Genomic DNA, 144179 nt, shown 5'->3' with positions numbered 1-144179 from the left:
TTCACAATGACGCTCCAGCAGATAGTGCTATCCTACATAAAGATTGGAGACTTTCTAGTACCATTGGGCATTTTAGACCCTTGCACATCTCAATTCATCAAGTGTCACAGATGTATCTTCATTTTTCGGTAGGGAACAACCATTACCATTCTTAGGTTTTACCTTTACTGTTGACTTTCACTTCATGGGTCATTGCCCTGATATTGGCACCATTAATAGGGTTGATCCATGCAAGATGAATAATGTTCCTCCCGCATTTACATGACTGGCTGATTTCTACTTAATGTTCCTTTAATGACTGCCTCTTAACCCATTTGTCAACCATCTGCTAAATTGTAGGACCGCAATTCCCTGTAATACAAAGTCGGAGTCCCGGTATCCCTGGAAGTGAAGCAGGCATTGTAGCAGTTGTTACGTCGGGATAATTTGAATAAAGGGTTGGCCTAGGCATTTGTCCTCCCAAGATCCTGACCACGGATACAAAAAGGATAGAATTGGGCCACTTTGGAAATTAGTCAGTGCAGGGAGTATGGTCTATTGATCACATAATGTTCCTGAGAGGTTGTGGTGCAGCGGCCAGAGCTGCCAACTCAGGCACTGGGGATTCTAGTCTCAGCGTTGGCGCAGCATCCTTTGATTCTGGGCAAACCACTTAATCTCCCCCTGCCCATGGACAGCACCTGGACACTCTCATGTGTGATAAGCTGAGCTATATAAATTTACAATGCTAACTTTGTCCAATAGGAGGGAATTGAAAGGCTGGAGGTGGGTTTATTTTTGCCCAAGGACATTGTGCTTCTGCCACCAATTTGTGCAGGGGTTCCGTGTCAGGTGCCTTGGAGAGAAGATGTGCTATTGTGGCCCAAGATCCTCTTGCATGCCTTTCCTCCTAGTCCCCTAGTGTGGATAGTCCTAAATAAAATGCAAGATGGCCAGGAGGAGAATCTCGTGATAGTGGCGTGCTGGAAGTGCTTCAGCTACTATTGCAGGCACCTTGGATGATTCCATCATTGCTCTACCCACTCAGGACCAGTCACCTTCCTCAGGTCCCATTGGTTCATCTTCAGCTAGGGAACTAGTAAGTGTGGGTTGTTCCGCTGAGGTGGCTGAACTTATTCATGTAGACCTTGAACACCTATTGTAGACATTCCTGGAACTTTGAAAGGTGGTGTGAAGCTAAAAGTTTGAACGCCTTTTCTGGTAACTCATCATTTGTGTTAAATCTTTTGAGACATCGTTTTCAACTAGGTTTGGTAGTTTTCATTCTGAGAGCCCAGCTGGGGGCTATAAGGGCCAACAGGAGTCCTCACATGAATGTTTTAGTCCCTTCATCGTTGAGATTATTGAAGAACTTGTTTCTGAAAAAGTTTGTGATTCATTAACCAATTCTCCCTTGTGACGTGCTGCTAGTGCTTCAGGCACTTCAGAAGGCTCTATTGGAGCCATTGGGCTTTGTGGACATGCCTACATGTCTTATAAAATGTGTTTTGCTGGGAATATCCCTGGAAGGGGGATTGGGGAACTAGGAGCGCTCTTAAGATCAAAGAAGTAACTAAAATAATTTCTGCATAAAGTGTTGCTGAGGTCTAGTCCTGAATTTATGCCGTACATGCCCTTGGTTTTCCATTGTTCAAGTGATCTGGTATGTGTATGTGCCTTCTCCCTCTTCTACTGAAAAGGGGTTGTGTCATAACCTTAATGTTGAAAGGGCCTTGGAAATGTATTTAGAGAGAATGCAACCTTTTAGAAAAGTAGATTTTCTGTTTATTACTTTTGGTCATTCAGGAAAGGCAACAAGAACCCTAGTATCAACAGTAAGCAAATGGTTGAAGCAAGCTATTGTGGTATCAAAAGAAAATCAAGGGAAATCACTGTTTACTCAGAATCAAGGGAGGTCAACAAGAGGGATAGCGGCTGCGTGGACTGCATTGAAAGAATCGTAAATGCCCGATATTTATAATGCGGCCACATGTGCTACCCCACGAACTTTTATGAGGTACAATATACTACAGATGGGTGGTAGAGATCCATCTTCGTTTGCTTCTGCATGTTTATAATGGAGTATTAGAGTAATGATGAAGTGAATAATACTTCATATGCAACCATGTTTTAGTGTAGCGTATTTCTTACAAACTGAGTCAAATCCAAAAGATTAATCTTTAGAATAAGCTCTTTCTGTCGGGACTGAGCCTGATTACTTACTGGTACTCTACATTAGTCTGAGTACAGATCTTCCTCATCGCAGTCCAAGTTTCGCTACCCACTAGTCATGTTGAGGTTTTGGCTTCAAGAGGAGAGGAATCTTGGAAACGACAGGAAGTGGGAATGGTGTGGCTTTCTTTTATGAGACATGCTGGGAGGTGTGTCAATGGAAGCCCTGATGAGTGGGTGGGGAATTTGTTATTTGGCCTGGTGAAACTTCTTGGGGAGAGCCAGCAGACACTCATTATGTCAAGGCTGTAACGAGGAAGACCTGTACTCCAAGTAATGGAGATTACTGGTAAGTAACAGGGCCATCTATCATTAGGGGATGTGAATGCCAGCTGTTGCCCTCTATTCTCTTGCCTTCCTTATTCACCTACCACTACCTTCCCTTATTTTCCCTTTAACCACTACGGCACTCGAAAACAACTGTGCATCAGTGCTATGTAACATCAAAGAGAGCTTGTGTACAGCTTTTCAACTAAAGTGCAGGAGTACTAAACTGACACCATATCCGCCTTCTTGACCAACATTAATTAGTTTGTTCGCTGGGCCATCCATATCCTCATATGTGGTGCCTGTGAAGAAGATGTCACATATAAACCCAAAGCAGCAAGTGAAAATATAGACAGGGGCATAGCTCCAGGGGGTGTTTGGGGTGTTACACCCCATAAAACATGTATTATGTAGTGAATAGTTGGGTGCAAGTGCTTTCAGTCTGGTAATGTGAAGTGTCTGTCGAATTTCACCTGGGATTTTTACATGCCCACACTGACAAAAACACACACTCTCTTGCATATATGTTTTGAAGGCCTTCACAAAGGTTGATAAGTTACAAAAATATTGAATGTTGATTGATGTAAGTACCCCCTAACAATCCATCCGCACTCCTCTCCCTTTCCACTGTCCTTTACACGCCCCTCATGCCTTGCTTCTCATGTAATGAGTTTTAACAAGATGCAGACATGCCAACCCTCCCGATTCAGGCGTGAGACTACCGATTGGAAGGTTAGCCTCCCGCCTCCCGCCTCCCGATTCCTGCAAGCAAAAACCCGATTCCTCGGGGCTTCAGCTGATAGGGCTTGGTATTGTGTAAAGTGCCAATTCTTCCAGCAAAGAGTGGCGATGCAGGGGCTCTCGAAGGGTGAAAAACTAACAAAGCGTCATTAACGAGGGAATGGTCTTTTAAAGACCTGTGAAGTAGGGGGGGTTGTCGGGGGGGGGGGGGGGGGGGGGCGGCTGTGTGTGTGTGCACAGAAAGCTGTTTCAGCCCGGGCTGTCACACAGGGGGGTGGGGCGGGGGGGGGGGGGGGAGCATGCACTGCCAGCAACCTGCCAGGCCAGTGCACAACACAAAACTTGCATCACCCTCTCTCTGCCTAACATTGCGCTTCATGTGCTTCTGAAAGGTAAAAAAACAAAAAACGTGCATTTGTGTTTTAAATGTCCGATCCTGCTTGCTCACACTTCCAAAGCCCATAAATGCCAGTAACCCGATTCAAGGCCCCATTCTCCCGATATTTTTTTTAAAAATCTCCCTCTTTGCTCTTCTGAAATGTTGGCATGTATGAAGATGTCCCGGCGTGTTTGTTGGGGAATATGAAGCTTATCCCTCCCTCCCAATCATACTGACCAAGCTAGGCCCCTGATGATAGACTGCATCTGCTGAGGCCTAGCTAAGGTCGCCTCTACTGCACCGTCCTCAGACAAGCTGTGTCTGGGTCACTCATCAGCAGTGATGTATGCTCGCAGGCAGGAGCAGGGAGTCAGGCTAGTATTTTGCCGCCAAGTGCTTGCCAGAGCACATACATAAACCTTCTTCCGGCCTCCCACTCCACCTGCTGTGGTATCTCGGAAATTGGTGCGGAAACGGGCCCGATTATTACAATAGCTTGGCCATAACAGACAGAAACACTCAGCCAGTCCATAGGCGCAGCATAACAAAAAAAAATGCGCCCACCGCACTGTGAGGGAGAGGGACTAAAGCAGTAGACGGCCTCTAGGAAAGGCAGTGCCCTCGCGACAGGAGAAGGGCGGCCGCAGCCTTCTCTGCGACAGCAGGTCGAGGAAAGTCATTCGGCCCCCGCACCCAGGATACACCCACACCCTGCACATAAGCACGGACGCAGTGAGTCCTGGGCCTGTCTGTTGTTGCAAGGAAGAGCCTCCTCGCGTGCACTCCCCCGCTTTCGCCATGTCTGCATTCTTTTATTGATTGGGTGTGTTTTTAGGAAGGGCTTGGAAGAGCTCTTTGTTTCTCTCTCCTGGAACAGGCGGGTGGGGTGAATCAGGCACCCACCCGCCCCCCATGTTTCTTCCACACGGCGAGTGTGCTGCGCCCCTCCAACCTCCCTCAGCCCTGTGTGTGTGTGGTGTTTTTTTCTGCGTCTTTGAAGTTTTCCGTCCCCTCAAGTTGAAGTGAGATCGATTGCAGAAGAACAACAGGGGAAAGAATGCGCTGCTTTTACGTGAAGGCACTTTCCCACGATCGGTGGATGGGGGGCGGTAGGGGGGGGCGGCCAGCCAGTCCTGACAGCAGCAGCCTCTGGGCCACCCCACCCCCAGCCCTGGGGGCCGAGGAGGGGGGGGGGGGGCTTTACCTTTCATCACCCGCATCCCACACAGAGGAATGCAAGCGTAAGTCACTGGAAACCCGGCGCACTGCATACCAAGCGCGGCTCCAAAGGGAAGCGAGGTCCTTGTGCCAGGAGGCCCCCCACACACCACCCAACTGGTCCTCATTTAGGAAAGGAAAGTGCGTTTCCCTGCTTTCTCCCACTCTAAAAAAAAATTGCGCCCGAATGCATTTAAAAGGGCGGCTAACACGTCCCTCCTTTTCAGCCTCAAACTAATCCCCCATTTGAACTTTCTGCATTTAGCAGGCGCCCCCCACCTCCGCCCCTTCCCATGGTAGAAAGTGTAGTGTTCGCGCCTCCACCAGCAGGCCCCTTCTACTGCTGCTAGTAAGCTTTCAGGGAGATGCAAGTCTCAGCATTGTTAAGGATGCCCCACAATGGCACCACCCGTTGTTCAGCTACCACTTTTTATGCCAATCCCCATTTCAGAGCACGTTCTGACAGTATGGAGTAAAACCAGGATAGTCTGGGGGAATCTGAGGGTAACAGACAACAACCCAAACAACGGCATTACCCATATCTTGGTGGATTAATAATATTTGATGAATGCTCATCCATTGGGAGTGTCTCTAGGCGCTGATAGCAGGTGCTATTGCCTCACGGGTAGGGGGAAGGGATACGTCCTCCCAAGTAATATCCACAATCAGTAAGTATCCAACCCAAACTATGGAACTAAAGTATAATGTATAGGCACAGTTCACAATCTTCATCATCGGGTTCACCCTGGCTCCTAAAGGCAAGGGTTTGCTCAACCGTATTTCAGGGAGCTCTTATGAGAAAAGGCACTTGTGAGAAATGCATAATCCACCAAAGTCTGGCTGGACACATTTTAAATGGGAACGCCTCTTCAAGTATAAATATATCACTATGGCGTTGTTGTATAAATATTTTTTTCACTGACATATTGTTCTGATAATTCCAGGGTGGGGCTTATCATTTACTTGTGCCCTGAAGAAAGCTGTGGACCCATAGGGCTGTTCACTGGTTGAAACATGTTGGCATCCATAGGGTCATAGGACCATTGAATCCTGGGAATAATCTATTCACTCCTTTTTAATAACCACCATCCCTCCATATTAAAGGGATACCTGGAGTCAGTGGTGTTTTTTTTAATCTTTAACTACCCTGGCCTTTTCTCATAAGAGCTCCCTGAAATACGGTTGAGCCCACCCTGGCCTTTAGGAGCCAGGGTGAACCCGATTATGAAAAATTACACTATTAGAGTGTGAGAGGGTTACTATATAAAGAGGTATGCTCTCAATAGTGGTAGTAGCAACTTATCATCCCCCAGATTGAGAACTGTGCCTATACAATATACTTCAGTTCAATTTTTTGGGTTGGATACTTACTGATTTTGAATCTTAACTCTCAGCCTTAATTTGGTGCGCCATGTTGGCCTGCACAGGGTGGGTGGATGTGTGATTCTCCATGTTGGCCTGCACAGGGTGGGTGGATGTGTGATTCTCCAGGCTTTTCAGCCTTGGGGACCTATACTATAGCCTTAGAGGCCGACCTAGCTGGCTCTACCGGCCATTAACAAAGGAGGCCTTTAACAAGGGAGCAGGTCTTTAATGATCGGTAGAGCCCACCTCGAGGAATCTAAGGCTATTAGAACATTCCGCCCCTAGAGGGCAGAATGTTCGAATTAGTAAAAACAAAGGCCTCTTAGGTCCCCCGCAGAGTTTAAATTTCCTCGGGGTCCGAGAGGCCTTTGAGCACAGCAGTAGCTGTGAACGGAAAACAACACTGGAATGTTTCTCTCCGGTCTTCTACTGGCCAGTAGAAGCCCAGAGCACTCCATGGTCTATAATGGAGTGCTGAACATTCCAATGTTCTAATATTTGTGACCTCGCTGCTCTGAGTGCCACTGATTCTGTCAATTGGCTCTTGGCCTGAGCTAAAGAAACACCTCTGCTCCAGGCAGAGTGTTCTATGTACCTTCAAACTGTGACCTTCCCTGCTTGGAAAAGAAGGGGAAGATTATTTAAAACCTGCCAGAATCCAGAGATTCACTACTCCATGCAGCTCACTTATTTACAATTTCATCATCCTGACTGAATTCATTTTAGGTCTGTTGTCTAATTCTTGGTGGCAATTGCAGTTTACTGGACTACAAATGGTTTCCACTTGGGCTCCATTTGCGACATAGGTGCCCTTGGACATTAGAATATGTATATGCAGGGCCACTAGAATTATGCAGCAGGGGAGCACCAAATGATGTGGCAGGGTTGACCAAATGCAGCAAGAAAAGGCAAATTATGCAGCATAATGCAGCACATTTTTTGCTATTATTACTTCATTGTTTTGAAATTTTACACATGGTAATACTGTCTAGGAAAGATTTCATCTAATTCATATCTGTTTAACAACCGAATACAGAAATAATTAACAGAAATATGACAAGTTTTACTTTGCGAAGGGCCTTCCACTGCATGCGAACATTTGCTGCCACTTTTTTTGTAATTTTTTATCCTTTAGAGCTAGAAAATATTTTTTTGTTAAAACGAGCAGATTAGGCGGTAGTTCATGGATTAGGTGGCCAATGCACCAAATCCAAATTATGCGGAAAAAACCTTGCAGAAGCACAATTGAATAATTCCAGTGGGCCTTTTGCATATGTCCCATTGACAAATTAAGAGGAATTTAGCAGGTGAATTAAAACAACACACAACCAGCAACAGTCACCAATGTCCAGTTATAAGACAGAAAATGAATGGTCTGGCCTACTCTCCATAGTAGTCAGTAGAGCTCTAAATCACCATACAGCTCGTAGGGCTACCATTGCAGAACTGCTGTTTGCAGCGTGTCTCAGTGATGCCTGTACTTGATTAAAAAGTCAGGAGCAGAGGGCTGGGTACCAGGAACAGAGAATACACGAATGTGAAAAAACAAACCCTCCCACTATGCAGAACCTGCAGACTTTGAAACACCTACACATATAAACCAAAGTTAATGGGTAAAAGCTCCATCAGATAGTGAGTTAGAACACAGTTCAAACAACACCGCTCAACACACAGTCAACCCGATATATAAAAGGCGCATTGTGCTTGCTTTTCTGTTGATTAAAGATCGTTTTTTACTTTGAGCATGATAAACATGTTTGTCTTTGCCTTGTTCTGCTCTCAAAGCAAAGAAGGGGCATGTGATGTTATGTACACATATCCATGTGGATAGATTACATAAATTGCACTAGTGCATTTTTGCACTAACATTTCCTCTTTACATAGATTGCACTGGTACTGACACAATTTTGCCAGATATTGTAATTGCTTTTATTGTTAATGGGAGCCAGGGTAGGGTGATCATAGTTCCTGTCACGGTTTTTAGAGAGGTCGACATAAAGTAGGGGGAGGTGTTTTTTTATGTTTTGCAAAGCAGGGATAGTTAGCAGTTGTTTCAGGTAAGCAATTTATTTAACAGGCAAGCTTCTGGGTTTAAAAATTGCATTTTATGTATGTTCTAACTGCCTGTTCTGTAATTGTCTGCTGAGCAGTGCTGTCATTCTGTGCGCCAGCTTGAAGTAAAATTGTAGTCCTTCTTCTATTTTCGTGAAATGTCCAGGTTTTTGGCTGTAAAATTCTGGTCACCCTAAGCCAGGGACTGATTTGCCTCTAATCACTCAGGTCCTGATAATGACTTTTGGTGATGCAGGAGCGGGAGGCCCACCAATGCCGCTCCCCGCATGCCATGAGTCGCTTCCGCCCAGCCTACATGTTTTTTTGTAGTCTGGCAGGCGGCGTAGCGGTTCCCACTGCGGTGCCCTTTCAAAGGCGGCAGCGCCTTTGAAAAAAGCACTGCAATGGGAATGCCTCATACAGTTATTGCATGGCATGGACTGTAATGTCCATGCCGTGCAGGAACACGTATGCATGCACACAGGGGCGCACACGCTGTGCCCACCCACCCGCTGATGTGCATACACAAGGCACAGAGGCAGAAGGGAACCTGTAGGGCCCCCGTTGTTCCCACACTGCCAGGGTTTTCATGGCGGTAAAACCGCCATGAAAAAACTGGCAAAGAAGAAACTTGTAATATGGGCGGCAGGACTACGGCGGTCCCGCCAAGCATATTGCAGCCTCTGACCGCCGCGATACCGCCAAGGAACAGCAGTTCCCTGGCGGCAGTCTGACCGCCCAAGTTTTACTGGGGCAGTTGGACCACTGGTGCTGCGGTGGCTGGACCGCCCCCACAGTGACACCACAGTCTGGGGGTCCTGTGATAGCTCGTAATTAGACCCTCAGTTTTGACCAAGTCATGATTAGTTCACATTTTTCATTATTCCTTGACGCAACCACTGGACCGCATTGGTCCCAAATCCAATTCTTCCTTCTATTCACCAAAATATATGTTTTGTTAGACTATTTCTTAGTTGAATATTGTACCTTCCGTGATTCAGACCTCTATGCTAATGCCCGCAGCGCAAGTAAAGGAGCTGTTATCCCATACCGTTTAGTCCCAATCAAATATTTATTGTTTAAATGCTCAGTTATTTATCTTCAGTGTTCTTTGTTCCCTTTTCTCTCAATATATCAGTTTATGTCAGTCTTTTTGTAAATTCTAAGAGAAGTAAGTTTACATGTACTGTAATTTGCCTTCCAAAAACGAATACGGTGATTTGAAGGAAAATAATATTGCACACTTAGCACACGGTCCAACATTTATTTTCCGCAAACAGATGAGTTCAAAATCTGCTGATTCTTCTCATTGAATACTGAATGAAGCTGATTGCTGAAATCGATGTGCAAGTTGCTATTGACGAATTGACCAGTGGCTGTTACAAATACGTTATTTTCGCATCGCTGCGTGAGATGTTTTTGTTCCAAATCCAGTTTTTCATTAATCGACTTGTTTTTTTGGTCACAAATCAGTTTGTTTATGAAACAAATTGTTAAGTCCTTACCATTTAAAATGTCTTGGCGGGATAGTGGTGAAGGTGACTGTCAGTCACCTCACATCGACCTCGTTTGCCAAAAGCCGCATGATTTGCCCTGGAGAGATTCAGTTTTCCCAGGCTCGATGAGTGTTTACGAAAACAGATGCACTGTCTCGTGACTCTTAACGCTTCTCTAACGCTTCTCTGTCTCAGAGCCCAGCAACTGGCATGAAGTTGTATTTGCATAAAGTATTTGTAGCTACACGTTACCTGGAATTCAAACACACACATCACCCTATACACAGCCATACACTAGTGCGCCACATCGTTGTACAGCTGAATAACACCGTGCCAGATACAGTCATACACATAGCTAGACTCCACCCGTAGAAACACACACAAGGCCATACAACTCAAAGACATAACACAAAGAGCCACAAATACACCCGCTGCTATTTGAGCAGAGGCCACCAATACGTGAAAGGTGGCGCCATTCCTTTGTAGGCCACAACCCGATTATGTGCTCTGCGCATTTTCTAAAAATAGGCCGACTCCGTGCACGACTCAAGAAAACATCCCCAAGACGTTTTTATTTTGATTCCCCTCAATTTGGTGTGTGGGCGACGTGTTGTTAAAAGCTCACTGCAAACCGCCGCGGGCTGTTCTAAAACACAAGTAAAAAAAAAGCGCCTGCACCACTTGCATCCACTTCATTCATAAAACAAGCACCCGGAGTCCCGGACCCCCAAAGAAGGTGGCTGCAGAAGGCGGGGCTCGCGCTGTCTTTCTTTCCCTCCTTTCAGCGTTTTGTGTTACCGAGCTCCTCCCCACGCCCCCTCTCTGGACAGGATCCTCCCCCCCAGACTCAGCGGCGTCGGAGCTGGGAGTGAATTGGGGATAGACCGCGACGCAATCAATAGCCGCACACACGCACACAAACACACGCACTGTGTGTGACAGCAGGAAGCGTGAGCAGGTACCGAGAGCCGCTACCGCGAGAGCTGGCCCGTCTGTTGTTTACTTGTGGAGCGCTAAAGCTCGGAGGAGGGTTCTTTGTCCAAGAGGGGTACAAAATAACGCATAACAGCGCGTCCCTCAAGGGCACACCTCATTCCTTTAGTCCAACAAGTTTCAATAAAAACTTAAAGTTTGATAGCATTGTATGTCAGGAGCCTGTCGACTTCAGCTGCGCCCCCAAAGGCAGCAGCTGGTGAGATTGTGTTTAGATGCCTCATAATATAATCCATCGTTTAATGTGACACAAAATAAATACCTACACTACCCATTTGTCCTGAAATGTAAATTGATTGGTCTAACTAAATGTGTGTTCTCTCTGATCCCTACATTTTCGTTACAAATTTACAGCATTCTCATACATAAAGTATTTTTGTTTTCTACATATTTACATTTCTGCATTTTTGGATATTTATTGTTAGTACACTTCGTGTTTTTATTTCATCATTTTTACCAGCAGTCCATAAAGTGGTGAGGTGGCCAGCGCTGCATGGGAAGAGTTTCTAGATCTCTCTGACAGCTTTGTAAATCGATTATGTCTCGTCATGGTTTCGTGGGTGGTAAGGAGGGGATGCTCACAGAAGCAGAGCAGACATGCTTCTGACATCTTGCCCCAAGTTTGATAATCTTTCCAGATAAACAACATGCTGATTGCAGTAGACATCTTCGTAGCGTAGGCTGTTATTCTGAGGAGTATCAGGGTGTCCAGCACACATGTGAGAGTATCTGGGTGTCCTGGCATACCATGTGAACTGTATCTGGGTGTTCTGCAGGGCACAAGTCCTAAACAAGCATTTGCAATGCAATAGGTCTCGCATTAATTAAGTTTGAGCTATTGGCATTGCTAAATATTGCAACACCAATTGCAACAAAAGTCTATAAATTGTGGGACAAAAAAATGTGTATTTATTTTTGTTGCAATTGTGGCATGCTGCGCTTTAGATTAACATATTTAAAAGTAAAGTGCGCCATACTGCGATTGCTACAATATTTAATTGTGGATGCGTTAACAATTGATGTGGTACAAAGGGGGGGGGGGGGGTGATGGACGGAGCATCTGAATCAATCAAACACTCACACCCAGTCAAAAGATCTGGGTTTAATCCATCACCGTTCTTTAGCCCACTCTGCCACCCCAGTTCAGACATGGCTATATGCAAATCAGTCTGACCCTGTGCCTCATGGGAACAGTCCAGCCCGAACTGCCAAGCCATGTCTTCCCTGGACCGGAAACAAGCTTCCGAGGACCGGTTTCTGGCATTCCAGCCGTCTTCAGCCCGGCTTACTTGATGTGTGCACTGATGGCTGGTGGTGTGTGTGCCTGTAGAAATTGTGCACTGATGGCTGGTGGTAGAGTGCACTGCCGGCTGGTGGTGTTTGTGCCTGGTGGAAGCGTGCACTGACGGCTGATGGTGTGTGTGCCTGGTGGAAGCATGCACTGACGGCTGGTGGTGAGTGTGTGCATGCTGAAAGCATGCACTGACGGCTGGTGGTGAGTGTGTGCCTGGTGAAAGCGTGCAATGATGGCTGGTAGTGAGTGTGTGCCTGGTGAAAGCATGCACTGACGGTTGGTGGTGTGTGCCTAGTGGAAGCGTGCACCGACGGCTGGTGGTGTTTGAGCCCGGTGAAAGAGTGTTCTGAAGGCTGGTGGTGTGTGCTGGTGGAAGCCTGCACTGACGGCTGGTGGTGTTTGTGCCCGATGAAAGCATTCACTGACGACTGATGGTGTCTGTGCCTGGGGAAAGTGTGCACTGACGGTGTGGCTGTGTGCGTGGTTGTGTGTGTGTATGTGGTTGTGTGTGTGTGGTTGTGTGTATAGTTGTGTGTGTGGTTGTGTGTGGTTGTGTGTAGTTGTGTGTGGTTGTGTGTATAGGTGTGGTTAGGTCTGTGTGGTTGTGTGTGTGTGTGGTTGTGTGTGGTTGTGTGTATGGGTGTGGTTAGGTCTGTGTGGTTGTGTGTATGTGTGGTTGTGTATATGGGTGTGGTTAGGTGTGTGTGGTTGTGTGTGTGTTTGCTTGTATGTGTGTGTGGTTGCATGTGTGTGGTTGCGTGTATGGGTGTGGTTGTGTGTATGGGTGTGGTTGTGTGTGTGGTTGTGTGTGGTGTGGTTGTGTGTGTGTGTGGTTGCATGTGTGTGGTTGTGTGTATGGGTGTGGTTGCGTGTTTGTGGTTGTGTGTGTGGGTGTGGTTGTGGGTGTGTGTGAGGTTTGTGTGTGTGGTTGGTTGTGTGTGGTTGTGTGTATGGTTGTGGGTGGGTGTGGTTGTGTGTGGTTATGTGTGTGTGGTTGTGGTTGGTTCTGTGTGTGGCTGTGTATGGTTCTGTGTGTGTGTGGTTGTGTGTGTGTGGTTGTGGTTGTGTGTTTTGTTGTGTGTGGTTGTGTGTGTGTGGGTGGGTGTGGTTGTGTGTTTATTTGTGGTTGTGTGTGTGGTTGGTTGTGTGTGGTTCTGTGTGTGGTTGTTTGTGTGTGGTTGTGTGTGTGGTTGTGTGTGTGTGTGGGTTTGGTTGTGTGTGTGTGGGTGTGGTGTGGAACAAGCAGCGCATGCGCTGCTCTAGGCTCGACCTAAAAAGGGGAGCTTACTCATCCACACAGGTATGCTTAGAGAATGGCTCTAATTTTCTGATAATCAGACCAACTTGTAAAGCATATTATAATTATAGGACCATGAGTAAAAACCAACAAGACCTATTGGCTATGCCAATGCTTGTTTTAAATTGCTGACCCTCTGTACATGCATGTGTACATGTACGCCCCATGCAAGCAGTGACTGCTCCTTGGAACTTAAACATACTTCTTTTACTCCTCGCCTCGCCCCTCATTCCTTCTACAGCGCCCTGAAGGCCGGACGCCAGGAGGGTGTGCGCTAGAAAAAATATATATAAATAAACATACCCCAGCACAGAGGGGTGCAGACAAACATGGGTTTATTCTTCACTTTGAAGCCCTTGAACCCAGAGCAGTTACCCAGATTTCAGCCCAGAGCAAGGTACCGCAGCGAAGCATAAAACTTCCAGTGCCTTTGGGAATGTTTGCAGAGGACGTCATAGACCCGTGCCTTTAGCCACAGTGTTTTCTGCACATATGTCTATGCACCACTAAAAAGTGAAAGTTGTAGACTTGTGTAAGTCAGTAAATAAGTGTGAGCACCTAAACACATGTGCAGTTTAAGAGCTCTTCAGCATCCTCAGAAGCTTCCATTGTTTAAGTGGGTCCCTCCCTCAGCACACTTAAGTTACAGGAGGTGCAGTCTTAACTCGGAAGAAGCCCCGATTTTAGCATTCCCAGGGGTGGGGGGTCAGAGGACTCTTTCTATGTGGTAACAAATGGCCAGGATGGGGGCAGGCTCACAGCGCACGTCACTACCCCTAGGTACCAGCTGATGTTTATTGCACTCTGCTCCATGACAATTGAGACAAGCATTGCCGCGCGCGCACCAGCTGCCGCGATATGTGGTGCGGGAGGGCATACTACATAACAAGCCAGACGACTAGGAGGTAAATGCCTTGCTGCTTTCATTACTTATTAGAACTCCTCATTCCCTTACAGTTGTACAAGTATAGGCTTAGATTGCATTACCATGGCTAGTATTGTGTGTTCTAAAGTTGAGACCTGAAGATTACTTTGCTGCTGGTGAATTATAAAGAAAGCAGCGTTTGTCAGTAACACTGATCCCAAGTGAACATGTTTTTCTGTGTTTATGGGTGTTCAGGATGGTTGCACTACCTGAGCGCCTCAGTGCTGCATAAGCCTCCTGCTGGGGGCTGGGGTTGTACCGGGGGAGGTGCGGGGGTAGTGGTCGCGGGACAGGAGTTCTTCCACACTGGAAGTATTCAGAGGAGGTGAAAGGCTGAGAGGTGCACTCTGCAGCCATGTGTCCTCAAAGGCTTGGCGCGGGGAGAGGGGCCACTGAATGAAGGTGCGGACTGTGAAAGCGCGTCTTATAGAAACATGGAAGGAAAAGATGGAATTTCTAAATGAGCGTGCAGTCACAGTGGGGTAGGAGTGGAGAGCATGTGAGGTCATCGGTCACAGCATCTGCTATGATGGAAAAACATGCAAACTCCAAGGGGCTGCAGGTGGGCTCTGTCCGTATGAGGCACAGAATAGCGGCAATGAAAGTGCACAGAAAAGTGGGGATTTAATGGGAGTAACTGCAACCAAAAATAAATGAATAAAAGAAATGTACGAGGCACAGAAAAGCGGTATTGAAATGTGCGCAGAAACGTGGGGACAATGGACTATGCACAATAGTGTGGGACTTACTTGGGAGTCAATGCAACAAAAACAAGCAGAAAGTGGGAGGGGGTGGCAAATGGTGAGCACTTTCGCGGCCACTTTGATGTTCTCAGTGGCCACGTGGCTCACTGAAAACATCAAAGCGGCCGCAAAAGTGATCTGCAGGCGGACAAATGATGCGCACGCCCGGCGCACATGCACTGTGCCCGATCCTCTTGCAGACTGGGAGCATTTTTGAAAGTCCCTTACTATACTCTCGCAGAACAACGCATGCGCGTTAGTTCAGCGAGACCTAAAAAAGAAGTGGGAGACTAACCTAGTTAGGCAGTATGCAAGTGATATCACGGCGCGCGACATCATGGCGCATTACATCACACATGGCATCACAGGAATTGATCATAGAAAGTAGCTTTATATTCCACAAATTTACAGGAAGTGGCATCACAAGAAGCGACATCAGATCTAAAGCCCTCACATATATGTTTAGCAGGTCTATCATGTATGTGTTTGAGCGCATTGCAAGGATAATAGCACAGTGAGCTATGTAAGATGAAATGGGATTTCTATACATTGTAACACCCCAGTTTTATGTAACACATCCTTTACATTTATTTACAAATGTATATAATTTATTGTATATGTAATATGCACGTCTGATGTAAAGGGCTCTAACCCACTGCATTGGGATGAGTAGGGCTATACAAGAAAAATTAATGGTACATAAATTATTTCAACGCCTCCTCGGGCAGTAAGCTCTATATAAATGCAATTTGTTTTGTGTAATTACTGGGAAAGACCAACACATCTGATATCCTTACAGTGTATGCATATCTCCTGAAGAGGGACTGAACAAAGTGAAAAGCTACCCCTCTTAAGTATGTGTAAAGTGCTAACAAGGTGTGAGCCTTTGTTTCTCCTCTGCTTCATTTGCATCAGGTGTGAGGCTCCTGATTGCTCCCAAACGTTGAGACTGAAACAAAAGGAGGCCTGATGACCCCTCAAATTTGGCCTTTATTATGGTCCCAGCAGGAGTCTAAAATCAGAAAGCCCCGTCCCCACTTGCACATTGTTGCTTGTTACAGATGGAAAGCAGATAACGTGCAGGCGCTGCTGAAAGTGTAATGGTGTATGGAAATTACACCAGGACAAGTTCAGCACATTATTCAGTGGTGCCCAAATTCCTGGCAGGTTGGACCCCCGCATGTACCCCTGACTCATGCTCTGGTGTCCTGGCATACCATGTGAAGAGTATCTGGGTATCCTGGGATACCCAGTGAAGATTATCTTGTGTCCAGGCATACCCTGTGAAGAGTGCCTATCTGGGTATTCAGGCATACCCTGTTAAGATTACCTATCTCGGTGTCCTGTCATACCATGTGAAGAGTATCTGGGTGTACTGACATGCACAGTAAAGATAGATAATCTGGGTGTCCAGGCATACCCTGTGAAGAGTATTTGGGTGTCCAGGCATACCCTGCGAAAAGTACCTATCTGGGTACCCTGGCATACCCCGTGAAGAGTACCTATCTGGGAGTCCACGCACATCCTGCGAACAGTATCTGGGTGTCCAGGCATACCCTGTGAAAAGGAACTGGGTATCCAGGCATACACTGTGAAAAGTATGTGGGTGTCCAAACATACCCAGTAAAGAGTATCTATGTGTCCAGTCATACCCTGTGAGAGTATCTCTGTGTCCTGGCACCCCCTTTGAAAAGTATCTGGGTATCCAAGTATACCCTGTGAAAAGTATCTGGGTGTCCAGGCATACTCTTTGAAGAGTATCTGGGTGTCCAGGCATATGCTGTGAGATTATCTGGGTGTCCAGGCCTACTCTGTGCTGTGCTATCCTAATACAGCTAATACTAGCACTAAAAACACACCTGCTACAAACCCACACAATACTGATCACTCTTTTACAAAAAAAGTCCCACTATCACCAAAGGCCACTCACTAAACTGTCTACTAATAAATACTCGATCCCTCTCTAAAAACAAGCATCACATCTACGACCTTCTCACCAATGCAAAACCAGACATACTATTCATAACCAAATCATGGTTGGGAGAGGATATGACTCCAGTCCTGCATGAAGCAATTCCTCTAGGCTATCAAACAATCACCCAACATACTATAGCCAAAAAAGAAGGTGGCCTATCTGTTGTATTCAGGCAAACAATACATATCACTAAAATTGACAACATCTCCATAAAGAATTGTGAGGCTCTTCTAACAAGATGCAATTCTATTGCAGGACCGGAGGCTTCAGATTATGCTTCTCAATCTTTACTAGAAGCTCACAGCAGCCAATGAAAATGCTTGCTTTTCATTATTAATAACGTTAAACACTACATATCCCATCATGACTAGCACATAGGCACGCCCCCCTAGTCCATAAGAGGCCTCTGCCTGCCGCCATCTTCCTCTTTCTTTGCTGCTCACAGCTGAGCTAAGTGCACTTTGGTTTACTCACTCTGCTGTTTGATACGTTTATGGCATAGTTATGTGTTAATTATGTATTAATTACAGCTTTGTATTGATCGATTATGCCCTAGAGTTGGGACTTATATTCTGGAGTCATTGTTCGTACCTTTGTTTACTTCAGGGAGTTTATTGCACTGGAGGGAAGCCTCGGTGCTCCGCCTTTCCTCATTCCTTTGCTTTGTGGCTGAGAGGCGCGCTCATCGGCGCGAGGGTAGCTGCGGTCTCCGACCGGGGACAGACGGGCTCCGGTTTCACTTGGGCCGCATTGGGTGTCCCGGAGTATCCCCCGTATTCAGGTGCGCTTCGCGCAGGCGCACTCGGCATTCCCTAGTGGCCGGTGACGCCGGTAGAGGCTGGGTGGCTCTCGGCCGCGACGAGCGCCCAAACGCGCTGATTTTGGGCTATTATTTAGTAGGGATTCAGTCGCGTTTGGGCTGCACGTCGCGACGCGATCCTCAACTGACGTTTTATAGCGTTTTGTGACTGCTTTACATGCCGGTTGTCCCTCTATCCCTCTGATCGCCTGGAAAGGTTGTAAAATATAAAAAAGGCCTATATTGGAGTGTGCACACGCTCTGGGTATTTTGTGTTGGCCTGGGTCTCTGACCCCTGTTGATTACAGCTTTGCTGAGGGGGTTGAAGGACTTAGTGTGTGAGTGTTCTGAGAGGGCTGAACCCCCCTAGACCCTCCTTGTGGCTGAACATACTGTTTCAGGACTCTTTAGTGGATTCATTTTCCAAAAGCCACCCCATAATGTCGGAATGTGAGCATTATAACGAGGAATATGCAGAGGAGGAGACTTTTGAGACTAGGCAGGCAGCTGCCTTGGAGGACAATCTAGTGAGTGCCTTGGATGCTTCGGTCCAGTCCTCCGTCAATAGGGCTATCGAGACTACGCTCCCACAGACGGTACAGCAAGCCCTTGCTTCAGCCCTTCGCCCTATAAGACGACAGCTTGAGGGCTTTGCCAAGAGGCATGGATTCGACAAGCCACAGAAGAAGAAAACTGAGGCTTCCACCTCGGGTCAACCTTCGGGTGACTCTGCCACATGGCCTTATGCTCAGGCCTTAGCTACCATGCCAGACATGGCGGACCATTCATATTCAAGCGGTAAAGCCAAAGCTAAGTGTAGGGTCCACGATACGGACACAGACACTGACACTGATACCAGCACAGACACGGATACGGATACATCAGAAGAGCGCCCCCCTCCTAAGAAGGCTAAGAAGGCAGACGGTCTTGCACCGGTTCATACACCATTTACCTTTGACCCTTCGGAAATAATGCACCCCAGGTCACAGGACTGGGTTCCACCTACGGCAGTGGCGGCATATATTCACGAAAACCTCCGAAAGAGCTTCCAGAGGGAAGTGAGGAACCGTTTAAAATCGGAATGCCCCAGACCTGACATCCCTAATAAGGTGGCGGAAACGCCTGAGACAGACGCAAGTCTTCTAACTTTTTTGAAGAAATTTACCAAGGATCCCAAGCGAGGTTTGGACAGGGCTTGGAAAGGGTGTCAGGACAAGATGCTGGATGCTATAGGCCCTTTGGCCAAGATTTTAGAGATGGCCTTGGCGGCCAAGGAGGCTTCTACTCCTGTGGACCCAGATGTGTTGGCCGGATGGACCCAACGAGCCATCTGCTTGTTAGGCAACGCAAATTGTGCCATCTCTTCGGAGAGGAGGAAGTCTTTGCTTATGAAAATGGATACCAACTTGACGGAACGTGCGGACGCAGAGCCAGGACCCCTTGCTGAGGGGCAGTTATTTGGAGACAAATTTGTCAAAGATATCTCCAAATACGTTGGAACCTTCACAACACTAGACAAGGCCCAATCGGGCATCAAACGAGTGTTAAACCAGGGAGTTTTTAACAGGGCCGGACGAGGCGGGGGCCGCTCGTCAGGCCGAGGAGGTCCTCCAGGCTCCCATAGAGGCGACTTCGGCAGAGGCAGGGATGAGTATGACTCCACCCGTGGTGGAACCTTCTACCCCTCCCGTAGGAGGTTCAGCAGGAACCGGTACTAATCCAATAATAACAGGGGGAATTTCAAGCACCAGCAGAACTCAGGTGAGAATAGCAGATGTTTCTCTTCTTCCTTTGGGGGGGTCGAACACAGCACTGCCTCGAGCAGTGGAAGGAGCTTACACAAGACGCTTGGGTCTTGCAGACAGTTCAAGGTTTTCACTTGGAGTTTTACTCGCGTCCTGTTCAATCAGACATACCGGCGGGTCTCCATTTTTCCCCCTAGATCTCAGTTTTATAGACGAGGAGATCGCAGGTTTTCTGCAGAAACACGCGATAGCGCCAAGTCCTCAAGGCCCTCACGGGTTCTGCAGCAATATTTTTGTTATACAGAAAAAAGGGGGCGGAAACAGACTGGGGTTGAACCTCAGAGAATTCAACCAGTTTCTTACATACAATCACTTCATGATGGAGGGCATCCATCTTTTGACAGACTTACTGCAGGTTGGGGACTGGATGGTCCGACTGGACCTGAAGGATGCATATCTCTCTATTCCGATATTTCCCCCGCATCACAGATTTCCGAAAGTGGAAAAACCAATGGTACAAATATTTGGTTCTGCCTTTCGGGCTCTCCTCGGCTCCTTGGTGCTTCACCAAGGTGATGAAGCCAGTAGTGGCGTACCTCACAGAGCAGAGTATATGCCTCATGATATATCTGGAGGATATCCTGATAGTGGCTCAGTGCCAGCAGACTCTCTTGCGACACTTCACGTGGACCACAACCTTACTGCATGATCTAGGCTTTGTAAGAAACAGCAAAAAATCGGTCATGGTTCCCACTCAAGTGATAGATTTCCTAGGTTTCACAGTGAGCTCCGTGACTGCTCAGCTATGCCTCCCGAAGGACAAGCTGAAGGATCTGAAAAAGGAGATCAGGAAACTGCTGAACAGTCAGGCAGTCTCCCTCAGAGGAATTGCCAGAATGGTGGGAATACTAGCGTCATCAGTCCAAGCGATATTCCCGGGCCCTCTACATTACAGGGCTCTACAGCAGTTGAAGATCAGGCACCTTCAAAAGGGTCTCTCGTACTCGGACAGCATCCCCTCACCCAAGAAGTGAGGACGGAGTTGCAATGGTGGATGGGGCACGTCGATGCCTGGAACGGCCGAGCAATCTTCGGCTCACTCCCAGAAATCACGATAGAGTCAGACGCCAGCCGCTGGGGCTGGGGCTGGGGCGCCTGTTGTGGAGACATCTCCACAGGAAGAAGATGGTCTCCGGAAGAGCTTTCTCTTCATATCAATTGTCTAGAGCTACTCGCGGGGTCGTTCGCGGTGCGGACGTTGTCCCCGAAGCAAACATCCTGTTGTATTCTCCTGCGTTTGGACAATGTGTCAGCAGTAAGATACATCAACAAATTGGGTGGCATGAGGTCGTCCATGCTTGTGCAGATAGCCAAAGACTTTTGGCACTACTGCCTTCAAAATCAAATATCGATAATCGCAGAATATCTTCCGGGGCAGTCCAACCAAGTGGCGGACTGGAACTCGAGATACCTCAGGGACTACAGCGACTGGAAGTTGCTCCCGAGGGTATTCCAGTGGCTGGAGACGATTTGGGGTCCGTTCAGGACGGATTTATTTGCGTCCAGACTAACGTACCAGATTCCACGGTTCTTCAGTTGGAGGCCGGATCCGTTGGCGCAGGCAACGGACGCATTTCTCCAGGACTAGTCGGAGGGGGTACAGTATGCTTTTCCTCCCTTCTTGCTGATCCCCAGAGCGATGTCGCAAGTGATCAGACAACAAGCGGAAGTGGTCATGGTGACTCCATGGTGGACGTCGCAATCATGGTTCTCCAAGCTGATGCAGTGGAGCTGCGACCTACCCAGACTCCTCCCGGAGTCGATGACGCTATTGCTGGCCCTCATCAGGAGAGGCACCCTCTGATAATGGAAGGCAGACTTCAGCTGATGGCCTGGAGGCTTTCAGGGAGCAGTGGCAAGTGCCAGGGGTTTCGAGCAAGGCTTCCGACTTCATCAAGCAAGCCTGGGCACCATCCACAAGGAAAAGATACTCCTCGGCCTGGAAAGGTTGGGTGGATTGGTGATTGGAACGACATCTGGATCCCGTGGGGGCGGAGTTACCCCATGTGCTGAATTTCCTATCGGATAAAGCATCAGAAGGGTTGGCCTATAGATCAGTCAACAACTTCAGATCAGCCATTTCAGCGGGCCATGTCCAGCTGGATGGGAAACCAATAGGTATGCACCCTATTGTGTGAAAATTACTTAAAGGCATTAGGGTGGCAAACCCTCCTAAACCAAAATACTCCGGATTGTGGGATGTATCTCTGGTTTTGGACCTATTTAACAGATGGCCAGCAAATTCCCTTTTGTCCAGGAAGCAGTTATCGGCTAAATTAGCCATGTTACTCTGCCTTTCGGCATGCAGAAGATCGTCAGATGTACGCGCGCTGGAGTTAACAGGTAGAGTATTTACTCCGGAAGGAGTTTCTTTTACCATAGTTAGACGCACTAAGACATTATCTAGTCATGTTTCATATAATGCATTTCAAGAAAACGAAAAGTTATGTGTTGTTAAATGTTTGAAAACTTATGAGGAATGTACAGCGGCTATTAGGCCTCAGGGCTGTTCACAGCTTTTGATTGCCTTACAAAAGCCCTTCAAAGCAGTGGCTGCGGCCACCATTGCCAGATGGCTTCGTTATGTTATGAAAGAAGCAGGCATTGACATCACCATTTTTGGTGCACACTCTGTTAGAGGAGCCATGGCGTCAAAGTCATTCATGTTGGCTTCCAGCATTCAAGATATAATGCGTAGTGCAGACTGGTCGTCGGAATCGACCTTCAAAACATATTATTATAAGCCGGTGGGGGATATTACCTCTGTAGTTTTTAATAAGCGTTAAACAAGCATAATCTGAAGCCTCCGGTCCTGCAATAGAATCACAAATTTGCTAGCATTCGCGCCAAGAATTTGCAATTCTATTAAGGACACGGAGGCGAGGATTATCTCACCCGGCATGTTATGTGTAAATGCTTGCCCACCCAGTGGTTATGGTGGTTACGGTCTCATATCCTTTATTCCAGGTTCTGATAAGAAGAACGACTGAAGGTCAAAGAATGCCAGGATACTACGCCTGAAGATGTTCAGTTCTTCCATGTTGGAGGAGTTGCAAAGTTATCCAAGTTGTTGTTGGAGCTGTTCGCCTGAAAGAAAGAGGAAGATGGCGGCAGGCAGAGGCCTCTTACGGACTAGGGGGGCGTGCCTATGTGCTAGTCATGATGGGATATGTAGTGTTTAACATTATTAATAATGAAAAGCAAGCATTTTCATTGGCTGCTGTGAGCTTCTAGTAAAGATTGAGAAGCATAATCCTCGCCTCCGTGTCTTTAATAGAATTGCAAATTCTTGGCGCGAATGCTAGCAAATTTGTGATTCTACACCGTCTTCCTTCTGTAACTTCTTGCGCCTTTACAAACCTCCACCTAGCAAGGCAACATTCAAAGACACACTTCTAGACACAGTTTCAAACCTGATAACAATACACTCCAACCTATGCGTTCTGGGTGACCTTAACATTTGGTTTGGTAAACCCACTATGACCCATCCAAAAACAATAATCACTGGCCTAGACGCATTGAATCTGCATAAGATTGTCCACAATCCGACACACACCACTGGACGTATCCTAGATGACATTTTTGCTAATACTGAACTATTTACCTTTCAAACTTTAACTCTAGTCACATGGTCAGACCTCCACTTGCTTGCTTTCCAACATAAAACAACACTAAGCAACTCACCTAAAACTACCTTACATTCACCCACCTATTGGCTGTGGAACAAACTCAATTTGGAACACTTAGAAACACAACTAACATCCAGTACAAATCTGGAAACCATAAATTCTGTTCAAAATCTATATGTGTGGCTACAGGATGCTTTTGACACCCTGATACCACTCGAAACCACACAACAGAACAAAAGAAAAAAAGCGCCTTGGAGAAACATAGAAATAAAAGACATAAAACAGCATATTAGAAAGCTGCAATGTACCTGGCTCAAAACAAACGCCAAACAAGACAAACTTCACAGACAGAACATAAACAGATTATACAAGTCGGCTAGCAAATAAACTAAGAAAAGGTACTATTCAGACAGAATTCAAAACGCTAAATATGCAAATAAAGAATTCTATAAAATACTCAATGAATTTCGCAAACCAAATTGCCTAGAAGGAACTCATCCTGTTACTGAAGATTTCACAGACAAACTGGCAAATCATTACACGGACAAAGCAGACATGTTGGACTTGTGCTTAAAACAGAAACAAAGCACCAGCACTAACCCTTGTACAAAACAACAATCCAAGAGTGCTCTAATCAAGCCTCTCCGTTCCTTCCAACACAACTCACACGATGAATTTATGGACCTGGTCAAAGCAAGCAGGCCTGCTGGCAGCCCTTCTGACCCCTGTCCGCCACAAACTTTCAAGACAATTCTTTAAAAAAACTCTGCTGCCATTCCAGTAAGAAGGATCATCAACGATTCCTTAACTACTGGAATATTTCCAGAAGAACTCAAAAAGTCATACATACGCCCTTTACTGAAGAAACCAAACTTGGACTCGCTGAACCCTGACAACTACATACCCATTACAAGTGGACCTTTCCTGGGCAAACTGATAGAAAGAGCAGCGTTCGCCCAGATGTCACCATTCATTGAAGAGAATGACATACTTTCAAACTTCCAAACAGGATTCCATCCGGGAAGAGGCCTGAAGAATACAGTTGACTGCAACGGGGTTGCTGAACTACTCCTCTTGGACCTCTCAGCTGCCTTATACACGGTTGACCATAACACTCTGAAACAAAGACTCTATGAAGCCGGCATAGATGGAACTGGATCGCGTCCTATCTTCGAAACAGAACTAATGTCATCCATACCCCACCTTTCTCATCCAAACTGTACTCCACAAAAACAGGTCTCCCTCAAGGTTCTATAATCTCACCCATGCGTTTCAACATCTACATAAAGTGATTACCTGTACTGATAAATACATTTCACCTCACGAGCTATAACTATGTAGATGACACGCAAATACTCCTTCAACTGGAATGCCCCAAAGACATTTGAAAATCACCAATTGTCAGCTGTCTCAGAGCCGTGGATCAGGATGACTTGGAGCTATCTAAAATGAATGCTTCAAAAACTGAAATACTCACGTGTGGCGATTGGAAACATTACAACCCGCTTGACGCATGGCCTGATGAACTTGGATCACTGCCTAAAGTATCGAAGGAAGTAAGAAACCTCGGAATGACAATGGACTCCAAGCTGTCGATGAATGCCCAAGTGAATAAACTAGCAAGATCAAGCTTTGTCACTATAAAAACACTGCAACAAATGTTCCCTCATTTGGGATTTCCACCCAAGGTCCAAGCTACCTTGTTCTGTCCAAACTCGATTACGACAATAGCCTCTGCCACGGATCACCTTTAACGACCATAAAAAGACTACAACGGATTCAGAACTCGGCTGCCAGACTACTCTTGCATATCAAACCGCGAGACCACATCTCCCCTGCCTTGAAAGCCCTGCATTGGTTACCGGTTGCCAGAAGATCCACGTTCAAGCTGCTTTGTATCACACACAAAGCAATACATGGAATGGGACCACTCTTCATCAGGAATAAAATGACCAAACACATTGAACAAAGGAACCTCCGCTCTAAAGGAGCATCTCACCTCAAAATCCCACCATACAAGAAAAAAACCATGGGTGGCACATCCTTCTCTGTTCAAGCAGCCAAACTATGGAACGTTTTACCCCACAACATAAGGTCCACCAACAACCACCTTATCTTCAGAAAACTACTCAAGATTTGGCTCTTCTCCACTTAAGCATCATGCGCAAACTGAAATTTACAGCATATCCCTCTGTATATAAGCATTTGTTTTCACTATAGAGATGTACCTATCTTTGTGTATTACTTTGTATAAACATGTAAAATAATTATGCTGTTGAGAGAAAAAATAATAATAATAATAAATAAATAATAATCATCTTTGGTCTACACGTACATACTTCCATTGTGCATCTATGTACCTTCCATGTACTTAGATCTGTGTGTCTGTTACATTTCTCCTGAAAAAGCATATCCAATGCACTACCCTATCTCTCATCCTGTGCCTCCTATCAATATCTATAATCTACATATAATTACCTCCTTTATGTATCTATATACTTTCAGTGTACTTATGGATCTATATATTTATCACTTTCTTCTAATTTAGCATTTCCAATGCATTACCCTATTTCTTAGCCTATACTTCTAGCCCAACCTTCTCACTCATCTCAAACTTCTTTCTTCTACTCTTTCCAATGCACTACCATATCTCTCATCCTATACATCTATCAATATATCCTCTAAAGCCACTCTCTCTTTATCGCAAACCCCATACCACTACTATCAATATATTTAATCTACATATACTTACCTCCTTTATGTAACTATATACTTTCAATGTACTTATGGATCTATATATTTATCACTTTCTTCTAATTTAGCATTTCCAATGCATTACCCTATTTCTCAGCCTATACTTCACTCCATATGTCTTCTAGCCCAACCTTCTGACTCATCTCAAACTTCTTTCTACTACTCTTTCCAATGCTCTACCCTATCTCTCATCCTTTACATCTATCAATATATCCTCTACACCCACTCTCTCATTAATCCCAAACCCCATACCACTACTATCAATATCTTTAATCTACATATACTTACCTCCTTTATCTATCTATATACCATCAATATACTTATGGATTTATATATTTATCACTTTCTTATAATTTAGCATTTCCAATGCACTTTCCCTATTTCTCAGTCAATTGTGCTTGCGAAGCCCACCAGGTTTCAGAATATCGATATCTAAAAAAGTAATATTGCAACTCTCAGTCCTGTACTTGCTTTAGTTTCAGTTTATATGTTTGGGAAAATATTCTTCAGGTCAGCAAGATGATATTTCCACTGCAGAGATTTGGGGTTTCACTTTCTGGTGCTTGTATCTTCACTAGGTTTCAGCACACCTGTCATGGAAATCTCTCAGGCCGAAAGGTGTGGTATGGAGTGCTCACCTACTGTGAGTCTGAAGTTCACTAATCATTCGGGCACTACAGTTGGTTCTGGTGCAGTACACATAAGGCACAGAATAATGCTTAGCACTATATTTCTGAAACCACTGGTCACTTTTATAATTTTATGGTGTCAAGCTTTCCCAGAGGTCCATGGCCTTGGACTCCCGCCACCAGTACAGCGAAAACAAGGCTAGAGACAAAGGACGACACATTAAAATGTGAATATCTTTGGAGCTGTGCAAGGCAGAAGAATGCATTTAATGGTTCTGAGCCAAGTGCAGTATTTTCTGGCTACATCTCCAAAGCTCAGGACCAGAAGCTGAATTAGTCCTCAATGTTTCTTGAAGCAACTGGAAGGTGCTTGCCAAAAGAACAGAAGGGATCAGGGGCGGTGAGGTTTACCCTCAAAACTGCAACAGACAACAGTTCGTACACTGAGCCCCAGGTGATGCATGCTGATGGTGTTTTAAGAACTAAGGTAGCTAGCCTTGTTTGCTGGTCTGGCGCAGTTCTGCAATGTCTTCCATAGGCCATGTCAGTGCAGCGGGGCTCTGGATCTCACTGGTAAACAATTGTGAATGGCCGTGTGCCATATAATTTTCCACATACAGCAATTTAGTCTTACGCATGATGATCCCATCAAGACTTCTTCTTGACTGTTGGGTTCAGGCATATCCCCAGGGAGTGCTATCTCTGGAATACCAGCCTTCTTCCACACTGGTGCGTGACTCCACTTCGAAAGAGGAGAACATCCTGGGACTCTACTAGTCAACAACTTCTCCAAGCTGATTTTAACACACCAAAGAAGAATGTTGATTCCTCTGAGGCGGCCATTCACATTCCTCAGAGAAGGTGATTGAGGCAGGGAGATGCGTAGGAGTTGGGGGCGCTCTGGCTGTCGCATTAAAGCACTTTGGAAGCCTGACGACCTGACACCACTACCCTCAGAAAAGATTGTACTAGGGACAAGAGGATAAGGAGTGCAAATGTAGGTGCTCCTAGGCCAACAGAGTACGGGGCATAGAGCCTTGCACAAAGCCTGCCCACATTTTGGGTTGCCAAACACAAACATTGAGTAAAAATGGATTCCACAGGGTCAGATGTGAACACTGACCTCACACTCTACCCAGGGTTCAAGTTTACTCATTGCCTCCACCCAACTTTCACAGATAAAGGACGCATTACAGTTTATTATTTTGTAAAATGTATAAATGATAGCAAGCATTCACAGATTTGCATTTGTTTAAAATATACAACACTGATGGTAGTAAATAAATATTATTTAAAGAAATGGGTTTGAAGAATTTCTTTTTCTCTCACTTAAATTACAGACAAACATAACATATGTGCTAATCCCTGCACATCAATGTTACAGATCAGTCAATAACTGTCCAAGTATATTCCATTCTCAGTCTTCATCCTATTTTCTTAAATTAATACTCCATCTGACATAAACTTCATAAAAACTCTTCTGACAACTCGGCTCATAATCGCTTTCAAATAAAACTCAGTTTCCCTCATTCCTGCATAATCAACCAGTCTTCGTAGTTCGTTGATTGGTTACATTGTGAGATACAATTCATAGTTTGCCATTGTGGCTGCTCTTTTTGTATCACGGCATTCAATTTTACGTTTGCTTTGCAAAGAGTCTTCCCATTTTTGATTTTGAAAAAAATCCTTAAACAGCATCCACAGTCTTATTGAATTATGATTTGTTAGAGTTGTTGAAGGAAACCTTTTGGTAAACATGTCTTTTAAAAGAATTAATTGCTAGGTACTATTTTTGACCCGTGACACTTGACAAGATTGTAGAATTAGAGAAGGTCCCCATTCACCCACAGCCCACTCCCAAGGTCTTCCTAGCACATGTCAAAGAATTGCAGTCCATCTCTTGGCCACTGACTCGTTCCAGAGGGCCAGTGGGGACACTGTGGGCATTTCACAGGTAAGCCGATCACGCTGCTTGCAGCAGTCACTGAGATGCTTCACCAATGAAGTGCACCAGTTTACCACTATGCCACAATCTTTGGTGAAAAGGCAATGGGTGGAAACATAATTTTATGCCTTTGTCCTTTTTTCTCAGGAATTAGGTGCCATCAATTCTATCCATGAGGCAATTCAGCCACCCTGCCAAAGGGAACACAATTTCTGCAACAGACAGCACCAACACTCCATTAACAAGAAAACTGTCTGCAATGTCAGGGCTGCTCACCCTGCTTTTTCTGGGTGCACACTCAACAGCTTCCCTTTCCGAGAGTCATCTCTTGCATGTCAGGTGGTTGCAGAGGATTTTGGTGATGTGGCTATAAGCTAAGTTTCCGATACTCCCACATTAATATATATGGGATGATATCACAAATATTCTAATTCGTAAACTCACCTCTTAACAATACACACCTTTGAGATAAACAATGAATGTACTCATACATAGAATGTCTGCTGAATTTTCAATGAAACTACGTAAAAAATATATCGTCTGTAACAGGTGATGCAGGGTATGGCCTCTCTCCACGTCTCCTCAACCCCTTTTAACACCCAACCATGCTGCCTCAATAGAAGTACACTATGGTATACATATGTATATGAGCCATCATTGTGAGCATCTTTGGTATTTTTAAGCCATTTACAGAATCCACCATACCTGGGGTTGCATGCAAGATTATAGTTGCACAACATCACCTACAGCATGACCTACTTGTAGACTTTACTCTGAAATACGACCTCATTCAAGTTCCTAAGATTGAACACAGAACAGAGGCCGGTGTCTGCCAGTGGGTGACAGAGCAGCCGACTCACATTTCATCTGAGCTGCTAATTTGGTTGATGCGTCACAGTGGTTGGACGGTGTTAAGTGATTATTGTGATTAATGAATCGCGGACTATATCGCCTTCAACATATACCTTCCTGGGCCCCACTGTAGCAAAACCATGATGTCACCACCAATCTTGCATTCAGAATAGTATAGTCAATTCTACTAGACATCATTAACGTATTTTTCCATGTACTCCATTTTACAACAACATATGTCATTCACCAACACATATAAGTTACAGTCACACCAGTATACACCACATGTAGTGTGTGTATAGAATGACATGTAGGAGGAGTATATCATGCATATTAATATTCCCTTTCTCCTCACATTAATCAGAAAGTATTGATATTATTTTTGCAGTACGTTATCAATAAGGAAACCCTCAAAACTCCAAAGCTATGTTTATCCTTAATTTTTGTAATTGCTTTCACATGTGTGGGAGATTTCTCCTTTCTTGCTATATAGGCAGAGAACTTCGTAGTCCAGGTGTAATTCTTTGTCAACCATGACAAACAGAATATGAAATAAAGGAACAGGAGACAGACCATTCCTGACCTATCCATTGACCACAAAGCAAACCTCTCCCATCCTGCTGCTCCTTTTGTCATGTATTCCCCCTAAAATGGCTAAGGATCAAAAAGAGAATGGCAGAAAGTTTTTCGCAAGAAGCATAGAAAATAAATAAGAGGGGACTCCAATAGTTCTTCAGTTGTACGTGGACGCAGACACCCATTTGAGTAATGCAGTGTGGATCCAAATGTGGCAGGGGATCACCACATGCTGCAGTGCAATGGGTGTGCACACCTGTAGGGCCAGGGAGTGGCACAAGCTCTGCAACAACCTCCGGCACTGGGCACGGCTAAAAGAACAGGATGTTCTGTGAGTACCCTCCCAGGAGCATATGTGATACCTGAGAGTCACCCCACTATATAGGAGGCTCCAGAGGACAGTGTGGCCCAACCTCCAAGCTCCCACTTCCAGCTTGAAGCACACAAGCTGCAGCAAGGAGGTAAGTCTAATTATTGCCAATTTATTTGGTCTGGAAGTGTTTTCTTGTCATGCCTCGTGTTTTATGTGCCTTTTTAGACCCTTGCTGCCAGTGCCATTTGTTGTCCTTTAAAATGTGTTGTTGGATGATTGTCAGTGTGGTGCATTTCTTAGTGTTTTAAAAAACACACTATGAATTGTTTAGCAGTGTTTGTAATGAGAACATATATAAGTTTCAAAGAAATGTTGATGTTTCCATTTTTATATTGTCTTATTATATCTTATGTTGTTGGATTTTAACATCATGTTGTTAGAACTGGGGGTCTCTAGTTGGCAGAGGTAGAAACCTTTGACCAAATAGGGACCCTTGCTTTTAGTCAGGGTAAGGGGGATATACACTTTAGATAACCCCTGCTCACCCCCTTGGTAGGTTGGCTTGAGAGAACAGGCTTATCCCAAAGGCAATGTGTAAAGTTTTTGTACCAACACTCACAGAAACATAGTGAAAACAGCACAAATGGACACCACACCAGTTTAGAAAAATAAAATATCATTATCTAAACTACACAAGCCCAAAATTACAAACATTTAACATACACAGTTTAAAAATATGACTTCAAAAAGGTTTCGAGAACATGTACCATAGAAATCTATGGGTGCGTGACTTTGCACCAAAGTACCTGGGGATGCGACAAAAGTTCCCTAGCCAAACAGCTGCAGCGTCGGAAAACAAAGAGATGCTACACTCCTGAGACTCTGAGGAGGTGATGCGACATCCTCGCTGCATGCAACGGACGGATTGCGTCGAGCCAAGTCTGTAGGGGGAGCGATGTGTCGAGTCTTTGGGCCGGTTCTGGTTTGCAGGCGATGTGTCAGGACAGCATCTCGCACAGGTACGATGCGTAGATCTTGGGGATGCGAGAGTGATCGATGTGGCGGCATTGTGCGGCGCAGTGTCGGTCCTCTTCAGCCTCAGTCCCTCGTCGGTTCTTGCAGCACCAACAGGCACTGCATAGATCTTCGCAGCAGCATGGCAATGCAATGGAAATCTTCTAGTGCCGTTGGGATGCGCCGGTGAAACGTGCCTCAAGAAGAGCGATGTGTCGGGTTTTGCAGTTATTTTCACTCTTCTTCTTCCAGCTACCAAACAGGAGCAACAACCTCCAGAAGCCCCAAAACTGGATAAAGCACTCTAGGCTGGTCAGAACTCACACAGCAGAGTTCAGGGGGAGCTGGGGGTGAAGTCCTTTTGTTTCTGTGACTTCAAAACAGGAGGCCAGTTCTTCTCAGGCCCTTGGAGATCTTCTTCAAGCATGGGACACAGCACACAGCAAAGTCCTTCTCCTTTCCTTGGCAGAATAGCAACTGCAGGTTAGCCACAGAACATAAAGTAAGGGCGGTCCTTCTCTTCAGTTTATCCAGCTCTTCTCCTCGCCAAAGGTTCTTCTTGAATTCCTGGATTATCTAAAGTTCATGGGTTTCAGCTCTCATATTTATACCCCAAACGTCTTTGTTCTCTAGGTGTAAGGGGTCCTGGACCCAGTCCAAACCAGTTCTGGGTGCACTCTGCCAGTGCACAACTTCTTCCTTTGTGAATGTGGGCCAGGGGCTTCAGATGCACCACAGGAGGTGGAGCCAGCATTGTAGAATGCAGGCACAGCCCTATTCAGGCCCAGGTACTACTCCTCCCACCACTCTAGATGCAGATCGATCTATTCAGCCTAGTGCTGGCTCACCAAGACTCCTGGAGCCACCCCAGCTCCTGTTATCCTCAAACCAGACAGTCAATCCACAAACAGGCAGATGCATACAGAAAGGTTGAACAAGAAAATATCCACTTTCTAAAAGTGCTATTTTCAAACACAGAAAAAAAAGTGCTTACTTAAAGATGTGTTGTGAAATTCTGAGTTCAGGGATACCAGATTCCAATTTTCTATCTCACTCCTATGGAAAGATATGCAGGTTAAAAGGTTACACAGCATTCCCCATTCTGGCTATGGGCAAGATAGCCTTTCAATAATGAAAAACGAAATTGGCAGTATTTCACTATCAGGACATGTTACACACACTAGTACATGTCCTACCTCTCACATACAGTACACCCTGCCCAGGGCCTACCATAGGGGTGTCCTACGTGTAAGAAAAGGGAAGGAAAAGGCCTTGCAAGTGGGTGCACTGGCCAGGTCAACATGGCAGTTAACAAACTGCATATAGGCACTGCTGGGCCAGGCCTGAGACATCTTTTCAGGGCTACGTATGTGGGTGGCACAATCGGTGCTGCAAGCCCACTAGTAGCATTTGAGTTACCAGCCCTGGCACACTCGGTGCACTTTACTAGGGACCTACTGGTAAGACAAATATGGCAATCATGGATAAACAATCACAATTAAAATGTACCCAGGGAGCACTTTCACTTTGACACTGATCAGAAAATACTTAACTCACAAAGGAGAAAAAGCATCATCACATTTCAAATGAATACAAGCTCATCTTTTAAGCAATTACATTATGCATGATGGAGTGGATAGATTTAAGAGACAAAAATTTCAGCAAAAATATATGCAAAACACAATACACCTAACCGAGAGAATAGATGTAGAGAAAATAGTTTCATCTAAAATAATATGTTCAACATATCTATCATATCATATTTGAATTGCGTTTGTGCATCACAATTGTTAGCAGCAACATGATTCATTTCCGGTGGCGCTAGAGAGACGGTGTGAGCAGCAGCAAGGAGTGAGGAGCGGAGGCAACGGCGGTTGAGCCCGGAAAAAAGCTGTGGCGCATAGAAAGACAAAAGGACTTGAGACGCTGGAGTCGCGGCAGTCACAGAAGCCGCGGTAATCATAGAAGCCGTGGCACAGAAGCCGCTGCAGCTATAGAAGCCGCAGTGGGAGGAATCCGGGCATACTGTGGCAACTCGGGAGACACCGGCGTTAGAAGCCGCGGCAGCCACAGAAGCCGCGGTGAGAGGAGTCCGGGCATACTGCGGCAAACTCGGGAGACACAGGCGTTTTACATCACCGCCGTATTTGAAACCCGGCTTTAACCCGGTTGATGAGCGGCAGCTGTGCAGCAGTGCACTGTTGAGGAAAGTACCTGAGGATGCCACGTTCTTGTGAGGTTTGGCGGCTGACAGTAAGTGAGACCGTAGCGGAGTGCAGCGAAGTGCTGCGTCTGGAGTGTGCTACGTGCTGCGCCTGGAGTGTGCTACGTGCTGCCTTTGCCGCCTTCCCTTCCCTGCCCTGCCGAGCAGCGCTGTGCTGCTTTGCCGTAGCTGCATAGCCAAGCCGAGTTGCTGAGGGTAGGAGGTGTGCGGTTGCTCCAAGAGGCTGCTCCAAGGGGCCGGATCCAGGCTCAGACCACGGACCACGCATCGTGACCTGGCCACACCTGAAGAGGTAGGGGTGCAGCGTTTGAGGCTCGTGTTATCAAATACGGTTGCTTGCCTTCTGGGCCACTGGGCGGTGGGACACGGCGGAAAACTACCTCACCCACACCCACACCCAGTCCCTGCTAAAAACTAAGCCCTAGGCTCTAGACTGTACCGTCGTCACCACCACCACCCAAAGCAATCCTTCCTGCTCTGTCTGTCTGTCCATTCAGGGAGCTGGGGGCTGCTGGCTGGTGAAGAGAAGAGAAAGCGGGAACGAGGCAAGGGGCACAAGCTTGTGGGCTTTATGCCTGAATGCTAGTAAACCTCTTGCGGCCCGGAGTGTGCAGGTATCAGAGATCAGTGATCTGGGACCTGTGACTTGTGACCTGCGCCCAGCGATTGGTGGCCAGTGGACAGTAGCAGTTGACTGAAGCTGCAGCTGAAGCGAGGGTAGAGGCCCAGTAGGAGTCCTGTGAGCCTTCCCTCAGCTACCGTTCCTTATCTACTCTGTTCGCCTTGAGATGAGATCTGGCAGGGTGAGGATAACGGCTCCCCAAAGGAAAAAGAAAAGCAAAGGGAGAAACGTGAGGACAGTTTCGGACCCTGAGCGGTCACCTAATCTGCTGCTGAGCGACACTGATATCATAATTGAAAGCAAGTCCCACGCCTCCAGGAAGTGTCCTGACACAAGGGCCAGTAAACGTATTGGAAATCAACCAAAGATAACAACAACATTTAATTACATAAAGGACGTCGGGTCAACGGTCTTCTCTAGTAACAAGAACATCACTGGGCTCCCAATCCCCCTAAGCCCACTGGTGATTATCTCCAAGGGCGGCGCAGCAAACGCGGCATCAAGGACTTCCCAACGCAGTTACATGTCAACCACTGCTTCCACCAAACCACCAACGGCAGTTCGAACCGCGGTCAGGGGGAGCCCAGTAAGGAAGATCCCCTCAAGACAGAGAGCGTGTCGCCACAACTCTGCTCCATCCGGATTTGCCACATCCATATCCAGTGTTGCCCTCAACACACTGGAAACCGACGTAGAACTAGCGGTAGAAAAAAACAGCATTCTGGAAAACTTTAACCAAACGCTTCCTGAAGCCAGCTTCAGCATCCCGTGCAGTCAAAATGGAGAATCTGCGCTTCATTTCATCAAGGGCATCGACACCGCCTTCACCGCGGAAAGTCAAGGTACCTCCCTTGGGGAGGGGGGGGGTGAAGTTAGGGGGGGGGGTTTGACCAACAGGATCTACACCGTGTGTGCAAACCTGAGCCAGTGCCTACTGAAACCATAATGAACACAGAAGATGCTGAGGGAGGCATGAAAGAGCTTTCCTACTTTGATTCGACGGAATGGGCAAAAATTTTGCATTCATATGGGAACTCAATCCCTGGCCTTCCTCAGCCATCAGTAACCCCAAGGCAGGACAAAAGCGAGGTCCCCTCACAAGAAAAAGCATGGGCTACCGCCCTCGATATCCTCCAAAAGTCAGCAGATGCAATGTCCTACCAGGCTGACAAAATGGACATTCAAATCAACCTTCTAAATACACTTGCTGTATACGTTGCCAAAATCGACGAAAGGATCTCAAATCTAAATAGCCTGATCAGACGGGCCCAGGAAACTGTAGATCGCCCGCAGCAAGGATGTGAATGCTTACCAATAGTGGAGAAACTTTGTTCGCTCCCAGGCATAATGGAATAGCTTGTAGCAGACTTAAAAGAAATAGCAAAAGCTACAACTACCCCTGGGAATGGCAGCGATACAGATTTAGGTAATTTAAGTGAAGCCCGTCAATCAAAAACAGTTTCCAATTCAAGGTTAAGAGGGGAAGAAGCTGTCAACTCCTCACGACCTGAAGAGAAAGCGGTGCAAGGTGGCGGTATGAGAGAACAGCAATCTCCTCAGGTCACCAGCATAGCTAGTTCCACCCCTCTTTCCCCAATTGTACCAGAGGAGGGTAACCCTGCGGGAAAAGTGAAAAGACAGAGAAAGCGGAAAGGACGCAACAAAATGAGAAGGAGCAAGCAAGTCTTAAATCTCTACCCGATGTTCAACACCCTTAGACGTCCTGGAGCCTCCGGAGACGATGAGGGAAAAAATCCCTCTGACCCAGGAATAACAACGGAAGTACAACCAATTAACTAGGACTGTGATAGAAGGAAGAGCGACATTTCCAGCTCGTCAACAGCAAAGAAACCATCAATGGCTCCTCCGGGACAATGTTTGCTTACTGAAGTAAAAGAACAAAAAACCACTACCAACATGGCTCCCCCTAACACACCCATCAAGCAGAATGAAATGGCTGTGAACCGCACACCAAAACTCGCGACAAGGCTGCCTGGAGGCCCCATTTTAAAGCAGGTAGACACAGTAAACTGTGTCAACAACCAACAGGGCGCACTCCCAGCAAGTGTTAACTGGAACTTTGGTCATGTAAATAATGTAAGGCTCGATACTGTCCGCAATGAGATCTTTTCTACGGATCCTTTGATAAAAGTTGCTCAAACGTCCAACACGGACAAAACAGAGGCAATGCCTAGGCCGATTAGCACAGCTCAGAGTGGGGACAACCTTTCTACCCTCTTTTATCCAGAATATAAGTCTAAAGGTAGCCATGATATCCTAAATCGGGGCAATATCTTAAAGTTGATACAAGCGTCGGGATTGTCAGACGCGATTAGAACTCAAGACATAATATCGGTAGAATTCATTGCACCATGTCAAGGCCACTCAAATGAATCCACAAAGGTCACCTGGAGTACCGCAGAGGCAATGAATAACATTCTAGAGTTAATTGACACCTTTAAGCAATGGGGAATACTGATACAACTGGGCAGGGAAGAGGGCTATCCATATGTTCTACAGGGAAGCTGTGGTGACGAACATAGTCGTGCAGGGAGGGGTACAGTATACTCCGTCCTCAGGGGCGCACGCAACAAAACTCCCACTTCCGTCCACTCAATGAGGTAAGCAAAAGAAGACGGGATTACATCAAATAGGAATCAGGACGAGGTGGGTTCATGGTCATGGCTGGCCGGCGCCCTGAATACAACCCGCCTTTTACGTTGACATCCCAGTAGGGAGGACCGCCATGAAAAGATTCCTCTAAAAATCTGTTCATGGAACATAAATGGCCTAACAAGCAAACTTGAGGATAACGCCACCATTTCCTACTTTCGGGGCTTCAACATACTGTTACTACAAGAGACATGGCTTATGGCACCGCAGCACCTAGAAGGCTTTAAAACCCATTACATTCCAGCTGACTAACTGAATTGTCCAGGAAGAGGGAGCGACGGCCTTGCAGTTTATATATCAACAAAAAGCGCAGTCACCTCCTGGGACCTGCCGGGCTCATCAAATCGTCTCCAGTGTGTGGGAATTTCTCTTACTTCGAGCAAATGCCAAAATTGGAGGTTAATCCTAATGAATGCCTACGTCCGCCCAAACTCAGCATCAAGGAAATCCTTTGTAGAAGAAGCAACAGCGTCAGTAGTAAGAGTGCAAACAGGTTTTCTAAACTCAGAAATCCTACTTACTGATGATTTCAACATGTGGTTAATGTCAGTCCTCCAAAAAAATGAGGTCACCAAATCACATGATAGCATCTGGGTGATACCACCGCAAGACCGGCCTGGATGGCACAAGGACGATCTACATGGAAGTTCTCTACAAGGCAACCTTGAAAATCTGGCCCTCAGAGCCTTAAACGGGCGTTATCCCGCTGACAAGCCACCTTGATTTTCCTATCTATCGAAAAAAGGCACTTCATTAATTGACTATACCTTTGTCAGCATTTCATTGCTCCATCAAGTAGCAGGTTATTGTCTTGGAAACAGAACAGAAAGTGACCACTGTCCCCAAGAAATCATGCTGAGGACTTGCCTTATGCAATATAAAGAGGTAAGGGCTTTGCCATCCGAGAGCTTTACAATCAACCTTAAACACATCAAATGCTCCTTTAAGAATCTTCAACACGTATCAGCAGAGGCTAAACAAATAATTGAGCGCCAAAAGAGCCCGGATAACATAACTGCCAACTAGTCAACATTTGCAACTAAACTTATTGACAGATTCGCGAAACCAACAAAACACACAAGTCAAACTGATCAAAAGTACACGCCGCGCTCGAATTCTGAGACACTATCAGCAACAAGATCGATGAATCGCTTATGGCGGGCTTTAAAAACTGATCCAACGGATCCCATTAAAATAATAAAACTGAGAGAGGCCCGCAGTCACCTTAAGAAAGCAAAACGTGAGCTACGCATAAGCCAATGGAACTTGTTTTGGGTCAAACTGCAGCATGACAATAAAACAAACAACTCTGCCAGGTTTTGGCGCACAATCAATAGCGCATCTGGGCGCGCATCCAAAGTTGCCTCCTCGAGTAAACTTGAAATAGAGTGGGTCGAATTTCTCTATTCCCACTTTAATGACCAGGAAGTGCACATCACCCACCTAAATCTCCCTCCCATGGACAAAGTAACACAAAAAGAGATTGTCCGGGAATATGTTCTGAACACTTCAAATTCCCTAACAAAGCTAGGTCACAAAATGACATCAACAAAAGAGCGCCTCTTGACTCAAAGCAGCGTCAATCTTACAACAGTCCAGAAGTCTGAAATAGAAAAAATAATAAAAAAAGGTACGCAAGGACGGCGCTCCTGGTCCAGGTGGAATTCCTCAAGCTCTGTTTAAGGAAGATGCAACTTTTTGGGCTGCGAAACTAAGCCCCCTTTTTAATTCATGTCTGCAAAACAACACCATACCGCCCTCCTGGCGTGGATCCATCCTTGCACCAATCTTTATAGGAGGGTATAAAAAATCCCCAGGGAATTACCGTCTCATCGCACTCATTGACAATGAAGCAAAGTATTTTGCGGGAGTACTGCTCAACTCACTTAGGGCATGGGCTGATGATAACTCTATAATTCCTCCGAATCAAACAGGTTTCACAATAAACACCGGTACCTCAGTCAATCTTATGACCCTTTCTTGCCTGATTGACCAAGCAAAGTTCTGTTCTTGCTCACTCTATATGGGGTTCATTGACTTCCAAGAGGCCTTCGACAATGTTAACAGAAGTAAACTCTGGCAGAAGTTGTCCAGACTCAACATTCCAGCGGTCCTCCTAAGAGCCATACAACTTCTACACCAGGACACATGGGTTAGAATTAAGATCGGGGACGGCTCAAGATTGTCCCGCCCAATTCCGACGGAAAAAGGCCTCAAACAGGGTTGTGTCTTGGCACCAACACTCTTTAACCTATTTTTAGCCGACCACCCTGAAGCCCTCAACAAGGTCAATTCCCACACTCCCAAACTATCTGGTCTGTCACTGACAAACCTATTATATGCTGATGACGTGGTACTGTTAAGTAAACAAAGATCGGAATGCAAAGACTCCGGGACGCTACTTCTGACTATTCAAATAAGAATGAGCTTCGCATTAACAACAGGAAGACGAAAATTCTAGCAGTGCACTCAAGGAAAGTTAAGAAACTGACTTGGGCTTTGGACAATGAAAGCATCGTCGAATCAAACTGCCAAAGGTACCTTGGAGTCATTTTCAACAACAATGAAAAATACAAATCCCACCTAGAAGAGCTAAAAAGGAAGGGTACGGCACTTACTTTTGCAATCGGAGTAATTCAAAAGAAGCTACAAGGTCCAACTCTTGCACCCACACTACAGGTGGCTCAGGCAAAAATCATTCCTACCTTAACCTACTGCAGTGAAGCTTTAAAAGGATTAGACAGCGACCATCTGGACAAAATTATTACCAAGATCTATAGGTCAGTGTTCAAATTACCAAACCATACATCACCGGCACAAATTAGGTTGGAACTAGGCATCTGCAAACAACCATTGGCCAGAGCCATGTCTTTTCTCGTGTGCTGTCACAAATTGAGGTTATCAAAGGAGGGAAGTTTAGGTCACCATTTGTGGGCCAGCATTGACAACAACTCATGGCGAGCAGGACATGACTACTGGTCAAAAGGATTAAAAACCCTATGCCTAAATGACCTCTGGAACTTGCATGCTAGTCAGAAGGAATTCAAAAGGCTAGCGAAAATCAGTACCAAACAATTATCAATAGTGGAAGATAAAGCCACCCTTGCAAAAAGAAGTCATGGGTGGATGACCCTTCAATCCTATGCCTTGTTAATTTCACAGCCGTACCTTACTATATCGTTCAGTGCTCGAACAAAACTAAGTTTTTTAAAACTGAGACTGGGAGTTAATAACCTGCTGACTCACTGGCCAAAATGGAAAAGAAAACATGGTATCTGTGCCCAAAACTACTGACAGAGAGACAGGCCCTACTCAAGCATCATTGGAATAGAAACATGATTAGAAGCTATAGAGCAGCTGTTTTGGCCTGGTTTGATCCTAAGAACACTAAATTAAATTGTGCCCTAGTAAGATTTATGGAGCGCGCTGCAAAAAAACTTATTGAGGTGCCCACGGTTTGCGTCTCCCCATCGGAATAACGCTGTCAAGTTTCACTTGTTGTTGCCACCCTTACTGGCTTTTTATGAATATGATATTTTAAATGAAAGTTTCATCTGTTATTGTTTACACATAATGGCTTTTAATGAACATGATATTTTAAATGCAATTTTGAAACCTTTTAAATGTTTTGTATTTGCAATGTTTTTTTTTTAAATCACGCAATAAAGACTTATTATTATTATATCTATAACGGAGTGGATAGGTGAAAAGACAAAAGTTTCATAAACAAAATACATTTGCAAAGAAATTTGCATGTATGAGTCAGAGACAAGATACAAACCTAACGGTCTGTGAAATGACCACCCCCTCGGCTAGGTAATGGTGGGGGTTCACAGTAATAGAATCATGGAACAAAGATTTTAAAGACAGAAACGGAACAGGTCAGGAACAGCTTTGGTGAAATTATGGTCAGCCATTTTTGCTGCAGTATTGCTGGACAGTTTTCCTACGGAACATTGCATGGGTAAAATGCAACTAGGGCCTTGATTTGAATGGTGCAGCAGGTGCAGTGGCACCAGACCCAAAAGTTGTCAGAACTCCTCTAAACACCTAATATTGCTATATTTTACTACTAAACAGGAAGTCCCAAGTGTGGTTACCTAGCAGGCACTAGGTTCATGATTTGAATGGTGCAGCAGGTGCAGTGACACTGGAACCAAAAGCTCTAGGCACACCACTAAACACAACACCTAATATTGCAGGCAATAGGGTCATGATTGAAATGATGCAGCAAGTACAGTGGCACTGGGGCCAAATGTTGTCATAACTCCTCTAAACACCAAATATTGCTATATTTTACTAATGAACAGGCAGTCACAAATGGAGTTATTTTGCAGACACTAGAGTCGTGATTTGAATGGTGCAGCGGTACCGGGCCGAAATGTTGTCAAAACTCCTCTAAACACCTAATATTGCTATATTTTACTACTAAACAGGAAGTCACAATTGAAGTTACCTTGCAGTTAAAAGGGGCCAGATTTGAATGGTGCAGCAGGTGCAGTGGCACTGGGGCCAACATTTCTATGGACCCCACTAAACATAGATTATTGCTAAATGTTACTACTAAACAGACAGTCACAAGTGCAGTTATCTAGCAGGCACTAGGGTCATGATTGCAGTGGCGCAGCAGGTGCAGTGACAAAAGCTTTGGGCACAACACTAAACAACTAATATAGCAATATTTTACCACTAAGCAGGCAGTCACAACTGCAGTTACTTTCCATGCAATGGCGCAGTGATACTGGGACCTAAAGCTCTTGGCACATCTCTAAACACCTAATATTGCTATATTTTACTACCAAACAGGCAGTCACAAATGCAGTGATATTGCAGGCACCAGGGTCATGATTTGAATGGTGCAACAGGTGCACTGGCACCAGGCCTTAAAGTTGTGCAAATTGTTTTCTTACGTTAAGGATGCACAGCATTTACTATTTACCGACAGTTATCTCCCCCAGGGCTGCACACATTTAAAACAGGCTTGTTTTACTCCGCTTTAGTAGCTGGAACTTTTAAGTAATTTTCACATTCTTTATGATATTGTTAGGCTAATAAAATTGCATTTCATTTCTGTGCCATGTGTTTGTTGCTAATATAATCGATTTTTTCCAGGCCATGTGTTTATTGTTGGCACAATATGTAATGTAAACCTGAACAAAGTGATTGCAGTGCTTTGCATGAGCACTCTCCATGTGCTCTGAAGGGATGTTTTAACCTACTTTATCTGTTGGGAAAGTTTATGTATAACATTACAGCGTCTGATAACTGCTGCAGAGTCTTGGATTGTAAACATGATAATGTGAGTGTTCTTAAAGTATTCTTTGAGTTTTGTGATTGCAGCCTGTTCCTTCTACTGTCCGGGAAGGTAAGTTGTATAGTTTCAAGAGCAGTGAATTCGAAAATTCCAGCTGCTGGTGATTGTTGTCACATTGTGTCAAAGCTTCTCTTTGTGAGCCAGGTTTGTTTGGTGACTGTGTGGGATTGGTGCTGCAGTTTTTTTCCTGAAGGTATCTATTATTTTGCAATACCTTTAAACTAAAAATAAACCGTTTTTTTCATCTTCATGTGAGTTCTCGACTATTTTAAGATTGAGCATGTAGCTTAGTAAGCAGGTAGGTGGTAAGACTGGCTTTTTTATTAGACTGGCCTTTACTGTGCAGATTGTATTGTTTTAGCACCACAAACATGTTATATCGTTTGCAGTATTTTCCGTTGACCATATAAATAAGCAATGTGGTGATTGAACGATACTACGTAAACTGAAGCAGGAGTTATTTGCTAATTGTGAGAATTTTGAAGTTCATTTTTCCATGGATGTAAAATACATTCATATTTATGTGTATACTTTTAACGAGTGGTATTTTAGCTTAATAATTGCTAAAAAGGATTTGAGTTCTCCAAAGTAGTTTAAACAGCCTCTTGTATTTTTGTTGTTATGTAATATAAAGAACATCAACTGTACATTCTTAAAGCAGGCAAATGCTTTGTCTAATTTAGCTTGCTTAACAACTGGTATTTTAGCTTAACAATTGCAAAAAAAAGGGTTAGAGTTGTCCAAAGAATTTAAACAGCCTCCTGTATTTTCTTTGTTATTTAATATAAAGAACACCAACTACCCCAACTGTACATTCTTAAAACAGACAAAGTGCAGTTATCTAGCAGGCACTACGGTCATGATTCTAATGGTGCAGTGGCTCCGGGACTTATATAACAAATGCCTTGAAAAAAAATACAGTACTTGTTACAACATACAAACTTCAGAGTATATAGCACAATAATTGGAAATGTCACAGTGTACTGTTTAAATAAAGAAAAATTGTAAACTATAAGTAACACAATGTCAATGCCAATGCAAGTGCACATTTTTATTGTATGCTCATTATTGTTTCAGAATTTATGTTCATGTTTAAGTTTTTTCACAATAATAAAAGAAAAATATGCCTTGCAAAATAAAAACAAAACTTTGTACAAGAAATCTGTAATAAACAAAAAAACCTGCCCAACTCAATAACACAATAATCTCGCTTTCAGTGTGTTTCTTTCACTTATATTGCTCAAATGCTCATCTGAAAAATGTTAAGTTAATTTTCATTTGTTTATTTTAACAATGGACAATACCAAACAACACGTTTTCATCTAGTTTTTGGAATCTTATATATTTTTTATTTGCAAAAACAGCTCTTATGCTGTGCTTGTATGGTTTTTCAAGCTCCCATTACCTATTCTCCCCAAAGCTGCACCACTTTCAAGCTGATTTATCAGGTACATTTTATTTTATCTTTGTCCTCCACCATTTACCTAATCTCCCCACTTTATAATGCCACTAGTTACAGCACAATGTGTTGCTTTTTTTTGTACATAAACAAGTCATAATATTTTAACAGACTTTCTGTAATTTATATTGTACAACTTCAATTTACAACAAAAAAGCTTATCATTAATCAGATAAGTTAAACCTAATGCATTTACTAAGGCATGTTTTATTTTTTGGGGTGATTTTATATAGCGCTGAAATGGAAAAGGGGCATCAGAGCACTTTACAGGAGTACAATTACCAACAGTTGTAGTATAGACTGATTCTTTTGGAAAATACGAAACCATAGGAATATTCTGCATTAGCTGCAGGCTTTCCTAGAGGTGTATTTAAAAGAAGTCAGTTACCGAGTTACAAGGGTAAAAAGTTGGAAGAATAAAAATATCTAGGGCAGGATCTTTTTTTTTTTGAGAGTTCTATATAGCGCGAACTAGACCCAAGACATCGGGTATCAAAGCGCTTTACATGAGCACCAGTTTCGTTACATAAGGAAACATTCATTTTTGTTAGGCACAGAGAGATTAAGTGATTTGCCCAGAATCACACGATGTTGAGCGTCGTTGCCGAGACTCGAACCCTGTTCCCCAGCTTCGAGATCAACCGCTCTAGCCGTAAGGCTACATCTTCTCCCAAATGATCTTGAATTAGAGAATAAAGGAAATGAGTAAGCGCATGGAAGGGGACTCTCCATAGGTGAAGGTTGACTTCTATTTCCTCCCAAAACAAGCACGCCCCTGCCACTCAGCCAAGGAGCAACTTTAATTGGGGTCACCACCTAAATTCCATTTTGCCAGTTTGACACCCCAGTTCCTCTAGAAACATGGCAGGTTTATACTATTTCTTGCAGCATAGTACATGGCCACTTGTGTGGCACCATAAGGGATGTGCCTACATTGATCTTAATGTACCACTCCCTGCCCTTCAAGGCCTGGTCGCCATTTATTTTGTCATTTTATTATGGTTTATAGTAAAGAGTACCCAAGAGCCAGCAGCTTTAGTGTACAGCAGTTACTCATCCACCATGTGCATGGCTAGTGCCTTACTACACCTGGTACAGTCATGGCCAGGAAAATGCAAAGAGTTACGGGCATACCTATTCTAACAGTAGTGTTGTATGTGCTAATGTTTATTTGTGATATGTTTAATCCTGTCTGATATAGGTGAAGGAGCCAACAAAATTAACAAGGAGAGCCGAGTCAAGGGTCTGGCTCGTATATTAGAGCCCGTGCACAAGGTGAACCATGGAAATATTTGCTATGTAAATCATACAACAAAAATCACATAATATTTGATAAAGTGTCTTTAGAATTCAAAAAAGTATATTTCTTTGACATGTGGAAGCCTTGAAATTAATAGAGCTCATTATAGCACTGTATTGAGAAGTACTTTTCGAAAGTGATAGTTTTGTACAATTGGTAGTCTGAACTCACATATTTGAAGGTGCTTTCATTCTCAAAAATGAAAAAAAATTATTTTGGTGAAATGAAATATTGACCTTAGGTCACATATGTTAAATAGGTAAACAGCAATTTATCCATGGTTTCTGGTTTCACTTTGTACAAATCCGTCACTAAATGGGTTCCTATTTGTCTTTCCTTATGCTAAGGCAATGTTTTAATGCTTACTCCATTTTTCTGCAGTTTTTAAAATATAGTGCTACCTCAATACAAAGATATTGGAGCACTTAACATAAGCACCAGTTACATTACACGAGGTCACATGCACTGTTTATAGTCATGGGGAGATCAAGTGATTTGCCCAGAATCACAGGATGTTGACCTGGCACAGAGAATTGGACCGCTGGCTCCCCAGTTCCACAGATGGGGCCCGATTCACAGAACTAATTTACAAAATCCTAAACTTACTACTCATGGTATTCACAGAATGCACTTACGACTGTCCTAAGTTTATGTCTGCACTCAGGCCGGAATTTCTGCAGCCGGAGTGTAAGCTCCACACCCGGGTTGAATTTCCACCATCGGGCTGGAATCTCCGGGCCGGAATACACACAATCTGGTGTTAATTGACTATATCTGATGCGATGTGGGTATTCCGGCCGAGTGCGGACCTAAACTTAGGACAGTCGTAAGTGCATTCTGTGAATACCATGAGTATTACGTTTAGGATTTTGTCGTAAAATAATTCTGTGAATCGGGCCCATAGCCACTCTGATCCATAACCCTCACATCCTGGGTCGAGGCAAGGTAGGAGGGAGGCAGACAGACGCAACATGAAAGCTCAACTTTCTGTGGGCTGGAGGTTTCAATGGGACCTCGAGCTGAGCCAGAGCCAGAGTTTAGGCTTGCGCCTTACTCAAGCTTTCAGCGGCTCACCTGATGGGGAAAAACTGGCACCCTCCCAGGAGCAAATGAATGATACTCATCAGTCATAGCAGGTTTGCTCAGAAACAGAGTGAAATGTATTTATTGGTACCAAAAGCATGCATCATGCTAATTAGCAAGGAAGACGTCACGTCTCCAGCCTTAGGGGCTCTCCGACTGCTTCTTCCCAGAGTGACAAGTTTCTAGGTGTTATATACAGTTTAAAATGCCATGTCAGCGGAACTAGAATAAGGCACCAGGCCAAATATGGCTAACATGGATGTGCAATGTCTGCACCAATCAAATTATAAACAGCCATGTATGGGCAGACCAGAAAGGCTGGCTCAGCACTGTATAAGCAACTTGCACAACCAGAATAAGAAATATCATGTAGTCAGGACAAGCAAGGTGAACTCTAAGGGGGTACAGAATAGCTTGTTGAAGCTTGTCCAGTCAAGGTCAGATAGGAAGCCCTTTTGAGCTCCAGGCCTCATGTTAATGTGATCTATCTAAGCATGATGTCTTTTGAAGTGCATACACATGAATTTATATGGATATTTTATATTTTGCAACATCACCCACCTCTACTGTCTGATAAGCATTGTATTGAGTCGACAGAAGGACCAAAGCAAGAGAAGGCAGAGCCTGGCAGTGATGGGCACCTCATACTCACACCTGACTGTATTCTATTAGGAATCTGAAACATCCGATAAAATACATCCTGAAAGAAGTCTGCAGGAAAGAACGATGGAACATTTTTGGGTGAGAGTTCTCCAATGAGCAGATCTGCCTTTCACTCGTGTTATTTTTCAGCATTCCTTTTGTTGAAAATGTAATTTGATCAAAACATGAATATAAGAAAATACACTACTAAAAGAAACAGGAACCTTCTCCTATACAACCTCAGAAAAAAACATGTATTTTATTAGGAATATACAGACGAATAATACAGAATTCACTTTGCTATCTATTTTTAAAATCTACCTCTTGATGTTTGCTGAAGCATGAAAAATGAGATTGGATCTCGTAGAGTACTATAAATTTGTAGGGCACATTGTCATTTGTCGTTTTTAGGCCGAGTCTGGGCAGTGCATGTGCTACTCTGCGAGGCATGCTGTATTGAGGTAGGTACTTGAAGCTCTGCTCACTCTCCACTCACATTTTCATTGGCTTGTGTCATGGTCCACTGTAAAGAGTGGCTGTTCATTGGTCAAAAGGAGTAGTAGTCCCTCCTTAGTACCGCCTTGCTCATTTCATAACCTCCCATTGTGATTTCTCCTGTTACTGTGTTGTTAATCCATTGGCCTTAATTACAGCACTATTTTCTCAAAAAGCTTTGTCCTGCCTGCTGTTGCAAGCCAAACTTTTTGCAGAGTTTAAGCTATTGGCATTCTAAATGACAGTGCCTTTTATTTATCTGTTTTGTGGAACGTTGCACAATGGCAAAACATTCACCCCCAGTCACAGATCTGGGTTTAATCCATCGTTATTTTGCTCACCAAGCCACCCCAGTTTAGACATGGCCATATGCAAATCAGTCTTGAACCTGTGCCTCATGGGAACAGTCCAGACCGAACTGCCAAGCCATGTCTTCCCTGGACCAGAATCAAGCATCCTAGGACCGGTTTCTGACTATCAGCTGTCATCAGCCAGGATAGCTTGACTCCAGTGGTGTAGTGAGCACGGGACCCACATCTGGGCATACCCTTCCCACATAGGGTGAACAGGAAAACACACAAGATGATGGACGGAATGTTGCACAATGGCAAAACATTCACCCCCAGTCACAGATCTGGGTTTAAGCCATCATTATTCTGCTCACCAAGTCACCTTCTATTTTATCGGTGTTTTGTTGTGTTTGCTTTGTCAAAGTGCCAGGACGCCCCTTCGCTGGGGCAGCTGTGCGCGGTATAAGAATAAATAACATAACATAAGAATAAAATAACATAACCCCAGTTAAGACATGGCCATATGCAAATCACTATTGACCCTGTGCCTCATGGGAATAGTCCAGACCGAACTGCCAAGCCATGTCTTCCCTGGACCAGAATCAAGCCTCCTAGGACCGGTTTCTGGCTATCAGCTGTCATCAGCCAGGATAACTTGATTTCTGTGGCGTAGTGAGCAATGCCAATAGCTTCTAAATGCGAGGCCTATTGCATTGCAAATGCTTGTTTTCTTTATTTCATTGCTGTTGAGTGTCTAGTAACTCGTGATTATAACCTCAGTGCTTTATATCTTTATTAAAGTTTATTAGAACTTTGGAATGTTAAGCACTCCATGGTGGTGGTGTTATCAATGTTTTTATAGCGCACTATTCACTGTTGACGGTATCCAGGCGCTGAAGCCCCTGTAGCTCAGAGTCCACCCTTCCTCACGCGGCACAAATCGTTCAACTATTCCTTGATCCACGTGTGCCGCAGTAGTTGCTGGTCTCTCCTTCTTTAACCCCTCTCTCCCGACCCCCCACCCATGCAGGAAACGGTTGGCAGAAAACCCACCTCAGGCCCCCCCCCCCCCCTCCCACCCACCGCCACGGGCTTGCTGACAGGAAACAAAACAGATTTAAAGTGACAAGAGCTGGCCGGAGGATCTGTCAAAGCCGACCCAGCCGCCAACATGCTTGTTAACCTGCTGAAGGGCACACAAAAGGAAGCAGCAGTGGGGGTAGGATTAGAGTGCCAGGCCAGGGCGCAGTATCCAGGTCAGGGGCCGAGGGGAGAAAGGCTGCCAGCTGCAGTCTGCACTCCTAATGAGAAGTTTTAGCAACTTGCTGCCCGGGCCTAGAAGATGAAAGATACCCCTTACTAGCACTGTTCCAATATTAATGCTGATGACAGGACAGGGCTATTGTTAAAATCCCCTTCTGCGGTCTACATTTATTTGGTTAGTATCCCGAATAGAAATGATTTTAAGAGGTTAGATGAAAGTGGTATAAAAAAGCGTGCAATCCCTGGTAACATGAAATCAACATGTGACAGAGTGAGATGACTGACGTTTTGTAAAAGGCGACAACACAAATGGTCGGATTACATGGATTGTCCTGGTGCAATTTTAAACAACCAATGGACTGATTCAAATGCAAATCTCTGTGTAATGCTTCACCAGGACTGCGGGCTATATACGGAATCTGGAAATGACAGTGCAAAATTTGTTTAAAAACGGAGAAGTGTAATGCAAATTTTTTTAAAAAGGGAGAAGTGTAAAATATTTAAATCTACCACTCTCGAAAAGTTTCTGGGTTAAGAAATCTGCATTTTCTTCAAGGCACCTTCTAATAAAACGAAAACAATATTGCAGTTGTGCAATTAAAAAAATATGTTTTCAAAGGCTAGTGCACCACAGGGACATCCGATCAGGACAACATTGAAAGGGCTTGTTAGCCAAGGCATTGTAGGTCTGAACTAACATTTTTCATATCGAATTGCATAGTTAGGCAAGACAACGTACCCTATGAAAGAAATAAAAATGTACTTTATTAAAATCCTATGAATCAATGCACGTTATTTATCTTTGGAGTACCCAGTGGGGCAACGGGACTATACTCCACATAGCGTCCCTCAGTAATAATATACTAAGAGATAAGCAACGGGGCAGGGTCAGGGCACTGACAGGGATGACCACCTCGTAGTGAAGCTCCAAGAGCTTGCGGGTGAGGAGCTGTTTTCCCCACACTGGTGGTGCCCAAATCACCCTTCTGACTACCTTGGGCACGGGGTACGCCCCTACTCTCAGTGTTGACTAAACCCTTGTCTAGGCTGGGAATCGAGGACAAACACGCACCACCTGGGTGAGGGTTCAGCCTGTCTATCTCCTCCAGCACCTACAATGCGTCCGCAGCTCTGTGCAAACCAGAGGAGCCCATCAAAGGGAGAGCAAGCTGACATCCTTGTTGGACAGGCCACGTGAAGAGCCGCTCCCCCTCTGCCCGACCAGGCCCGAGCCCGGTCCCTCAAGTGTCACACACCACCACTTCACGCTTTCCGTCCCCTCCGGGACCCCTGCCTCTGAACATATCGACCTCGTGGGCCCGATCCCTCACTGGCCCGCACGCCCAGCCTGGGCGCCATCTTGGACACTCCGCCACGAGGCCGCGTGGCCCCCGATCGACCCCAACCCTGGGCCTGGCCAGGCCTCAGACATCCCGGCACCATCATCCACCCAGGAGGTGAGCGGACTACTTGGCGGGTCAATGGGAGAAAGAGGTGTCGATGGTTCTCCCTCGCCAGGTGCCGCTCGCCCACCATCTCCCCGGGCGCTGGCTCCACCCCCCTGCTGGGTGTCTGGACCCCTTCATCCCGGACCCCCCAACCTCCACGGGCGAGGGTCCGGACATCAAAGAGGATCAGCCCTATAACTGGGGCAGCTCCAGAGCAGGAAGGCAGTTGTATCCTGGAGTCGAGAGACGCAGTGAAGAACTCATCCTTGACGGACTACTGGCGCTGCCGTAGTCCTGCCTTGCGAACCATCGTCCTGCCTGTTGGCGCTGCCGAAACCTTCGTAATCATCATCGTCGTCGGGACCTGCTGGCGTGGCCGCGGACCGTTTGTAACCACCATCTTCATCGGGACCTGCTGGCTCCGCCGCGGACCGTCGCTTCCTTCATCCATCTCGGGACCTGCTGGCTCCGCCGCGGCCCGATCGTCTAGAACGCCGAGCTCGAGGATTGAGAGCTATTTTCATCTATTGGTAACAAGACTGTCCCGCTACCCTTTTCCCAATCCAGAGACCAGAACCGAGGGGACCCCTGAGTCCAGACCTCCTTGTATAATTTTACCGTAACTAAAGAATTGCTGATAAAGTATCGTTGAACCTTATCCTGGTGTGGTGTCCGTCTGTGGGGGGGAAGTTACTTGTCTGTACGATCGCTGGAGACGGCTCTCCCCGGAGACCTCTCCCCTTGTCCTCGGCCGACCCTCCCGGTCCGTCTAACATTGGTGGCCAGCGGCGCGATCCGAATCACCGCATAATCGTACAGAGAGTAGCTCACCCCACGACGAAATCACGATGACAACTAAAGAAAGCGGATCCACCGAGAAATTTCAAATGGAGAAATTGAACGAGTACAGCCATCGTGAACTAAAACAATTCTGCATCGAACTAGGTATCGCTACCACCGGTCTAAGTACCAAAGACGATTTTAAGCAGGCCTTAGAGTCCTGGGCAGAAACCGGGGCCGTGGAAACCACCGACCAAAATATCGCAGCAGTAGAAAAAAACACCACGGCACCCGAGGAGCAAAGAACGGGTCTCTCGCAAGACGAGATCCAGGAACGAGAGAAAACACGACTACACGAACTAGAAATGGCCCGGCTCAAAATGGAGGTTGACCTTAAACTGGCCGAACAAAAAATAAGCTTAGAGCACCTGCGTCTCCGAGAAGAAAGAGAGGAAAAACAGAGACAAAGGGAGCTCGAGGAAAAGAGGCTGGCGTATGAACATGAGCGCAAACTAGCGGAGATAGACTTACGCAAGCAGAACAGAGAATTAGGGGTGCCCGAGCAACCCCGCGACCCAGGGGCAACAGAGAAAAAGGTACACATCCCCAAGGATGTCGTCCGAGAATACTTCCGAGAGGACGACATCCAGCAATGGTTCAAGGCCTACGAAATCGCTATGACCGCCCACCGGATCGATCGAAGCGATTGGGGAGCCGGTCTCTGGGGGAGATTCCTCAATGAGGGCCGCGATGCCCTGCTACAGCTCCCGGACCATCAGATGACCTCCTATGACCACATGAAAGCTGCCCTCCTCACCCGCTATGGGCTCACACCCGAGATGTACCGTCAGAGGTTCCGAGACTGCACCCGCATCCCGGGTACAACTTGGGTGGACTACGTGAACTATTTTAGCCGAGCCTTCGAGGGCTGGATCAAAGGAAGCAATGTCACAACGTACAAACAACTCTTCAACCTCATGGTGTGGGAGCATCTATCAAACAATTGCTTCATTGAGCTCCGGCAGCACCTCCTCGACAGCAAATTGACTGATCCACGGCAGCTCGCAGCCGAGGCTGACCGGTGGGAAATCACCAGAGTGGGCCGAAATGGATCCTATGAACAGAACCGGAACAACAACGGTCAGCACCGTCCCCGAGGAGGAGGAGGGGGCCAAGGGCGAGGAAGAGACAACGCTCCGGTCGCCCCCGCTACCAGCTCCACCCCCCCGGCCAACCGGGGCAGCACCCCGGCGCGACCGGGATACAGAGCCAATGTCACGTGTCACCGATGCCAACGAGTCGGCCACTATGCAAACGACCCAAATTGCCCGCAGTACCAGAGCCCAAGACCCCGCCAAGTGGCCGCTGCTGCCCTAGGGGAAGAACAGATCTCCGAGGAGCAGGAAGAATACGAACAAGAGCATCAAGAATGGGAGCCAGCCGCCATGACTTTAGCATGCTTAGGGGGGAAAGACATGGTCCCGCGGGTCCCCCTACCCGCTAACACCCGGAAGTACTGCCAATGGGTGAGCATCAATGGACGCCGGGCCGAAGCCCTCCGTGACACCGGGGCCAGTGTAACAGCCGTCCGCTGTCACCTGGTGACCCCAGAACAGTTCATACCAAACATTCTCTGCCCTGTCCGTTCAGCCGATAACTCAGAAAGTCTGTGTCGGATGGCCTGCGTCCCTTTCGAATGGGGAGGGGTCTCCGGCATGTTGAAAGTAACGGTCCGAGATGATGCTCCCGTAGACTGTCTCCTGGGAAATGACCTTGAAAGCTCGCCCTGGGCAGCCGTAGAACGAAGAGAACACCTGGGGATGTTGGGCGTCCCGGACTGGGCGTGCGTCACCACCCGGTCCATGGCCGCCCGTGCCAATCCCCGACAAGAGGAACCCGAATGGCCGGCACCTCCTCCCCCGGTCGCCCCAGTCGAAGACACCGACCGTGCCGTCTCCCCAGAACCAGCTCAACCTCCGGACCTCGCTGGCCTCGACCAGTGGCATCAAGAGGGGGGACCCACAAAGGAACAGTTTCGCCAAGAGCAAAAGACCTGTCCCTCCCTCGAGGGACTCCGCCAACAAGCCCTCGCCCAGAGCGCAGGGGATACCTCCGGAACACATTGGGTCTACTGGGACAATGATCTGCTATACAGTGAACAAAGGATCGCGGAGTTGGGGGCCAGCCGAGTGCTAGTGGTGCCCCTCCGTTTTAGAGACTTCTTGCTAAACCTAGCCCACGATGTCCCCCTGGCGGGACACCTGGGTCAGGATAAAACCTACAGCCGCCTAGTAACCCACTTCTTCTGGCCCAAAATGAGGAATGATGTTCTCCAGCATTGCCGATCTTGCCCCACGTGCCAAGCCAGTGGAAAGAGCGGCCGCAAACTAAAAGCCCCCCTGCAACCATTTCCCGTGGTCACCACCCCGTTCGAGAGGGTCGGGATAGACATTGTGGGGCCCCTGGACCCCCGTACAAAACAAGGACATCGGTTCATCCTGGTACTAGTGGACCACGCCACCCGCTACCCCGAGGCTATTCCCCTGCGAACTGTGACAGCCCCGGTGGTCGGTCGGGCCCTGATGGGGATCTTCTCCCGTGTGGGCTTCCCCAGAGAAGTCGTCAGCGACAGGGGCACAAACTTTATTTCCAAATATATGAAGTCCCTCTGGCAACAGTGTGGGGTCACCTACCGATTCACGACCCCCTATCACCCTCAAGGAAACGGACTCGTTGAGCGGTTCAACCGCACGCTCAAAGGGATGATTGGGGGGTTGGAAGAGCCCCTCCGTCGCCAGTGGGATGTGCTGCTGCCGTGCCTCCTCTTCGCATATCGAGAGGTCCCCCAGAAGTCCCTCGGCTTCAGCCCGTTTGAGTTGTTGTATGGACACCCCGTACGGGGGCCTCTCAGTCTAGTCAAGGAAGGCTGGGAAATGCCCCCTCTAAAGAACCCCCCGGATGTCTTCAGATACCTCCTGACCCTCCGCAACCAGACCCGACGGTTCAGAGAACTGGCAAAAGCAAACCTGGAGGCCAGTCAAGAGGACATGAAAAAGTGGTATGACCAAAATGCCTCCTCCATCGAATTTGAACCCGGACAACAGGTATGGGTCATGTCCCCCACCGAGCCCTGCGCCCTGCAAGACAAGTGGACGGGGCCCTTCAAAGTAGTCGAACGTAAGGGTCCTGTCACCTATCTCATCGACATGGAATCTTCACGGAACCCCCTCCGAGTCCTCCACGCTAATAGGCTGAAACCCCACTTTGTGCGTTCAGAACTCAGCCTCCTGATGGCCACAGACAATGGAGCTGAAGAAGACTCCGAACCCCTTCCTGACCTCCTACGGACTGGGGAGAAAGATGGCTCCGTGGATGGGGGCCGACTCTCGGGAGCCCTCACCCTGGACCAACGCCAGGAATGTCGGGACCTTCTGTTGCAGTTCGCCGACCTGTTTTCCCTCACCCCAGGTGTCACTTCCTGGTGTGTGCACGATGTGGACACGGGGGACAGCCCCCCTATCCGCCACCGGGCCTACCGCGTACCAGATCGGGTACGGGCTTGCATCCAGGGAGAAGTAACCAAAATGCTCACCGTCGGGGTCATTGAGCCCTCAGACAGCCCCTGGGCCAGCCCAGTAGTACTGGTCCCCAAAGCAGCCGCTCCCGGCACCACACCGGAACTCCGGTTCTGCGTCGACTACCGGGGCTTGAATGCGGTCACCAGGACGGACGCACACCCCATCCCCCGGGCAGATGAACTAATCGACCGCATGGGAGCTGCCCGCTACCTCAGCATTTTCGACCTGACGGCGGGCTACTGGCAGATCGGCCTCACACCCCGGGCCCAAGAACGATCTGCATTTTCCACTCCTGATGGCCATTATCATTTCAAGGTCATGCCCTTCGGCATGAAGAATGCCCCCGCAACATTTCAGCGGCTAGTCAACCAGGTCTTGGCCGGGCTCGAAGGATTCAGCGCCGCCTACCTAGACGACATCGCTGTGTACAGCCACCACTGGTCCGGGTCCCTGGATAGAACAGGGGGGTCAGAGAGTACAGATGGATCTGAGGGGACCGAAACCGAAATCCTTTAAGGAATTAAGGGAGTATTTGAAAGAATGGGATGCTGCCGAAGAGGCTCAAAATAAAAGAATAGAAACAGAAGCAGAATGGAGAGATCAGGATAACAGGATCCTCTCTCACTGCGGAGCTGGCGAAAGCAGTCCGGAGTGGGAGGGAGGGAGTCAAGGAAGCAAAGGAGGTACTTGCCATACCATCAGTGGCAGTAGACAGATGTGTGAAGACAAGAGTACAGGGTGTGGGGGAGTGCCTCGCCTCATCCTTAGTGAGGGAGAACGAAAGACGCAGGAGTACCGAGATAGTTTCAGGTGCACTCACCATGCCCCGGGCGAAAACGTGCGACATTGGAGTCACGAGAATATAGGGAGTCGCGAAGGGTCTCGCCATGCATCCGGTGATCACGGACGAGATCGCGGGAACATGGAGGACCGTGAAGGACCTTATCGTTTATTGAGCGACACCAGACAGCAAGGGAGTTGCAGTGATTTAGAACAGAGCGGAGGATCCTATCTTGCACCTAAAGAGTCCGAGACGAAAAGACAGAATACAGTAATGGGGAATAGAACATTGTTCCACCACACCCCTAGGGAAGATGGGAAAGCTTGGGACCTAGAGAGGTGGGAACAAAGAGAAGCAAGAAGAACTCCTCATAACTCACCTGTACCTAGACGTAGGACTCGTAGTGGGGGTGAGAGGGATGTAAAAGAACCACCTAGGAGTGAGGTACTGAGAGCTGAGATAAAAGCGAAACGGCTCGACGTAATGAGTTTAAAATCAGATTTGAATGAAATAATAGACGGCACACTGCCAATGGAAAGGATAGAGCTGTACGAACCGGATGAAATACTGTTTATGTCTAAGGACGTTACTCGGAAAGCGAGGTCAGTTCATGAAAAATTATCTGAGTTGGCAGACAGGTATATGATAGACCTTTCACGAACTAAAGCTTTACAGGGTAACCATAGGCTAAATTGCACGGATCAGGATCTAGATGAGCGTAGGACGATTGGGCTGAAAATACACATAAAGGAACTGATCCTGAGTATCAGATTGTGGAGGAATTTGGATAAATGGGAGGAAAGATGGTCCAAGAGGGGATCCGTCAGAAGGAGTACACTTGCGAGGTCCCCGGATGGAGAGCTAATGCGAATGGAAGCTTTCCCTTTGCGAGAAATCGCGAACGGAAGCTACGTGCATGTGCCCTGGAGTAGGGGGGATTTAGCGGCATTTACCAATTCCTTTCCAAAGCTAAGGGAGAATCCCGTCGAGTGGTACAAACAGGTAGAGAGGTTCGTGAAGATCTCTAAGGTGCTGTGGGTCGACTTGAACACCCTGTTTGACATTGTAGTACCCGGAGATTTGTGGACGGCATGCAAACATAGTGTCGAATGGCCCATTTGTGAACCCGAGAGGGATGCCCGGACGAATGGTCCATCCGAGAGAGTCATGGAAAAGTACGAGAGGGTAATTGCATGGTTAAAAGAGAAGGTGCCGTTGCAGGACATAGACTGGGTTAAGATAGATCGAACCACTCAGGAACCTAAAGAGACCGTTCACGAGTTCTATGAGAGATTGCTGAAAGCGTTCAAACAGTACAGTGGATTGGACGTGATGGACCCCAAAGACATAGGACAGTTTGTGTCGAAGTTCGTCCTGGGATTGAGACCGGACATAAGCCTGATGATTCAACAGCATTTGATCTGTTGGCAGAACAAACCTTTAGATGAGATTCTGAGGTATGCGAGGTACTGTAGCGATGAAATAGATTCGAAAGCAAAGAAACTTAAGGAGAAGCTGATGCTGGTGCAGATGCAATCAGCTGGAAAGGGTGGACAGCGACAACAGGGAACAGGAACACTAGGAAAGAAACAGAACAATCAGAGCAGAGATGAGGAGGAAAGACCGAGACCGAGGATAGATATCGCGACACTGAAAAAGACAACGAGGTGCCATCAGTGTAACGAGGTAGGACATTGGAGACGCGAGTGTCCCTATAATGTCGAGACGGGGGAATTAGAGCAGGAGGAGGATGAGGTTCAGAATAGCATGGTAAAGGGAACAGCAGTCCCGAAGGGAAAGTTTATCAAAGGGGGGACTCAGACTCCTCGAGCTCAGTTCCCTCAACCGCCTCGAATTACAAATGGAGGGAAAACCTATAGACAACTGCCACTGTTCGTAGGAGGAGAAGAATGCTACTACGTTGATCCTCTTACGGGACAACGAGTGAATAGAGAAGAAGACTGTACTCTAGGAGCAGCCCTGGAGGTAGATCAGAGAGGACCATACGTGGAAGTTGAAGTAGCTGGATGTCCTACGACCTTTTTGGTGGATACGGGGGCCACTCGATCCACTTTGAGATCAGCGGTAGTCCCAGGTCTGCCAATGTCGGGAGAGACGATTCAGGTGGTAGGAGTCGCAAATAGGAGAATGACGAATCCTCTGACAGAACCAGTATCAGTGAAGATAGGGAATTACAGTGATGAACATCAGTTTGTGATTTGTGATTCTAGCCCTGTGTGTCTGCTAGGAAGGGATCTGTTGTGCAAACTAAACTGCACCATATATTGCACACCTGAAGGAGTAGAAGTGCAGACTAATGATGATGATGCCGATTTTAAGGTTGTAAACTCGCAGGGATGCGTGGAACTATACCCTACCTTAACGGTGGAGGAGCTTCCACAGGACTTGAGGGAGACGGTGTCAGCGGAGGTGTGGGATTTTACTGGAGAAGAAATAGGACTGATCAAAGGGGTAGAACCGGTAAAGATCCTGGTAAAACCCAATGCCGAGTATCCCAGAACACCACAATATAAGTTGACACCGGAGACGATTGCAGGAATAAAGCCTGTGATCGAATCCATGATTAAACAGGGAATACTGAAGGAGATCGTGGGAAGTCCATGTAACTCCCCAATTATGGGTTTGCAGAAGCCTAGTGGAAAATACAGAATAGTGCAGGACCTTCGAAAGATTAATAATATCGTTGTTTCATGTTGTCCAGTGGTACCGAATCCATCAGTGATATTGTTTCAGATACCGTTCCAAGCTGAATGGTTCACAGTGATAGACTTGTGCCAGGCTTTCTTTTCAATCCCTTTAGATGAGGAGAGCCAGTATCTGTTCGCTTTTAAGCTGGAAAATCGCGTTTTAACATGGTGTCGTATTCCCCAGGGGTATACAGAAAGCCCATCGATTTTTAACTAGCTGTTGAAGAAAAATCTTGAAAGTCTAGTACTGCCTATGAACTCGGTTCTGGTCCAGTACATAGACGATCTACTTGTGGCGTCAGAAACTGAGGAAGCTTCCAAAACAGACACCATCACCTTATTAAATCACTTGGCCGAGAACGGACACAAGGTGTCTCCAAGTAAATTGCAGTATTGTCTGACCGAAGTGCAATACTTGGGCCACAGGATTGAAAAGGGAAAACGGAAGGTGTCTCCAGACAGAATAGAGGCGATCATGAAAATGAATGCGCCTAAAACACAAAGAGAAGTCAGGATGTTCCTAGGCATGGTTGGTTATTGTCGGCAGTGGATAGCTAATTTTTCACTGAAGGCAAAACCTTTACAAAAACTGACGCACAAGGGGGTGAGTGATCCGGTACCATGGGACAAAGATTGTTTGATGGCATTTTTGCAGCTGAGGGAGGACTTGTGTCGTGCCCCAGCTTTGGGAATGCCTGACTACGAGAAACCATTCTTGCTTTACTGCTGTGAGAGGGAAGGTTGTGCTTTAGCAGTTTTGGCCCAGATACACGGAAATGCCCGTAGACCAGTTGCATATTTTTCGGCTACCTTAGATCCAGTAGCCGCAGCGTTGCCCGGATGTCTCAAATCCGTTGCTGCAACGGGTGTCAGCATTGAAAGGTGTGAAAATGTGGTTATGGGACATCAGTTGGTGGTGTACGTGCCGCATTCTGTGGAATTGTTAATGACCAGGACCAAGACTCAGCATCTGACGAATAGCAGGCTCACGCGCTATGAGCAAGTCATATTGGCTGCTGAGAATGTGACCCTAAAGAGATGCTCTGTCTTGAATCCTGCTACTTTGATGCCACTTCCAAATGATATTGATGACGAAATTTGTACAGATCATGACTGCCTTGATGTGACTGAACTATGCACCAAACCGAGACCAGATATCGTAGATGAGCCATTGACGGACCCCGATGAAATTTTCTTCGTTGATGGTTCATGCGTAAGAGACGATATCGGTCAGCTGAGAGCAGCATATGCAGTTTGTACAATTACCGGAGTAGTGGAAGCCGCCTGCCTGGAAGGAGTACATTCCGCTCAGGTAGCTGAAATTATTGCTTTGACCCGTGCCTGTTTGGCAGGCAACAAAATTCGAGTCACCATATACACCGATAGCCAGTATGGTTTCGGGGTAGTTCATGACTATGGGCAGTTGTGGTCTCAAAGAGGTTACATGACCTCCTCGGGTTCTCCTATTAGGAATGGAGAATTTGTGAGATTATTGTTAGAAGCATTGCAAGGTCCAACAGCCATAGCGGTTGTCAAATGTGCCGCGCACACGAAAAATACAGATTTTGTGTCGCAAGGAAACCGATATGCAGATGAAGTTGCACGTTACTGTGCGGAACAGGGGTATTCTCACACCGAGGTAGAAGTGGGGGGAATACAGGAAAGAACTGATTTGACTATGTTGTTAGACACAGTGGATACGTGGGATGAACTGAAGTGTGTCCAGGAGAATGCGCCTGATTTTGAGAAAAAAGCATGGGAAACAGCTGGATGTACCAAAAGTGAAATGAATTTTTGGATTTCTGCAGATGGGAGAGCAGTTTTACCAAACGAACTTGTTAGTCCAATGGCAAGGAGATTGCATGGACCAGCACACATAGGTAGAGATGCCATGGTGAGAGTATTCAGACAAACGTGGTATAATCCGAAGTTTAGAGTAGCGGCAGAAGCAGTATGTCAGCGTTGTGCGATCTGTCAGCAACTAAACGTAGGAAAGAGAACACCAGTCACATTGAGTCACATAGGGAGTTCTGGGGGGCCTTTCAATAGGATGCAGCTGGATTTTATTGAAATGCCCAAGTGCAATCGACTCAGATACGTCTTAGTGATTGTCTGTATATTTTCCAGATGGGTTGAGGCTTACCCTACACGTAGGTGCGATACACTCACAGTAGCAAAATTGTTGCTTAGAGAGTTAATACCGAGGTTTGGGGTGCCAGCCTCTTTGGAATCAGACAGAGGAACTCATTTCAACAGTGAAATAGTGAAGATGCTATGTTCAGCCTTGAGCATAGGCCAGAAGCTCCATTGTAGTTATCGACCAGAAGCTTCGGGGATTGTAGAGCAAATCAACAGCACAATAAAGTCCAGACTCGCCAAAGTTTGTTCATCGACATCCCTGAGTTGGCCTGATGCACTTCCATTGGTCCTTATGAGCATACGTAGCACACCAGATAGAAGAACAGGTCTCTCTCCACACGAGGTGCTAATGGGGAGAGCTATGAGACTGCCATCGGTTCCGACTGCAGCATTGTTGAACATCACAGACGATTTGATCTTGGACTACTGCAAGGGACTATCTGATGCCATTCATTCTGTGTCCCTCCAGGTCCAGGCTGCAGAGGTTCCATCAGCTCAAGATCTGTGCCATGACCTGTGTCCAGGGGACTGGGTCCTGGTGAAGAAGCATGTCAGGAAGAACTGTCTAGACGTGCGTTGGCGTGGACCATTTCAAGTCATACTAGTTACGAACACTGCAGTAAAGTGTGGAGGCTTGCCCAACTGGATACACGCCTCACACACCCGAAGAGTTCCAGCACCTCTGGAAGAAACAGCTCCTCTCTCGGATGAAAATCCAGCAGAAAGCGGAGAAGCCACAGAGAGGGAAAGTCAAGCTGTAGAGGTGATTGAAGAGGCTGAACCTGTGTTGGAACAGGCTGATGATGGTCAAGACACCAGTGAGACCGAAGCTGTCTCAGAAGAGAAAAGTAGTTGGGAATTCGGGTCAGACACCGAACAAGCTATAAGTGATCAAGAGACGAGTCCAAGAACAAGGAGCAGGAGGACAAGGAATGGAGAAGCTAGTTGGCCGGGAAGAAGGAGAAGGTCAACCTTGAGAGCAGATCCAGAGAGCACCCTTGTCCCGATCTCTGAAGATTCGGATCTAGACGAAGAAGCTACGGACTCAGGCTCTGAGAGTCCGAGAAGATCCAGGAGGGTACGTGTACCCTGCAGAAGATACGCCACCCCAGAGTGGACTTATCTAGCAGATGTCTTGGGGACAGAGATCTGGGAGAGTGAGAGAAGTGCAGGTGATCAATCTCGATCCGATTGTGGCAGTGGAGATATGGATGTTGACGCCTGGAATCGAGACTGAGGGGTTACTGACTTTCACACTTCCCATTCCCCTTTTCCTAAGTTGGATCAAAGACCTAGTGCTAAATCGATTAGAGTTTCCGACTTTTGGTCATCAAATATCAGCACAAGAAGAAAAAGTCATTCGTTTGGAACTATTGGAATATGTTATTAAAGCTGCAAGTACGAGAATCATTGTAGATGCATAAAGACTTTTGTGTTTAAGCTATAAAGAAGAAGATAACCTAGCGCCGAGTGGAAAGAAGAATAAAATTAGGGATTACATTTAGAGGACGGAGAAGGGTTAGGGTTGTCTGTTGCTGAAGATAAAAAAGACATTGTTGTGAAAAAGAGACTTTTTGGTGATTAAGAGCGCTTCACAGACTGAGAATTCAAATAAAGAAAATAAAGACTTGAAAAGGAAAACTTTTCCACGAGAAAGAAAGAGCTACATTGTTTGATAACATGGAGAATGGCAACCCAAACCGAAAAGCCAAATGCATAATAGGTACACTGATAGCAGTAGTAATTTTTCTCATTATCACAGTAGTTACCATATCATACATAGTAGGACATACAAGCGTAAAGGAGACAACAGATGTAAAGCCTGTAACGACCTTGAAACCTGCTCTTGTTGGGAAGAAGGAGGAGAGCAATGTAATTCGTGAAAAGGCGTTACTGGCAGATGAAGCTCGTAGATTACACGTAGACGAGTCGCAGGGAAATTTTAGGTCAAACGCATATGCCAAACTATTGTATGAGTATATCGATGCCATGGAGGCCAAAGATTGTTATGTTTGTATGCAATTGCCGGCTTCTGTAGATGAAGGTATCAGATATCATCATCTCCCACTGACATATGGGATAACATGTAGTTTACTGCTCAGTATATTTTATGGTAGAGAAGGGTTTGAGTACTACTTTTCAAATTATGATTCGGTACTGCCTGAAGTCCCGAATTATAAACAAATGAATAAGTGGGACTACTACAAAAAGGAAGATAGATTGGCAAAATTCTTTCTTCCTTGGGATACATTAGATACTTCATATGCACGCAGAAATAATCTGACTTGCAAGGTGTCAGAGGTAGAGAAAAGATTTATTGGACAAGTAGATGACAGATACAGGAGGCAGAAGATTCTAAAGATGTCAGGACAGTGGAAAACAGATTGGACCGAAGAAGAAAAAGCACACAAGAAGAAGGGTAGTAATGGTCCAATAGCTTTGGATAGAACGCAGAAAGGAAAGTTATGTTTAACTCGAAGCAAGACATATTATGAGAGTGTATTTGTAGGTGAAGTTAATTGTGAACATGCTTTCAGGTTAGAGTATTATACGAAAGATTTTATGAAAGAGATGCAAGCGATTCCTAATGTATATTTTGTATGTGGAAGAAATGCCTATGTAAAATTGCCTGACAATTGGTATAGTTCGTGTTACTTGGCAATTGTCTTCCCAAAATATATCATGCAAAGGATTTAGAGATCGTAGAAGGAAAGGCTTCGACAAGAGCGAAAAGGGAAGTAGGTGATGCTGAAGTAGTTGGAGACATATTTGGAGCAATGTTTCCACTTTTAGGTTTGGTACTTAACGATGTTAAGATCAGGAGACTAGCTACAGTTGTGGATAGATTATCTGCAAGTACTGCAAGGTCATTGATGCTAGTGGAAGGAGAGATGCAGTTGATTAGAGCAATGGTTCTTCAGAACCGTCTTGCTTTAGATGTTCTGCTAGCAAAAGAGGGCGGAGTCTGCAAGGCTTTGAAGGTCCAGGAATGTTGTACTTACATTCCAGACAACTCAAAACCACTTGAGAAAGTCATACATAACATTACAGAGATACATCAAGAAATCGAAGATTTAACAAAAATAAATGTTTGGGAAAAAGTAGGTCATGGAATGGGTAAAGTTGGAGATTGGTTTGCCAATCTAGGTAAAAGTGTTGTGTGGTATATATTGAAACCTGTCTTAATAATATTGATTTGCATAATCACATTGTTGGGTTTAGTGAGATTGTACAAATGGTATAGGACGAACCGGTTACAAAGGTCCATGAGAGAGCAAGAGAGGAGATTAGCTGCTTTACAAGATCAACAGTATAAAAGTTTGAGAGCTCTCGAGACGATAAAAAGAGGGAGCCTTGTAACTAGTTCTGTGTAAAGTAACATTCAAATTGGGGTGTTAGTGATGACCCCTAGAGGTCATCAAAGGGGGGAACTGAGAGAGCGCAATTTGAATGAGAAGTATATCCGTACCGTATTTACAAGACTGTAGCGTAAAGTTAGCATATGTAACATAAGTCATAAGAAATGTATTTGTATTTACTCTAGAATGTGCATTAGAATTTAGAAAGCCGCATATAGTGGGTTAATATAGAAATGTGTTTAAATGCTTAAAAACAGTAGAACGTGCTAAACAGAGAATGTACGTATGTAATTATAAAGCGGAGAAAGAAGATGAAATGTAAAGTGAAGAAATGTGCAGAATATATAGCACTGTATAAGAATAAGAGTATAATGTTGTATTTTATGTAACATGGATTCAAGTATAATCAATGATTTACTAATTCAAATATATATGTGTGTTAAAAGTTATACTGTGTAGAAGAATTTGTAGGAATGTTAGAATAGTGTGGTCATGTGTGATTTTAACCTAACTGACCAAGGGTTCGCAGGAGTGTAGTCCGCTCCATGTAATTTAGTGGGCTCACAGGAATAGGGGATAGCTTTGATCTGAATGTGCGAGCCAAGAGTCAAAGGTCTTGTTAAATTTAAAGTGACAATGCTGGACAAAGTTTATGGCCTATTGAGATAAGAGACGCTTGGAATTTGGAGTCTTGTTTAGAAGTGACTGTTCACAGGACCAAAGGAGGTTATAATCACAACTGTAATGAATAGAGTTCTGTTGAGGTGATAGACTTTGGACTGAAAGTGTCAACTGGAATGTCATGAGGTTACCAGCACGAAGATGAAGATGGCGCCCGAGAAGCAAGGTCAACTTAACGGACGACGCGAAGAGACGAAGCTATGGAAAGAACTAGAATGAGATCATGTGAAATGTACGTGGTGGGCGTCAAAGGGGCGTTTCACCCATATTGTGATTGTGTATTTAGGGACAGCACCCCGGGGAGAGGACGGCTCAGAGCAGATGGCCTGAAGACATAGAGCAGAACAGAAGATCAGAGAGCAGAGGCAAGGGAGCAGTAGGCCGAGGACCCTTAGAGAGCGGATGTGTAGGCAGAAAGGGTACTGCTTCTCGACATAGGTTTCCATCAGAGACTAAGAGAGTTTGAACTTCTTTGGAAGTCAAACTGCTGACACCTTTTTAGGTAAAGGACTTGCTAGTAGGGATGTCATCTAGCATAGAGTAGGGACAGATTTAACTTGTTTATTCTCTTTTTGTGGATGACGCAACAGATCCACTTTGTGTCTATGCTATTCAATTTGCTGATTCTGGAATTGATTTTAATCGTTTTCTTTTGTAGACTTAGATTCTTTAGGGAATTTATGTTCCTTTTAGTTCCTGTATACTTGTTGAATCTTATCCTGAGAGGATTGTATATGCAATTGATTCTGATTTTATATTAAACTTTTTAAACTTTATCAGTCGTAAGTGGTTCTTCAGAGTTGCGTCAGTCTATGGGGTTGATTTAACTTATGTGGGGTTTGCCTTTTACTCAATGACAGATAATAATCGATCCAAAATTGGAAGAATGAGATAGGTATCTAGGTGATCAGAAAAGGTATCAAAATCTCATTCCCCGCACTCCTCCATCCGCTGTATTAGGCCCTACTGGGAAATTGATTGACTGCAGCCTTTATTTATTTATAAAGTTTTATATAGCGCTAGCTAGACCCGTGGGTATCAGAGCGCTTTACATACACAAATTAAAAGAAAATTGCATAACATCGCAGGACATGAGGATGCATAAAGATATAAGCAAAGACATAATAATTATGTGTACAGTGATGGGAGAAAGACGCAGGTGGTTGAAACAGTCAGATAACACCATCCTCGGAGGTCCAAGTGAGGGGGGAGTCCATTAGGTTATTGTTGCCTAGGTTGGTTGACTTGGTCGGTAAAGTATTGTTTAAGGAGAAGGAGTTTCAGGTCCTTTTTAAAGCAAGAGAAGGAGGGGTTGCATCTGAGGTCAATAGGGAATGCGTTCCACATCCTGGGTAAGTTACCAGAGAAAGATCGGCATTGGGTCGTTTTCCTTTTTAGTTTCGGTGGGATGAGAAGAAGTGAGTTGGTGCTTCTCAGAGTTCTGGATTTTCCTGCTTTTACCAGTTTGCTGTTTAGGTAGTTGGGTGATTGGGCATGACAGGCCTTGTGTGTGATGCAGGCCAGTTTGTAAATACATCTACGTTCCATGGGAAGCCAGTTGAGTACGTTGAGGGTTGGTGTGATGTGTTTGAATCTTTTTTACACTAGTTATGAGTCAAGCTGCCATATTAAGGACTGACCTTAGTGGGGCTAGGTGAGCTTTTGGGGACCCTGTTAGGATGGCATTCCCATAGTCCAGTTTAGAAAGGACTAGGAATTGTACTATTGTCTTGAGATCATCTTGGGGTATGAATGGATTAATTTTCTTGAGGTGTTTCAGAGAGTAAAGCACACTTTTTTCAGAGTTCTTGATGTGGTCTTTCATTGACAAGTTCTTATCGAGGGTGATGCCTAGAGACTTTACTAAGTCGGATAGGACGAGTGAGCAGTTAAGAGCATCCAGCTCCTTCAGCCAGTCTTGAATTGTTCAGTGATTACTTTTCGGAGAGAACAGTATTTATTCTGTTTTGTCCGGGTTCAGTTTTAAGTGGGTGGTGTTAAACCAGGTTTGGATCTTGGTTAGCGTGATTTTGTAGTATATTTGTGTGTCATCTGCATATAGGTGGTATTGAACCCCTTCTTGTTTCAGAATAATTGCAAGGGGTCCATTAAGAAATTGAAGAGGGATGGTGAGAGGATCGATCCTTGTGGGACTCCAAATTTGATTCATATTGGTACAGACAGGCATGAGTTGATTTTAATTTGTTGCGAACCATGGTGAAGGAAGGAAGTGAACCATTCTAGTACTGTGCCATTTATGCCAGAGCGCCTCTTCAGAGTCTCAAGTAAAGCTAGATGATTATTGTGTCGAATGCTGCTGATAAGTCAATAAGGATGAGGAGACAGGCTTCACCTTCATCTAAGGCTCTGTGGATATCATCTGCAATATTGATAATCGCTGTTTTGGTACTACAACCTTTCCTGAAACCTGATTGAAGGGTGTCAAGAAGGTTGAAGTTATCGCCTTTTTACATTAGGGCTCGACCCATTACGTCACCGGCTGGTGAGGGCCCTGCAGGGGCTGCCATGCTAAAAGGGGACATGGGGGAGTGTAATGGGTTCTGTCATGGGCCACCTTGGCTGACCCAGTGACACCAAGTGAACATCCTCCCTAGTACATTGTTGCTACTTAGTACAGATGATTGCCCTAACCTCTCTTGGTGTCACATGCCTGCAAACCATGCCCCCTGATGCCCTCAGGACACTGATGCCCCTACTTTGAATATATGGGACGGGTGTCCTCCACCCCTAGCTTCAACGAAGGCCTAGTTATTGTTAACCAGACCTTTTATATTCTCCTTTCCAAATAGCCAGCCCTCACCAGGTGACTAAGATGGCCAGCGTCAATGATTACGTACCCACATCTTTTCAGGAATGTCATAGGGAGCCACAAAGAACCGAGCATCTCACCCCACTCTCACAAGAAGCCACCATTGACCTCATCCTGAAAGAGATCTTTATGGTGGGCACATGGCTCAGATTCATGGACGCCAAGATCTGGCACTTATTGAACAAAATGATAATGCTCTGTGCTCATCTGGGTGGGGATCTGGGATCTTTTAAAACCAAGCTGGAAGGTCTGCAACAGCGCACATCCCTGCTAGAAAAAGAGACTAGACTCTTAGAGCCAGATGTAGGTAGCCCTTTACCGATCGGAATCGGCCGAAAATACCGATTTTCGGCCGTTTCCGACCGGTAGAGGGCTATGGAGATGTAGGGGCACCAAAAATGGACATATTCAGTAATTTTACCGAATCAGTAAAATTACAGAATCGGTAAATTTACCGATTCTGTAAATTTTACCGATTCGGTAAATTTACCATTCGGTAAAAATACAGAATATGTAATTTGAGAGGTAGCATGTCTAACAGTGCTACAGGGCATTAAGAATTCGGTATTTACCATGCAATACAATTGCATGGTAAATTACGAATTCATGTGTACATGCACATCTGTGCATGTACACCTGTGCCATGTGGCACACAGACATGCCCTAAGGGCATGTCTGTGTGCCACATGGCGCAAAAGCCAGTTACAGGGGTGCAACAGGGTGTCAAAGTGACACCCTGTCCCCCTTAGCAATTCGGTATTTTTACTGATTCGGTAAATACCGAATCGGTATTTGCTATTGAATCCTATGGGCTTCAAGGCCCATAGGATTCAATGGCAAATACCGATTCGGTATTTACCGAATCGGTAAATACCGAATCTTACCGATTCGGTAAAAAATACCGAATTTTTCCCTACATGTCATTTACTGATTTTTGAATACCGAATCGGTAAAATTCAGTATTTAAAAAGCAGTAAATGACATTTACCTACATCTGGCCCTTAGTGTCTGGACATAAAGCATTTGAAATAAAAAGTGACTGATTTAAAGGACAGGGCCTGAAAGGATAATGTCAAATTGTATAGGATGTCAGAAAAAATAAATAATGGTGTCCAAGGCTTTTTGGTGTTCCTTCTCCTTAATCTTCTTGACATTACCTCCTTCACCGCGGCACTTGAATTACAGAGGGCCCACAGGATTCAGTCCAAGATGATGACACAAGATGTTACTTCCAGATCTCGGCCAATCATCGCCTGCTTCCTCCAACACGAACAAGCAGTCAAATATCATCAAAGTATGGCTGAACTCAAGCAAGATAATTTTAGGGACAAGTCCAAATTGCCCCTGTAGCTGACTTCAGGGGAGAGCACTGAGACCCCGGCATGTCTACCTGCAGGCGAGTTGTAAAGCCAGATGAATATCGCCAAGATCTGTTGTTTGTCTCATTGTTGCAGTGTGTTGGATTTAATGGTTCCTCTGCTTCCGCCTTTTCCATTCATGATACAAACCCTTTCTCTATTGCCCAGCTGGTCCCTCACGCACCTTGCTTTATTGAACCCCCTATAATTTTCTCATCTCTTCCTGGTCACGCATAGGGCTTCCTCCCCCAGATGTTCACACTCCCTCTCTGCACTGTGGACGTTATTCAGGCACCCACCCACCCCTGTAAGGCAGCTTAGCCTTCTCTCCTTCAAGGCCAGCCGTTGGGCTAAAGGTTTGGCCCGACAAAAGTTCATTTGTCCCAGCTGCTCTTCTAGCCATTGGGGGAAACAATCACGCCCCCCCACTCCTTACATGTTTCCTGGTGTCACTTGCCTGTTGCAAATGCATAAGGGTAATGTTTGTTCACAATTGGAATAGATCAGGTCTGTACACCCTGCCCTCTCCCATTCCCTCATTCTTTTTCTTTCCCTTCCTGCTTGTAATGCTTTGTTGCTGCGCTGCCAGATTCCCTTTAGCTTGGTCTGATTCTCTCCAGAGAGACAGTGCACCAACAAATAAGCAGCGACCTCTAAGTTTCATACTCGTGATGCCACCAGTTGATTCTATGGCCTCATGACCGCAACAAATTCAATCCTTCAATGGCAGTGGGATAACCAATTATGTTAACCAACAGAAGATACTCTCCTTCTTGGCCTCAAAAAAATCCGGATATCGCACTTCTTCAAGAACCACACTTATCACCTACCAAATCCACCAAACTCAAGAGGGACTGGGTATGGCAGGTTCTCTTCAGCCTTTGACTGCACTGTTCAATAGCACGCCAGACACCATGGGCTCCCGAAAATGTGAGGTTGCTATTTTGGTGAGGAAATCACTTTCTTGCTTGGTGTTGCAATCCTGGACTGATACAGATGGACATTATGTTCTGACGAAGCTTAAGGCCTCTGGCAAAATCGTAAGTGTGGGCATACACCCTGAATAGGACCAAGAAACTTTTCCTACTAGGACTCAACAGAGTCCTAACAGAACTAGAGAGCACCCAAACAATTCAGAGAGGGGGAGGGGAATCTGGACCCTGACACAGTTCTACATTGGATGGACCCCACTGACGTTGTCCATAACAAAGATAGAGTAATATTGAAGGATATCCAGGAGGACCACTGTCTCTCAAACATTTCTTGCACCCTACACCCAGAGGGTCAGGAATACTCTGACCACTCACAGGTTCATGACTCACAGGCGTGAATAGACTACTTCCTGGTCTCCCATGCGGCCATACCCAAAGCACTGTCCAGTGACATTTTAGAGACTTCCCTTTCCGATCATGCCCGTCTGCATACTTCTCGACTGGAATATTAGGACTCCTCATAGGAAACCATAACGGTTTAATTTCTCGTACTGCAAAATGCCCCCTGAAGAAGTGGCTTGATAAGGGTCACCCGGGTCACTCACGACCACCTCTTTGCCTACCCTATAAATGAAGAGTTGCGAATACAGTAGAGAATACAAACCAAAAGATTTATTAGAAATAAGTGGCCGCGGAGTCCGGTCTGACCAGCCTCATAGTATAGCTGCAGAGGGACTGCCCCAGTCTACACAATAAGACAAAATATAAATTACCAACACCTACAAAGTCCCGCCCAAACTGGGATTTTATGGCGCAGGCCATGATGAACAAAGAAGCCAAACATGGATGAGAGATGGCACAGAGCTGGGTACATGCTATCTCGGCCCCAAGGCCATTTAGCCAGTGTCTACCATTCTAAGATGTGGGAACGAGTCTATCTAACAGCAAGGTATGCAACAATAGATTGTACATTCATTAGTGCAGCGAAGCTTCAACCTTGAGATGTACATGCTGGAGGCGCAGGGACAGCCTTTCTGCTGAGGCAAGCACTAACTGACAGAAACTCAATCTTAGTTACAGAACAAGATGGCTTCAATAAAGATGGCGCCATGAATGCTAACCTAACACGAAAATAAGTTTGAACATAGGAAGGGAACATTTCAACAGTGCCCATCATGGAAATAACATTTTAAATCGAACAAAAGCACGTTTGCAATCCCACCTCACCACTTATCTGACTGACAATAAAGGTTCTGTAGGCTCTGCCCAGATTTATGGCAAGTTGTGAAAACCATGATACGGAAGCAGCTCATTATAGATGCGGCTATAGCCAATAAATGCAGGACAACAAGGAGGTAATCCTGGAACGAGATATCTAAATCATGTCCAGAGTCGTTTTGGAAAGCGTCTGGTGTCAGCTTCAAGAATGCCAAAATCTAAAGCTGAATACATGATGTATGAACAGGGTGAGTAAGCAGGCAGTTTGTTAGCCACTCAGTTGTATCAAGTGGAAGCAACGGTGGCCATGGAGGCAATTACATATACTGCTGGTAGGATCCACACAGGATCCCAAGATATTGCCACAGCACTTACAGCTTATTATAAGGAATTATATAGTTTGGAGTTACGCCATTCAGAGAATAATGCTACACATATTTTTTTCAAAGATCTCCACCTAAATGTCTAAATATCTGAATGATGAGGGGTGGGCACTACTAGAAAGGGAACTTACTATGGACGAGATTTCTCACACCATTGCTAAACTCTCTTATAATAAACCCTGGGAGTGTAGTGTAGTTCCTATATTCCCAATACGCTCTGCACATTGGAATAATATATTCTATATAGATATGACGTAGGACTTAGGGCAGTAGGTCTCTATCGAATATACTAAACTTAATTGTGAGTGCCAGCTAGCTCAGAGGTCACTAGAAATTTTCTCGAATTCACAAGAAGGGATTAGTTTCTGACCACAGCATAAACATGACAACTTTGTTTCCCTAGGACTGGAAAATATCTTCAGAGTCATAGAAACAATAGAAGAGTATTTCACTCAGTCAATCGTGCATGCTTCGTTCCTGCAGAGTTACAGAGAAATAGAGAGACAGGCGTTTTCAATAAAAGGTTTATTGAACAGTCTTCTTTCTCATGCAAGAGCGGTGAACGGCTACAATTGTTAGACAGAATGCAAAGTATAATGCATACAGCGAGAATAGTATGATGAAATAATACTGTAATAGCACTGTATGGTTTCCAAGCCATATAAAAATACATACATAAATAACATAGACTAAAATACTCAACTGGTGCTTCTAAAGTACGCCTACCCCAATGTACCTAACCTAGGTCTAGTACGAGGGAAGAAGTAATTATGGTCTTTAGCATAGGTTTAGTTTTTGCCAAGAATCTACCAAAGGTTTTTCTAAGATATTATCAGCTCCATACCTAAGAATGAAGGAGGTCTGGTATCTCTGTCTTGGGACTCGAGTCCCCAACACCCTGAAAGGGGAGTCAGAAACACTGGAGCTGGAGTCTCTGCAGGAGAGGGCAGCTTCCTGGTCAGTGCCTCAACTGGAGAGTCGGCTTCCTTCGGCACTTGATGTAGCGAGCTGCGTCGGGCAAGTAGGTCGTCGAACTGCTCCGAACCATCGTGCTTTAGTATAGCAAGTGAAATTATATTTATACCTTGAAGGTGTTTAGGAATGCCATGTTTGACATAATATGAACGTCATGAATGAACCCCCAAAGAATAGTTGTTCATTGTAAAACTAACTTAGTTCTTGGAGAAATCAATATTCAAGCAAGGGGAAGTTCCTAACGGCTTAAGCTGGTTTTCCAAGAAATCGTTGTGACGTTTGGTGAACGGATGGAAGTAGCCATGCCTGTATTTGGGTTGCAAGGGCTATGCCTTAAAAAGGGCTTGATTTCTATGCCTATATAAGGGCAACGTGAATTGTACCTATATAAGGGCATGAATAGGGAAAATCCATTCGGAATCTAAAACGCCATTCAACACTCACTCCACTTTCTTATGTACAACATTACTAAGTTCTAAACACGTTAAACATATCTAAACATGAAGTGTTAAAAACCCACCCAAAACAAATAAAAATGCAATGGTACTGGTTGTACACAAAAGAGCATTGGTGCTGTACGCATTCAAAGCAATGTTTCATTCTAAGCATAAAGTTGACATTTGTAAATGCTGTCTGAATGAATAACGAAAAGACATTTATGAAATGGCTCGTAAATACAGAAGAAAAAGGTTCCGAAACCATTTCATGTCATATTACATATAACTTTCGTATGAGGAAAAGGAAGGTATTCAAAGAATTCTAGTTCTCTATGAATTGTTCTGCTTTAAGCAGATTACTTTGTGCCAAAAAACGAAAAATACAAATTTGGAAAAATTAATAATCATAGAAAAAAGAGTTCCAAAGTTAGAACTTTGTTTTGAAAAAATGAAGGTCGAATTCAGAGTCTCTCAGAACACTGTGTGCCAAATCAAAAGTCAATGTTATTGTTTGGAGATAACATCACATTTTTTAAGTCTGTAAAGAATTTGTCTACTATTGTAGGTGAGAGTTGGATTACCTCGTTAAAGAGATCAACCGCAGATAGATGTGAAGCATTGTCGTCAGCATTGGTCGCATTAGCAATGTTCATAGTGGATAGTACCTGTGTGCCTGTTTCCTCTCGTACCTCACCGTCAGCATTTTGCGTCTGTGAGATCTCAATGAATGCCGTCATCAGAATTGGGAACAACACAGTGCATGGGCCGTTACTGGTTCAAGCAAAGTATCAACATCCGATTGGCATGACTGATGGGAGTGTCAGACATGTGTCAAGCATGCATTCTTCTCCGCATAGCAGGCAGCGCAGAACAGGTACGATGCCATCTTGCCAAATTGGTCTGAATGATAGAAACCATGTGTTATTCAAATCTCTTAGACGAGGTAGTTCCACAATTTGGACGATGCTCTCACGACACTTCATCGCGATACCAAAGGGGATGATGGACGGAGCATTTGAGCAAATCAAACACTCACCCCCAGTCAACTGATCTGGGTTTAATCCATCATCATTCTTTAGCTCATTTATATCATTCTCCAATCTCTTCGTGCTGCCAACACAGAAATAAGTTTTAGGAAACAACTAAAAACCTAGATCTACTCACAACCAGACACAGTATGTCGAACCCTAATATGATCCTTTCCACTTCTTGAACGGTCTAGACATTGCAATCTGCTAGACACAGGAAGTTTAAGCGCCAAGATACTCCTTGGAGTGATAGTGCGCTCTACAAGAACTCACTCACATCACATCAGCTCACTCCACCACCCCAGTTCAGACATGGCTATATGCAAATGAGTCTGACCCTATGCCTCATGGGAACAGTCCAGCACGAACTGCTAAGCCATGTCTTCCCTGGACCGGAAACAAGCATCCTGGGACCGGGTTTGGGTTCATAACCCTCATCAGCCAGGCTATCTTGAATCCAGTGGCAAAGTGAGCAAGGAAGCCACGTCTAGGCGTACCCTGCCAATTTAGGGCGAACAAAGCAATACCAAAGGGGATGATGGAGGGAGAATTTGAGCAAATCAAACACTCACCCCAAGTCAACTGATCTGGGTTTAATCCATCATCATTCTTTAGCTCACTCCACCACCCCAGTTCAGACACGGCCATATGCAAATCAGCCTGACCCTGTGCCTCATAGGAACAGTCCAGCCAGAACTGCCAAGCCATGTCTTTCCTGGACCGGAAACAAGAATCCTGGGACCGGTTTTGGGTTCATAACCCTCACCAGTTACGCTATCTTGAATCCAGTGGCAAAGTGAGCAAGGGACCCACGTCTGGGCATACCCTGCCAGCTTAGGGCGAACAAAGCAATACCAAAGGGGATGATGGACGGAGAATTTGAGCAAATCAAACACTCATCCCCCAGTCAACTGATCTGGGTTTAATCCATCATCATTCTTTAGCTCACTCCACCATCCCAGTTCAGACATGGCCATTTGCAAATCAGTCTGTCCCTGTGCCTCATGGGAACAGTCCAGCCCGAACTGCCAAGCCATGTCTTCCCTGGACCGGAAACAAGCATCCTGGGACCGTTTTCAGGTTCATAACCCTCATCAGCCAGGCTACCCTGAATCCACTGGCAAGGTGAGCAAGGGACCCACGTCTGGGCATACCCTGCCAACTTAGGGCTAACAGAGCGAGACCAAAGGGGATGATGGATGGAGAATTTGAGCAAATCAAACACTCACCCCCAGTAAACTGATTTGGATTTAATCCATCATCATTCTTTAGCTCACTCCACCACCCGAGTTCAGACATGGCCATATGCAAATCAGTCTGACCCAGTGCATCATGGGAACAGTCCAGTCCAAACTGCCAAGCAATGTCTTCTCTGGACCAGAATCAAGCATCCTGGGACCGGTTTCGGGTTCATAACCCTCATCAGCCAGGCTAGCTTGAATCCAGTGGCAAAGTGAGCAAGGTACCCATGTCTGGGCATGCCCTGCCAACTTAGGGCGAACAAAGCGATACCAAAGGGGATGATGGACGGAGCATTTGAGCAAATCAAACACTGACCCCCAGTCAACTGATCTGGGTTTAATCCATCATCATTCTTTAGCTCACTCCACCCCAGTTCAGACAGGGCCATATGCAAAAAAGTCTGACCCTGTGCCTCATGGGAACAGTCCACCCCGAACTGCCAAGCCATGTCTTCCCTAGACCGGAAACAAGCATCCTGGGACCGGTTTTGTGTTCATAACCCTCATCAGCCAGGCTATCTTGAATCCAGTGGCAAAGTGAGCAAGGGACCCACGTCTGGACATACCCTGCCAACTTAGGGCGAACAAAGCGATACCAAAGGGGATGATGGACGGAGCTTTTGAGCAAATCAAACACTCACCCCAATTCAACTGATCACCAGTAGAGTTGTCTCCATGGTGAACTGGGTGTCGCTTGTGGATTGGCTTGCCATATCGCAGCAATAGGAGCAAAAATAGTATCCCTGCAGCGAGTCCCAAATTGAGAGGCAATCCGCCAAACACAGAGTGCACGAAGTTTGGAAATATTCCCAGGACTGCTTCAAAAGGTGCTAACAGTCCATAAAATACTATCTTAAATACATGTACAATACCACTCGTATCAGACATGTTTAGGATACGACTTAACATTTCTGAGAAATGTATAGGGCACTTTGTAGTTAAGAGGGCATGTATCTCTGCAGAAGTCCTTGCGACTTGCAGATCATAGGTTTCTTTGGCCGAGGTCAGTGGCACAGATTTCTATAAAAGAATGACTTTCATTCTGCTTAAAGTATCAATTAGTATAGAAGAGATGATCAGTGAAGGCCATAACAGCGACTCCCGGTATGTCTTGGTTTTTGGAAACAATACTTGCATACAGCAAGTGACCCTGGCTGACACAGTTACTGGCAACATGCCACAGCTGCTGTGATTGTTCAACATGAGGTAACTTCCATTGGAAAGCTGTCCAAAAATTGGATCAATCACCGCAGCTGGTGAACCTTGCAGGTGGCAGGATAAGTTGTTAAAGGAACCATCGCAGGCCCCGTGCAAATTAATACCCTGACAAAGGAGAGAACCGCTTAGTGCGTTTTCACAATTTTTACAACTGAGAAAAACTTCTCCAACATCTGTGGGTGTATGGTAATTCCCAGGATGTCTTGATGTATTGCTTACCCAACCTTTCATATGCGCCTGCTGGTATATGTTTTAGGCAATACTGAAAATGGAAAATTGTAACAGGCAGAGTGATCAGCAAGGGCAGTTAGTGGGGGGACACCGGACACATCGGGGAGCCCGTCGGCTTTCGCTGGTGAGGTCTCTCACGGTCAGCTGATGCCGGCAACCGCTGCAGTCAAATCTAAGCAGACGTTCCCCGCGATGTTTAAAGCCCAGGCTGGAAAGTCTAAGACTCCGCTTCAAGGGATTAAAAAGCTCATCCAGCCAGTGCCTCCATCAAAGTCGTCGATGGGTCCTCCTGCGGCTGCAAAACCCGAGAAAACTGGTAAGGCGGCCGCCGCACTGACACAGGTTGCTGATACTGTTCTGTCTAATACTGCTCTGAGGCTGTAGCTGCTATCGAGAATCCGGGTGGGAAGACTTTGAGTACTACGAATAATAACAACAGTAAACTTGCTCACCCCGTTCTTGACCCTAAAGCCACAGTACATTCTATGGTACCCAATGGAATTCTGGAAGATGTAGTTTTGATGACTCCAAATACTGACCCAGGAGTTTTGTCCAGTCAGCGGTCCGGTGGGCTACCATTGCAAGATGGCTTCATCTTAGGGTCGGCGGCTGGAGAGTCTTTTCATACTATCGCCACAATTGAGGGTATAAAGGAAGTTGAAGTTGGTGATAAATTTTACTCTCTGTCTGAGCAGTCAGGCTCTTCTGAGGAGGAAGATGTTGACCTCGATAACGATTGGACTGATGAAGATAGCGAATCGGTGATTGGCGTACCAACAAAGCATCAACATTCGAAGCTGCATCTCATGGCTCTCGCACAGTCTGCACAATCCGTAAGGCGGCTAAGGAGCAGGGAGGCCCATCATCAAGTCTGGACACGGGTTTGTTAGGGTGGGATTACTCATTTTCTGCACAATCTGTCCTGGTCGGCAACCCTATTGATTCAGAGGGGGGGAGCGGGGCCAATCCCTCTCAGTTACTCCCTGGGGAGGTGACACACTCGGTAATCTTTCAGACTATCTTAGCCTACCGAGAAGAAACTAGACAAGAGCGTGCGCGAACCCAGGAGTATGCCGGAGGATTCTATTCTATTCGCAGAGTGGCAAAAACATGCTCTGATATTGCATCGAGAATAGGGGAAGCTGAAGAAAGGATATCCACTCTGTAAGATGATCTTGTCACTCAAAGGGGTATCACAGATCTTATTAAAATGCAAAGAGACGACATGCTTTGGAAACTTACTGACCTTGAAAATAGGGTCAGGAGAAATAATCTCAGGGTCCTAGGAGTCCCTGAAGGGATTGAAAGCTCAGATATTCGGCAGCTTGTAGTGGAACTGTTCACAGAGGCATTCCCAGAGGTTAAGGATTGGGAATGGCCGCTTGAGGTCCAACGTGCACACCGTTTCCCTTTCAAGCAGAAGCAGAGATCCTCCCAGTCCGATGAAAGGCCTCGAGCAATATTGATTTGTCTGAACAATTACTTGGCAAGAGAGAAAATCTTTCACTTAGCTAGACCAGATAGGATGAGGGCTGGGAAGGGCTGCAAATTTTTTGTCAGACCTGATTTTTGTCCAGCTACTTTTGAGCGGAGGTGGCAGCTCCGCCAGCTGATAGCACCTTTCCAGTCTAAGGGTGCTCAGGTCTTCCTTCTCTTCCCGGCCAAATTGAAAATTGTTCACCAGGGCCAGACCAGATTTTTTGTCTCTGAAGTTCAGGCTGAAGAGTTTTTGGACTCAATTTAGCATTTAAGATGTCATTTGGGCTTTTTTTTTCTTTCTTCTCCTTTCTTTTCTTTTCTTTGGGGAAAGTTAGGGCTTTAAAAGTGGAGGTCGGGGTCAATTTTGGGAGTACCTGGATTTTTTCTTTTCTTTACTTCTTCTTGGGTCTTTTTTTACTCCTTTTGGCCCCACTCCCGGGTAGTAACTAAATGCTGAGGGGGGAGATACCAGGGGGAGAGGATCGTACCAGCTCTTCCATCACAAGGACTCCAGTCCTGTTGCCTTATAAGGGGGGTGTTGGGGTAGGGGGGTTGGGGTCGGGGGGGACCTTTTGGAAGGGGGGAAGGGTGAGTCAAGGGGGTGGGAGTGGGAGGTTGGTAGGGACTCGGAGGTAGGGCAAAGAAAAAATGCTTGACTTTCTTGAGGTATAGTTGTTGCAGGTTTTGTAGTATCTGTATTACTAGACGTGGATTTTCATAAGGATGTATCAGAACATTTTGGGCTGTATTAATGGCAATGGGCTTCATACCGGTAATAAATGGGGCAGGGTAAATTGCGTTTATGCACTTGGAATATATGCGGTCTAAATGACGGGAAAAAAGGGCATTGTTTTCAAGAATTATCCAGGCTTTGCAAATTCAGATCCTTTGTACCCAAGAGACACATGTCCCCTGGGATAAAAGGGATTATTTGAGAATTCCAGGTTATGACCTGATTGCATGCTCACGTCAGACCTCTATGATCAGAGGGGTGGCTATTTTATTAAAACAGGGGGTTGGTTCCTGTAGCAAAACAAGTCAGGATAATATGGGCAGATGGGCAATAGCGGAATTATTAATCAATCACAGACCATTAACGGTCTTCACAGTATATGACTCAAATTTTGATGACCCAGAAGTTTTTAACTGCTTGAATTTAGAATTAGCACTATGGCCACACACCATTTGTTTTTGTGGAGATATGAATATTAATTAACTTGGGGATTTTAACCTGGTTGGTTGACAAAAATATGTGGGTAGAAAACCCAGGGGTTTCAGGGCCCTTCAACCACTGATTCAGGAGCATTTTCTAACAGACCTCTGGTATTACCACAATAAAGATCAAGATGGTTTTACTTATTATTCTGCTCCACATAATAAAATGGTCCATCTGGACTATTTTTTTATGACTTATGACAGACATGATTTCACAGGAGGCTTCTCTCTCAATCCCCCAAGAATCCTTTCAGATTATAACCCTCTGATTGTAAAATGTCCCTTTAATGTTAAGGCTAGGATTTCTAGAGGTTGGACGTTTGAAAGAAAATTATTACTGGAACAGGCATACCAAGGGCATATGAAGAATTGGATAACGGAATGTTTGTACATTAATAGGGGCTCTGCCTCTAGCGGGATGGTTTGGGATACACTCAAGGCAGCAGTACGGGGGGAGACCAAGAGCTTCTTGGCTTTTCGACACAGGACCATGCAAGAGCAAATCATGAGCCGTATTGAGGAACTCAGGGTTGTAGAGGTCCATCTATCAAGTTTAATTAAGGAAGGCCGTGATATTAGTCAAAGTCAGCAATCTGTTGCTATAATCAAGTCCAAACTTTTAGAATTCTTCGGCCAAGATCTGGCTGCTAAGTTCTTGCAGTATCGGACGATGGTTTACGAATTTGGGGAAAAGACAGGTAAAATCTTAGCTAAACGGTTACAGCAGAAGAGCTTGGCTAGCCGCATTAATAAGATTCAAGATAACCAAGGTCGCATGCACGTTACACAGGAAGGGGTTATGAGTGTCTTTCAGGAGTTTTATAGCATACTTTATACTGAGGAGAATTTGAATTCTGGGATCGAGCTTGAGGTCAGGGACTTTTTTCAGGACATCCATACGCATAAAATTACAACTCAGCAGAATGAAGACTTGTCTGCCCCGATAGAATGGGAGGAGGCTGAGTCAGCAATCAAATCACTGGCGAATGGTAAGGCTGCGGGCCCGGATGCTATTCCACTGGAATTTTATAGGGTATTTCTGTCAGAGATTCGTCAGGATTTTTTGTCAGTGTTGAGGGCTGCGCAGGAGGGGATACCTGAATCTTGGTGTCAAACCACTATTGTCCTTTTTCGGAAGAAGGATAAGCCAGAGCTGGACCCCTCCTCTTTCTGCCCTATCTCTCTCATAAACACTGACAATAAAATATATTCAAAAATTTTAGCTACCAGATTGGCTCGTGTAATTACCCCATTGGTGTCTTTACGCCAGCGCTGTTTTTTTCCTGGTAGGGACACGGCCGATCATGTCCGTCGGGTTATCGCACTTTTGGATTGGGCATCCTGTTGGATGCTGAGGAGGCATTTGACAGGGTTACCTGGGGGTTTTTATGGTCAGTCCTCCGCTGGAAAGGTTTTAGCCCAAAATTCATACAGGCTGTCCAGTCTCTTTACATTTCTCCTGCAGCAACCCTGCGTATTTCCGGTCTTGAGTCATCACCCTTTAACATCAGTAGGGGGACCAGGCAGGGTTGTCCCTGCTCGCCCCTGCTCTTCGCATTCTACATCGACCCTTTCCTTAGTAAGATTGAAGGCAATTTGGAAATTCTGTGGGTCAGGGTCAATGCTATTGAGTACAGGGCGTTGGCTTATGCGGACGACATCGTAGTTTTAACTATGGATGTCGCTTCTGCATTTGCAGCTTTAAAGATCTTAGCTGTTCAATTTGGACAAGTCACTGGCTACAAACTTAATGTCTCTAAGACTCAGGTTATCCAGACCCCGCCATGTCTATCTTTCAAGTCCCAGTGGTACAGGAAGCTACATACTTAGGGGTTAAAATTACTGCTTAGGTTGCTAATATCCCAGATTTGATCATTCTTCCAGTTATCGGTCAAGTTGACTCTAAATTGGGGCAGTTGGATAACTTGCATTTTTCTTTGTACGGTCGCTGCAATATCTTAAAAATGTTGTTTCTTCCTAAGTTTTTGTACTTATTCAGGACCATTCTGCTGGAATTTTCACAGCAAAGCTTAGTAAAAGCTGAAAGGGTCTGCTCTAGATTTTTGTGTGGGCATCGCTGTCCACACAGGGCTGCTAAGTAGATGTGCCTTTCTAGAGATCGTGGGGGCTGGGTGGTTCAGAATCTTTTACTTTATTATTGGTCTGCAATGCTCCAACATCTAGGCATCCCATTGCTAGGCGATAGGGTAGGGGTTTCGGCCTCAAGTAGTCCTACTATTTATGAACTGGTTCTGGGGAGGTTGCTAAGGGGGTACTCATTCGGATTCTGGAGCCAACTTATTATAAAAAGGCGAAGTTCAAGGTTATTGCGGCTATGTTTACAATCTGGCGCAAGGTCCGTCATAAATGGTCCATCTCCAATATTAATTCCTATACCCCCATCACTGCGGCCCGACTGTTACCTGCTCTCTTTCATGACTGGATTACTTTTAGGTGGGTGACGTTGGGGCTGGAACTATTGGTGACCTGGGCCTGGAGGGACAAATGGCTCCATTTACTTTCATAAAGGACAAATTTCACCTACATACTCATGATTTTTTTAAATATCTGTGGGTTAGAAGTTTCATAGATAAAATACAATCTCAGGCACCCACTTTTTTTGATAAGCTTCCACTTATCAAAATTATTCTGCGGAGGTCTAGAATAGGACTAGTTTATCAACATCTGGTTTCGAACCTCCCAGATGATTTGGTACTACAAAATGCCAAATGGGCAGCTAAGTTGGGGAAGTCTGAGGTAGATATTGGCCTTTCGTTGGAATTTGCAAGCTATGCCTTAGTTTCGGGAAGCTTACGCACCCAAAGTTATATGGCACTTTTAGATCTTTATTACACGCCTGCTAAAATTTCAAAATGGGGGGGCAGTGAGGGTCATCAGTGCTCCAGGTGTGGGCTCCTTGCTGCAAACGACATTCATATGTTTTTTCTGTGTCCAAAGCTAGGGACCTTTTTATCGGAAGTAGAGGGTTTTCTAAATTCCACACTCAATATCCCTGTGAGCCTTCCGTCAGAAATGGTAATATTGGGGTGTGAAAGTACAGCCTCGCATGGGAGGCCGATGCATGTCTCTGCATTTCTATATATAGCAATGTTAATACGTCTTTACATTTCATCGTAATGGCTTAGTCCTGAAGCTCCCACGTTCTTTAATTGGAGATCCCGGATCCTTGCCTTATATAATTTAGAATTGTCAGTCTATTTGAGGCGGGGTATAAGGAGGCATGAGTTGGGTCACAAGATCTGGTCCCCAGTGGAGGAGTAGCTAAATTTTTAAATAGTAGATGTTTATTCTTGTTCTGTTAATTATTAGATTGTCGTCTCTGCTCTGCCTCTTTTTCCGGTAGTTATTCTTTATCATATGATTTGTAACCATTTTCTCATTTCTCGCTCTATTTTTCATTTGTATCCTGCAATTCTTATGTGTTTTATGCCATTACAAAATGTTCTGTTTACCAATGGTATACCATGATCTATTGTTTTTTCTTGGCATTTTGTGCCTATGCTTATTTCTGTCAAGCATTAATAAAAAAACTTTTTAAAAAAAAGAGAAACACTTCTTTTCCCCCACTCCAACATCTGTGGGTGTATGGTAATTCCCAGGATGTCTTGATGTATTGTTTACCCAACCTTTCATATGTGCCTGCTGGAATATGTTTTAGGCAATACTGAAAATGGAAAATTTAACAGGCAGAGTGATTGTTCCATGTATAATCCATTCTGTGGCTGGCTTTTCAGCGACAGTTTTTGGCAATCTTTCCAGTTTTTCAATGCTCCCCTCTGTGCCAATATGATCTATTTATCAGTGAGATTGAATTCTGAAAACAGTGACGTAGTATTGATTAAACTCCAAGGCACATATCCTGAATGATGGTTTTGTAATGTCCATCCTAATAGCATGATAGAACGTAATAATGTAATTGCGACTGACCATGTTGCAACATGACCAAGTCCTGTTCCATGATGTCCATGGCAGATGATACTATGCTGTCCAAAGAATATATCCTGGACGACAGAGTCATTAACCACTTGTCAACTACAGAGAGAGATTTCTCGAAATTAATGCGATCAATTTCTTGTATTCGTTCTGCAGTCTCTGTTTGCGTAAACTTCCAAGCTCCATTATAAGCAGCATAGATACCGGCATATATAAAATGTTTATGACGCGGTTTTCTTGGTCCTAGCAAGAATTCCCTAAGATCAGTTCCATCTTTAAGTAAAGATAAGTGTTTTTTAACATCCCTAAGTGTAGATCTATGCAGCCATTCAAGGCACAGTTTCCCTACACTGTAAGTTGTTAATATTCATATTCATATTTTGGATATGGCCTAGTGGATGTGAACCCCCGTGTTTAATTCAGCAATCTATCTTGACAGTAGTTTCTGTCTGTGGGCCAGGTTAACCATTTTTTCCAATCTGTTCTGTTGTGATGCAAAATAGTATGTACGTCCCCCTCTGAAGTGTTCTCACTAGCAGGTGTAGGTGTAGGTATGGACGGATTGTTTATGTCTTTTATCTTGGCTAACCCAAGACAAGATGTCTGTTGGACAGTGTCATTCAAAAACATACTTTGCTCTGGGATGATGCTGGCTCTAAATAAAGCGTCTATCCCCTGCACTTGCCAATCATTTGTGCCCCAGACAGTTTTTGTCCCAATTTTGTCTTTCCAAAAGTCGAAACCTAGTGAAGACAGCTGAGCTAGAAGGCTGCAGAATAAATCTGCTTGGTATTTGTCAACATACTTTTCATTCCTGTCTTATTAACATTTTTAAAGTAAAATGATTCAGCATTGGATACATTGAACCCTGAAAAGTATGGACATTTTCCCAAAAATGTTTTTGAGCTACCCTTTGGTGGCATAGGACAATGTTCTCATTGGTTATACAGCAAAACATTTCTAGGGTTTGCAGATTTGCGCAAGAAATGATGACCATAGTGATTATAACTACATTTGTTCATAATCTAATGAACCTTCTTAGTATTCATGATTTGTAAATACAGCAGACATTTCTAAGACTGACGCCATATTGTTAACAGTCTTGAAGCCCCAATCATCAGAAAAGGTACTAGATGAAACAAAGTCTTCAAGGAAATCTTGAATTGGTGTCGGATCTTCAACAGCTCCGCATGGCCAAAAATGTTATAATCAGTTCTGTCCCAAGATATACCACTAGGTATAGGAACGGCTATGATGTTCACTGATGACAAGTCTCTTTGTTCACGATGAGATGATTTGTGTGGCTTGAGCAGTAAGTGGATGTTCTTATTTGCTGTGTCCTTTTTTACATATCTTCCATCTATCAGCATTCCCAAAGTTATCACCAGAGTCAACCAAATTAGAAGAAAAAGTACACCCAACACAATCCAAAGTTCAATCCATGGTGAAACCAGATAAGTCTTTTCCAAGTGATGAAAAAGGTATGTTGCTTGTTCTTTCAAAGTTCTTGTTACTGGCGTTGTTTCAGGTTCGCTGGGATCCTCAGAAAACGTATCAAAGTTAATGAAATAGCCAGAGGCAGTTCTGTCAATTGTTGTGACACCATTGTGATAAGGAGTCCCCATAATTTTGCACTTGTTTGTTTGATTTCATGCACCTTGTAAAAAACAGTTTGTTTGAGAGAATGTATATCTCAGGCGCTGTGAGGATTTCCTTTCAGATGTGTATCACTCTAAATTGGGAGTGAATAGTTTGATAAGTGTATGTATATATATTTTGGGTACACTGTTGTATATGTAGTGTATATATTGTATATGTGATATGTATATATATTGTATGTGTTTTTGTGGTATGATTTAATATATTTTTGTTTCAGTGCACCACTTTGTCCTGTGACACGTATATATGTCGTTATAACTTGTGAATAGTGACTTGATTACAAATATTTGTAAAAAACAGGATAATTAATTATATCTTGTGTAGAATGAAATGTTGAATTTATCCCTCAGTACCAATTGTTTGTACTTTTTCATCTTTTGATGTCACTTGCTCAGGTATGGGAGGGTGATTTGGGAAGAACCCCTTTATTATTTTCTAGTAATTGTTGGGATTGCATCAGGATTCGTTGAAATTTCTGGAACCACTTGATCACTTGATACATTCGTGTAGTCTGATGCTACTTCGTTGTAGACAGGTGTTTCTTGACAAATTGTTATTTCGGTCTCAAGAGGTACAAGTTCCATAGCTTTGCTGCTTAGTCCTTAATTTCGCACTGCAGATTCTTTAAAGGTGATGAGTCTCTCAGTTTGAACCTCTTGGATAGTAGCCAGTTTAGGGCGTCTGCTACTTGGTCGGAGTCCACTTGGCCTACTGCTTATGATCGGCCACATGATGTGGTTTGACCAGGTAGATGGACACAAACCTGTTCTCCTTTTTACCTGCAAGGAAGGGCAGTAATACTGTTCTTTATCCGTGGATTGCTAGGACAGGTACTTGTTGTCTGTAAGAAGGCCCAAATTCCTTCTTGTCCGCGATCTCTCTGACTAGATCCCCAAGCTTAGGAATCCAGACAGGCCTTGCTGGGACGGTCGTTTTTTCTTCAGTGGTGGTTGGCTTCAGGAACACATTACTTTGTTTCGTTCTTATTTCATTTTAAGTCCTGTAAAACAGCCAAAAGTTCTTTGATATCAAAGGGTTTTTGGTCTAACACTGAAGTCTGACAATCGAGATCCCATACTAGCAATCTGGTCCCAAAATGGACTTCATATGGAGTGATACCCCCGAGAGAACCTCTTGGCAGATTGTTAAGACTACATTGGACACTTATTAGATATTTCACCCCTCCCGCCACTCAAGCCTAATACCCTAGCTGTTATAGATTGCTTTATGTCCAGGGTTTTTTCTCTCCACTACCGAATTTCCCTCAGGATGGAATGGACTTCAGTACCACAATGCAACGCCCAGTTTGGCCATGGCCTCCTTGTAAGCTCGAGAGATAAACACAGGACCCTGGTCAGAATGTAGCGTGCCGACTGCCTATGTGCCGATAAAGACTCGCAAATCTTTTATAACAGTTCGAGCGTTAGCCAAGTGCTGAAGCCACATCCAAATGAATCTTGAACACGAATACACTGCGACCATGATATATTTATAGTTTCCATGCCTCTGTAAGGTACTGCAGTGATCTAGGTAAATGCAAGCTAATGGTTTATCTGAAAATAACAGGGGCGTCTGTGCAGGACATTTCACTGTAGAACCCTTCATCTTTTGGCATATTTCACATTCCAAAACATAGTTTCTGGTCTGTTTCCTCATGCGCGGCCACCAGTATCTCTGTTTTAATAATGACACTGTGGCGGAAACACCTGTATGTGCAGAGTCGAGCCCTTCATGTGCTGCCAAGATTAATCCTAATCTATGTTCCGTGCTTGGAATTACTCTATCCTCCACTCCAGGGATTTGAGCAAACAGAACATTGTTCGGATCAGTCATATACGAATATTTGAGTGGAAAGCCTTTCGGTAATGTTTTACCACTGTCTTTGCTTGAAGCATTGACAGCTTGCATTATTTTGCTGTCTATTTGCGTTTTTTAACAAGTGATTGCAGCTACGGAAGCCGTTTGCATAACTGCCTTGGCGGCTTCATCAGCCAATGAATTCCCTGCAACATGAACGCCATCACGTTGATGACTCAGCGTATGTATCACATGAGTGTTTTGTAGTCCCTGTCGTAACCGTCGTAACTGAACTACTTGTTCCCAAAGCAATTTATGCTTGCTTGTGCCTCCTTTTGCATCTTTGTAACCGTTTCGAATCCAATTTTGTGAGTATTCATTGTAAGATTGAACACAATAATACGAATCGCACACTGAGTGTGGGGAATTCGTGGTCCGTATTCTCAAGCTCCATCTTGAAAGCTTGTAGTTCAGCTCGCTGAGCTGTACAATCTGCTAGAAATTGTGTGTTAGTGACCATTGGTCTGAATTTGCCAACGCGCCAACGACCTTTAATGATCGCGCACGCCATACTGTTCTAGAGGCAGAATTTCAGTAGGCAGAGGAAATTCTTGTTCGTATTGTAGAAATGCTTGTGTCTTCAAATAAGGGTCAAAAACGTATTCAACGTCTGTTGCAGCAAGAGAATTCACCCATTGTATCCATCTCGGATGTAAAGCTTTAGCATTTGGAATGCTCGCTTTCGTCACTGCCTCTAAGGCAGGTGCAGGTGAAACGACTATAATGCGCTTACCCTGTGCAAGGGCTTTCTCTTTTGCTACTGCAGTTTGAACTGCTGACAGAATTTTTTCTGTTGAAGTGAACTTAATTTCTGCTTGTGTGTACAAGTGTGATTTGTAAGCTATTGGTACTTTTTCACCTTCGTTAAAAGTTAAGTATGTGAATCCGCATTGTTCTGGAATGATTCGGATCACTAAGTTGCATACGTTTACACGTGTTTGCAAATGTTTTGTTGCTAACAAGTCTGTTCGCAATGAACGCAAAATTTCGGTGTGTTTTTGTGTCCAATTTACTGTTTTGAAATCAGGTTTGATTAATTCGTAGAGAGGTTTAACCCTTTCTGCGTAGTTTAGCATGTATGTTCTTCTGAAGTTCAGGAAACCTAGAATTGACTGTAAGTTTTTCAGTGTTTTTGGAGGTTAAAGCAGCGCATACTTTTCTAAAAAAGAAAAGAAAGAAAGAGGACGTTTAAATGTGCAATTCTAGATTTTTTAAATTTGAATTTGTACCCTTCTGAGGCGAATCTCAATATAATTGTATTCACCCTATTCAAGTGCCTATCCAAGTCATCATCTGACATATGATAAGGCTTCGTCATCATATGGTTGTAGTAACTATGTTACTCTCGCTGAAAATAATCCTGGACTATTCTTGAATCCCTGAGGGAGACAACAGAATTGACGCTGTGTCCCCATAATTGAGAAAGCCGTCAAATACCTACTTTCTGTTGCAATGTTTTGACAGAAGAAACCATTAGAAATATCTAATGTGGTTTTATACTTTTTACACACAATGTTATTCATTAATGCTGCACTGTGTGCATTTTGTATTGCAAAGGTTTTGCAACAAATAGTTTAGATGTCTGTAATCCAATACTAGACGATACGTATTGTCTGGTTTGGAGACAGGAAACAAAGGATTGTTGATTGATGAGGTGCATGTTTCAATCACCTCTTGGTATTCAAGTTGATCTAATATCTCCCTGAACTGTTTTTTAGCTTCTTGCTTAACTGGGTACTGCCTTTGTGCAGGTGATTGATTTGTTAACTGGATTTTATAGCCTACATGATTTTTATATAATTCAGGAGCTTGGTCCACTGCCCATTTCCTGGCATAATTATATTTTAAATGAATTGGAATATGGTTGGAGAAGGTTGGCATAATGGTTTCTTCGCTATGTGCCGGCACACCCTGATAAATTATGGTGGCGAGTTTGTTCAGCTAGAAGAATGTCATAACCCTTAGAGAGTCGCTCCCAAAAAAGTGTTCTCACTTTTCTGGGTATGTCCCCCTCCTTCCAGAGTGTTATTTCATATAACTTATGTGGACAACTAACCCTGGTATCTGCAGTTTCAACTTGAATGAATTTATTCAAGTCCACTGTCTCCAGATAATCCTTCAAGTTCTTGCGAGCTATGGTGACTTCTGCTGCGCTGTCCAACATTGTCTGAGCCCAGTCCCCGTTCTTGAGTTGTGTCCTCAAGATCCTCAGCATGTCTGATTTTTAGACGTGCTAATTTCTTTTTGGTGAATTGAAGTTTCCTGCTTTTTTTAACGTGTTGATCGTCTTTTGACTTCACGCGTTCTTCCTTGTTTTCTGATCATCCTCTTCTTTCGGATTTCTGTGACAAAATTTAAAAGGTACGAGAGGAACATGTATCAGTGTCTTGTTATCTATCAGGTTTTCTCAAATTATCCCTATTCCTCAGGTTGTACCTCCTTTCAGAGGGCTCCTTTTGAGGAGACCTACCTCGGGATTGAGAGCGCTTCTCTTTAGAAGTTTATTTAGTGTTTTCCCACTTCTTCTTAATAGGAGTAGGAGTGTTTTTAGTAAAAACCTTTTCAGGACTTTTTGACAGTTGGGGTTTAAATGGTTTCCCACCCAGATTGTCTCTGCCTAATTCTTCATATGATTTTTCAATTATTCTGGCCAGTTCTTGTGGATGCTCAGTTACATCAAATTCCCTTAACTTTTGGCGGATCGCCACGGATGCTGCTTCACCTTTAATTTTAGCTAATATTATTGTTGGGACCTGTTTGAAATCTTTCAGTAATTTCATACCTAGATTTAAAGCAGGCTCTGCCCCGTATTCATTTTAAATTTGTTTCAGGACGTCTGGTATTACCGCCATAGACAGAACACCATGTGTTTTAGTGTAAATTGCAGCAAAGACTGTAACCCAAGTGTTGCAGTCCTCCAGATGTGGTGCAATCCCCATTGGTAAACATATTGTTAAAATTCTGTGTTTCTTATGAGGGGTAGTATTTGGAAATAATGTCTCGATTTGAATAGTTTTTTGAGCTATGCAGAATGGAATTTGTTCCCATTTTGCAGGTAATTTACCAACGACCGAATGTAGAGACTGTGGTGTAATTTTATTTGTGTTGCCCTGGTGGGGGGGATGCTGTGGAATCAATATTGCTGGTTGGACTGTAAGAGTCCGCATGACATATTGAACCAATTGTCTATAGATTTTGATTAGCTCTTTGAGTTGAGCTCGTAGTTCCACATCTGTCATTTCATTAATTTCAGGATGTGGAGTATAGCTGCTAACACCGACCATGTTGCTTCTGGTCTACCTAGTGGGCCGAGCCTGGTAATGTGATTTACATGTTTTATGCACCTTTAAATCAGATTGCATGCTCTTGGTAAGTTAATGGAATTTCAATATCCTCAAAAGGAATGTATTCCGTTGGTGGTTCATCTTCTTTGTAGAAGTGAAACACATCTGTTATTGGATCTGCTTCAGGGAAGATTATTCATGAATAGAATACCTCTGTCTGATGATATTCATGTGCCTCTTACACAAAAACTGCACTACCACCTCTTGCTGATAGCAATTTTCTATAAGTTTTATAGTGATGGTTTTCCTTAAATTTAGAGGAATGCTTATAGTATCCTCGTCGGTTTCTTGGAAACCTGAAATGTTAAGAGCTGCATCGGCTGTATCAGCCGCAGCTCCACTGTTCTCGGTGTTGTTGCCGTTATTCAACATTTTTGTTGACTGAAAGTTTGCAAAGCAAGTTTCACGGAAACAAAGATAAGGTGCACAATATTTTGAACACTATATCCTTCAACGTTGAACAAACCAAAAATCTAATACATAGGATTTTCGTCCTACTCAGCTATGGCGGATATAATCCCTTTACCCACTCCAGAAGTCTATTGGAGTATTACGGAAAAAGGGGTCTCTGAGAAAAGCACAACTGAGTTACCTTAGTATCTAGCGTTAAACTAGTGCCTTACCAAACGTTGGGTGCCATTTAGTGTAGTTCCTATATTCCCAATAGGCTCTGCGCATTGAAATAATATATCCAATAGATATGACGTAGGACTTAGGTCAGTAGTTCCCTCTCAAATATACTAAACTTAATTGTGAGTGCCAGCTAGCTCAGAGGTCAGTAGAAACTTTCTCAAATTCACAAGAAGGTATTAGTTTCTGAAAACCGCATAAACATGAAAACTTTGTTTCCCTAGGAATGGAAAATATCTTCAGAGTCGTAAATAATAGGTAAGTATTTCACTCAGTCAATCGTGGATGCTTCTTTTGTGCAGAGTTACAGAGAAATAGAGAGATGGCGTTTTCAATAAAAGGTTTATTGAACAGTCTTCTTTCTCATGCAAGAGAGGTGAACTGCTACAATCGTTTGATAGAATGCAAAGTATAATGCGTACAGTGAGAATAGTATTATGAAATAATACCGTAATAGCATTGTATGGTTTCTAAGCCATATAAAAATACATACATAAATAACATAGACTAAATTACTCAACTGGTGCTTATAAAATACGCCTACCTCAATGTACCTAACCTAGGTCTAGTGCGAGGGAAGAAGTAAGTATGGTCTTTAGCACAGGTTTAGTTTTTGCCAAGAATCTACCAAAGGTTTCTCTAGGTTCTTATCAGCTCCATACCTTAGAATGAAGGAGATCTGGTATCTCCGTCTCAGGACTTGATTTCCCAACAACCCGCAAGGGGAGTTAGAAACACTGGAGCTGGAGTCTCGGCAGGAGAGGGCAGCTTCCTGATCAGTGTGTCAACTGGAGAGTCGGCTTACTTCGGCACTTGATGTAGCGAGCTGCATCAGGCAAGTAGGTCATCGAAATGCTCCGAACCACAGTGCTTTGCTATAGCAAGTGAAGGCATATTTATACCTTGAAGGTGTTTAGGAATGCCATGTTTGACGTAAAGTCAGGCTTATGAACGTCATGAATGAACCCCTAAGTAATAGTTGTTCATTGTAAAACTAACTGAGTTCTTGGAGAAATCAATATTCAAGCAAGGGGAAGTGCCTAATGGCTGAAGCTGGTTTTCCAAGAAATCGTTGTGACGTTTGGTAAATGGATGGAAGTAGACATGCCTGTATTTGGGTTGCATGGGCTATGCCTAAATAAGGGCTTGATTTCTATGCCTATATAAGGGCAACGTGAATTGCACCTATATAAGGGCATGAATCGGGAAAATCCATTTGGATTTTACAACAGGAGAAGATGGCTTTCTGGTACAATTTTATAAATGGATGAGAAGTGAACATATAAACCCTCTATATGACGCCTATGAAGAGGTGGGACATCTCGCTCCTCTCTTCAACAGAGCTCTGATTACAGTCCTGCCCAAAGCAGGGAAAGACCTTCTTCTTTGTAGCAGTTATTGCCCAATCTCCCTGCTTAACATGGATGCAAAGATCCTGGCGGAGGTATGGGCCACATGCCTCAAAAAAGTTATCGCCACTATTATACATAGCTCACATGTTAGATTTGCCTGGCAGGACATCCTGCAATCATCTGCGCACCCTGGTACACATACTATGGTTATCTCATGTGACACTCTCTATAGGCGTCGATAGGATAGAAAGGGCATGCATGTTTCTCATTCTGCCTAGATGTGACCTGGATTAGACATTTACAGCAAAAGCTAAATGACTATATAATGCCCTATCGGTGCAGGTCAACAGTAGCAGGTTCCTGTCGGACTCCTTTTTGTTGATGTGGGGTACACACCATGTTTGCCCTCTCTCACCCCTGATGCTAGCGTTGGAGGCAAGTGTAGCCGTCATCCAACAAAACACACATATAGCAGGTATTCCCACCCTGGCAAGGCCCTCACAAATTTCTCTTTGCACGGCCGACATCTTACTCACTATGATGAACCTGGCCACCATGTTCCCCCAATTGATTTCCTTGTTGCACACTTCTCTGACAATCTCGTGTTACAAAAATAACTGGAATGAGACTTAGGGGTTACCATTATCCCAGTTTACGATGAGGGCTACCGTTGCAAGCTAGAGGTTCCAATGGCAACTGGAATGCCTGAAATATCGGGAGATTTACATTAACAGGATCTTAGACAGAATGTAATCAGACAATATCAAATCACTTGCAGCCAAAACTGAGGCAGACTATGGCAAATGGTCACAGCTGAATCTGTCCTTGTGATGCAGAGGACAGGTGGTTAAGATGGTTCTAGTCCCTAGATTCACCTACATGCTGGCATATTGCAGCTTAAAGTCAAATCGATGGTCATGAGGGACATCGACAAAGGGATCAAGCATTTTAGATGATTACTCTGGAAACCTAGACTGAGGATGTCCAGGATGCTCACCCATAGACAATGCCACGGGTTGAGTCTCCCAATCGTACAACACTACGCCATGTCCCTCCACCTATCGCAACTGATTTACTTCTTGACGAACTACAGAGACTCCCCCTTTGGGTTACTATTGAGGGACAAATGCTGTATGGTGGTTCTGTCCTTCAACTGGTATACTGTTGGAGACCGACCCTGCTCCGCATGCAAAATCCAATGGTAGTTTCAATAAATCCGACTTGGCTGTAATCCCACAAACTGCTCCAGATCGAAGCTGGCACACACAATATAGCCCCAGTTTGGAACAGCGCCAGTATACTCTTAGGGAAGTGACCCATAGTCTGTGAGGTGTGGCTGTTTAAATTGATACTAACAATCAACCAGCTCCTATCAGAGGGGACACTGAAGCCTTTCAATACACTACAGGATTAATTCCACCTACCTCAGACACAAGAATGGTGTTCCTTGCAACTGAAAAATGTCCTCTACAATACATTGTGTGCACAACCATGGGACACCCCAGACTCCCCCATGCTGCAATACTTAAAAATTAGGGGGTATCTTTAACGGAGTGGTCTCTGATTTCTGCAGTCTGGTAGTGCACCACCTAGCCCTCTGCTGGCGCATTTATGCACCCAAGTGCAGGGACTACTGCAAACAGATTAAACAGATGATGACAGGAAAGAAGTAATTGGAGACCTGGACAGAAGGGTTTGAGAAACAAGAATGAAACTTACCTTCTACAAGACAATACAAATCTGGTACAGGATCCCTAAGAAACTTAATAGGGCAGGCCTCTTACACTATGCTGACTACTGGCAATATAGTCACTCAGACTTTAGCAAGCCCAATATCATATGCACTGCTCTAGGGGACTACTGGGCTCTCTTAGCAGCAGCATCCCCCCTGTCTGGGAAACTGGTCATTCTGTACAATGCAGACAACTTGGCGGTGGTGACCAATCCCGCAAGACACCTGCTATCCGCTGCACTCACCACTGTGAAAACTTGCATTGTGCGTCAGTGGCAAGCACCTTAGCTACCAAACTACACTGAATGGCGGATGTGAATGTACAAAATTGTAACCTATAAGCAACTTATTTACAGCCTGCAAGGCAGAGCAGGGTTTTTACATTTCCTAGATGATTCCAAGACTGTGTAGTAACGGAAGGAGGAGCCTGCTTGATTGAGAGTGTGAACCCAAGGCCGGCATCTGTCCGCGTCAGACTCCCTCCCACTATTCTCATGTTATGTCCCTGGGATGACTAGTGAACAGCTCAGAGCACTGATAGGAAAGGAGGTACTATCAAAGGAGGTACTATCCCTATACCAACTGTCCTTCAGTTTGGGCCGCCACCAATCTTGTCTCACACCCATACACTCACCCCTTTTCCACTCAATCGCATGCTCCTCTTCCTGCGACCACTGCAGCTCGTTAGCCCCACTCCTCTCACCCAAGATGGCAGCTTTCCATTCCCCAACACTTCATTGCTGGCCTCCACAGGTCCGCCTGACTGCTGGGAGCAGGATGGCATGCCCGGTCAAAGGTACCCTGACTTCATGCATCTGCTTTCCCTCCCCCTTCCGTGCGACATACCACGGCTAACTAGTCTTTTTAATGGGCTGGGTCCTGTCTCTAAGCAACCTTTCTCTCTGTCCATGACAGTGTTGTCTCAGCAAAAGAAATCTGGAAGTTAAAAAAAATGTGAGTGACAGCCAAGAGGCTGCATCCGACTAAAGTCATTATGGAGGGGACCAGGGAAAGGAAGGAGGAAGACCTTCAAGAGGACGATGATGACCAGCAGTTCTAGGTTGATCAGAGCCATGAGGACCAGGATAAGAACAACCAGGACAATGGAAACCTAATCCATTAAATCCAGGGTGACCAGAAACAAACAGGCATTGAGGAACAGGAGTACCCCCACCAGGTTGAGAAGAATCAGGAGAATGTGGAACAGGTGAATCAGGACCCAGGGGGCTAGGACCCAAAGGAACAAAAGGGGCAGAAGTAGGAGGAACAAAATGCCCTAGATCAGCAAGACGGTGGGGGCTTGGCGGGCCCAAGAGCACCGACCAGAACCAAAGGTATGAGGAGGGCCAGGGCCATAAGTAGCAGAACCGGGTGGACAGACCAAGGAGGACCAGTACCAGCAGTGAGTTTCTAGGAACAGAAGGACTAGGATCATAGAGGTCAGATAAGGAAGGACCAGGGGGCCAGAAGCAGAATCACCTGGATTGTTGTTTCACGACCAGGAAGGACCAGGAGGCCCTAGATCAACAAGGCAAAGAGGAGTAGAAAGGATGAGGAAGTTCAAGCTCAGTGAGGGCAGGATCAGAATGTCCATGAAGGTCAGATTTGGTAGAACCCTAAACCAGAATGACAAGTACTACATGGACCAGGGTGGCTTGAAAAATTAAAACTAGAAAGATCAGGTCCAGTTGACAGGGACAAGGAAGACCGACTCAGTATTACGAGGACCATGACAGTGACCATAACATCCTGATCGACCGTGTCACCCAGGCTGGCATTCGGGGCGCAGCAGCCAGCTGGCTGAAGTCCTTCCTAGAGAACCGATTCCAGGCAGTTCGCCTTGGAGATCTGGCTGGTATAAAACAGACCATCACATGCGGAGTACCACAGGGTTCCTCCCTGTCACCCCACCTGTTTAACCTCTATATCCTCCCACTAATCCAGGCCCTGAGAGATAAACAGGTGATGGTGTTCAATTACGCAGATGACCTGCAAATGCTTTTTACTATTGACAACTCTGAAACTTCCATCTCCCACTTTCAGTCCACTATGAGGTTCATCCAAGTGTGGATGGACCAAAATCATTTAAATCTAAACCCGGGAAAAGCCGAGCTAGTGCTCACAGGAGACAGTGCCAAACACTGGGGCCCGCACTTCTGGCCATCAGATATGGGCCAAGCTCCAACCCCTTTCTCCTCAGCAAAGACACTTGGAGTCACCTTGAATAGTGATCTTTCACTGAAAATACAAGTAGGTCAGGTGGTCTCCAAGTGTTTTTTCCAGCTTAGGAAAATCCGGAAGGTCGGCGCTTTTTTATCTCGGAGGCCATTATCCAGGTGCTGATCGTCACTGTGCTTTCCCACCTGGATTACGCAAATTCTATCTACCTAGGCCTACCCCTCTACCTGCTGAAGCGCCTTCAGATGGTGCAGAACTACGCTGCCAGATTGATTCTGGCCCAACCTAGATGGCAATCAGCCACCCCATTGCTTAGGAAACTTCACTGGCTCCCCATGGCCCAACATTGTTCCTTCAAAACAGGCTGCATGATTTTGAAATCCCTCCATTGTAAAAGCCCTAAATTCATTGATAAACTCGTCATGAAGCATATTCCTTTTCGCAATCTGCATTCAGCCCACCTGGCCCTTCTCCAGACACCTTCCTTCAAACACAAGCGTTCTGGGGGCTGCAGATTTGCTATTCTGGCTCCTCACCTGTGGAATACCTTCCCCCTTGAAATCCGGACTTGTCCGATCTCATGTCATTCAGGAAAGCATTAAAGACCTGGCTCTTCAGTAAAGCATATCAATAATCCCAGCACGCATTAAACCTCAGGTCACGTTCTTTGTCTTTCATTAGCACCAGGAAATTAACCGGTGGCAGTGCGCTTAACAAATTATTTTTAACATAACATAATATTTAACATAACAGTGGTGACCAGGGTCAGATGGACAAGAACTGGTAGGACTCAGATGGGTCAGGAGGTCTGGGCGACGAGGATGGCTGTAGAAACCAAGGCCAGTGGGACAAGCATCAGAATACTAGATCCAGTAAGACCAGATAAAGGAGTGCCAGAACTAAGAAGGCCAGAATGCATGGTCTAGGGGAGCCAGGAGCAGAAGGACTAGAAGCAGGTAAACCAAGGGGCTAGTGAAACCAGAAAAGTAGGACCAGGATAGAGTTGTGTCAAATTCTGGTACAGTGGTCTCAGCGTGGATCTGCAGGTTTGAAAATTGGCAGAGGGGTCTAACGCTAGATTGATTAAAAGGTTTGCAGTCTGTGAAGGGTGACAGACAGCGTTTGAGACATTGACAGCGCTGGAGTCAGAATAAATTGTTAATGGCTAACCTAGGTGGTCAAAGAACTATGGCAATCAACAAAGGGGAGTTTAGGATCACTAGAAGACTCTGGTGAGCAGAAAAGGGTTCATAGATACTACTGATAGTTACGCTCAGGTGACACACAGAGGGACTCTGAGTAACACAGGGTTGTGATTGACAGCTGTGTAAGCATCATAGACATTCTGATTTTCCTTATCCTTTATTTAACCAGTGCTTTCCACTGGTGGAGAACCGTTTTTTTAGACGCTATTGTGGTACCCTCATAGCTACGCTCCCTAATGTGGCAGGCTATTTGAATCAGCATAGTGTGCATCAAAGGCAAGCCCGTCTGAGCCCATCCACACACGAATGGCACCAGGGTTCAGCACCCCTGGTTAATTAAAATTTGTTTCCAGGACATACTCGCCCAATTATCTCACTTGGCAAACAGCCATAGGCTCTCCTTGTCAACACTCATGAGATATCTCTAAAGGAGTGTTCAAATGCATACACTACAATTTCATCCTGAACGCCTGACAACCTGACACAGCTACCCCCATCTTACCAGGTATAATTATGTGTACGATTTTCTGTATTGATTGCAGGTCATTGTCCAAACATATCCTTGACATTTTTAACTTTGTTATAGACCACCATCCTGCGGCATAGAGCAGAAACTTGGTTAAATAAAACATATTTTCCCAATATCTCTCAAGCCCTTTCCATGGGTTACTCCATCCTAAGGCAAGAACATAAGACTTTTAGAGGTGGCGGACTAGCTATTCTTTCTAAACCAGACATCATTTGTTCAATCTCAGAGCTTAAAAACCTAGATAGTGAATCCCTAATTTTAACTCTAAAACTCTTCAATAATTTCACCTTTTCAAGTACTTTGGTGTACCAACCCCCTGGAATCGGCACTTAATTTCACCACTGCAGCTCTAGAGGTCTTCACTCGCTGGACATTGACGTTTTCTACATTCAGTGTACTAGATGACTTTACCTTGAACTTTCATAGCGCCAGTCTAGCTTGAATCCAGTGGCACAGCGAGCAAGGGAAATCTGGGCATACCTGTAGCCACTTAGGGCCCACATAGCAACATCACTCACAAAATAAAATGATGGACAGAGTGTTGAAACTTCAAACACTCACCCCCAGTCACAGATCTGGGTTTAAACCATGACAAGGGGTGAGTTGTTGAACCGTTTCAGCACTCAGTCCATCATCTTGTTGTTTTTGGTATGTTCGCCCTAGTGGCCAGTGAAATGCGTTCATCAAAGCCAAAGGGTAAGATAATGAAAGTGCTCTGAATTTTTTTTCCAGACCCTATGTCATTGTTGGAGCCTCAGTGATCTCAAGACTCATCCGAGACTCGTTGCTTTTGTGCTTGGAACAACTATGATCCCATGCTTTGGTATTTTACGACTTTTTTGTGTGTTTTATTTTATTTATCCCATGCTTGTTCTCTATATTGTCTTCCTATTCATTTGGTATAATCAACTCTGTTCATTGTAAAGCGCTCTGATATCCGCAAGGATCTTGTTCGCGCTCTATAAAACCTTCTAAATAAATAAATAAATAAATATTAAACCCTGTGATATTTTTCTTTAAAGACATGCCTAGAATTGAATTAGCACAACATATCATCATTACTCCAATGCAATCTGTGGTCGCACACTAGACAATGTTTTCACTAACCTTGATATTCTACACAGTGATACCCTCTTCTAGCCTTGTTGGACCATTTTGTGATTCGATTCACAGTCCTCTCAGCAAATTATTCCTACGCACCTTCCGCATCTTTGACCTTCAGATGATGGAGTAAAGTCTCATCAGATATTGTTCTAACAATCTTGATATTTCTAAACCCAGCCAGCCTTTTAATATAGTTGAGGCTGACCTAGCACTCAATACTTGGATTACATCTATGTTAGATAACATTATTTCAGTTACAAATGTTACTATCCTGCGATCCAAACCCTCAGCTCCCTGGTTCAACTGTAAATTTACTTACCTTGAGGAAAATGTGCAAGGCCCTAGAATACTTATAGGGAAAAAACTATGACAGGCAATGTAAAATAAATTACATAGTTACCATTCAAATCTATCACAAGACTATTGGAGCTTCACAGGCTATGTGTTTTGCTCCCAGACAGTACGACATAGAAAGGTTGGGTGGTGGCAGGATAGGTCACTCTGACGTAACGAGGGAGAGGAGCTGTCACCAACACACTTGCACATCACAAAGGCTCTGCCTGAACACACTCACAAAGGGTTCATCACAAGTTGTTTGTGTGTTCCCAGGTAAGCTGGGACCAGGGTAAGGAAGAAGGGTATACCTGACACCTCAGGGGATGGAAACCTCCAGAACCTTCTCCTACTTCAAAGTGGGCACAGAACCCAAAACCACTAGAGTGACTCTAAGGCAGGGGCGGCTGGTGACATTTGAAAGTGGTGGGCGTAAACTAATTTGCATATTGCACCGCAGCGAGCGAGCCCGAACCACCTTGCATCCATCCATACATCATTCATGCATCCACCCATCTATCCACCCACCCACCCTGCATCCATACATCATTCATTCATGCATCCACCCATCCATCCATCATGCATCCACCCATCATGCATGCATGCATCCATACATCATTCATACATCCACCCATACATCCACCCACCCATCCTGCATCCATACATCATTCATTCATGCACCCACCCATCCACCCATCCTTCCATCATGCATCCACCCATCATGCATGCATCCACCCATCCACACATCCATCCACCCACCCACCCTGCATACATCATTCATTCATGCATCCACCCATCCATCCATCATGCACCCGCCCATCATGCATGATTGCATCCATACATCATTCATGCATCCACCCATCCATCCACCTAACCATCCTGCATCCATACATCATTCATTCATGCACCCACCCATCCATCCATCCACCCATCCATCCATCATGCATCCACCCATCATGCATGCATCCATCCATACATCATTCATGCATCCACCCACCCATCCTGCATCCATCCATCATTCATTCATGCACCCACCCATCCATCCATCCACCCATCCACCCATGGAAGCATCCATCCAAAATTGCTTTAAACTCATTGAAGACGATGTCATATGCTGTGGGTCCGCGCTGAAACAGAGCGGAAGATTGGTCAAAACGGCACGTTCAGAAAGCAAAGCATCTATGCTAGTAATGAGCACAGGGGGCTGTGTTACCTTAAAATTTCTCAGTCCGGCGGCACGCTGCCTAATCCAAATTATACCTGTCGTTGTCCGGGATGTTTATCTGTGGGGTTTAAGTTATGCCAATCAGTTTGGGGTCTCTACCGCTTCAATACTTAACGCAATTTTGGATAATTCGTGCACAAGGTATGCCGCCTCCCGCCATGTTATTCAACATAATAAATGGCTTGAGGACTATTCATTTTTGATTAAAACGCACTTTCCCCTTTCTGTTTTAGAAATAGTGCCCATGGACTAGAATTATACTGCCCTGATGAGATTCCTGTGAATCAGCTAACAGGATTCGAAACGCGTCGGCTTTCTAATTTTGGACATTTATTGTACACTTGAGATTCGAATTTGGAACTATTGTTGTATTTGAATTGCTTAGCTTTATCGATTTGGTCAGCGCGATTGGCCAGGGGTCTTATGTGAATAACGTTCACCCTTGAGCCTTAGTACTGCTAAAAGAATTGTTTCGGTTAATTCATTGTCCATGTGTGTGTATAATGTTGAGCACTCTGTAATGTAAATGTTTTCTCACATTTTTCTCACATATTTTGTGTTTCAATTTTTGTAAATACTCACACAATGTAATGTAATTCACATATGGCTATATGTGAGGTTGATGGCAATCTTCATTTTCTGTTCACAAAAAGACAAGACAAATCATAAAAAACCAATGACAAAATTAATTGTCTGGGTAAACAAATAAAGTTGCGTTTATCCTAATAAACATTCAGTGTTCAAATCATTTGCAGAGGCCTAGGTAAAAATTCCCCTGTTTTTTCATTATATTGGCCCTACCTACCCTCTTTCCCACAGGGCCTAACCACCCTTGTTCTTAGATAGAGTTTACATATTACATCACCCCTACCTTTTTATGCTGGAAACCTTCTACCGCCCATGTATTTGCCATCCTGTAAGCCCTAGGTATGTACTATACAAATTCACATACAAACATACAACAAGATGCATGCAATAATAAATGCATATATCATGCTATTCCGCCTTTACCGTTTGTTAACATTTTGAAATTTTATAACCTTAGTTCAAAGAGTACATTATATTTGTGGTGACAGCTGTTAACTCATTTTCTGGAAAATGTTTATAAAATGAAATCTGTTGAAGGCTGTTGTTGCAACTATCAAAAAAGAAATTCTGAGAATTTTTACATTTCCCAAACCCCATGCCGTGAAATAAACGGGTGACCTGGAATAGACGCACACATTTCTGCAGCAGATGCTTTAACACACTGAACTATCTCAAGTCATTTGTGCAAGCTAGTTTACTGGAACACCGAAAAACACACACTCTTACCTTGCTGCTGGTCCCACACACGTCACAGGCTCACAGCGCCCCTGGCCAATCCTGGCGCCAGGGGCACAGGTACCCTCTCGCCCGCAGCACGCCCATTAGGGCTCCTGATGGGCATGCGCAACACAGCCAAAACACAAGTGCGCATGCGTGGGCACGGGTAAAAATTCACCCTCCGTCCCCACGCATGCGTACTTGTGTTGCCGTCTGTACAATCATGTCAATGAATCAACATGATGCCCGCCCGGCGGTCTGACGTCATGATGATTCATTGACATGATTGTCATGAGGGAGCTGCGGGCAGCGTCGGGCAGGGGGGGCTACGCCCCCACGCCCCAATGGACGAACCGCGCCTGCTCTAAGGGCAAGTTGCTTGGTCTTCTGATCAGACCCCCAGGGACAGAACAGGCTCCAACAGCCCTCAACCCAGCACCTGGACTCTGCCAGCTTTGAGTCCTGTCCTCCAAGTGGTGCCACCCCAATCCTGAGCTCTTAGATGTGGGCCTGAAGCTGCTCTGCCAGCCCCTCTGTAGTCACAGCTGAACTGGCGCAGCACAACACATTGCCTCTTAAGACTCTGTATCGGAACCACTGCATGATGCACCCCCAACACAAAGCTTTGCATAGCAGCCCCCCGGAATCGTCAGGGCACGATGCAACTCAATGGAGGACATTGCATTGCCACCGTAGCTCCTTGGAACCACCCCTGCACTACACATGTCCCTACACAGACCAGACATTGCCTTTGCTGATCCTCGGAACGCCTAGGAAAAGTTCCATGGGTTCTTTCCAAATTGTCCTAGAAAACCATAGTCCAGGCTTTAGCTGCCTCACCCTTGGACTACAGCAATGTAATTTCCCTTGGCATATTCCAGACATTTCTCAAATGCCTCCAGAAGATACAAATTCTGCTGGCCATCTTCTTTTGACTCTCCCTAAACAGGCCTCTGTCACAACCCATCCAGAAGACTTACATTAGCTCCTAATCAGTAAACGGATCCATTTTAAGGCCTAGTGTTTGCATTCAGGGCTTTCACAAACACAGGACCTGTTTTCTCTGCCTGTTCACATCCTGCACTCCTAGAGTCCTTCATTCCTTCATTCATCTCACTCTCTATTGGCAGAAGTGCCTAGAATTAGCAAAGCTAGAGACATTCCTTCAGATATCATGCTTTCAAGCTGTGGAACAACTTGCCTATCCAACTATGTAAATGTCCAACTGAAGGATTCTTTAAGAAACACCTTAAACCCCTTACCTTTTTTTTTACCCTGTTACGTTTTTAGGTTATTGCTTTTCTAGACAGTATCCCAGCACTGGGATGCTCCATTTTCTAGCAGCTATGCACTTTATAAGCTTGATAACATAACAATGAGAACCAAAGATAGCAGTTGTACCTTCAGCATGAGGAGGTTGTCTGTAAACCTCTGAGGGCAAATTGAAGGGTGATAGAGGTATATATTAACTTTGGGTGGAGAACTCAGCTCCTTCCACGGAGTGTGCAGAGTTTTGCCTTCTCCGCGCTCCGCGAAATAGACGGAGTAGGCAAAACTCTGCACACTCGCAGCGGAGCAGAGTTGGCCTCCCACCTGCACTATTAACAATTATGTGTAAGTGTAAAAAAAGATTTAAAGACTATGAAAACTCCTTACCTTATCTGCAGCATCCCTGGGCTGCCCTCTTCCTCCATCGTGACTTCTTTGGGAAATTGCGCATGTGCGGGTGCCCGCGCATTTCTCACGTTAATAGGGCGGGTGGGAGGCGGGTGTCGGGTGGCGCGTACCGGAGCTACACTAGGTGTGCGGAGTTTGTTTTCAACTCTGTGGCACTCTGCGTAGCCCCACTACGCCCAGGCTTAGTATATATTGAGTATATATGTTTGAAATGCCTGCAAAGAGACTCTGGGTGTCAAGGCTGATATAGTAGTATGTTAACCACTTGAGGTGACACTTAAATTGTTACGATGGGGAGCTGGTCTGCACATTGGCATAGACATTCTGATTGCCAACAAAAACAAGGGGGTCCATTACGATGTCGGGCGGTTTGCCTCCGCCTGGTTGGCGGTGGCCACCGCCAGCCTGGCGGAGGCAAACCGCACGACATCGCAAGCCCAAATCCCCCCGCCATATTAGGATGGCGGAGGGGAAGGTGGTGGTGCAAAATTCCACCCGCCTGTTTTCCACCCCGGTCGCCTTGCGGCCGGGGCGGAAAATGAGCAACATGGAGGCGGTGTCTGTTAGACACCGCCCGCAATATTACCATGGGCTTTTTTCAATGCCTTTCCCGCCACGGGAAGGCATGCTGTGTTCACTCTAGGGGCCCCCTGTGGGCCCCCAGAGTGAAGGCCAAAGGGGGGCACACGGGGGCACAGGGGGGTACCTGTGGTACCCCCCTGCCTTTGCATAATCGACGAGGCAGGCACCGCGCAGTGCCTGCTGCTTCGATTGTGCAAAGGCATGCTTTTGTTTCCTAACATTGTGGCGGGCGGTGCAGTGAGCACTGACCAGCCACAATGTTAAATTGAGGAATGCGCCCGCCACTGTGGCATGCGCATCCTAATGGCAATGTCGGGAGCCCCGCCCTTTAGGCGGCCGGTCCCGATTTCCGCTAGGGTGGCGGGCGGGCAAAGCCCGCCCGCCATCCTAATGTGCCCCAAGGTGTCTGAAGGTTTGAGGGACAACTGTAAGGATGTAATTCTGACATAGAGGACTGGATTAGCTCTTATATCACTAACCCCGGGCGTAGTGTGCATAGCTGGGCTACGCGGAGGTCCACGGAGTTGCAAACAAACCCTGTTGGGCTCCGCTCCGCTACGCCGGCCGCCTCCACTCCCCTATTAAGAAGTACGTTTACAGGAATTAAAAATAAATGTAAAACCACTTACCTCTTTACTGCGGTGACCTGGGCTGCCCTACTCCTCTTCTTCGCCATACCGGTGCTTCAGAAACCATGCATGCGCACTTCTCCAACCTGATGAGACACAGAATGCACCACATCACCCAATACTTTTCAATAATCAAGTACTAGATCTTCAGTTATATTCATCAGTTGATTTACTGGTACAATTTGCTGTCTCATTGCTCTTCCTATTATAACTTCATGAGGTGGTAATCCAGTCTTTTTATCAGGAATGCTTCCCAGACTCATTAATACCAGGGGTAAAGCATCTGGCCATTTCAGTGCTGTGGATGCACACACCTCAGATAGTTTGGATTGTATAGTTCCATTCATTTGCTCAACCACACCTGAGACTTCAGGTCGATAGGCACAATGCAGCTTTTGCTCAATTTGTAATGCTGCACAAATCATCCAAATTATTTCATTATCAAAATGCGTACCTCTATCCGTTTCTAAAGAGACTAGAAATCCAAATCTAGGAATAATCTCTCTCTAAAGCAATTTAGCAACTGTTAAACTATCATTTCTTTTTGTTGGATAAGCTTCTATCCAACGAGAAAATAGACAGACAACAACCAACACATATTTCAATCCATTACAAGGAGGGAGCTCTATAAAATCAGCCTGCAACTGTGTTTAAGGGTCCTGCTGCTTTTTCAATCCGCCCCCAACTGACAACTGCCTTTCTACTTGGATTTTGCTGCTGGCACAATACACATCTTTGGCAAAGACTCTCTGTAATGACCCTGAACTTAGGATTGTACTATGACTGTTTACAAAGCCTAATCATTGCATCTCTCCCTACATGTGTTACTCCATGGTACAAACAGTCTAGCATTACTGTTCTAGCATCCACATACACCCATACTTCATCTTCAGGTCTCCTTTTACAACCTGATTTAATCAAAATCTATTTCTCTTCTTCACTTGCTTCTTCTTGCAACTGTCTAACTTCATCCCATGTTTCTACAGAAGAAAACATCAAGTGACAATTTGTATTCTTTTTTCTTGTTTCCTTTGTTAAATGAATTTGAATTTTGTGCAAAGAAACGAGCCACTTGGTCCGCGTATCTGTTCCCACTGGTCACATAATCATTTCCTGATTTATTTGGTTGACATTTGACCACTGCAATCTCTTTGGGCAATTGTAATGCATTCAACAAATCTTTTACATTTTTACTATTTGTAATTGGGGATCCTGAAGAATTCAGAAATCCACGCTGCATCCACAATTGTCCAAAATCGTGCACCACCCTGAAACGATATTGAGTGTCCTTATATATGGTTATTTTTAGCATGTTGCCAATTATACAAGCCCTGGTCAAAGTGACCAATTTAGAAATTTGGGCTGATTTTTTCCCTCTCAGACAAGATGCTTCAAGAATCATAGCCACTGTGCATACTGCATATGAAGCACGCAATACACCATTTTCATCTCTCAGACAGGAACCATCAACAAACATCACATAATCTGATTCTCTTTAATGGTGTATCTTTTATGTCAGGCCTTGGTTTCATACACAACTCTGTCACATACAAACAATCATGATCTGCTTCACCTTATACTTCTTCACAACTTGGACTCAGCAACAAAATCACTGGATTCAATGTCATGCATCTTACTATTGTCACATTCTCAGCTCCCAAGATCACTCACTCATATCTCGTCAGACGTCTACTCATCATATGCTGAGTTCTCGTCCTTGTCAATAAAATCTCAACAGAATCTGGCACATAAACTTTCACTGGATGTCCCATTACAATTGATTGACTCTGCTCCAGACTCACACAAGTAGCAACCACTGCTTTCAACAAACTGGCAGTGCTGCAACCACTGAGTCCTAAGTAGCAGAGAAATATGTCACTGGACGATGCGCCATTCCGTGTGTTTGTGTCAAAACTGAAAGTGCACATCCATCCTTCTCACAACAGAACAATGCAAAATCTTTACAATAATCTGGCATTCCCAATGCAGGTGCTCGACAAAGACTATCTCGCAACTCAACAAAAGCCTTTATGCTTTCCTCATCCAATTCAATTGGATCAACTACATCTTTGTGAGTCAATCTCTGTAATGGCTTGGCTATCAGTGAAAAATACCAGTATACAGTCAAAATATCGAGTTTTTATTATCGATTTCCATTAATATCGATTAAAAAATATAGAATGGACACAATATCAACTGGACAGAATATAGACTACAAAAATATCGAATAGGATAGCATTAATTTGACCCAATTCTGCAGAGGCAAACACGCAGGACACAAGCAATACCAACCCATGTGCAGGTATTGTGTTCATTGCACCTCCTTGCATCTGGGTCAGTTCAGGGGGTAATAGCCATTGCTGGTGGTGTGTCCCAGAGTTCACTCTCCAGATTTTTTAATGCCTTTCTAAATGCCATGTTACAAAGAATAAGGTTTCATATTAAATTCCCTAGCACACAACAGGATTTAATGAAGACCAAACTGGATTTCTACAACATGGCTCAATTTCCGCATGTTATTGGCTGTGTAGATGGCACACATGTCCCCATCTGTCCTCCCTCAGAAAATGAATATATTTTTCGCAACAGGAAATACTTCCATTCACTTAATATTCAAGCTGTCTGTAATTCAAAAACCATAATTACAGACCTAGTTGCTAGTTACCCAGGAAGTGCCCATGACTCCTTTATTTTTAGACACAGTGCCATTCATGCTAGACTGCTTGCTGGTGAATTTGGAGATGGATACCTGATAGGTAAATGTTTCATTCCACTCAACAAACTTACAATTGATTGTTACACATTTTTGCTTACATTACATTTACATTGCTTTCCATTGCAGGAGATAGTGCCTATGCTGTGAGGTCGTACATCTTAACTCCATACCTAAACCCAAGTACAAGGAAAGAGCAGCACTACAACCAGGCTCACATATCAACCAGGAATGTCATAGAGCGGACCTTTGGAGTGATGAAATCACGTTTCAGAATACTTCATAAAACAGGAGGAGCATTGCAGTACCAACCAGAAATTTGCTGTAAAATAGTAGCAGCATGTGCAATGCTACATAATCTTGCAACTGAGAGAGGCATAGAACTTGATGAGGACGATGTTTTACTTCCAAATTTAAATCAGCCTCCACAACCACAAGCAAGAGCACATGGTCCAGAAGCAGCAGAGGGGAGAAGGAGAAGGGCAGAGATCACACAGCATTACTTTTAAATGAGGTAAGAAGAACTCTGAAAATGTAATTTTGTTGCAAGCAATGTGAATTTTAATTATAAATGAAACTGAAAAGCTTTAGTTTTTGGACTTTCACTGTATCCCAAACTTAATTAAGGCCTTTTAAATCAGACATGTACAACTGAAAAGCATTGAATGTCAAAAAACTTTGAAATCATGAATACTACAAAAGAGGCATTACAATGTCATTTCTTATGCCCACGCACTCCTAATGCCTTCCCTTGACTTTTGCCAGTGTGCATGTTGCCATTAGTGGCATCATTCTGCTTTCTATTACTTCGCCGTGTGCCACTCAAGCAATGCTCAGATGTGCCACTCTCAGCACTGCCGGTAACACTCTCCCCCATTGGTGTTTGCTTTTCTGGGGATGCCTTGGACTGTGAATTCACTGATGGATCAAAGGTAGACCCCACTCCTTTTTGAATATGTTTAAAAGTTTTCATCAGGAGTACCTGGGTTGAAAGGGTCTGCTTGCAGAGGGCACGTGTACAATTAGAAAGGCAAGTCATTTCTCTGTTATGGGCCTGCATGTTGGTCAGGAGTCGAACCTGCCTTTTACCACTGATTTTTTGATGTTTCTGCATCATTGTGCACATGGTCTCCAAAGAGTTAGCAATACGGTCAAGCTTCATTGCAGATGTTTCATGGCCTGACTTCATTACATTGATCATTTTATTCATACTTGTACCTAATGTACCCATTTGTTTGCTGATATGTCCCAGTTTTCCTTTAATAATCCTAATGTCTTTGCCTTGCAGGCGCTGTACCTTTAATATTTTGTCCTCAACAAGATTGCCAGTGAAGGGACCCTCTCCAACCTGACCACTTTCACGCACAGTACCTCGACGCAGAGTAAACTGCTGAAGTCTCCTTCGCCTACTCATCCTTGAATTTGTGACTGTAGGAGTGCTTTGAGGCTGGCTTTCTGGAACATTGACATTCTGCTCCGTTTCTGAATCTGTCTGGAGCAGTTGTCGCACTCTCTGTCTTTCACATGGTTGTGAATTGGCTGATGAAGTACTGGGAGCATTTTCCAACTGTTTTTCTTGAACTTCTTGGTTGTGGAAATCCCTTAAATCCTGCTCAATTAGGTCTTGCAGTGCCTCTATGATTTAAAAAAATGCAAACATGTTGTTAATTTTAGTTTGCACTTCCCTTTCAATATGTAATAAAATCTAAAAATGTTGTCAGTGAAATGAATGTAGTCTCATTGATGATATTTGTTGATAACAATGTTTTTGGAAAATGAAATGTTTTATTTGTTTGCATGATTGATTCTTAAAAACTACAACTCCCATAATGCACTGCTTTCACTTAAGTAAAATTACTTGGAGGTTGATGGTAACACACACATATCATTTCATACACAACTTAATTTCAATGTTGATAATACATCAGCAGTCATAAGTTTATGGTCTCCATGCACACAGTGAAAAGCACATACAATTCACTTACCTTCAGAAGGACTTGGAATTTCAGATGTATCAATGTTTGTTAATCCAATTACAGCCTCTGTCAACAGTGTGGCTTCCACCATTTCTTCCAGGGGAGTGTTGGGTCTATCCCTGGGTGTTCCACCTCCAGTAAGCTTAGCAGATTTCATTCTCTTTGCAAGCTTCTCTTTTGCACGGCTGCGCAGGTCATACCATCTTTTTTGTAGATTGTTTATATCGCGATGTGCCACTCCTACAGCATTGACCTTTGATTGTATGGCAATCCATAGGTTCCTTTTAACAGCCTCAGGGACCTTAAGGGACAGCTTACCAAAAAGCTGCTCCTGTCTTGCAGTCACCTCCTCAATGAGGATTTCCAACTCTTTATCTGAAAATGTAATTTTTTTTTTTGGGTGGCTCCTCTTCAACTGGATTCTCATTTTCCATTTTCAAACAAATGTGAGGCACAGACTACAGCAACCACCACCAGGGAAAGCTCACACAGCAAACTGCCAAACCACACCTTCAAACAAGGGAGCAGCTGCGCCTGATTGCTGTACTGGCTTTCAGGCAGTTGAGTCAATGAGATTCATCATGTGTGTAAATTCGCAATTTGCGAAATCGCAAATTGCGAATTTACACACATTATTTGCAATTAAGAATTCGCAAATTTAATGCGATTCGGTAAAAATTGCGATTTTTACCGAATCGCATAAAATTTGCGAAAAAATTGATGCATTGCCATTTGCGATTCCTTATTTGCGATTCCTTATTTTTCGCAAATAAGGAATCGCAAATTAAAACGTTGATGCATCTAGGCAATAGACTACAAAAATATAGAATGGACAGAATATAGACTAAAAAAATATCGAATTTGAGGTAAGTAAGATAATATCAATTTTTAAAGTGTTTTTTATGTTAGTATATGTTTGAAAAGTGTATATTTATTTTATTATTTATATTAATTAATTATTTTTATGGTATTTCATTTTTGCGTAATATAATTCTGTAGCGGGTTGTGGGTTTATAGGGGAATAGGGTGGGAAGTAATTTAAATATAATTAATTAATTATGTTAAATTATTTATTGGTATTTATTTTGAATTAATTATTAATTAATTATTAATCAGTAATTAATTAAACTATAATTTGTAATTCATTAAAATTAATAGATTAATTGATAAATATGTAAATTTTAGTAATGTATTTTCAGTAGCGGGTTGTGGGTTTATAGGGGAATAGGGTGGGAAGTTATTTAATTATAAATAATTAAATATGGTAATTAATTTATTTGCATTTATTGTGAAATAATTGTTAATTAATTATTAATTGGTAATTAATTCAAATATAATGGTTAATTAAGTTTAATTAATTTATTAATTGATAATTATGTTAATTATATTAATTTAGTTTCTGTATTGGGTTGTGGGTTTATAGGGGAATAGGGTGGGGAGTAATTTAATTGTAAGTAATTATATTTTTAAATTATTTTTTATTTTATCAAATTTTTAATTATTTTCTAATTGTTAATTAATTTATTGTTAATTGGTAAATAATTTGTATTAGTAGGTAATTATTTTTATTACTTAATTTTTATTTGCATTTTTAATTGATTAGTTAATATATTATAGAAACGTGTTAAGTATTTTAATTAATTTGTAATTGGTATTATTATTAATTTTATTTTTATTTATATATGAAGTATTTACTTTCCCTACTGTTGCACTCACTGGAGTGGGAATAGTAATTTTTACCCTCCTGTTATCCAATGCTTTTCAGACTGTTGCACTCACTGGAGTGGGAATAGTAATTTTTACCCCTACTCTATCCAACGCTTTCCCTACTGTTGCACTCTCTGGAGTGGGAATAGTAATTTTTATCCCTACGCTATCCAACGCTTTCCCTACTGTTGCACTCTCTGGAGTAGGAATAGTAATTTTTACCCCTGCGCTATCCAACGCTTTCCCTACTGTTGCACTCTCTGGAGTGGGAATAGTAATTTGTATCCCTACGCTATCCAACGCTTTCTCTACTGTTACACTCTCTGGAGTGGGAATAGTAATTTTTACCCCTACGCTATCCAACGCTTTCCCTACTGTTGCACTCTCTGGAGTAGGAATAGTAATTTTTACCCCTACGCTATCCAACGCTTTCCCTACTGTTGCACTCTCTGGAGTGGGAATAGTAATTTTTACCCATACGCTATCCAACACTTTCCCTACTGTTGCACTCTCTGGAGTGGGAATAGTAATTTTTACCCCTACGCTATCCCACACTTTCCCTACTGTTGCACTCTGTGGAGTGGGAATAGTAATTTTTACCCCTAAGCTATCCAACACTTTCCCTACTGTTGCACTCTCTGGAGTTGGAATAGTAATTTTTACCTCTACGCTATCCAACACTTTCCATACTGTTGCACTCTCTGGAGTTGGAATAGTATTTTTTACCCCTACGCTATCCAACGCTTTCCCTACTGTTGCACTCTCTGGAGTGGGAATAGTAATTTTTACCTCTACGCTATCCAACGCTTTCCCTATTGTTGCACTCTCTGGAGTGGGAATAGTAATTTTTACCCCTACGCTATCCAACGCTTTCCCTACTGTTGCACTCTCTGGAGTGGGAATAGTAATTTTTACCCCTAGGCTATCCAACGCTTTCCCTACTGTTGCACTCTCTGGAGTGGGAATAGTAATTTTTACCCCTACGCTATCCAACGCTTTCCCTACTGTTGCCCTCTCTGGAGTGGGAATAGTAATTTTTACCCCTACACTATCCAACGCTTTCCCTACTGTTGCACTCTGTGGAGTGGGAATAGTAATTTTTACCCCTACATTATCCAGCGCTTTCCCTACTGTTGCACTCTCTGGAGTTGGAATAGTAATTTTTACACCTACGCTATCCAACGCTTTCCCTACTGTTGCACTCTCTGGCGTGGGAATAGTAATTTTTACCTCTACGCTTTCCGACGGTTTCCCTACTGTTGCACTCTCTGGAGTGGGAATAGTAATTTGTACCCCTACGCTATCCAGCGCTTTCCCTACTGTTGCACTCTCTGGAGTTGGAATAGTATTTTTTACACCCACGCTATCCAACGCTTTCCCTACTGTTGCAGTCTCTGGAGTGGGAATAGTAATTTTTGCCTCTACGCTATCTAACGCTTTCCCTACTGTTGCATTCTCTGGAGTGGGAATACTAATTTTTACCCCTACGCTATCCAGCGCTTTCCCTACTGTTGCACTCTCTGGAGATGGAATAGTAGTTTTTACCCATACGCTATCCAATGCTTTCCCTCCTGTTGCACTCTCTGGAGTTGGAATAGTAATTTTTACCCCTACGCTATCCAATGCTTTCACTACTGTTGCACTCTCTGGAGTGGAAATAGTAATTTTGACCTCTACGCTATCCAACGCTTTCCCTACTGTTGCACTCTCTGGAGTGGGAATAGTAATTATTACCACTACACTATCCAACTCTTTCCCTACTGTTGCACTCTCTGGAGTGGGAATTATAATTTTTACCCCTACGCTATCCAGCGCTTTCCCTACTGTTGCACTCTCTGGAGTTGAAATAGTATTTTTTACCCCTATGCTATCCAACGCTTTCCTTACTGTTGCACTCGCTGGAGTGGGAATAGTAATTTTTACCCCTACGCTAACCAACGCTTTCCCTACTGTTTCACTCACTGGAGTGGTAATAGTAAATTTTACCCTTTGCGCTATCCTACGCTAAAAATATTTTATTTGTTTTATTAATATTACGTTTATATATATATATATATGTATTAACAAATCAATTTGTATGTTTTATTTTACTTACAATAATTATTTATTAATTTTAAGGTTATTTAAGTATTTTAAGTATGTTTAAGTTCATTATATTTATTATTTCATTAATTTTTAAATAATTTAAAGCATTTAAAAAAATTCGATATTTTGACTAACTATATTTTTTACATCGATATTTTTGATTCGATATTTTTGTACTTACCTGTTTGGAGATAGGAGGTCGATATTTTGGCATTCTATATTTTTACCTCAATATTTTGGTAGGTCGATATTTTGGCATTCTATATTATGTCAGTGATCCAAAAATAACTGATCCACTGTTTGCAGTATACAATTATGCACAGAAACATCTGAATTTCTTTCTGCGTTCTGGGATGACCCAATTGCAAGATCACAGCAATACGATCTTTTGATACTTTCCTGACTCCTTTCTCAATTTTGTGTCCCAAATATTGAACTTCTTTTTGACAAAACTGTAATTTTGCTGGTGACACTTTCTGTCCACCTACTGCCAAATGGTTCAGTAGAGCAATTGTATCTGTCACACATGCTTCTCGTGCCTTCATTGCCACCAATAGGTCATCGATATATTGCACCAATACTGAGTCTTCTGGCATAACCAATGACTCTAGACATTTTTTCAAAATTTGATTGAAAATTGAAGGACTGTCTGTATACCCTTGAGGAACTGGGCACCATGCCAAGACATGGTCTCTGAACGGGAAAGCAAATAGATATTGGCTATCCTGATGCAAGGGTATCGAGAAAAAGGCTTGACACAAATCAATCACTGTGAACCAATCCGCATCACAGGGAATTTGGTAAAGAATCACTGCTGGGTTTGGCACTATCGGGCAAAAAGGTACTACAATCTTATTAATGTTCCTCAAATCGTGCACGATTCTATATTTGACGCTTGGTTTCTTAATTCCCATAATAGGTGAAATGCAAGGATTCCCTACTATTTTCTCAATTACAGGAGTAACTCCCGCAATGGGTTCAGGGCTCATTGTATACCGCGGTGTTTTTGGAAATTCTGCACCCTGTTTGACCAAAATTTGAATAGGATCAACACCCTTCATCAATCCGATGTCTTTCCCTGTAAAATCCCACACATCAGTCGTCACAGTATCTCTCAATTCAACAAGCAAATCCCTTGCTGTAAATATGTACACGTATGATACCACGCTCTATCATCATAAAAGAAGCAGGCGATCTTGCAGGAGGTACAGGAATTCCCTCTCTAGTAACTTTTGGATTATCCTTTTTAAATAAATCTATTATCATTTTTACTAGCTTAATTTTCAACTCTCTCTTTTCGCTAAATAATTCTGAAATCAAGGAAAATCCTTCCATAATTCCTCTTACTCTATTTGTTCACACTCGTCCAATACCAACGCAACTCACACTAACCAACCAATCACAGCACAATTCACACCCGCTGTTCTGACCAATGCCAGCGCTGCTTTTAGTGACGTCAGTATAACTCCTTCGACTGACAATGTCGAATGACTTCAATGTACTACAAATTCTTTCTAAATAAATTCTTATTAGAAACAACACAAAAATCTACTACTTTGTCTGCTCCACTAAATAAAGAGATAGTTAGATCATTCCAGAGATCCTTTCATATCCAGTAAAACAACAACCAGCGTCACTCTACTTTCTCAATCATGTGAAAGAGGGTCTTGGTACTCCTCTGAGCGTGTGTTTCAAGGTTTTGGAAGAGTACTCTCACGATTTCAGTCAAGTGAAAAGATGTCTTGGCACTCCTTTAGGTGTACTTTCTAAAGTTTCAGAAGAGGACTTCACTAATACATCCAGCTTACTTTGAGATAGGTCCCTTAGAAGAAGATCAACAGCCTTTGACTATTCGATATTACAACAACAGACAAAGTACTTCCCCAGTGCCATACTTTTCCACAATCTTCCTCTGCCACTGAGACTAAATCAACACCCCAGGATCTTAGGCAACTCCGTACCTGTACTTCCACACTACATAAAACACAGACGCTTTTTCATATTAGTAACCAAAATCAATAATTGAACCATTAATTTGCCAAAATAATCAATATAAACCATCCTCTGCTACCAAAACTGATCCAGCGATCTGGGACTAATAATTTACTACAGACAAGGCCCAATTTAATTACCCAACAAGTTCCTTCACGCTGGGTTAGTGAATTACCAAACTAAATACCCAATTTACCAAATTACAATTTGTTTCTTCATTTCTAATATACCAAATATGGTGATGCGATCCTATATAGTAGACAGGGTTTTGCAAACTAATACTTGGTTCTAAGAATACTCATAAACCTAATAAACACTTCTAATAAAGACAAACTCATTTGTATATTTATAATGTTTATCTAAATAATGTCAATAAATACTTACCAAATACCAACATACAGTACAAAATTATAGATCATCACAGAGTAACACTATCAAAAATATAATGACAAAAACACATCTCATCAAACGGTGTATAAAGGAGTGGAAAGGATAAGAGACAAAAAGTTTAGAAATAAATACATTTGCAAATGATTATGCAAATACAGTTTTCTGTCTATGCTAAACCAGTTATAATATGAAATCTAATCCCTGGCCATGAGAGCAGTAATGCCCCTCAAGAAGAGTAGAAGAGGCATAGACTAAGTCAGGAATCAGCAGACAAGAAAGAGCCAGCTCAAGAATAGGAGACAGCAAACAAGGCCTCTCCTCACACAGGTAGGAAAGCAAACCACCATCTAACTCCGACAGACTAATCCAAAACCCCTCCCACCAGGACCCTCAATTATACCCTAAAACCAAGATGTCAAACCCACACCGTGTCAGAACAGATGGGTTTTCTACATTTGATTGGTTAAGGAAGGGGGTGTATTGTCACACCACATTCATCATGACCATCTTATTCAATGTTTTATTGTTTATTTATTCATCACGTCAGCTTCCACCCCAGGAAATACATATTTGAACCACTATCATAATGTTCACTTCCTTCATGGCGGTTTTGTAGCAAACATTGTATAACATTTATACACTTGTGCCGCGTAGAGAGGAAAGGTTCCTCTGCTTGATGCTTCATGCAAACTCTTGACAGGCACTCAGTATTTTGTGAAGTACATTTGTCGTCCATCTTCCCCTTTTCATTCAAGCTTAATTTCTTAAGTTTATTTTCTCATTTCCATTAACCCCAATGATTCCCTGCAGAGCAGGAAACCATACTTCTACGAAAAGCAAATACAGGCATTATTAATCGCTTATAATGCTTTCCTTAACGCACCCTCCCAATGCTGCATTTATCCATGCGCATCCCAAATTAATATTATTTTCCTAGCAAACGTTAATAAAGTGCACAAAAGCAACATTAGTATTTTTATTTTCGTTTTGCCCAAAAGCATTTGCGGCCTAGTCTAGTGCTTTAGTACGCACTTGCGCAGTAGCATTTTCCCTCATGTTAGGCACTTTTCCACATTAGTTTTCCCCTGCACAATTTTAATACGTGTTACTGAGGGTTCAATTCGAGCAGGTTTTGTTTCGCGAAAACCCCTCTCTATCAATAGTGTGGATGTGAGATCCAGAAGAGAGAGGTATTCTGAGCACTGCATGTTATCATAGGAGGTAAAAGTCTCTTAATAGCAGTGGGAGTGGTTGAAAGCCAGAGAGTGTAATAGTTTGAGTATCAGTGGTTAGAGTTCTAGATGAGGCCTTGTGGTGTGGTGTGAGGGGACTCAAAACTACCAGAGGTATTATTGCTGAGACACATTCAGGTGGTAAAGGAGCTGATTGCAATAGGAGAGGGAGGTGGTGACAGCATATCTGAAGATGGTGGGAATTGGGCATATGAAGGGTAGGGTGGATGGACTCAGAGGCTTGTCAGAGAAGCTCTGAGGGCTAGTCTGAGGTAGAAGTGTCTGGGTTCCATCTGGGAGGCAGTGAGGGTTCAGGCGAGCACCCTTAATCACTCGGGCCGCCCCTCCATTAATGACCTTTCTGCAGATTCACCTGTGGAAATCATTTTACAACTTTTACTTCCTCTAGACTGTCAAGTTTGTTTGTCTTCTCGGCACACCACCAGGGCCGTTGCCCCCCCGGCAGGTCGATCAAAGGAACTCACCAAACCATCCAATCACTGGTAGCAACGGGCAATGTGTACAAAGGGAAGGGACTTAATCAATGCAAGCTTTTGACCAGAACTTACTGGGAATTCCTCGTTAATGATAAATAATTGCAATTCCCAATCCCTTTCACAAATGGGTTTCTGAAGGATACCAGCACGTATTGGAGAAGCGTAGACACACACTAAGCCATTCAAACCTCTTATTACTATACCTTGTGTGGCAGGATGCCACTAGTCCCTCTAAGAAGTTGAATGCCAACCACTGGGGGCCGTGTAACTTGCTAGCATGGTCGAATTTCGTTTTTTATCAGAATTTACCCGACAAATCGCTCCACCAACTAAGAACAACCATGCACCACCACCCACAGAATCGAGTAAGAACTATCAATTTGTCAATGTTTTCTGTGTGGGGGCTAGGTAAGGTATTTTGAGTCAAATTAATCTACAGGCTCCACTCCTCATAATGCCCTTATGTCAATTTCTTTATGCTTTGTCTTTGCAACCTTATTCCCCCATGGACCCAAAGACTTTGGTTTCTCAGAAGCTGCTCGGTGGATCATTGGAATATGCCGAATGCCGCAGGATCGCTAGTCAGCATCATTTATGGTCGGAACTATGACAATATCTGATCGTCTTCAAATCTCCGAATTTTGTTCTTGATTTGGGAAAATATTCTATGCTTTGGTCTGTTTTTGCGCCAGGCAAGAATTCACCTCTAGAACGAAAATATGAAAGCCCCTGTGTATCCCTCTTGATTATGACCCAAAAACCAACAAAATAGAGTTGGAGTTCTATTCCATTATTCTTAGCTGAAGTATGCAGGCAACCGGCCTGCTTTGAACACTCGTTTTTACAGAGTAAACTCTTTGGACATTTTGGACACTTATACAAGAGTATGAAGGGGGCCCCAAGAAGCAGGGGCTGGGACAGGCAGTAGATCACCTCGCAGCGGACCTCCTGGTTGATCCCAAGTTCCAACTACAAGCTTATTAACTGCAGCAACTTTAATATATGCTATTGGAACTGGAATTACTGTGCCTGCTGACAGCAGACTTGACCTCCAATGGACCTTCATTAAAATATTTGAAATGTACTCCTTCCAATTACAGGGCCTCGAAAGAGTCTCATATTGTTATTTTTCATCACTAGCTCCCCAAGTCCAGAGAGGGAAATTTGAGTGCCTGCTGCCTTCCTTAGATGTGGTAGTGATTTCTCAGGCTCCCTCTTGGGAATCAAACCCTGGTTCACCTTTACCTGTGGTCAGCATGGTAAGTACAGAAAGTACCTCTGAAAGTTGATAGGGCAGACATCCGAAAGTATCTTCGCCTTTCACAGGGATGTTGAATGGGCCCATGGTTATCTAGAGTCATCAAAGCAGCCGGGCGAGCCCAGATTGGTCTTAGGTTGATAAATGCAAGCAACCCAGGAGGTCAGTGCTCATCAGCATGCATTAGGTTTAGAATGACCACACTTATCCAAGTAACAGATGGAGCGATCAGAAAGGAATCACAACTGATTTAAGGAGCCATTCGCAGTTTTATTGTGTTGACCTTGTGTATTTACACACTCATTGCCTTATCTTTAATACAAGCATATGCTACTGTCAGGATCAACCAGGTAGCCTCACCTGCTGGTCAGGAGGATCAGCCAAATCCATATCCCAGACAAACATTCTCGCCCATCAGGAGCCTACTATGGAAGCCCCTGATTGCCTTAAGGTGGCTGAGTGGAGAGGGTGGTCATACAAGCAACTGCAGTCCTAGTCTGCTCCATGACCACAGAAGGGAGAGGTGGGCTGAGGTGCTGGCCAAGTGAAAACCAGGAGGGATGGAGTTGGTGGTAGGAATATTCCACAGAATGATCATTCCGTGCTGCTGTGAAAATGCACTGAGTGGAGAAGGGCAATGGCATGGGATGTGGGGGCTGGACTGCCAGGCTGTATCTGGGGCAAACATACCTGACCTTATCCACTCTGGTCAGTCTACTGAGGCAGAGCAAGCTTTCAGGCTACTTGGCCTACGCTTTGCTGGCTAGGAAGGTCCTTGGGGCAGGCTTCCATGAAAACCAGACACTGGAGTCAGACAGTCCCAGCCTTGGTGAAAGCTCTTTGCTTGAAACAACAGCTGAGACTGATCAAGCAGTCATTCCCAAACTGACAAAGCATGTCCAATAGTGTCCAAGAGTAGGGTGCTGGCTCGACGGTCCCCGAGCTGGCCGCCCAGCACATGGATGACAGCTTTGCAGCAATGCCTGTTCTATGGAAAGGTAGGCTGGCCCTTTTCAGGGCCTGGGGCTTCCCGGGCTGGGTTCTCAGAGTCAAAGGTGCGCTTCAGGCATGGGGCTGGTGGGAGATCTCACAGAGCCCTGGCCCTGGGCTCAGTCAGAGCTTTTTTCACTCAGTCAAGCAGGGGACCTTTGGTTGTGCCTGTGGGACCCTGTCCCAGCTCTAAGTGACACTGTGGGCCAGGTAAGTGAAATGCACTATTAGGTGGAGTGCCTCACTCAGTTTTTCTATACCAGAAAACACTCATTGGTTACAAAAGTCTGTGACGGATGTTTTACTTTTATGTAAGTGTCTGTATGTTGGCGCACATGCTTTTCGGCAACCATTTTGCTATTTACTTTCTAATATTCAATTGTATCACACGTCCTCAACAGTTGCTGCTGTTTTGCTTCTACTACAATTCACCATGCCTGAAACTACAGGTGATAGGTCCCCCAACTTCACTGAGGAAGGGCTCAATATCCTTGCTGAGCGGACACTGACCAACTGCAGCCAGCTGTATGGTCCAGCAGAAAGCCAGTTAAGGTGTGCACATTGAAAGACATCATCTAATGTTTTAAGAGAAGATTATAAAAACAGGTTAGCGAAAGTCTCCAATAAATATAACTTGTTCTGGCTAGCATTTCCTGTGTAATGTTAAGATGTTGTATTCATGCCTATGGGCCTAGGTCCGGGTTAATGGCAACTTGTCTACAGCCTTTCCTATAGGTTGTGGGACAAGTCAGCGGGACCCACTATTACATCTGATGTTCGTAACTGATGATTGATCCCCTGGCGGAGTGGATATGAAGGGGTGCAGGTATGTGGGACTCTGATGAGTGCATCTCCCACTATTTTGATGATCTGTTATTATATGTCCAGCGATCTGAGTGCTCCATCATTAGGGGTTTCTGCATGCTCTAGGTATGTGGTGAGGCTTCTGGTCTCAGGATGAATTGGGGTAAATCGGATTCCCTGCCACTTGTGGGCAGTTCCTCTGGAGCAGCTTGTATACCATGATTACCCAGGATGCCTCTACAGGATGGGAACTTAACATATTCCTATTGTTGGCCAGGACTAAAGAGGATATTGAAGGTTGGCTGCTCTGCCTCTTAGCATAATAGCATAATGGGTAATGAAGCTCTATTTATATTGATAGCTGTCCAGTGTTTTTGTATGTTCTTCAAAACTATCCCTACCCTCTCCCCTGTGTTTTTTTCAGTCTTTACCCACTATGCTCTACCCAGTTTATGGGAAGTAGCCACTGACTGTCGCTGAACACCCCGAAAGACCAATACTCAATGACCCAAAGTTGCACCCAAACCTGCCAGACCTGGGATTGTCATCTAAGTCCAGATTGGTCTCACAAAAGGGACACCAGCCTCCACCAGAGAATATCCCTGGGACCGCTGTGGATGGAGACTGGTAGCCCGGCAGCAGCTGGGCTTCTACTGGTTCAAAGAGGAGTTTGAGGGATCCTAGCTTCTGTGGCCAAAGTGGCCCCACCTGACCTGTAGACCAAGGAATAACCCCAAGGACACCCCTGTTGACCGCACAACATCCAGAGCATTCTTGAGCATCCTCCATATCCTGCATTTGCAGCTTCAGCAACACTCTATTGAAGTCTATTGAGGTTGTACTGTAAATGTCCAAATACTCCTCAGTGGCCCCCTGACCTTCTCCCTGTTGGATTTGGTCACCCCAGTCGGGCTGGAGTAGACTAACACAACTCTTACAAACTTTTCAAAAGTTTAAAAACTTTACAGCTACTAGTGCTTCTTTGCAGTTTGAATGAGATTTACATTTACTTTAAAAATCTATATCTCAGGATCCCTCTGGTGGGCTTAGTTCATTTTGCACTCTAAAAATTCATAAAAATATTAACTATTTTTATAAATTGGTGTTGGATTTCTTTAGTGTTGTTTGACTTTCTTGTTTCATTGTTTGGTTCAGTTAAATGCTTTACACTAATTCCTTTGTGTAAACCTTGCTGCTTGATGCCACTGCTACCCAGGGTTGAGCTAGAGGTTCACAAACAAGCCTTACTGGAACCAAGACAGTTTTTGCAAGTGTATTACACTGTAAGGTTGGATGTACGTTGTTACAACGCATGCTTTTACCACGCCTGCCTTTACAACACAGGTTTTTCAATGCAAGTCGTTACAACGACTTGCGTTTGGGGGTGCTGGGTAGTGAATCGTTTAATTTACTATTCCAACTCCAGTCCCCGTGGATAGCAGGGAAGGTGTTGGATAGTAAATTAAACTATTACCTATCCTAGAGCGCCCCCCAGCGCAAGTCGTTGTAATGACTTGCGTTGAAAAACCTGCGTTGTAAAGGTACTGCGTGCTAAAAGTTGCATCGTAAAGGATGTTTCCCGTAAGGTTGCACAACCATACCATATAATACACCCAAATCCTCACATTGGTCATAGCGGTGGGATCCAGAACCTGTGTTTAACTCTACCAGACAATTAATGAGTTGGTAACCACCAAAAAGATGTGCCAAGTCGATACTGAGAAGCTTTTAAAAGTTTTCTAAGTTCTTTTTAACCAAGACACAATGTTCCAGGAACGAATATAAAGTTGACAAAAGTTTCACAAAAAAAGGGCAAAAAGTTTTGTAAATTATTTAAAGATAGAAAACATGGAAGTCAATTTGGCCATCCTGCCCACACTAAGGATACACAATTTAAGGGTGCTCTGGAGGAATAGGAAAATATGCTAGGGATCACTGGCATGAAGAAGGACCTGGAGAAGGCCCTCAGAGCTTGGGAGTATGCCAAGAGTGCCCATGCCCCACATAGTAGAGGAGATCACCCCTGCCAGTGGGGATGAGGAGGATGGCAGATATCTCTTTGCAACAAAGGGCAACAATGAGAGTGTGGCCTCCACAGTTTGATCAAGACATGAATACACATCTGGAAGTTAAAAGAGCTCTACTTCAGTAGGAGCTAGAAGTTCAGCTCAGCCTCTTAGAGATCTAGGAAATGAGGCTGTTCTACTGGCCCCAGAAGAGTACAGACAACATTTCATGAATGAACACAAGGGGTCATTATATGGGTGGGCTTTTTAGATTCCTCTGTGAAGTCACTGTAAGGCTGGATAAAGGGTAACAAAGTGGATACCTATGAGGGGCTCTACAATGTGGTTGTTGAGCAATACATACTTACACATTGTACCTTAGAGAAGTTACACCAGCATCTAGTGAATTCAAAACTATCTAGCCCTAGAGAGCTAGAGAAGATAGTTGAGGAATGTATACACACTAGGGTGCCCAAAAGGTCCCAAAGTGGTGATCATAAGAAAGGAGGGCAGGTCCCCCTTCAGGGGAAGGATGAGGCAAAACATAAAAAGTCACATCATTCCAGAGAGCCCCCAAAAGATACACAAGGGGGCAGCCCTGAGCCACTTCCCATTTAAAGGGTAGGGTGTACCTGAGTGCTATGACTGTAGATAGCCAAGCTACAAGAGGGAAGGGTCCTGCATGCACCAAGTAGGCACCAACTGGTGACCATCCAAAGGGATGAGGATAGAAATTGTCCCTGGGAATTGTAAGGGGTACACTGTACCTACTGCAGCCTCCATGGGTGGGAGGAATTTGAACCCTTGCATGGTAAAGTACAGAGAGTGGCCAAGAATCAATGGGACTGAAGTCTAGGCCATGAGGGATACAGGTGCCAGCATCAGAGTGGTTATGTCTAAGCTTCTGACAATTTTACAAAGTCACATCCCATAGCTGTGATAGATTTTGAGTGGAGAGGGGTTACTGGCCCTAAGAAAGTAGCTGTGTCCCCTGCCATCCCAGTGGAGTGTCTGCTGGGCAGCAACCTTGAATTGTCTGCCAAGGCAGAGGTGGAGAGAAGGACTCATGCAGCAATGCGGGGTATCCCTGAGTCGGTGTGTGTGTCTCTACCAGAGCAAAGAAGACCTTAAGGGAAAATGGCCCAAGGCCCTACTTCCAAAAGAAAGGTTAGGAAGTCTAGCATGGACACTTTCCAAGGTCCACAGACCTAGGAGTAGACAAAAGGACTGGTGCCTGAGCAGGAGGTTGCTTCATTGAGAGATTTGTCTAACATGGCAGAACTCCAAGTAGCAGGTGCACCCTCCAGAGAGGACTTGAGCCAGGGACAAAAGACTTGAAACACTCTTGAGGGCCTGAGACAGCTGGCTGACAAACAAAAGGAGGGTGATGTCACTGGATCCCAATAGATATACTGGGAACAGAAAACCCTGTGCAGTGAGGCAAGGCATCCCAAACCAGGGGCAACCAGGAGAGCAGTCGTCCCCTAACACTAGAGGAAGTTCCTTCCTAGCCTTGCTCATGACATCACCTTAAGTGGATATCCGGGACAGACCAATATCTGGGAAAGGCTGGCCAATCCCTTCTACTGGCTCCAGACGACAGAAAAGATCAATGAGTTTTCCCACTCATGTGTCACTTGTCAAGTCAGTGGCAAGACTGGTGGGAAGCCAAAGGTTTGGCTCATACTACTGCTTCTGGTGAGTGATCCATTTGAGAGGGTAAGGATCAATACTGTTTGTCTCTTAGACCCCCCCCCCCCCATTGCCTCTGAAAAGTTTGTCTTGGTGGTAATGGACCGTGCAGTAGCTAGAGCCCAGCTTCGCATCCTCACCAGAGTTGGGTTCACTAAGGAGGTCATTTCAAAGGACACAAATGTCATGTCTGCTATCTGAAGGCAATGTGGAATGAGTGTGGGGTGACTTATATGTTTACCTCCACCTACCAAACCCCCAGGAAATTTCCTATTGGAGAAGTTCAACAAGACTATTAAAGGCATGATTTTAGTTTTGCCTGAGAAACTCAGAAGGAAATGGGATGTTATACTACAATGCTTGCTGTTTGCATACAGGGTGGTCCCTCAGAAAGGAGTCCATTTGAACTACTCCTTGGACACCCTGTAAGAGGTCCTTTGAGCTTGGTTAGAGAAAGTTAGGAGAGTTGTCTCAAGGACCCCACCAAGACATTTTGGACTATGTACTTGGCCTTCAATTCAGAGTGTCTGAACACATGAAGAAAACAAACAGAATTTTCAAGCTCCTTCTTGATCATGACAGAGCAGAAATCACAATGTTCATGGTGACAGATGGGGATGAAGAGGAGGAGAGTAAACCTCTCCCTGACCTACTGTCTACCAATGTCATGGATGGCTCAATGGAAGGTGTAGTTTCCCTCTTCCACTTTGAGAGAACAGCAGAAAAAAAGACTGTTACAGCCTGATCAATCGGTTTCCGGGTCTCTTTTTATTGACCCCAGGTTTAAAATATGGTGTACCCATGATAAGGACACCGGTGACAGCTTGTCTGTCAAAAGTAAGATATACAGATTGTCAGACCAGGTCAAAGCTAAGGTTGCAAAGATGCTAGAGTTGGGGAGTGATTGAGCCCTTTAGTTGCCCAGTGGTTCTGGTACCTAAGCCAAGCTCCAGGGGAGGAAATTCAGAAATGAGATTCAGCTTGGCCTACCGAGGCTTGAATGCAGTCACCAGAACAAATGCCCACCCCATTCCTAGAGCAGATCAGATCATTGACAGGTTGGGGACTGCAAAATATCTGAGAACCTCGAGTTTGGAAGACCTTAGTGTAGCATATCTGGATTATATTGCTGTGTTTAGTTCTACCGGGGAGGAATATCTGGACCACCTCAGGGAGGTGCTCTACGCCCTTCAACAGTCAGGGCTACTTATAGAGGCAAGCAAGTGCCAGATAGGACAAGGATCTATTGAGTATCTGTGCCTCTTAGTGGGGGGAGGCCATGAGACACAAACTCAGGTCCGAGCCTTTCTTGGCCTGACTGGGTACTACAGAAGATGTGTCACATGATATGGTACCATAGTAGCACCTTTGACAGAGCTAACTTCCAAAAAGCCTTTAGGAAAGTCATCTGGAGTGACCACTGTCTAAAAGCCTTTGACAGCCTTAAAGACGTTGTGTGCCCAGCACCTATCCTGAAGGCACTTCATATTAGCAAGAAGTTTGTTATCCAAGTTGATGCTTCTTCAGAAAATGGGATTGGGGCAGTATTGTCACAGCTGTATGACCAGGGCTAGGATCAACCAGTTACCATTATCAGCAGGTGACTCCTCCCCAGAGAGCAGCGTTGGAGTGCCATTGAGTGGGGAGCCTTTGCTGTGGTCTGGTCACAGAAGAAGCTGAGACCCTACCTGTTTGCAGATGAGAGGAGAGAACCCCAAACTGTTAAGATGGTCAATTTCCCTACACATACCTGGGACTTACCATGCCAATGCGGATGGTTTTTCCAGGTTCTTCCACTTAGATGATGAGAACCAGCAGGACAAGGGTTAGATACTCATCACCTGTCCTCTGGAAAGGAGGCCATGTAAAGAAATATCTCTTTTTGCTGCATGATCACCCACACATTTTTGGACTGATGCAGCTAGTTTTATTACTCTGAGGGCGCACTCAGGCCTGCTAAGCAGACCTCGGTGGCAGTGTTCTAACCCATTACAAAGTGTATGTTGAATTGGCTACCCCCAATCGACAGAGACTGACTTACTTATAAGTCCCTGGTATATGATACCCAGAGTACACAGGGCATTTAAGGCTGAATGTTCACCCTGGGCAATGATTGTGCCACTCTGTATGCCAAAGTAAAAATTGGCTTCCAGCCTGCCACTGCAGACTAGAAGGGCAGTGTTAAAACTTCTAGTTTGATTTTGCCATTTTCAACAATGGCAAAGCCTCCACTTTCCTTAACAATATATGTAAGACTACCCTAAGGAAGGCCTACTGAGCCATAAGGCAGGGAGCTGTATATTACTAGGTGGGACATGTAATATTTTTTATATGGCCTAAAAGCAAAACTTCCAAACTGTTATTTTTGCTGTGGAAGCGCTAGTAGTCCCATCAGTGAATGCAGATTTACCGACTGGCCACACACCCTGGCTAACTTCTGAATGGGACTATGGAGATGAGTACTTCAGGGATGGCCTGCCTCCGGCGAGGAGGTAAGATGGCAGCCGCTTGAGTGGCCGGTGCAGTGCAGCAATGAGGACGCGGTCTGCCGTATAATCCGGGATCCAAGCAACGCACATGGGGGTTTGAATGTTTTAACGTGAAATTCACGTGTAGCGGGCTCGAACATTACCGGCGTACTAGCTGAAACATTACCGGCTGCCAGAGGGAGATGCTGGTTCTCACCTACATCGGAGCTACGAAGCTGCTGCAGAGGGTGGTCCGGCAAGCTCTGAACTCTTTCCCCTTCACCCTCACCCGCTACGCTGCTGCAGGAAGGCGGAGTCAGCTGCGGAGGCGAAGCCGATCGTGGAGCTCAGAGGAAAGCAGTAGGAGTGAGGAGAGTCGGCACCAGCAGCTGAGCCAGAGCCGAACGTGGAGATCGAAGAGGGGCCGCAACAGGAGAGAAAAGCGTAGCGGAGCTGTAAACGGAGATAATTGCCGGGCAGGTCAATTTGTGAGACATCGCATGCAGAAAGCTCTGTCTGGAATGGCACCTAAACTGAATCAGGGCTCAAAATCCTCGCACAGAAAGAAAATGCAGAAGGAGGAAGCTGGTAATGCAGCCCCAGATGCCTCATGTGGTGACAAAACCTCTATGCCTGATTTACAACAGAAAAAAGGCAACAAGGAGCCCCTAAGACCCGGTTGGCGACAGCTTCAGATTTGGACCTACTGGTGAAAGCGGGTAAGGAGAAGGGGGTTAAAGACACAGGTGAGAGCAAAGCTCCTGATGTAACTAACGAGATGAGTCAGCCCTGTATCCCCCCGATCCAAATGCCGGAAACATTAATTGTGACAACCGAAATTGAGGCAGAGACAGAGGCAGAAGGGGTAAATCCAGCTCACATACTTCTAAAAAAAAATGATGATGACGCTGTAAACTTGAAAGCAACCGATACTCTATTGGCTCAGGAGCAGGATATAAACACTCAGCTCCATCAGGTAAATCATACTAGGGAGGATGCCATTAACGCCGAGGGAGAATCAATTGACCCCTTAAACCTCCCAGCAGCAAAAGAGGAATCCATGCCAAATGGGGCTATAGGAGGAATCAGAGGTGACAAAGAAAATGACCCTAGTGAAGCCTTCTTCTCAGTTTCAGATGGGGGTGAGTGGTCCGATGATGAAGAGGAACGTAGCTCATGTGTGGAGACGGACACCGATTTGGAGGTTAACGTCCCGACTACAGCCATGAAGGCAAAAAAAGCTGATTGGGGTCAAGAGATGGAGCAACAGGAGCTAACTTGGGATCATTCCTCCGCTCAGCCCCTATTAGGTAGCCCCTTTCTGGAACAAGCTCAAATGTCACTACTTGAGACAATACATCAGGAGATATTAGCACACTGCGAGGAAACACGCCAAGACAGTCGAAAATCACAGGCTGCAATGAGGAAAATGCAGGGGGTAGTAAGAAAGCTCTCTAAGGCTTGTGCCACCACCGGGGACAGAGTGTCAAATCTAGAAGAGAGGGTGGTCGCAACAGAGACTGAGATGGCAGTGGCCACATCTAAAGTAGAGGCTCAGAGCCCCCAAGTGATAGATATGCAATGGAAGCTGGAGGAGATGGAGAATAGGCTCCGAAGAAACAACCTAAGAGTCCTAGGAATTCCCGAGGGAACAGAAGGGTCAGATATCAGAGCTTACATTGTGAAACTCTTCCAGCAGGCTTTCCCCGAACTGCCCGGGTGGGATTGGACAAAAGAGATACAGAGAGTTCATCGCACCCCCTTCAAAATAAGAAGAAATGCTAAAGAGGGGGATAAACCTAGGGCAGTGCTGATTTTTCTGGGCAATTTTATACTGCGACAGGCAATTTTGGAAAGGGCTAGACCGGATGCAAGGAAGAACTGCGATAGGGTATCTTTCTTTGTCCGCCCGGACTTCTGCCATGTGACAGTAGAAAGACGCTGGCGGTTAAGGGGGCTAATAAAGCCCTTTCAAGATAGGAAACTTCAAGCGTATCTAATAAATCCAGCCCAGCTTAAAATCATCAATGAAGGGAAAACACTATATTTCTCATCTGAAATTAAGGCCAAGGAGTATTTGGACAGCTTTTATAAATAGTTATGCTCAGAATATACTTTTTACAGTCTAACGGACAGAGCCTTCTTGTGTGGCATAGTTTGGATAGTTGCTGTTTAAGTTGGATTTCCATTATTCTGGTTTTTGTTTTCTTTTCCGGGTGTTTTTGTAACTAAATATTGGTGTTTTGATATCCAAATCGCAACTGCATGTCCATCACATGCACAAACTAGTGTTGTGCGCCTCACAGTGTGGGTGGGTGGGCTGGGGCGGTTGGGTGGGGGGAGGGTGGGGGAGGGAACTCGAGGGAGGTGGGGGGGTCCGTGAGGGGTGGAAAAATGAAAAAAGACTTAAAATGGAGTTCAGAGTGCATCGCTACGGTTTTGATTATATTTGGACATAGGAATCGGTTGAATAAGTTGAAATCTAACAACAAGACTAAGTGGCAGAACAGGATGGCAGGTCGAATTAAAAGTAAAGATGTCAGACATTAAAATTTATTTTTGAATGCTGGTGGGTTGAATGATTGGAGGAAAAGACAAAGATTGGCCCACTTTGTGAGGAAATATAAATTTTATGGTCAAGAAATGTTCCCTAACGTGTACCCCACCGTCTCCATGTACGAGCTTAAAGTGCATGTAACTTCCCTCCTGTGCCAGCTATGAAGACGCAAATACATTTGCGTTCAACGTTAACATGTCCTCTTTCAGATCCACCCTGCATGGGTCGGATATTCCGTTCCTAAATATGCCTTGCCACCGTCTTTGTATGGTGCACTTTCACGTATTCCTGGCTCTGTGCGAGTTAGGCCCTGTTTTCTGTCATCGAGCCTCTTTTCAAAGTCATCTCTGCCTCCTGAAACTGCAACGTGGGATGCCCCCCCGTGAACTCTGTCCTACTCCCTGCGAGGCGAGCGGAGCCTGGCTCGGCCTGCTTGCCAGCCAAAGACAGTATTTTACCTTCACGTTATCAGCATAGCCAAGCTCAGCTTCCCGAAAACACATTCCAGTCCAGCAGAATAGATAAACAATCCCCGGCTGCAGAGCAAAGGGCCCGGCCTTTCTGTCTCCATGCGAAGTAATTCATAGCTCCCGTTACCATGGTAGGCCCATGGCCCCCTCGCTTTACACTCAGACACGTAGGCACATATGCACGCATTCATAGTCAGTATAGGATAGCCTCTGCCCAAGAGACCTTTTCCTTCTAGATAATATGGTTCCCAAACATCAGATATCAGATATGATATAGGAATGAGTTGATCTGACATGCCAGACTTCTGTCTCTTTCCTCTAGTGTAAATGTCAAGTCCCCTGCACCCTCCAGCTTCACGTCAATCACACGTCATGCAGCTGCGCGCGCATCCAGACCTCAGATTTCTGCTGACATTGCAAGATTCTGTCATGTACCCACCCACTTGTGACACTTTCATATGACGTTTCTAGCACACACCCCTGTGCACGCCCTAGTTCACGCCTTCAGATTACATATTGCTAACACGTGTGTGCTCTTATCTTGTTTCTCTCAGCTGTTACGCCTTCTGCATTGGTTTTCATTATGTGCATTAAGTATAAAAGTTATGTATTGTCAATAAAGTATGCTCTATCCCTTCCTGAACCCCAGTGGTGTCAGGAATCCGATATCCGGTTCAAGAACCATTCCTTTTTAAGGAATAAAACCCCTAAGAACTCTAACACCACGGACTCTGCGTCTTTCTTTCCGATTGAGTTATTTTATTTTAAGTACTTACCTGCATAGAAATTAGGACGGTAATTAAATATTTACCACATTAATTTGGCGCCCGAATAGGGACCCCTCCCCCACCCCACGCGCTGGTTGGTGCGTTGCAGCCTTTGCCCCCTGCCACAGTCAAGACGGACAACTACGCGTACCCGCAGGATTTCCTGTATCTCCCTCAGGCCTACGGAGGTGACGGAGACTGCGATCAGCACCCAGACGAGGCGGTGAGGAGTGCGGAGGATCCCGACCAGAGCCTAGCCGAAAGAAGCAAGGTCCGAGGTGTCAAGAGGCCCACCAGTTCCGAAGTATTCACGTATCGAGTCGAGTCGAGTCCAGTCCGGTCCAGTCCAGTCGAGTTTTCCGAGGCCTTCTGTTCCGTGCTTCCCGGTGAGTACCGTTGCTGGGGACTCATCTAGACGGGTGCATTATTATGTATCCGGTAAAGACGGGTTTGGGTACACAAACACGGTCTGCACTGTTTTAGACAGTGTATCTGTACTGTTTAGCAGTATATAAAGTATTCAAGGTTTCGATTTCTGTTCTTGTTTTCTGGAATTCAAGGGTAGTCCATATGTGTTCAAAATGTTTCATGTGATAAATGTCGTGGTATGAGTGACTGTTTGATGTACATTACTGTGTTTTTGTGTAACTAGCTGTGTTCAGAGTAAGCAACAAGTATCGAGTGACCAGTACCACGTAACAAGATGCCGTTTTTCAATAAATTAAGACAGATAGGAACTAGGAAAGGGATACTAGAGGAAGAAATTCCTGTCCCCCCTAGGGACACTCCTGGAAATTTTATGTACCATAAGCATGGCTTAGATGCCATACTGTATCTAGATTTATGGGCTGATTATACCAAGCACCTAGAAGAGAGACACAGGTGGCCTGCTACAGGAACATGGGATGCCGAGTGCATCATGAGAGTAGAGGAAGCGCTATGGAAAAAGAAAGCCAGACAATCCCAGAAAGATGCCATAGAATTGTGGCGTAAAGAATCGCATAAGCGTACAGAAAAAGCACTCCGAAAAGCAGAAAAACATAGAGAAGAGTCAGATGAGGTCCGAGAAAACGAATTAGTTATTGAAGGTATCCGAGTAAAAGCAGAACAAGTAGACCGCATGCGAAACACTCTTGCCAATGGCATGTATTTAGTGGCCGAGGGTTCGCCTAAGGCCACTCCAGAAATACCGAAAGATCTGCCGCCACCATTGGTTCCGACTAAAGTAAGACACAGGACCACCAAAGACATATTCCTTGCCTCCTATCTAGATGATGTAGCTCCCGCTTACACCAATTCACGTACTACCAACGTACCGCCTACTGACGGTGACGTGGTGGCAACCCACTCCAAGACAATGCCCAGCCCGTACCGCAACAGAGTTCACCTGTTCGAAATCCTGTTCCTCCTGTTCCTCCACCACTTCCTACACCTAAGATTAATACACTGAATCCGTTTGGGCCTGATCCTGGTAAAACACAAGTTCAGTTACTTACACAGACTCCACAGACAAGTCATGCTCAAGCCTCCGCCTCAGGAGGTGCGACAGGAGGTCACCAGACCCCGCCACAAACACATAGGTTAAACCCTAGGGACATATTAAAGCAACGTACACCCCGAACACCAAGTTACGACATGCTTAAAGAACCCCTTCCAATTTGCAGATACGATCCAGTACCCGGTAAAGACGATAGGATGTTGTTAGCATCTCTACGCTTACGAAAAGTTACAGATTATTTAGTGTTATTCCCAGGAATGACTGAACACCTAGATAGAATATATCATTTTATCCAGACTGGGGAAGATCCTGAAAGTATTAAAGAGGCCCTGGCTCACCAGAAAGTTGACACTCAAGGTTGTATATTACGCTTCTTCATAAATTGTTTAATAAGAGAACGAGACAGGCCTGGAGTAGACAAGGACGAGATGGACGCACTAAACAAGTGGGGTCAGAATATAGCCGATGGAAAACACGATAAACAGAGTTATATAGCAAGTATGTATAAAAGAATCAGGAAAGAAGTAATAGAAATACACGAAAGAAAGGAACAAGAAAAGGATGGAGATAGCGACAGGAATAACTCCTCCGAGGAGGACGAACCAGAGGAACAAGACTCGGCTAAAGAAATAATAGCATATGTAGGTAAGGGAAATTACCTTAAGAAAGGCATTCGTCCAGAAAGCAAGAGAGTTTTTCTCTCTGGCATCTCAAAAACGAGTTCTCCAGAATATCTGTTTCAGGTTACCGATAAAATTCTTCAAGAACGAATGGGGTACCATGTACTCAATTCTATGGATGAACAAGAACTAGCCCGGTCAGCAGTACTATGGGCTGACAATACTAGCACATATAATGATGATACAGTAGCACAGACATTTTTGAACCTTTCCCCAGACGAGCAGAAATTAGCTGGTATGTACATGATTCAGCATCTCATCACGTTATACAGACATCAACATTCTGATCCAGGTCCTTTACCTGATACATTAGAAGCACTACTTATGAATAGATGGAGAGGCCTAAGTACCAGGTTAATTCAAATAATTCTAGAACAACGGCACAGATATAACGCTTTCTTAGGCCCACAATATGTTCCAGCTCCGCCCCCAGAAAGAAAAATGTTTCATTTTGACAGGCAGAATCCTTTACGAGAAGTACACCCAGTTATGAATAATGATAATACCCTACGACGTGTGTTTGTGTACACACCTTTAACAAAGTTGGAATTGTTAGAAATGAAGAAACTAGTGCCCTGTCACGATAAAGACCCTGCAGGTTTTCACTGAGAACTTAAGGACATGTTACTCATGGGAGATTACACGTATACGGATATTATGAAATTGTTAAAAGTACTGCTGCCCACGGGCATTTACGAGAAACTCAAGGAAAAAGAATGGGAGGTGGGAGACAAAAAGATTATTTGGACTGAAATAGAAGACGAGGAAAAAGGTCGTACTCCAGGGCTAGGCCTTGGGGACAAAGCTAAAGCATTACCAGGTTTAATAGTACAGGTTTTGCCAAGATTACTGACAACTAAAAAGGAAGATTGGGACGCAATCTCAGCTTGTAAACAGAAACACGATGAAGATACTAGTGACTTCTATTCAAGATTCGAGAAATGTTTCATTATTAATAGTGGCCTGAAACCAGGTAGCGAGTCATACCCGCACCTTTTTGTAACGAAACTAGTCGAGAATTCTCTGACACAAGTTAAGAACCGTGTATATAAAGTCGAAAGTACATGGCAAGCAAATACGCCATCCCAGATGTTACAAATGTTACAATATCACCAGAACAGAATTAGAGAAGAACAAGATCACGAACAGAGACGTATGAAAGACACGAAAATGAAAATGTTAGTGGCCCAGTCGGTTCCAGCCGACGGTCAGAAAAAGGGTGTGACCCAGACAAGTAATTCAGCAGCTCCTGTTAAAGGGACATGCAACTATTGCAAACAACCAGGTCACTACGTAAACGAATGTCCAGTCCTGAAACACAATATATCAACAGGTAAAACTAAAGAAAGACCGCGTCAGCCTAGACAAGACCAGGTCCAGCAACAGATTTCACAGAATATACAGCCTATGCATGCTCCCCCACATACAGTACAGACCGTAGCGGTATCACAGCCACAGCCCATTGCCGCGACGCAGCAAGTTTCGCAGCAGATGTACCAGTATGCCCAATCTGATTATCCCGACTATCAGCGATACACATGAAATAGCCTAGAGAGGGAGGTTGGCTTGCCTCTTATTGAGATTCCTGTAGATCAAGAGGGTCCTTATGTACATAGTCAAGTATTGGGAAAAGACAGAAAGTTTTTAATTGACACAGGGGCAAGCTGCACAACGATCAGTCATGATGAAGTTCCAGGGGCACCCCTCTCAGGCTCACAGAATGTTTCCCTTGGTTTTTCAGGACAGCCTATTGTAAATGAAGTATCAGAACCTGTCCCCCTAGCAGTAGGTCCATTATCACGTGTTACAGACCTGTTACTCACGAAGTCATGTCCAGAAAACTTGCTAGGTATCAAGACACTGAAGGCTCTAGGAGCAGTGATATGTTGTTCTCCGGAGGGAGTTAGACTTTTCCTACGTGACTTTAAGGGTCACTATGTATTACGGGAGTTTGATGTCAGATTGAAAAATGTACCGAAACACCTGTGGGCACAAGGCCCAACCGATGTAGGTTGTATGCACATTACACCATACCGTGTTACACTCAAACCAGGAGTTGTTTTACCCCGAATCAGACAATACAAGTTGCCGCCCGATGCTGTAGTGGCTTTACTGGAAATCATTGAAGAGCTCATTGCCCAAGGAGTGGTCGTAGAAACCGACTCCAATATCTGTAATTCCCCTATCATTCCGATTCTTAAACGTACTGATCCCAATGCACCGCCAGTATATCGGCTGGTGATTGATTTACGAGAACTGAATAAATGCATTATCCCACAGTATCCTGTGGTTCCCGACATCTCATCCTTACTGACTGCTATTGATTCAGAAGCGACGTTCTTTACTGTAATTGACCTCAAGAACGCCTTCTTCAGTGTACCCATTGATCCAGAGAGTCAATATCTCTTCGGTTTCAGTTTAAATGGCCGAAGCTTCAAATTTTCACGCGCACCTCAAGGATTCACAGAAAGCCCCAGCATCTATAGCCAAGCGCTAAAAAGACAACTTGACTGTATCCAAATGCCAGTTAACACTGCCTTACTCCAGTACGTCGATGATCTGCTGATCACCGCACGAAGCGAACCCGAATGTGAACAAGCATCACTGACAGTTTTACATTTTCTGGCCGACAAGGGACACAAGGTGTCTCCTTCGAAGCTACAATTCTGTGTTCAGCAAGTGGTGTACCTTGGGCACTTGCTGTCCAAGTGGGGAAGACAGCTCACACCTGATCGAGTTCAGTTAATTGCACAGTTACAACAACCCAAGACACAAAAGGAAGTGCGGGCCTTTATAGGCCTCACCTCATACTGCAGACAATGGATTCCTCAGTATGCATTTCTAGCTAAACCATTGATACAGTTGACAACACAGGAGGCAGCAACTTCGACTGTCCTCCCTTGGACTCAGGAACATACACAGGCTTTTGAGGAATTAAAGAAAGCTTTATGTCAAGCACCAGTTCTAGCGACACCATGTTACAGCAAACCTTTTACACTTTTTGTTACAGAACGTGATGGTACAGCGTTGTCTGTCCTCACACAAGATCAAGCAGGTTCACATAAGCCTTGCGCTTATTTTTCAAGTACATTGGATCCAGTGGCCCAGGCTCTGCCTGCGTGCTTAAAATCAGTTGCAGCGACAGCCTTAGCAATCAGACAAAGCGATTCAATAGTATTAGGACACCAATTAACAGTACAAGTTCCACATTCTGTAGAAGTCCTTCTAAACCGAACACAGACTCAACACCTGACTATAGCACGACTGACAGGTTATGAACTGACACTATTCCAGCCACACATAGAAATCAGACGCTGTAACATTCTAAATCCTGCCACATTGTTACCCTCGGTTATGACCGAGTCAGCCCCGCATGATTGTATAGAGATCATTAATGCAGTAACAAAGCCCCGACGAGACTTAACAGATGTTGCACTGACAAATCCAGACCTGACACTTTACGTGGACGGTTCATGTATGAGAACAAGCACAGGAGAACTAGTGGCCGCATATGCAGTGACCACCGAAACTGAAGTCAAAGAAACACACCGTATTGATACACTGTCCGCTCAAGCAGCAGAGCTTATCGCTCTGACTCGAGCCTGTATACTAGCCAAGAACAGAAATGTTAACATATACACAGATTCACGTTATGCTTTCGGAGTTGTACACGACTTCGGAATGTTATGGCAAGAACGAGGTTTCTTGACCTCTCACGGTGCCAAGATCCAACACGGTCCCCTCATTCAAGCACTGTTAGAAGCAATACATCTGCCTTCAGGCATATCCATCATGAAGTGTAAAGCACATACTAAAGTTACAGACTCTATTTCCCAGGGTAACGACCTGGCAGACCAAACAGCAAAACATACCGCATTGACTCACACCCAGACAACTGATGTGACAAAGACAATAGTACCGACACATTGTATGACAGTTAGGGATCCCACACTAGATGTAATCGATATTCAGACACATGCTACTCCAGGCGAAATCAAGAAATGGACTGAACTAGGAGGGGTCCAGACAGATCAGGGATGGATGACGAAGGGAAAATCTACATGGTTTCTCCCCGACTCTATGGTTCAAGTCATAATAAATACAGCACATAGCCCAGCACACCTGGGAGAAAAAGCTATGCTAGACAGTTTACAGAATCTCTGGTTCAACAAACATTTACGAGCAGCAGCAAAACAGAAAGTGCGTACTTGCATGATCTGTTGTCAGTTCAATCCAGGTAAAAGCGTCCCTGTAGAGCAAGGTGGATTTCATCCTCCCGATCACCCTTTTGAAGTCCTCCAGATGGATTATATCCAGATGGAACGTTGTCGAGGATTCAAGTACGTCCTCGTAGTTGTTTGTGCACTTTCCCGTTGGACCGAAGCATATCCAGTCCCAGATTACACTGCCCCGACCACTGCCAAGCAGCTGGTTCGAGAATTCTTCCCACGGTACGGCTTGCCTCGTATCGTGTATTCAGATAACGGACAGCCATTCTCATCCGAGCTCATGAAGCAGGTTTCACTCCTGCTAGGATATTAGTGGAAATTCCATTGCGTCCGACATCCCGAGGCAGCTGGCCTTGTAGAGAGGCACAACCAGACACTGAAAACCCGTCTTGCAAAAATATGTAAAGAGAAAGGGGTCGACTGGATAGTCGCCCCCAGTTGCACTGTTCTATATGAGAATGGTCCCACATTCGAGATCAGGGCTATCCCCGTATGAGGTGGTCTTTGGCCGGCCACCAAATATGTGGGGGATGCCCATGCCTAAGAAAATAACCGATGTTGACTGTAATATGCTGACAGATTACCTTGCCTCCTTGATGTCTGCACTCCAATCATGTCGTTCACAGGTTGCCGCAGCTTTTCCCGACAACACTGACGTGAAGCCACACGATGTCCGTCCCGGAGATACTGTCCTGATACGTAATTTCGACAGGAGGAGTCCGCTGGAGCCCCGTTGGCAGGAGCCGAAGCTCGTCCTTCTGACCACGAGGACTGCAATCAAGGTTGAGGGCCGCAAGGGGTGGATCCATACGAGTCATATTAAAAAATGTAATGAACTGTTGCCAGAGACTGACTCTTCCACCCCCTCAAAGGACTGCCCCGATTCTAGTGACTCTAAGCTTCCCATGGTAGAGAAAACTCCGCAAGAAGAGTATAAATTAAAATTGCGGTCTAGCAAGTCAGACAGTTTAATTGTTTAAGTCCTCCCCTAGGTGAATCGGTTAAATAGTTTCTGACATGTATCCCCTAGACCCCAATAGAGAGAGAGATAGAGAGAAACAGATCAAGAAGCAACGATATTGCAAATCTCTCAAAAGTTACTGTATTGTTACCTTATGGATTATGTTTTCTTTAAGTCTTACTATTATTGTCACAAGTATAATTTTGCATATCTATTTTCCTATTGCTACACGTGCACATTCTTTTTCTAATAACACTGCCGAGCATTCTTTTAGTGAGTTACCCCCTCACGAGTTGTCTTACCGACTTGCGCTGCGCAACAATACATTCATTAGTATGTTACATCACTCTCATCAGACCAGCAACGCTACTAATTGTTGGATATGTGGCCGACTCCCTCCCTACCAGAAATACAGGGGAGTTCTGCCCCTCTTCCCGTACCCGTTCACACACAATGGTTCATGTGGAGCCTGGTTTAGTTTGATTAATGCCTTAGATTCAAATTCCGTAGTTTATCAGGGTAACTGGGTATGGGGAAACCTGAACACAGTTTTGCATAAAATATGTTATCCTGACAAAGAGGGACTTCCTAAAAGGACAGGGACTGATCTAGAAAATGAAGTATATGGATTGGGAAAGTTTACACTTAATCTCATGATTTTGAATGTTGAATCCGAAACCGAGCCAGACTTGCCCACTATGTCAGTACTACCAGTCAAAGGTGAATTATGTGTCAGAAAGAATGGTTCCGTACACCTGGGTCATAGTAAATGTACTACTGTGGTCGAATTTAGTGATAAGGGCAAGTCCACATTCAAAGCTACACGTCATTCCTATTTCATTTGTGGTCAGACAGCATATATACGTTTGCCTCTAGATTGGGATGGGACCTGTTACATTGGATTCTTACTGCCACCTGTTTTCCTAGCTCCACCTGATTATCATAGAAATTCCCGCCTAGTTCACAGACCCAAAAGAGATCTCCCAATTGTCGACTATACTGAGACAGCATGGGAACAGTACACAGATTTCAATAAAGGTTTCTTTCCCTATTTAGGAGCTATTTTTAATAGTAAGTCTATCCGTCACTTCACCAGAACCCTTGAAGCAGTAGTAAAAGAGACTACTTCCGCCCTAGGTAACTTGACTGAGGAACAGTCTGCTATGAGACTTGTCGTTCTTCAAAATCGTCTTGTTATTGACGTCATACTAGCCGATCGAGGAGGAGCCTGTAAGGTCCTCGGGTCAGCTTGCTGTGTTTTCATACCAGATAATGCTCCGTCCGTATATAAGGCTATTACACGTCTCCATAAGATAGCTAGTCAGATACATCAGAATCCAGGCACTTGGACTTGGTCCGGTTGGCTCTGGACTACTATTTCAGCTTGGGGATGGAAAATATTGTCACTCCTTGGAACAATACTACTTATAGTGTTCAGTTGCTGTCTATGTTTACAATGTGGGCCAGCGATTTGCGGCTTGTGCGCCACATCCTGCACTCCCCATTCAAGTCAACGTTCTAAAACCCGTGTGAAAAAGGATGAGCAGATGATGCTAACTACTCAAATAAATGGATTAATGAAGATTGATATATCATGAAGGGTCCGTAGGGAACAAGGAGGGAATGAGGAAATATAAATTTTATGGTCAAGAAATGTTCCCTAACGTGTACCCCACCGTCTCCATGTACGAGCTTAAAGTGCATGTAACTTCCCTCCTGTGCCAGCTATGAAGACGCAAATACATTTGCGTTCAACGTTAACATGTCCTCTTTCAGATCCACCCTGCATGGGTCGGATATTCCGTTCCTAAATATGCCTTGCCACCGTCTTTGTATGGTGCACTTTCACGTATTCCTGGCTCTGTGCGAGTTAGGCCCTGTTTTCTGTCATCGAGCCTCTTTTCAAAGTCATCTCTGCCTCCTGAAACTGCAACGTGGGATGCCCCCCCGTGAACTCTGTCCTACTCCCTGCGAGGCGAGCGGAGCCTGGCTCGGCCTGCTTGCCAGCCAAAGACAGTATTTTACCTTCACGTTATCAGCATAGCCAAGCTCAGCTTCCCGAAAACACATTCCAGTCCAGCAGAATAGATAAACAATCCCCGGCTGCAGAGCAAAGGGGCCGGCCTTTCTGTCTCCATGCGAAGTAATTCATAGCTCCTGTTACCATGGTAGGCCCATGGCCCCCTCGCTTTACACTCAGACATGTAGGCACATATGCACGCATTCATAGTCAGTATAGGATAGCCTCTGCCCAAGAGACCTTTTCCTTCTAGATAATATGGTTCCCAAACATCAGATATCAGATATGATATAGGAATGAGTTGATCTGACATGCCAGACTTCTGTCTCTTTCCTCTAGTGTAAATGTCAAGTCCCCTGCACCCTCCAGCTTCACGTCAATCACACGTCATGCAGCTGCGCGCGCATCCAGACCTTAGATTTCTGCTGACATTGCAAGATTCTGTCATGTACCCACCCACTTGTGACACTTTCATATGACGTTTCTAGCACACACCCCTGTGCACGCCCTAGTTCACGCCTTCAGATTACGTATTGCTAACACGTGTGTGCTCTTATCTTGTTTCTCTCAGCTGTTACGCCTTCTGCATTGGTTTTCATTATGTGCATTAAGTATAAAAGTTATGTATTGTCAATAAAGTATGCTCTATCCCTTCCTGAACCCCAGTGGTGTCAGGAATCCGATATCCGGTTCAAGAACCATTCCTTTTTAAGGAATAAAACCGCTAAGAACTCTAACACCACGGACTCTGCGTCTTTCTTTCCGATTGAGTTATTTTATTTTAAGTACTTACCTGCATAGAAATTAGGACGGTAATTAAATATTTACCACATTTGCTAAGTTTAACAAAATCGATGTGTTATGTCTCCAAGAGACGCACCTCCCATGGGCAAAAAGGAACCTTTTGTTAATGAATGGGTTTGATCTGGTTGCCTGCTCATTACAAACTTCAATGGTTAGAGGGGTTGCCATTCTGTTAAGGAAATCTTTGGGAGGGGTCAAAAAGGTAAAAGCAGATTGCTGTGGTAGATGGGTGATCGCCGAGCTGGAGTTAGGATATACCATCTGTGTAATTTATGGTTCGAAGGGCGATGACCCAGAGATCTTTGACTTCCTGGAGATCGAATTGGTTGGCTGGGCGGTACCTATAATAGTTTGTGGAGACCTGAATATCTCTGCTAGCTGGGAGGATAGCGTAAAGTATATTGGTCGGAAGCCACGAGTGTATAGGGCAATTAAAGCAATGAAAGAATCAATAGATTTAGTGGATATTTGGGGCGTCAAGGAGCCTCTTAATTCTGGCTTCACATACTTCTCAAACCCTGCTCAGAAGCACTCTAAACTGGATTATTTTTTTATCTCCTTATCAGAGATTAATAAAGTAACTATAACTAAACTGCCGAGAGTGCTTTCAGATCATAATCCCTTAGTAATTACCTATCAGAGGAGCTACTGTAGAACAACTAGACTCCCATGGTCTTTTGAGAGGAGACTACTGTAGGATGCCAGATTCATCGCCCATATCAAGAGCTGGTCTGATGACTTCTTCTCAGCTAATAGATATAGCTCCTCCAGAAATATAGTATGGGACTCCTTTAAAGCGGCTCTGAGAGGGGAAACTATTAGTTATTTGACTAAACTAAGGAATGAAGATAGAAAGGCCGAATTGAAACTATTAGATAGACTTATAAATATAGAAGAAGAGCATGTTAAGGTTATTGCATCGGGTGGGGATGGTAGTAGTAGCCATAAAGCACTTATGACCATTAAGGCAGATCTTCAGAAAATGTCCACTCAGAAGGCGATGGGGGAATACCAGGCTACAAGAGCTAATCGGTATGAAACTGGCGAACATGCCGGTAGAGCCCTGGCTCTACGACTTCGGCAGGAGTGGTCCAAAAACACTATAAAGAAGATAGAAGAAAGGGGCAGAGAATATACAGAAACCAAAGATATCTTGCGTGTCTTTAGAGACTTCTATCAAAGGCTATATGATGAGGAAACAATGGATGGGGGACAACATACAAATTTAGAGGATTCAGGCCCACGCCTTGATGCCTCTCTCCAAGAGGAACTGGATAAGGACATTACCGAATTGGAAGTCAAAACCGCCCTCCAGGAGCTAGCCCCAGGGAAGGCCGCCGGTCCGGTTGGCTTCCCCCTGGAGGTATATAAATGTATTGAAACTGAAATTATAGGCCTCTTGGTAGATCTTTTTAATGGGATAGTATATAAGGGAGAAACCCCGGATTCTTGGAAAGAGACAAATATCATCATATTTCACAAAAAATGGAAACCTAGTGAGAATCCGGGGTCGTACAGACCGATCTCTCTAATTAATTCTGATACTAAGTTATACTCCAAAATATGGGCCTCGAGACTGGGCAGGATTATTGGTGGTCTTGTCTCTCCTTGGCAGCATGGGTTTGTTCCCGGACGTGGCACAACGGATCACACAAGCAGAGCAATAGCTATATTTGACGCCCATGCTGCCACGGGGGGGGAGGTCGCCATGATCCTGCTCGATGCGGAGAAGGCTTTCGACCGCGTGGTTTGGAGCTATCTCTGGAACATTCTGATAGGAAGAGGTTTCGGGCAAAAAATTATTGGAGCATTGAAAGCAATGTATCTTGATCCCGTGGCCAGAGTCACGGTTATGGGTGAGAAATCTGATACCTTCCACATAAAAAGAGGAACACGGCAGGGATGCTCATGTTCCCCAATTCTTTTCTTCCTATACATTGACCCGCTCATTCAGGCAATTTTGGGGTGCCCCAGGTTAAAACCACTGATAATAAATGGATTTGAAAATAAAATATTAGCTTATGCGGACGATCTGGCTGTATTTACTAACGATCCCCAGCAGGCAATGACAACTTTGGTCGATCTGACAAAACAATTCGGTGCTAATTCAGGATATCTACTGAACGAAGCAAAGACCCAGATAATTTGCACAAAGAATATAGTAAAGACAGATTCCAGATATGTGGAAGCAGCAGTATACCTGGGGGTAACAATTAACGCTGCAGTAGAGAAAATAGTGGAAGGAAACTATTTACCACTTATAAAATCAATAGAGACTGACCTGAGAAGATGGGATGGCCTGCACCTTTCATTAATTGGAAGGATAAATGCAGTCAAGATGTCAATGTTCCCAAAGTTATTATATCTTTTTAGGGCCATACCACTATTCATTGAGGAAAAAATAATGTCGAAATTGGAACCTCTATTTATTAAATTTATTTGGCAATTTGGCAAAATAAGACGGTCAACAAACCTTCTCTCTCTCCCGCGGGAAAGGGGGGGTTGGATCTCCCTAATCTAAGGCTATACCATTGGACCTGTCTTTTAACACAAATGACGGTACTTTTCCAATCAGATGCCCATATCAACAATGCCAGATCGGAAGTATACCAACCCCCCTCTATCTTTGAAGTATTGCTGGGAAGAAAGGCGATGGGTATTTTGTTATGCGAAGTAGATCGAAGATTTTATAAAAAAGAGAGATACAAAATCATTGATAGCGTTTGGAGGGTATGGAAGGCTAGTAGAAAACTGTGTAATATCCCCAAAACTAATGCATATATTCATATTTATAGGTTTAGCTTCTTTTCAAGATTAGGGATAGAAAGGACCTTAAAAATCTGGAGGGAGTTGGGCATTAAGACATTACGGGATTTAATGGATGGGGATGGGATTATAAGCTTTGAGGCTTTACAAAAGAGTTATGGAATTCCAGACAATCATTGGTTTGCTTATACCCAGGTTGATCGCTCCCTGAAGGCTATTAAACCAAAACCGCCTTCCCCAGGAAATAGTCCCCTCCTGGAAGCATTGACCAATGGATGCAATAAAATGAAGCCCATATATCTTGTAGAGATTCACGATGACGTTGACAAGACTGAGGTTGCATGGTCCAATAAACTTGGAAACCCAAACGTAGACGTTGATTTGGCTCTAGCACTGAACAAAAGAATATTTAGAGCCACAAACTTAAGAGCTCAACATTATAAAACAGTGTTCAACTTATACTATACCCCGGCAAAATTATTTACATGGGGGGCTTGAGCGGACGACAATTGCCCAAGATGTGGGGGGGCACAAGCAGACCTACTGCATATGTTTTTTTCCTGCAGACTCCTGACCTCAGTGAAGAAAGAGATCGAAAAAATATAGGAGGGGCTGCTAGGTCACAAGATCGATCTATCCCCTACCCTGATGATCTTGGGCAGAGACTCTAACCTAAATTTGGGCAAGGAAGAAGAAGCCCTGGCTTTTATATCTGTAGCCGTCCTTAGGATCTTGATATCCGTGGGGTGGAAGGATACTGTTGCACCATCCTTCCAAATGTCGTTATCCAGGTCCTTGGAATACACAATATCGAGACCTGCCTTTATGAGTATAAGGGGGTGAAAGTACGGGACTTTGGAAGAAGGTTCTAGGCCCCGGTAACTAATTGGAGGGAGACTATTGCAATAAATGCATGAATTGCTACTTCGCATATTATGTTGATGTATATATTGGAAATAGGCTTATTTTAATATATCGATGGTTTTATGCGAGTTTTCTCTATTAGCGGTCTTAAGTATTTATTCAATGAATGTGTGGATCAAGCATCTATTTAATGAACCTGTGAATTAATTGTTATGTTCATGTCCAGATTGATCTAATTATGTATTTTAACTTTTGTGATGTATTTTGACTCCAAATAAAAAAAAGGAGATGAGTACTTCAAGGGATCAAATTAATCATGGCTGGCATTAAACCTGACTTGATGCCCAAGTTGAATTTAATGTCACTTTCGTGAAAACACAACTTTTAGAAAGTTTCCACTCAGTGACTGAGTTTGTCCAGTGCCTTACACGACTTCTGCCCTTCAGATAGCTTTCTGCCCTCCTGGCGTGTAGTGTGAATGACTCCCAGGCTTATGGACAACAGCAGCCTGCTACAGGATGAGGTGTTACCTCCCCTTCCACGGAAGCAGCGCAGGGTGTTAGCCAAAAAGGCGAGCTTCAAAGGCAAAGCTGCCTTTGGTGGACAAATGCCGATCACACTCCTGAAGGGTTGTCCTTTGTTTAGGTAGACAAGCTGGCAGTTGGAACAGAGAGGGAGACCACTGCCCAAACCGGATTTCCTTTGGGCATGTAGACCACAAGTAGCGACACATCTTAAGTGGGCTAACAAGCTCCTAACATCCAAGTTAGGGTTCAGACATCTTGAGAGTGGACAGTAAAGT

The 144179-nt window shown here is 44.6% G+C and overlaps 1 long non-coding RNA gene and 1 pseudogene across 1 annotated transcript; one reads left to right on the top strand and one right to left on the bottom strand.

The window, feature by feature from the left end:
• The first annotated feature begins 30308 nt into the window (after positions 1-30308).
• On the top strand, positions 30309-108286 carry LOC147751145 (uncharacterized). Its single transcript, XR_015299944.1, has 4 exons — positions 30309-30406; positions 83978-84091; positions 106794-107178; positions 107953-108286. It is a non-coding gene; the product is annotated as an uncharacterized LOC147751145 (long non-coding RNA).
• An 8110-nt stretch (positions 108287-116396) lies between these two features.
• LOC147751144 (18S ribosomal RNA) lies at positions 116397-118154 on the bottom strand (annotated as a pseudogene).
• Between the last annotated feature and the right edge of the window lie 26025 nt (positions 118155-144179).

The sequence above is a fragment of the Lissotriton vulgaris genome, chromosome 1_1 (assembly GCF_964263255.1).
Source record: "Lissotriton vulgaris chromosome 1_1, aLisVul1.2, whole genome shotgun sequence".
NCBI lineage: Eukaryota > Metazoa > Chordata > Amphibia > Caudata > Salamandridae > Lissotriton > Lissotriton vulgaris.
Note: the sequence above shows the minus strand (reverse complement) of the source record. Positions and strands in the feature narration are given on the sequence as shown.